At 41.8% G+C, this 144,179-nt stretch overlaps 7 protein-coding genes across 15 annotated transcripts in view; 5 read left to right on the forward strand and 2 right to left on the reverse strand.

The window, feature by feature from the left end:
* ptpn6 (protein tyrosine phosphatase non-receptor type 6) overlaps positions 1–25,059 on the forward strand; it is a 28,804-nt gene extending 3,745 nt beyond the window's left edge. For all 8 annotated transcript variants that reach the window (XM_083761332.1, XM_083761336.1, XM_083761330.1 and 5 more), the window contains 14 exons: positions 2,847–2,969; positions 4,930–5,124; positions 9,102–9,285; positions 11,028–11,144; positions 11,499–11,633; positions 12,729–12,825; positions 13,040–13,119; positions 13,556–13,702; positions 14,300–14,437; positions 16,349–16,503; positions 18,337–18,404; positions 19,778–19,929; positions 20,892–20,953; positions 24,715–25,059. In XM_083761332.1, the coding sequence (XP_083617458.1) occupies positions 2,847–2,969; positions 4,930–5,124; positions 9,102–9,285; positions 11,028–11,144; positions 11,499–11,633; positions 12,729–12,825; positions 13,040–13,119; positions 13,556–13,702; positions 14,300–14,437; positions 16,349–16,503; positions 18,337–18,404; positions 19,778–19,929; positions 20,892–20,953; positions 24,715–24,814 (1,753 nt within the window). In that variant the 3' untranslated portion in view covers positions 24,815–25,059. The remainder of the gene's footprint in view (positions 1–2,846; positions 2,970–4,929; positions 5,125–9,101; positions 9,286–11,027; positions 11,145–11,498; positions 11,634–12,728; positions 12,826–13,039; positions 13,120–13,555; positions 13,703–14,299; positions 14,438–16,348; positions 16,504–18,336; positions 18,405–19,777; positions 19,930–20,891; positions 20,954–24,714) is intronic.
* A 498-nt stretch (positions 25,060–25,557) lies between these two features.
* Positions 25,558–31,985, forward strand: rbp5 (retinol binding protein 1a, cellular). The gene is made up of 4 exons (XM_083760722.1): positions 25,558–26,059; positions 27,968–28,152; positions 28,670–28,771; positions 31,360–31,985. The coding sequence occupies exons 1-4, from the start codon at positions 25,984–25,986 to the stop codon at positions 31,411–31,413; spliced, it is 417 nt and encodes a 138-aa protein (XP_083616848.1). The 5' UTR covers positions 25,558–25,983; the 3' UTR covers positions 31,414–31,985.
* A 5,297-nt stretch (positions 31,986–37,282) lies between these two features.
* On the reverse strand, positions 37,283–46,612 carry LOC310855796 (tumor necrosis factor receptor superfamily member 5). The gene is made up of 8 exons (XM_083760942.1): positions 46,233–46,612; positions 45,866–45,994; positions 44,957–45,100; positions 44,278–44,371; positions 43,412–43,488; positions 42,653–42,763; positions 40,209–40,349; positions 37,283–38,268 (listed from the first exon to the last, which is right to left on the reverse strand). The coding sequence occupies exons 1-8, from the start codon at positions 46,297–46,299 to the stop codon at positions 38,087–38,089; spliced, it is 945 nt and encodes a 314-aa protein (XP_083617068.1). The 5' UTR covers positions 46,300–46,612; the 3' UTR covers positions 37,283–38,086.
* Positions 46,613–47,559: 947 nt separating this feature from the next.
* c1s.2 (complement component 1, s subcomponent .2) lies at positions 47,560–63,447 on the forward strand. The gene is made up of 12 exons (XM_083761329.1): positions 47,560–47,667; positions 47,809–47,922; positions 48,153–48,240; positions 49,876–50,056; positions 50,998–51,123; positions 53,332–53,528; positions 54,045–54,195; positions 55,998–56,113; positions 56,497–56,584; positions 56,859–56,999; positions 61,696–61,770; positions 61,868–63,447. Exons 1-12 carry the CDS (start codon positions 47,654–47,656, stop codon positions 62,701–62,703), a joined length of 2,127 nt encoding a protein of 708 aa, XP_083617455.1. The 5' UTR covers positions 47,560–47,653; the 3' UTR covers positions 62,704–63,447.
* A 9,262-nt stretch (positions 63,448–72,709) lies between these two features.
* On the reverse strand, positions 72,710–110,828 carry LOC310856111 (uncharacterized protein). Of its 2 annotated transcripts, none has more exons than XR_014569050.1 (3): positions 110,646–110,828; positions 108,779–109,444; positions 72,710–72,720 (listed from the first exon to the last, which is right to left on the reverse strand). XR_014569050.1 is itself a non-coding variant. In XM_083761340.1 (3 exons), exon 2 carries the CDS (start codon positions 109,337–109,339, stop codon positions 108,899–108,901), a length of 441 nt encoding a protein of 146 aa, XP_083617466.1. In that variant the 5' UTR covers positions 109,340–109,444; positions 110,646–110,828; the 3' UTR covers positions 106,620–106,757; positions 108,874–108,898. The 2 variants fall into 2 exon arrangements, 1 of the variants encoding a protein (XP_083617466.1); XM_083761340.1 differs by lacking the exon at positions 72,710–72,720 and adding an exon at positions 106,620–106,757 and having other exon boundaries at positions 108,874–109,444.
* c1r (complement component 1, r subcomponent) lies at positions 95,188–107,023 on the forward strand. Its single transcript, XM_083761328.1, has 13 exons — positions 95,188–95,220; positions 96,314–96,536; positions 97,969–98,152; positions 99,796–99,927; positions 100,380–100,585; positions 101,022–101,169; positions 101,694–101,812; positions 102,391–102,469; positions 103,050–103,184; positions 103,464–103,538; positions 104,571–104,776; positions 105,583–105,812; positions 106,407–107,023. Exons 1-13 carry the CDS (start codon positions 95,195–95,197, stop codon positions 106,786–106,788), a joined length of 2,145 nt encoding a protein of 714 aa, XP_083617454.1. The 5' UTR covers positions 95,188–95,194; the 3' UTR covers positions 106,789–107,023.
* rcvrn2 (recoverin 2) lies at positions 109,167–119,975 on the forward strand. The gene is made up of 4 exons (XM_083761339.1): positions 109,167–109,245; positions 114,063–114,631; positions 117,762–117,873; positions 119,450–119,975. Exons 2-4 carry the CDS (start codon positions 114,254–114,256, stop codon positions 119,539–119,541), a joined length of 582 nt encoding a protein of 193 aa, XP_083617465.1. The 5' UTR covers positions 109,167–109,245; positions 114,063–114,253; the 3' UTR covers positions 119,542–119,975.
* Positions 119,976–144,179: the final 24,204 nt, after the last annotated feature.

Here is a 144,179-nt window from a genome sequence, read left to right on the forward strand (position 1 = left end):
CACATGTTGAAAGTAGTCAATGCACTCAGTGTTGTAGCATGTAGCAATGAAGTGATATTTGAATGAATGAATGACTATTGCAGACTCTATTAGAAGCGCATACATGTACATTTTCAAACATTTGTACAGCAATGAACATTTAATTTAACCCTCCACACATTTCCCTCAGTTTTATTTATAGCCGACTGGCCATCTCTTGGATGCAACCCTGGTACATTATAATAATTATATATTTCTTTATAAACTTTTGACAAGATAGTCACAAATTATGATGCGACTTTGCAGGCGTCTGTGCATGTGTATTGTGTAGCTATAGCTGTGAGAGAGAGTGTGTGTATTTAACATCGCCCATATATTTGTACGAGCAGTGGTTATGTAAAGAATGCATTATAGTTGAATGTAGCTGGTGGCATATGGGCGGCAACAGCTTAACAGCATGCGGTCAGAACAGAGCACAGAGAAGGTCATTATGGCGAGGTCAAAGTAGTTTAGAAGTAGTGTAAGTCTTCACTGCTAGTGGGAGGTCACAGGCTCAGTAGTAGCATAGTAGTAGTAGTACAACAGTAGAACATCCAATAAATTTTGGTTCAGCCGACGTGACCTTGAGCAAGATGCAGAACCACTCCCATGGTCAGTCTCTCGTCACTCCGGAAGAGAACATTTCACAGAAAATTAGAAATAGATGTTTAATCACTTTTTCTTTAACCATAGCATTTATATTCTGGGGGAAAGCCTTTGCAGAAAATCTACAAGCTCACATGAGCGTGACCGCGTTTAGAGCAAAAACAGAAAAGTCACTTTAAAATGTTTGTTTAAGTTGTTAAAATGTTACTGTAAATGTCACCTTCACATAGCGTTGCACTGCAAAAAGTGATTTTGAGAGTGATTTAACTTTCTCAGGGTGCGGTCACACTTTATATTGATTCTGCCTAGTACTGTATGTGGCCGTCTTTTTGCAATGTTGTTTTTTCACTTTTTTTAAAAAGATATTTTTGGGGCTTTTTTTGTCTTTATTGATAAATATATATGACAGGAAACGGGGAAAGAGATGGGGGTAAGACATCGGGATCGGGACTCGATTACCAGACTAGGTGCCCGGACTGCTAGGCCGGCCCGGGCCTTTCCAATGGTTTTCAAAGGGAACTGCTTTTAGTGTGAAAACTGTTATACAAAGACGGCCACATAGGAAGACTCAAAGTTAGGTGTGACCGTAGCCTCACAGTTAAATTCACACTCAGGATTTGACAGGGATGGACGTTGTTATGAGTTGAAGGGGATAACTCATATTTATGATGTTGCAATATTCATGGAACAAATGCTGACATTCAGTGTCATGTTTTCTAAAATCTCCTCGACTTCACGAATCACCAATCTACCATAGCGTTATGTATGCATTTATGAACTGAAATTAGACCTATGAGTAGCATGTAAAATGTTACGGAGAAGATATTCTTTTAGCCAATGAGGCAAAAGTAAATAATTTGTACAATTGCTGTGCATTTTCAGTGCATGTAAAATGTGCGCTGAATGTTTTCCATGCACGTCACTGATGGATGTGAGAAAATAAGGGGTGTTAGGAGGACGTGGGTGTTGGTCTGTGGACTGTGGTGCAGTGTTATTTGAGGATATGCTTGTGAAGTCAGTGTGTCTGCTCTCTGCTGTTAAAGCAATCATAGGTATGTCCAGTTACAGTATGCACTATGTAGGCATTAGTCTATGTTCAGACTGGCATCCCAAATCAGATTTTTGCCCTATCCAGATTGGAATAAAAATAAAAGGGTTTTTAGAATCAGAATCAATCTTTATTGTCACATCACATTACAAGTAAGGTGGGTGAAAAACGTGGTTGTGCATTGCAGTTAAAAAGAGAGGAGCATAAAGTGCATAATATGACAAATGTGAGTGCATAATAAATAAAAGGTCATACTTAGTGATGCACCGAATATTCGTCCGCAGAAGATATTCGTCAGAAAATGGCTAAATGCATTTTCGGCCTATTCGGTTTCGACCCGAATAGGCAGAAAATATATCACTGAATAGTGTATGCAATTAATGCATTCAAAAGAGTTGAATAAATGTTTTATGGACCCATAATAGTGATTATTATTTAAGTTAAGTTTTGCCATGACCATTTATTTTACCATAAATCAGGTAGCTTTAAGGTACGGCCATGACAGCAATGGTAGGAAAAAAGATTGCCAACTGTTTCCTATATTCGGTATTCGGTTTTCGGCCAACTGTTTCCTATATTCGGTATTCGGTTTGAATGTATGTACGAATGTAAATAAAAGGAGTCCCTATTAAAGCATGAATCAGTTCAGTCTTTGCATCAGTCTTAGCTCGTGTTCAGCAGTCTGGACAGTAAACACCATATGGAAACTAACTACATTCCTAGTTGATTTGAAATTAAATTCAAATAATGTTATTTCTAAAGATATGTCTCAGTCTGGACACAATGACACCAATGACTGATTTACTACAGATCTACAAGCTCACAATGTTCCATGTCGCGATGCATATCACCTAAGAATTAATTATTCACACCTGTGTCATTACCACAATGACTGTATACAAATTCAATTCACAGTTAATTGTGTGGACAGTCAGTCCTAAAGATCGTGTGTGTGTGTGTGTGTGTGTGTGTGTGTGTGTGTGTGTGTGTGTGTGTGTGTGTGTGTGTGTGTGTGTGTGTGTGTTTGCGTGTGATGGTACACTATGCCTTCCCAGTTTTGTTATCAGTTTTCTTTGCCAATTTAACTGTGTGTGTGGGAGGTGGTACTTTATTGTGTGGTATTTTATTAACCGTGTGTGTGTGTGTGTGTGTGTGTGTGCGTTTTTGGTTCCAGGTGGTTCCACAGGGACATCACAGGTCTGGAGGCTGAGTCATTACTGAAGACTCGAGGCGTCCATGGCAGTTTCTTGGCCAGGCCCAGCAAGAAGATGGTGGGAGACTTCTCTCTGTCTGTCAGGTAACAAACTTCACAACATCACACTACTCTGTTTCCATGTAAACTATATAGGCCATCTTACCTTTCTTAAATGCAATGTTGTTTATAGTTTAGTTTTCCACTTACAGATGACAATCGTTTGTCTAGGTGAGATACTGGGGTTTGATCAATCATCTCATCTCAATGTGTGAATTAAGAATGATTACAGATACAACAACAACCAGATGTACTAAATCTCACCCCTTCAGAACAAAGTCAGAATCCAGCCACTATTTCCTGTCTTAACAGACTTTGAAATATAATATATTATTTAATAATATTGCAATACAGTGGAAAGATATTAAGAAACAAAAAGTGTCACTTAATAGTACATAAGCTAGATTTGAACTTCACAGTTCTAGTGCATTATAACTGACTCAAACACAGAGATTCTCTGTTATCTCTGTCTGTTATCTCTTCTCCTCCATTTGTCCGTCTTGCTTTTTGATTCACGTCATTATATCCTTGCTTTGTTTCTATTACACTATTTATTAGATTTTGACTGTATTGCCTTTATATGGACAGACAAGTGGAATGTTGCTATATTCATTCTGTATTGTTGCAATGAATTTCGATTTTCCACATTTTGTCCTTTTGAATGGACAAAACGCTAAGCCTAGGCTTAACGTGCAGGCACTGCGGATTCACAGTAAGACAAATGTCATCGCTGGTTTGGTTAAACTGAAATGTGAATAAATTGAACAGCAGGCATTGAGTTGGTAAACAGTTTAGTTGGCTATACACAGAGTTACAGCACCAGTGCATGGCAATTTAAATACATGCATAGTTTGATAGTACATCAAAAGGACAATTTATGGTAGAGTGAATCTGACATTATAACTTTGGAAGTAAGCTCTATCTGGTTTTGAAGAGCTGATATACTTCCCCTTCTGTTAATATATGCTGACGTTTGTTCTCATTTCCAAAGAGCACCTGTATATTGTGATTATTTGTATATTGTGACTCACCTACTGAAAAAGTATTCAAAAACACATCACTATTTTTATTATAGATACTAAATGAAAATATCCTTAATACACTGTGCTCTACCAGGTGTTAACCCTTCTAAGTGCATTATATAATAGACATATCGTCACTCATTACATACTACTAACAAAGGTTAGTATCAAAAGTGCTACCAAACGGGTCAATTTGTACTCTCTTAGTCTTACGGATTGATTATTGTTCCAACAGCTGACATTAGCAGTCAAACAAGGCACACATCACAGAGTCATGATATTATCTTTGCATCCTGTTTACAAAGCATGGCTGCTTCAGTGTGGATTAAGGACACAGGATAGGTTGCAGTAGGTGTCTATTCGTTTCATACTTAAGAATGGGATTATTTTTCAAATTGTACATAATAATAAGACCCATTGGGTCCAAAGAAAGCAGTATAGAATATATAAAGACAGCAGTATACTGTATTTTCCCCAAAGCCATTTAATCACTTAATTTATACATTGTCATAGGATAGTGTCATTTTGAACATAACAGTTCTTACATAAATTTTTATCATTATCATTGAATGTAATCCTTGGCTCTGGACACTCCTGCCAACCCGGGGAGAGCAACGGACTGACCTCCTACTTCCTTCTATGCATGAGGAGTCTTTTCACCTGACAGGGGGGAGTTTCCCTGGTTGGACGTATAAGCGCATGGAAGGAACACGTTTCATTTAGAACACGTTCATCATTTATATTATAATGACATGCCCAAAAATAGTGGGTTAACCCATTTTGGGTGGGAACCCCTTTTGGTGTTTTAAACATTATGTTATACTTTAGCTATTGAAGAATAGCAGATCTACAAGCTACAAGCTCATAGCGCGGCACTCGGTGCCGCGCTATGAGCTTGTAGGTCTGCTATTTTGTAGAATCGTGTTAATGGGTTAATGTTGATAAGGTGTCGCTCTGCCACTCACTCACGTCCTTCCCTCCAGGGTGGGAGAGATCGTGACCCACATCCGCATCCAGAACACGGGAGACTACTACGACCTTTACGGAGGGGAGAAGTTCGCCACGCTGTCGGAGCTGGTGGAGTACTACACCGCAGAGAACGGGGTCCTCCAGGACAAGGATGGCACCTTAATCGAACTCAAATACCCCCATAACTGCTCCGACCCCACCGAAGAGAGGTCAGTACTCAGCGGTCCCTATCGTTCTCTTCTCTATCTCTGTTCCTCTTTCTCTCTCCTTCTCGCATTTATGGTATATTTATAGCAAAACCGTTATTCGGGGGCTAGCTTGTTTCATACACAGGGAGAACTCGGTCTGTGAATTGTTTTTAAATTGTGCAAATTGTCTCCACATGACTGAAAGAATGCTTGAAAGTAATTATTTGACAGATGCACACGGCAGAGACACTAAGCATAAAGGGTGTGGTCAACATACAGTACGTTTCTTATGCACTGGGTTCTCCCCATCCTCAAAGTGTTCAGGGCTAGCACACTAGACGTAGTTCCGTGGTTAGGTGGGCATGCACACAGGTCGTAGAGTGTGGTGTTTTCAGCAACCTATTGGATGTGAGTGACAGTGTGAGTCAGTTGAAGTTGAACACACACTGTCCAGACTCAAATCTATATCATCAATGTCGGGCAGAAACCTTGTATCTATGTTTTCATGTTTAAAAAATAATAATTAATGCCTTATTTTGTACTTCAAATATTCTCTACAGAAGTAGAGAAAATACAAGCCCATAACGTGTCACGATGCAAGACGTGATCTTGTACATCATCTATTTTAGCTATTTTTGAAAGTGGTGGGTTTCTACATATTTAATCATTGAAAAGTTGTAACAATAATTTGTGACTAAATAATAACTACATTGAAACCATTGAAGCACAGATAATCCTTTTCAATTTCCTGAAAAGTAACAGTTAACAGTTTTGGACATAAAAGGTTTCTGCCCTGTAGGCTAGCAACGATATGGCCCACTGCTGTCAGTTTGTAAGCAAAGTATTTCTCCACGTGTAGGTGAATGTTCAACTAAGGCTGTAATAAATACACTGTATGTAGGCCACAAAGTCTTCCACTCTGTTTACAGCATGAGGCAAGTCATTGGAGGCCAACGGCACTCCCTCTTTGTGACTGTCTGTCTTGATTGCAAAGCATTTTATGAAATTCACTGCTCATTGTTTACTGCTCATTTGTTCACACAAACACATAGTGTTTGTTAATATTAGTGTGGTTTGGTTTGTCTAGTGCAGGGGTTCCCAAACTTTTTTGGACCAGGTACGTCTTTTGGGGTAGATATTTTTCCAGGTCCTCGCAACACAGATAACAATATATTTACAACCACAAGCAGTGTTTCCTGCAGGAAAAAGCTTTGGCATGGTGCTGGGCGCAGGCCGCAGGGGGGCCTTCTTGTGTCGAACATTTTGATTAATTAATTAATTAATTAGATTAAATAATTAATTAATAAGATTAATAAATTAAGATTGATTTGTATTATTGCTCTTGTATTGCTATTGGAGACACTGGGGGGACACTGGGGGACACTGGGCAGGCACTCAGGGGGACACTGGGGAGGCACTGGGGAAGCACTGAGGGGACACTGGGGAGGCACTGGGGAGAAACTGCAGCCACTGGGGAGACATTGGGGAGGCACTGGGGAGACACTGGGGAGGCACTCAGGGGGACACTGGGGAGGCACTCAGGGGACACTGGGGAGGTACTGGGGAGCCACTGGGCAGACACTGGGGAGGCACCATGGCGGACACTGGGGAGGCACTGGGCAGACACTGGGCAGACACTGCAGGGCAGACACTGGGGTGGCACTTGGGGAGGCACTGGGGAGTTACTGGATATTTCATTTTTTTTTTAGGGGGCTTGGGTACCCCCTGGCTATGCGTCGCGTACCCCTAGGGGTCCGCGGACCCCACTTTGGGAACCGCTGGTCTAGTGTGTCTCTATACATTTCAATCTGTGCATGTGTGTCTAGGCTTATGCGCAACGCATAGGTCTAATTCACTCATACGTGGGGCTTGTACTCTTGTCTCTCTATCTCTCTCTCTCTCTCTCTCTCTCTCTGTTATCTAACTTCCCTTTCTGGCTGCGGTTGGAAACTTAAGTTTTGACACATTTGAAAGCAGTGACCAGACCCTATTCGTCTTCCTCTCTATTGCACATCATGCCATGTTCTCTCTCTCTGTCAGTATCATGGCCTCCACCAGCAGACCAAAGTGGCTGACTATGCGGTGCAGATAATGTTCCATTCAGCTTCCACCTATCTCTGTCCATCTCCCTATTCTTTTTTCTTTTCTTTTTTTCTTTCCATCTCCCTATTCTTAGAAAAAATTATAAGCATGTTATTGGTTCATTACTGTGTTGTGTTCATTTAAAGTCATCATCGTACACAAGCTGCATCATACATTATCAGTTATCACAAGTGCTGGACATGAATTCATGTCAATATCTCCCCTTGGTCCCAGTACCGGTTAATGTTTCCTGGCGGTTGTTGCCTCAGATGAACTGTAGTTTTAGGTGTTCAGTGATCAGATGTTAGAGAAGACACTTTTACATCACTAGAGCGGTGCCCGTTGGGCACTGGTCTACTTGGAACGATGCAATTTGGAAATGCATGCCCCACCCACATATTTTGTCTGTGTCCCTTTTATGCCCATATATGGAGTTCTGTGCAGACGTCAGAACATACAGTATATGGACGCTGGGTATAGGGCCCTGTCCAGAGCCCGGGCAGAGACCCTTTTGGGGCGGTTCTGAACAACCGTGGGTCCGACTGACTCGACACCGGGCACTGCACCCCCTGTGGTGGTGTGGAACGCGTGTGTCGAATTTGAAGTCGGTGGGGCGAACGGTTCTCGAGTTACGTGGATTAGAGACGTACAGACGTACACACACGCACAGAGACTTGGTGCATTTATAGTTAGATGTGTGCAACTGTTATGGATTCTGTGCGTGAGTTTGTTGCTTCGTTTCTACAAGTTAACTACTCTCTTCTCTACATTACATGATCAACACAACAGCTACTTTAGCCTCAAACGCAGATAGAGAGGGATGGAGACGCAAAGAGAGGAAGGGCGCTGTGTGTGTGTGTGTGTGTGTGTGTGTGTGTGTGTGTGTGTGTGTGTGTGTGTGTGTGTGTGTGTGTGTGTGTGTGTGTGTGTGTGTGTGTGTGTGTGTGTGTGTGTGTGTGTGTGTGTGTGTGTGTGTGTGTGTGTGTGTGTGTGTGTGTGTGTGTGTGCTTGCGTGCGTGCGTGCGTGCGTGCGCGCGCGTATCACTTATCGGTGAGAGGGGCACAAGCAGGCTATAAATAACTTGTCGTCTTCAGCCACGAAAATCTGTCATCAGAAAATTTTCCGACCGCAAAGCAGGAAGTTCAGATGAAGAAATCGAGAACTGCGCCTAAATTTAAGTGACAGGCAACCGGCCTGCTAGCTAGAGAGAGAGAACAATCTTTTTATAGTTTCACAAGACAGTATTACCCAAAGTGTTAATGTAACACAGCTTTGTTTGCACCTTTATTTAATTCCTATTTATATCCAATATTTATTTGTAAATACATTGTGTTATTTTGATTGTCTTGTTCCACTTCTGCTTTGGCCTAAACGTACGTTTTCTCATGCCAATAAAGCTCCTTTGAATTGAATTGAAATTTTAATTGAGAACTGTGTGTGGACACTCACACACTCGCACTTACAGTATGCGTCGCATACATACACACACTAAAGGTCCCCTGCACACTGGCCGCGTTTTCGGATTTTTAGCTGCGTTTTTCCGTCGGTTTTCCGTGTCCAGTGTGCAACCACCTTTACTGCCCTGTCTCCGCACAGAACATTGTTACTAATATTATAATCAGCCGACACCACAAACATCTGTAACCTGCAAACCTATCTGAATCTGAGCAGTCAAAGCAATTGCTTAAATAATCCTGTGCAAGTGTATAGTTGGTCAATGCTATTATAACTTGTGTTGATTCATTTAGTTTATTTCAGTTCAGGTAGAGGAACAGGCCCTATAGTAACAACTTAAACATCATCACTACGACTCTCTCTCTCTCTCTCTCTCTCTCTCTCTCTCTCTCTCTCTCTCTCTCTCTCTCTCTCTCTCTCTCTCTCTCTCTCTCTCTCTCTCTCTCTCTCTCTAACCCAGGTGGTATCACGGTCACCTTTCGGGGCCCGGCGCAGAGAAGTTGCTATTGCAACGCGATGAACCGGGGACGTTTTTGGTGCGTGAGTCTCTGTCTAAACCAGGAGACTTTGTACTGTCCGCCCTGACAGAGGCGATGACCAAGACGGGAGTTAGGAGGGTGTCCCACATTAAGATCATGTGCCAGGTATTGCTGTCTTCTTCCATCTTCCAGTGTGTGTGTGTGTGCGTGCGTGCGTGCGTGCGTGCGTGCGTGCGTGCGTGTATTGGTCTGAATTATTATGTTTAAATGACTGTGTTTAATATAATATAGGCATTGTAAATTACAGAAAATATTATTTATATTTACAATACCTGCTATTGCTATACTGAAAATAATTAACAGCCCCCCCCCCCCCCCCCCCAAATCTACACATCTGTAGATTCCCTCCACACAAAAGTTCTGCTATCTACACGTTCACAACATGCCACGTTGTAGATCTGCTATTTTCACTGAATATTCGCCCCAGCATAGGGATCCTAGGGTTCATGTCATGTTCCTGTCTCTCATACACGCACGCACTGGGGCATTCCCAAGGTTGTGCAGTTCAGAATAATCTGAAATAATTTCTAGATTTCCCATTCTTACGCAACAATGACTGATCAGTTCCTGGTGTAGAGATGTCATACAGTATCAATAAGAATATGTGTTAATAGGTACTGGAGAGTATAGGAAAACTATGACTAAATATACTGTCGATTTTGTCAACAAATAGAAACTAGACTAAAATGTTAGGAAGGGACTAGTGGACAAGAGATCCAGTATAAGTCATTTTACACTTGGTTGCATGCTGAAACTTGGTTGCGACGCATTGTGAGCTTGTAGATCAGCTATTTTCAGCAAGTGTAAAATCAGCCATTGCATCAAGGCCCGCCAAAACACATTTTAGTCGACTAAATCAACTGTCGATATAGTCGACAAAAATCGTATGATATTTAGTCGACTAAAACTAGACTAAACACTAAAACATTCCAGGTGACTAAAATGTGACTAAAACTAAATGAAAACGTTTCAAGAGACTATGACTAAAACTAAAATAGAAATTTGCTGCCAAAAACTGGTTGTATGGCACTCAGGGATGCATGGGAACTCTTACTAAACGTGTGGTTGACTCAACATACAGTCTTCTCTATCTTTGGCGTTGTAGAATCCAAATAAAGAGCTACACACTGACATGGTGCTTATTTTCATAGGTTATGTCCTCGTGTCGTCAGCAAAGCATCGAGGGCTTCTAACTACAAAGGTTATTTTTAGCCTGTGGTTCACCTCACAGCGAACACCATGCAAGGCCTCATTTCTGAATGAGAGACACTGTTTGCACTGCGTGTGTTTGTAATGTGTGTGTGTGTGTGTGTGTGTGTGTGTGTGTGTGTGTGTGTGTGTGTGTGTGTGTGTGTGTGTGCACGGGATTACTAGAGAAGCATACAAAATAAAAAAAGCTACTACAGCACTCGGGTCATTTAAAAAACCTTTAGTAGGTGCAAAGTAAATTGGATGGATCAGGATGGTGTGTGAAACCTGAAGGTCTCACAGTGGTAAAACTCAGATCAAAGCCTTTCTCTGTCCCTCTATCCACTACAATAGAGATACACCTACCCTAATACATCATGTCCTGCTTTTATTTATTTTCTGTACTTTCCATTATACCTTTCTTCTTCTTTTTTGAAAAAATGTAGTCCTGCGTTTGAACTTAACCTTGCTGCTGCTGGTGCTATGAGGGTGATGACAATTCATGTTTTTCCTCCCGTGTGTGGGTTTGACTTTATGTAAAATATATTTATATATATAATATATTTGGCCAAGCATGCAATAAATGTACTTAATGTTCTTATGGCGTGTGTGTGTGTGTGTGTGTGTGTGTGTGTGTGTCTGCGTGCGTGCATGTATAGAATGACAGGTACACGGTGGGAGGATCAGAGACATTCGACACACTGACAGACCTGGTGGAGTTCTACAAACGTAAAGGCATTGAGGAGATCTCTGGTACATGGGTGTATGTTAAACAGGTGAGCTGCTCTCATCGTCTTTATGCTCTGATCTGTCTTCATATAGTATATAATTGTGTGTGTGTGTGTGTGTGTGTGTGTGTGTGTGTGTGTGTGTGTGTGTGTGTGTGTGTGATGGGGGATACAATACATATAGTGTATAATTCTGTGATCAGCATAATAAATGTTTCTGACAGACTCAAGACAGACTCAAGATGACATTGATGTTTTTTTTTACTGTATACTGAGTGCTCGTTTCCTCATTGTCTCTCCTCCTGTCTCTCTGCTGTCTTGTGTGCTCTGTATTCTCTCTGTGGCTTTTGTTCCTGTTCCTATCTGACACGCACGCACGCGCACGCACACGTCTGTCTACAGCCTTATTTCTCCACCAGGGTAAATGCTGCTGACATTGACTGCAGAGTGAAGCTGCTGGACCAGACAGCACAGGGGGAGAAGGAGGGAGCTGCCGCCGGGGAGAAGACCAAAGCCGGATTCTGGGAAGAGTTTGACGTGAGAGGATGAATGAAGGAATATGTTGGACTTTATACATGAACCAGTGGTTCCCAAAGTGGGCCCCAGACGTCAGCCAAATGATAATTAGGAACCAAATGGACCCTGATGGCTCTGTAACTCAGAGAGTGTTCATATGGAACCAAATGGAACATTGATTTTACAATTTGAATTGGCGTATCAGAGATAGAATTGCCATTAAATGTGGGCCTATAGACTAATGCATGTCAAACTGAGGGTCCTTGAAATTAAAATGGTTGAAAATCACTGCTAGAGCCGTAAAAGTATTCTCTTATGGAGGTCCTTGGCATATATTTTCAAATGGGGGGTCCGCAGGCTAATGAGTATCTTTTTGGGGGTCCATGAAAAGGTTTGGGAACCCCTGACGTAAAGCACTTTCAACCTGGCATCAGTGTTTTGGACATGTTATTATAGAAAAGAAACTGTCAAAGCATTGTGTATAAATAGACGATGTACAAGCTCACACTACTTGGGCTATTTTGGAAATAGGCGTAAGTGATTAATTTGTCAAGCTCACGTTCAAGACTGTGGTGTAAAACTGGAAATCCGGTTTGCAGCAGGGCATAGAAATCACACACACACACACACACACACACACACACACACACACACACACACACACACACACACACACACACACACACACACACACACACACACACACATCCGCGATAAATGTGACACATGCCGTACATACGTATACTACTTTCACTGTTGTTGGATCTGCTGTGGCCTGGAAACGGTTTGCGTGCGCTTGAAGTTGGTGACGTCTGTGCACGTCACTGCAGGTCCCATGCACTGATGTACAACATGACCACAATGTGCATGATGTGACCTCATAGCTTCTGAGTATCCTCAACCCTCGCTCTGACCTGACTCCGCCTGATGGGGGCGCTGTTGAGTTCAGGTTACCCGGCCTCTCACTCACTCCACCACAGAATCAGGTCATCTATAAACTGAGTACACTGCCCTCTTGTGGTGCAATGCCGTCATTACATTTCTCTGTTCTCTCCCTTTCTCTCTTGTGTATGTCTGTCTCTCGTCTCTCTCTCTACCTCCTATCCCGATCTCAAGGCTCTTCAAAAGCTGGAGGCAAAGGTGAAAAAGAGCAGAGAGGAGGGTCAGAGGCCAGAGAACAAGAGTAAAAACCGATACAAGAACATCCTTCCATGTAAGGACAGACACGGTTCTGTTATTTTATATATAGTGCATAGATACTGTCATACTGTCATACTGTCAATTGGTGAATCGCTCCCTATCTAACAATACCAACTCTATCTCTGTCTGTCTCCCTCTCTCTTTCTGTCCCTCTGTCCCTGTCGTTCTACCTTCACACATCCACCTTGTTGCTGTATCGTCGCCCACCTATCTTTACCCTGTTCCAGTCAATGAAACCAGAGTCATCCTGCAGGACGCTGATCCAGAGATCATTGGTACAGACTATATCAACGCCAACTATGTGAAGGTAGGTAGGCTAACTCTGCAGAAGAGCTTTGGACCAGTGGCTCAACGCTTTTTGTCAAATGTGTTTTTATTAAGAACATAATATTACAACAATGTACATTTGGTTTTCTGTGCAATAAAATCCAAAGATTTTACAGAAGAAAGTACAGAAAAACATGCAACCAAACAAAAACCTTATAGTACCCACAATCCCTCCCACCTGTTTAGTAACAGTAATCTGTGGCTGAGTTCACAAGAACTTGTCCATGTATAGATTCATGTTGTGTTTTTATATATTTTCTGGAAAAGGTTTAAAACTAAAAACGGTCCTGGAAATTATGAGTAAAAAGGATGAAACATATAAAGTAAACAAACTAACAGAACTTCCGAACTTCAACTTACGTTTACGCAACACAAAGTCCAAAGTGCGTTCACTGAAGTGTTGTGTGCGTTTGTAGAACACCCTGTGGGAGCCGGGTCGGTCCAAGGTCTACATCGCCACACAGGGATGCCTCGCAACAACCGTCAATGATTTCTGGCAGATGGTGTGGCAGGAGCAGACGAGGGTGATCGTCATGACGACGAGGGAGGTTGAGAAGGGAAGGGTCAGTATCGGAGAAGTTCTATGGAAACTCATTTGTGTGATCAAGACCTGAGTCTTCGTATTATAAGTGGGATAATAAAAATAAAAAACATGTTGTTTGAAAGCATGAAACATGCTAAAATCTTCCTTTTAGTTTTTATACTTTATTGTTCAATACTTTTTATCAATAATGTCCTGTTTTTGTGTGAAATCTCCTATTAACATTTGTAGAGTGTAGTGGTGAATGTTGGAGACCACCTGATGACCTCTCTTCCAGGCCAAGGCTTCATCCATTAGAAATGGATTATAAATCGCATCTTTGATGTATTTAGAAACGCATCCTTTCAGTTTTTATATAAGATGATGTCCGGCAACATATGTGATTGTTTTTCTCTTGTGTGTTGATATATTCATGAAAATTGAATACGATTTAAGTGAAAACAAAAGTCCTGACTCTTCTAAATGTGACACACACACACACACCTATAGGTCAAATCACAAAACATTTCACAGGATGCACATCATTTGCCATTTGATTTTTCTGTTTTTCTTTTTGTCTTTCTTCTTTTTTTTACAGTACTGACGTTAATTCCTTTGTTTATTGTTCTTTTTTATTCAGAATAAATGTGTACCATATTGGCCAGATCCCCAGACTCAGATGACCAAAGACGTGGGGCAATATGTGGTCACCCATGTATCAGTGAGAGATGCTACAGATTACAAGGTCCGAGTCATGGAGATCGCTCCTAAGAACCAGGTAACCCCCCAAAATATCAATCCAGGTCCTCAGGGGGATACTATACTGCACTCAGTGGTGTAAAGTAACTAAGTACATTTACTCAAGGACTTTACTGGAGTATTTTCAGTTTTCAGTACTTTTACTTCTACTCCACTACATCTCCGAGGCAAATATTGTACTTTTCCTCCACTACAATTATTTGAAAACTTTTCTTTTTTTATTTGAATTACTTTGTAGAGATTACTATTACAAAACAATAACATACATTAACCACTTCAACATTTTGGCCATTTGAAAATAGAAGTCTAGACTGTACAAGCTCACTGTTTTCTATTTTAAACTACCGCTATTCGCTACTGGATAGATTGATTGATTGATTGATTGATTGATTGATTGATTGATTGAGAACGACTGTCTGTGGGTGTGGTGGCATCCTTTCAACCTGAGAGAGAATGTAATAGGCCCTGCGGTAAGCCCCGCCCGCTCGCTCAGCTGCCTCGATACCGTTGTTAAGCAGGACAAACATCAGCGAACCTCCATTGAGGACCGTGTTATGTCGGCGTTTTTCCGAAGAGGAATAGAAGCATTCACATCAACAACATTCATACTATAATAACGCCATGGTGAAACGTTGCTGTTGGGCGTCCTGCAACAGTGCTTAATAAGTACCCAGAACGTTTGGGGCATTTCTTTTTATTCCTTTCCCCGTGGGTGCGCACATCATGCACATGTCAATGTTTACATTCTGGAGGTGGAGGACGCGGCGGTCACTCATTCACCCTCCCTGCTACTAAATCATACTATTAACGTCAACTTTTACTAAACAATGTTTAAATCAATCGTCTAATAAACAACTAACAACTTACCTTGGAGCAAATGGTGTGCTTTGTAACTTTCTAATCTCCACGCTCAGTTGCTTGTGTTGGTCTCCAGCCTCCAGTCACGTTCCCTCCCACTGCGGTTCAGAAAAAGAACGCTGCTTACCATTTTCTGCACATTGTATCCAAAAAGTGAAGGTCCGCTAATGGTCTAAACTATTTTGAATTTAGGAACGGCAAAGAAATATTTATTAACAGTTTGTAGAATTTACAGTACATTTTAAGCACAAACTCAATACTCAATGGTTGAAGACAGTTATGTGGCTGCCGTCCAACACAAGCAACTAGAAAGTTACAAAGCACACCATTTGCTCCACGGTAAGTTGTTTGTTGTTTATTAGACGATTGATTTAACCATTGTTTAGTAAAGGTTGACGTTAATACTAGTATGATAGTAGCAGGGAGGGTGAACGAGTGACGCCACCGCCGCTTCCTCTAGAATGTAAACATTGTGCGCACCCACGGGAAAGGAATAAAAAGAAATGCCCCAAACGTTCTGGGTGCCTATGAAGCACTGTTGCAGGACGCCCAACAGCAACGTTTCACCATGGCGTTATTATAGTATGAATGTTGTTGATGTGAATGCTTCTATTCCTCTTCGGAAAAACGCCGACATAACACGGTCCTCAATGGAGGTTCGCTGATGTTTGTCCTGCTTAACAACGGTATCGAGGCAGCTGAGCGAGCGGGCGGGGCTTACCGCAGGGCCTATTGGGGACGTATTTGCCATCATAGACCTGCCCTAAGGGAGGGTGCTTTTGGCCGTGTTTGGCATCACTGTGTCTACTGCTTTTATACATTTTCACACTGACTAGATCTCTCACCTGATCGGGGGTTTTTATGCAATATTCCACAATATCTATAAGGCCACAACGTGTCACGATGCGAACTGTTGTGAGCTTGTATATCTGCTATTAGGTCTTTTACACAATTGCTATCTTACTGGCACAACATCTTTTAAGAAGTGGGCCCGCGGCCAAATACATTTGGGGGTCCTTAATTGCCTTGACATGAAAATGTTTGAGAACCACTGCCTTCAATGTGTTCACAGTCAAGCGCCAGTCGTACCATCACGCACTACCAGTACCTGAGCTGGCCTGACCACGGCGTCCCCCAGGAACCTGGGGCTGTCCTCAGCTTCCTCACCCAGGTCAACAGCAAGCAGGCCGAGACCCCAGATGCTGGACCCATGGTCGTCCACTGCAGGTACTTGTCTGTCGGCTCTGTGCAGGCTTCTTTGTTGATGTGTTTTTCTCTGCATGGAGAAAGATATTAGGAAAGCTGAGAGGATGACGACAGTTTAGGAGAGGTGCTGGAGTTGATGTGATTTGTCATTTGATCCTATAGTCCAGCTGGCCGTAGGTGTGGTTCCAGCTATGTACACACCATGCATTGCACAGCTGTTTTATATAAGCCCCGTTCATACTTTGTCGTGCAACAGTGTTGCGTGCCGACAACGCGTGATTATGAATCCCACCGTAGCTCTAGGATAGAACCGTCTGATTGGTTTCCGGACAGTCATAGTTTTACTGAGGTTAGGGCAAGGCATAGTTGCAAACCGTCGATCACAGCGACTATTAGCCAATCACAGCGGGGTTTGCCTTGAGCTGAGGTGGGATCATAATAACACGCCGACAACAGCCGATCTACAAGCTCACAAGGCATCATGTCCGCGAAGCCTTGTGAGCTTGTAGATCAGCTGTCTTCGGCATGCGACACCATGTCGGCTCCACGGCACCGTTGTCCGATGAAGCATAAATTGGGTGTTACTACTGGACGGGGCCAGATCGGATCAGGACATCTAGATGCAAGGAACCTACAGGAAATCCAGAGCAGGAAATCTGCACTACAGAATCCTCTGTTTATTCCTTTACAGTTAATGAATGTAACTCTGTACGTGCACACATTGACTATATGCATCCTGAGTACACATGATTCTGGTGTGCAGTGATGATGTATATGTTTTGTGACCTTGGGGCTCAAGCACTATATTTAGCAGATAAGATAAAGTAGCTTTTCTTTATGCGTTTCTGAAATGTATTCTTCAGGACACCTACCGGCTCCCCCCTTTCCTGTTAAAGTGCTCCTTTTGCTTTGTTTGTATTTTAGTTTGAGAGACGTTTAGAGAACAATGTTGGGTTTGATGAGAAGAAATCAGGCTTAAGATTAAGCTTATTTCATTTACAGATTAACAGCATTAGGTAACATAAAGGTTTTAACTTAAGTCAACTGACAGTTTATCCTGAAGGAATTCTCCCCTTGTGATGTCATGCAGGGTACAGAGGCTGCTTGTGTTCTTTTTCAGAGTTGTTGGTCAAGTGATTAAGTTTTATTATATGTTATATAAGTATTGTGGTCACTTCCACTTCCACATTCTGAACCGTGTGTGTGATTTGTATATGATTCTTAATTTCTTATACAATGAATTTGTGGAATGTGTACAATGTGTTTATCTATCTAATAGTTACTTCAAGTCTTTAAAGTCTCATTGTCTGCAGTGTACAAAATGGTCAAATTAGCACCTTGAGAAGTTGTGCTAACCCTTTTGTGGGTCATGGATACATTTTTATGGGCTTGAGTAAAAATCCCATTTTCTTTTCCTATATATATATATATATATTATATAAAAGGATTTGAATATAATTTTATACATTTTAAAACAAATAACAAACAAATCTAAGAAATCCCATAAATAAAAACAATAATAATTAAGTAATGAAAATGTAATGCAACGTTGCACGAAGCCAGCAGCTGTTTAACATTTTTCTCAAGCTGATAGCATCCACTGTTAAAGTGACCCTAGCGTTTCACTTATAACTGCACTTAACTGTGATTTACAGACCTCCATCTTCAGACCCCCATGTGCATTTCGATCCCTGTGTGTACCTTCAGACCCCTGTGTTCCTTCAACTTGCTGGGATTGAATCTCCACCAGTGTCCGCCTCAGCTCTCGGAACTCAACTGTCTAATTTAAATGAAGAAGTAAAAAGTATTGAACTGTTCTGTGAAGCCTGATTTATACTGTCTCTTTCTCTCCAGTGCCGGGATCGGTCGAACAGGGACCTTCGTGGTTGTTGACATGATCCTGGAGACCATTAATGTCAAAGGTACAAAAGAAAAACGGCTCTGGAGGTCTATAAAGCATGCAGATACCCATCCAGATACACATAATAATCCACAAACATTACGTTCTTTGCGCACCAGAATATTGTTGGCTACAGACGCATAGGAAAAGGCTAGGTTGTCTGATGTTTTTATGAAATGGTAAACGGTGCATTCATATAGCGCCTTTATCCAAGCCGCTTTACAGAGATTGTGCATTACATTTACCAATTTACCATTTACATTCACACACCGATGCCGGAGGAAACCATGCAAGGCACCAACCTGCACATCAGGAGCAATTTTGGGTTCAGAGTCTTGCTCATGGACACTTCGACACTAACTCTGGGGGAGCCCGGGTTCGAACTAGCAACATTGCGGTTCCCATCCGGTCACTCTACCCTTCAGCCAGTGCCGACACATACAGTACTAGCCTACCATATTTTGCAGCTATGATGAGCCTCTTCAGTTAGGCTTATATATGGCTTTAAAAGATTTTAATTACCAGTGAGAAGCAATGTATGAGAAGCAATGTGCAGTGTGGTGTTTAACCCATTCTGACCGGGCACCCATTTTGGTGTCAGCATCATGTTATGCTTTTAGCTATTGAAAAATAGCAGCTCTACAAGCTCATATCGCGCCACCGAGTGGCGCGATACGAGCTTGTAGGTCTGCTATTTTTGAAAAAATCGAAGAGCGACTGACATTTTTAGAATCTGATCTCAGGTCAGAATGGGTTCATCAGACCAGTGTGTGTCCGGCGGAAACCTCGTATGAATCTGATCTCAGGTCAGAATGGGTTAAAGGCCAGTCAATTATTTGACCTCTTGTAATAACTTAGCAGGCTCACTGTATTAATTAAAAAAAAGACCCATCAAAAATCGGAAAAGGACAATCAATTAACCTAGAGCAGCGGTTCCCAAACCTTTTTGGTCATGCACCCCGTTACCTCCCGATCTAGCTGATGCACCCCCCACATGGAAATATAAATTGCATAAGCTATCTAGAGACATATATATTTCCTTTTTATCCACATATATGCACATATTACTGCTTGTTTTTTTAATGTCGTTGCCTTGCTTTTCTTTTATTCTCCATTGTTCTGTAAAGCACTTTGAGCTGCATTTCATGTCATGAAAGGTGCTATACAAATAAAGTTTTATTATTATTATTATATATATGCACATATATGAACCTGCATAATATATGCAGCTTAGGCTATATGCTGCATTACTTGCCATATATTGGCATAATATGTTAATATATTCCCACAGTTTGGGAACCACTGACCTAGAGTGTAGAGATGCACTATGCAGTCATGTACCAGCATATGCTCCGAATAAATTGTTATTCAACTTTAATCCCCCCCCCCCCCAAGGCCTGGACTGTGACATAGACATCCAGAAGAGCATCCAGATGGTGCGGGAGCAGCGCTCTGGCATGGTGCAGACGGAGGCCCAGTACAAGTTCATCTACCTGGCTGTGTCGGAGTATATCGATGCTGTGAAGACTCAGTGCACTGCATCTATGGTGAGTTATCTTTTTACCATATATCCTTTAAAAAGCAGACGCTATTCAATAACATTTAAATTAAGGTCTGAAAAAACTGTTTTAATAATAACCAAATAGAATAATTGTTTTTTAATATTTTTTTCTTTTTATGGATAGCACCTTTTAGCTAAAATTGTCACGATATCAGTCTGTTGTACACTTTTATTATGTAACCTTGTCCTAGTGTTTCCTGTTTTCCCTAGTTACTGTTCTGCCTGTCTTGTCTCACCTCCCTGTGATTACTAGTTTTCTCATGTGTCCTGTTAGTCTCCCAGCCAATCCCAGTGTTGATTGTTGTTCTGTTGCACCTGTGTCTAGTCTTTATAAACCTCCCTGTGTTCAGTGTTTCCTTGTCAGATTATAAGTCATTGTTACTGTGTATGTCCTGCTACACTTGTTATAATGAGTTTCATGTTAATAAATATATTGGACTGCATCAGTTTGCCTGCCTGGTTCTGCTTCTGGGTCCTCACCTGACACACCATGACAAAAATATGCATTTATGTCCAATAAAATAAGCTGTGAGTCACATCGCTGTATTTGCAGTTATTTTTTAATGTTGGAGATCAACAGCTAAATCTAAGCTTGATATGCTTACTTTGTTCGGTTGCATTTACCGTCAAGGTTAAACGTAGTGGCTAAATGCCTAAATACAAAATGTAATGTTTTTTAAAAGAAAAATATCTTCAGGATTATATTATGATATTCTGTAAATGTCAATAGGCCTTTGAACCTATTGCTGTTGCTTTCAAGATATGGGCTAGCCCCCTTCCCCATGATATGGTATTATCTAAAGTGGACGATGTGAACGTTGACACAAAAGCAAAAAAGAGAAAATCTCACCTAGCCAATGACCTCATTCTGTAAATTAGTCATTCTATACCCACCCTGTCTCACCCTGTCTTTTTCTCTATTATGTGTGATTTTGTTTCTCCCCCCAGGAAACGGAGACAGAATATGGGAACCTACAACTTAAACACCCAGTAATCAGGAAAGTGTCAAAGTGAGTAAAGTTAAAGGGTCTGTATTGTCTGTCTGTCTGTCTGTCTGTCTGTCTTTCTGCCTGTCTATCTGCCTGTCCGTCTGTCTGCCTGTCTGTCTGAACAGATGTACTCACACATGAACAGAAAATGAGTTAACATTTCTATTCTGGTTAGAATTTGTCTTACAAGGGCGCCCGGTGGCCAAGTGGTCCAGGCGCATGCCACATAATTTATAGGCTTTGGCCTGACAGCGTGTCGTGTGTTCGAGTCCCGTTCATGACGACCTTTGCTGCATGTCTCTCCCCTTCACTCTCTCCCTCTTTCCTGTCTATCTTCACTTGAAACTATCAATAAAGGCAGAAAAGCAAAAAAAAATTAATAGAAATCAGCCAAATGTCCTCACAAGTATAGAAGAGCAACATTATCTGTGTATGTTTATCAGTCTGATCTTGTGGGTACACTCTTGCACATACACACGCACCCCCCCACACACACACACACTCTTGTTAAGTATGTGTCCGTTGAACTTCCCTAAAACGTTCCCATGTCCTCTCTAAAGTGAATTCCCACAATGGTTCAAAGTCCTCTGAATCACTGTCCTCATCCAGAGATCAGCACTTTTAGAGGTTGCACAACATTGTGATTTGTACATAGAAAGACATGCAGAGTTGTGGGTGTGGTTCCCAGTCTGAGAACAAGCTCTCCTGCTGTTCTCTATTGCAGTGACTCTCAACTTTTTCTCTGGGCCACAAACCCCCATTTCAGAATCGACTTTATTGATCACAGGTTTACATGTGTGAAGAAGTGGGTGAAATGTGTTTTCGTGCCAGCTCTATAAGTTTTGTTGCTTTGAGAAAGGAGAAAAGAAAGGAAGAGGGGGTAGGCAGGCAGTGATAGCAAGGGGGGAAAAAAGTAAAGAAAAACACGTTAAGGAGAAGCAAAGGTCCAGTTGGTTTTAATCAATGATTTACCTCGAGGTAAATCAGGTAAATTGAATTGAACATGCATGAATGGAAGAATAGATCTATTCTTCCATTCATGCATGTTCAATTCAATTAAATTCAAACTTGATTAGCAGACTCAGGTCCATAGAGAAACATACTGTACAAGGGGTAAACATACAAGAAATACGACAGGCAATAAAATCATAAAATAATGTAACATAAATACATAACCCACAGGCAGAACATACAGGCACTTTAGCCAGTGCACCCTTAATCTTGATACAGTGAACAGCTCACTGAGGGGCTTGAGAGTGCCACAACGGTTACCACAATCATACTGTTTGTCGATACATCCAGCCTTTGCATAAACTTAAACATTACATTTCTCAGTGCTTTAAAAGTCCTCAGTCCAGCAGTGACAAACATGTGACTAGCACTGCCCCCTCAAGTCAGATTATCAGAGAGCTCTGCCTATCGATATGTCTGTTGATACAGTATCTAAATTCAATGTATGGGCTTGAACTGTGTGGAAAGTCGGAAACTATGCAGATTTTCTTTTTATATCTATATTTTTTGGGGGGCTTTTTCTGTCTTTATTGATAGATTGAAAGTAGGTTGACAGGAAATGGGGGGGGGGGGTGACACGTACTGCAGCAAAGGTCGTCGGGATCGGGACTCGAACCCACAATACGCTGATACCCACAATAGCCGCTAGGCCGGCCCAGGCCATGCGAAAATCTAAAATCAAACTGCATTGAAAAACCAATACAAAGCCTTTCAGTCCCTCATATAGAGGGTATGCGCGTGACATCATCATCAAACCCGGAGGTTATGCAGGAATGCCTACAGAGTGGCGACAAACTACTTTCTGGCCTTGACAACCCAATGAACCCATGCATCCAAACAGAAAAGTCCTATCTGATTGCATGAAACAACGTTAAACAATGTTAAACTCACTTTGCATGTTGCTTTGCCACTCGACGTGCCATTCACTTTAAGCATGCGCATACCCTCTATTGGGACGGCATCAGGATTGGTTTTCAAAGCAGTGGGTGTAGGTTTGTCAGTGTCCGTTCTTGCCGCTGTTCTAGCTTGAATTTAGATGTCACCAGAAGTTTGGGAAATACTAGTCCACTAAATTCCATTTCAGGGTGTCCATTTAGACCCCATTGTTTGCCACTTGTCGGCAATGAATAAGACAAACATAAAAAGTCCATAGACCTGGCTGCCACAAGACGTCATGGGAGGCATGAAAAAGACAAATATACAGTCCATAAACTTAGCTGCCACATGACGTCACAGGGGAAAGCCAGACGTTGGAGAAGCTAGCGTCCCTCAAAAACAGATGGGAAACAAACATACACTCAGACAGTCAATAAATGCAATAAGCTCTTCTAGCCTATTTCTACTCCATGATTGTCAGTGGTCTTTGGAACTACAGTCCAGTTTTGTATGATATCTCGCATGTCCCTCTTCTGTCTGTTGACATTCCTCTGTGAGCAGAATAAAGGTGGGTGTTTGTGTGGAATGGAAAGGCAAATGTGGGTCAGGGCGGGCTCTGCTATATGCAGTTGACTGGGATAGAATAAACCAATTAGGAAATACATAAGAGACAGAACACACACTGTTGATGTGTTCAATCAACTCCCTTTCACTCACTTGTCTGTTAATTAACCTCTCTTATACCCCAGGCCCAGACTGAGGCAGAGATTTATTACATTACTGTGTCTAGTCAATCTGTCTGTGCCTATATATATGAACCATAATTTACAGACCCTAATTCCATTATGTGTGTCCAATACCATGACTGGGATCACATCAAACAAACGCATGAAACACACACACACACACACACACACACACACACACACACACACACACACACACACACACACACACACACACACACACACACACACACACACACACACACACACACACACACACACACACAGAGAGGCCCCTTTTCCACCGGTTGGGAACCGGTTCAGTTCTTTTTGGTTCTTAGTCCAAGAGCTCCAAAATTGGAACGTTAATTATGAATTGAGTGTGCAAAACCATACCTATATTAAATTGTTATCACCATGAAACTTGCCCAGTTGATTACTTACACAAAGACAATGATGTATTGTATTACAAATATAAAAAAATAAAATATGCAAATTAGGCATTATATAGGAAAATATGCAAAAGAAAAAAAGAAAAGGCTACTACTGTGGAAGGGTTATCATATATTAATTTACTTATATTGATCCTATAAAACGAAAATAACATCGCCTGGATGCAACTGGGACATATCCTCAGTGATGTATCCCAAGGTCATCGGGGTTTCGGGTCTCTCGAACATCATACCTCTCACTCGGGTGACCCAGCCGGGGTGATCAAGTCCTGACTTACGTCCCAGTAGCTACCCTCGATCAGACCACTAGGGAAAGACAGGGCTGCACAATCCGTTGGGACCACTCCGGAACTACTATGCCCTGACTGAGAGGTACTATTCTGGTATGTGGATGGACTAGGCTCTGTGGGTTGCCTCCTGTCCGGGCCCCTCCTACGTCTCACCAGGTCCACTCCTGCTCTCACCAGGAGTACCGCGAGGACCTGTGCTTTGCACCAGACTCAATACACTTTAATATAGGTATGGTTTTGCACACTCAATTCATATTAACGTTCCCATTTTGGAGGTCTGGCTCATGGACTAAAAACTGGTTCTGAACTGAACCGGTTCCCAACCAGTGGAAAAGGGGTCACAGAGTTATACAAATATAGAGAAATTATTGGTTGAAACTAAGTGACTTGTTGGATATCAATGCATTTTCTTTGTTATTTGTTTCTAGAAACAAGGACGATCTGTATGAGAATGTGTCCAAATCAAAGAAAGATGTGAAGAAGCAGAAATCAGAGGAGAAGAAAAGTGGTTCAGTGAGGAAGAGATAGGAGCGGAGAGGCGGAAATTACTTTTTACAGAGATTTAACATATTATTATGTGTACCGGTATGTATGTAATGTCTGTTGCTTTAAAGATTGTGTATGCCTTTTAAGAGACTTTGCACATAATGGAATTAAGTTTTAAGAAAGGAGAAAATCATATAATCATGCGACAACAACCTATTGAGACTGTTTGGACTGAAAGCAAAGTGCAACTGTGATGTATACATGATGAAAATAAAAAGATTATGTTTTTGGGAAAAGGTTATCTCTTTTATTTTATTTGATATAGCTCAATAAAGAACTGTCACACTAGAAACTGTACATATTATATTTGAGGTGTTCAGAGGTCAATAACATATAGACAAATGTGTCACACTTTTTGCATAACTATATTATTATTTTGATAATAAATGTCCAGGTTTCCTAATCAGAATATATAATATGACACTGATATGACACCGGGTTTCAAACATTTTATTTTCAATGACAAAGATAGAGTAATAAAGTTAACTGTAGGCTACAGTAAGTAACACTAGTATAACTACATGTACAAAAATGTCCACCACAAGTCCGCATGGCGATGATGAACCATGGATCATATCATGTGTTTAATACTTTTAGAATGTGAGTGTGAGACTGGGATGATGGGATCTGGAAACTAAAGAATGAGCACAACGAAAGATGAACCAACTTCACCCCGCCCCCTTTCGTTTTTCAGAGAGAGAGAGAGAGAGAGAATAGCTAGTACATACATGCCTACATGGATTATTGAGCCGGCTTGCACAAACCCATGTGGGAGTCGCCAGGGCAGGGAGGTGTTAAATAGAATTAATTTCGCATTTTAAAGCGGATCAGACCAGCACACTATTGCACACTGGTTTTGCAACAAATCTTATGATTCTGCTGGGAAAGTGACGCTGTGCTGTGGACGCTATAATCCTGCTCACAAATCGCAACAGTTGTTCTTCGCGTCTCGTCTCCGATCACCACCATCAATCCGGGGTACAGACTGTCCAACAGTTGCATAAAGTCAGGTTTTATATCAAACAATGCTATTGGTCATCCTTGGAATATAGACCACCCCCGGTGTTGAGATTTGAGAAAGACAAAGAAAAGCAGTAACATCAGGACTTTCGTTTCGCGTTCTCGCTCCTAACAAAAGAAAAGGTGATAAAATGTCTAAACCCAATTATTCGGGAACGTTTCACATGGTTTCCCAGGATAATATGGACGGCTACCTCGGAGCATTGGGTAAGAATACTGCTTGTTAGTCCATTTGCATCGCCTGCATATTAATTACCTAGCCCCTCTCGGAACCCTCCATAAAGCTTTTCTGAAATTTTGATGTCGCTTTATTGTAGGGTCTCTGTTCATAACTATTTTTTCGTATGGGAATTTTGGAACGCGGACATAAATATGCTCACTAACATCGTATCTGCGCCGTTTGACGGCTTGTTTTCCTTTGAGGGCTTCTGAAATCGTGAACTATAAGTACCTATACAAACCGCTGCGAATATCTCCTGTGGCGCGGAAGCCGTTAAGTATTTTTAATCTTTGTTTGACCGATTTGGTCGCTTTATTTCTTCTTGTTTGTTTACCGTTTATTGTACCGCCTCCCGGTGTGCGGTTGGCTTGTGCGGCTACGTCCCTGCCTCTGATCTGCTCTGTCATAGCTATAGAGCACCGAAGTCCTGACGTAACTTGCTTATCCCGACGATTCCCCTGGTTCGCGGAAGTAATTTCTCTATGGAGAATAACATGGGGTGATCTTAATATCGTCTACTATAAGCGTTGTGGTCCAAAAATAAACAAGCTGTCTCAGCGTTATTGTTAGGGAGGTGTCTCTGTATCGTTTGCAACAGTCAGTCACTCATATATGATACAGTCTGCTTCTAGCGAAAATCTAACTAATTCAGTAGCAGTAACATTAGCGTTTTCTCTGTCAGTTAATTCTTCATATCCATATGAGTGAAGCGGCCGGGGTGACATGTTTATTTTTCAAACACAGTTGTTATATGAGGCGATCTCAAATCGCCTCAATGGGGATTTCAATGCAACTAAACAAATACATGAACCTGGGGACTGACGCCCTCTACTGAAAGTGACGTCAGACTTCGGTGCTCTATAGCGCCACTAGCTAGCCAGATAGGCGGTACAATGAGGTGTCAATAAACAAGGAAGGAAGAGAAGAATCAAAGCGACCAAATCGGTCAAACAAAAAATACTTAAAGGCTTCCGCGCCACAGGAGATATTCGCAGCGGCATGTATAGGTACTTAATAGTTCACAGATTCAGAAGCCCTCACACGAAAAAAAGTCGTCAAAGAGCGCAGACAGGCCGTAAACACGGTGTTTATGTTTTATTATGTCCGCGTACCAGGTGGCAGGATACTGCTGCAACAGGACCCCATGGTCTGTGTCATCAAAAATGTCAGAAACTTCAGTACCATTGGGTTCCGCTTGGAGGGCTATTAATTACCATAGTCTGTTTTCAATTACCTTTCATGTAGCCTACTATATATGAGAAGCAGCAGCACTGTGACTGTACTGTAGCCTTTATCATCACTGTCTTAATTGGGCTACATAATATTTCCTTATCATATTGCTTTTAGCCTACGGTTATTGATGTATCCATGTGTGCAATCTTCATTTGTAATGTTGTCACATCTGCATAATGGCTTGTCTCCTGGCAACTTAGCCTTTAAATGACCCCAACAAACGGACACGTTTGAGACATGCACACACCAGGGTGTGCTGCTTCTGCATTGTGTTTGATCCTGGATTTCTCCTGGACTTTTAAATTGGTATCAAAGTCCCAAGAACACAGGAACTTCTACTTACTATATTAAAAAACTTTCTGTGGGAGGGGTTGGGGCAGCCCATGCAATCATACAGACTTACAGAGATGTTCATTTAAATAATGAATGGTTATTAAAGATGGGTATTACATTGCTTCAGTCATTTAACAATGCTAGTAAAGTAAGCCCTGCTTCGGGAGCCCACACCCCCAAAAAATCTCCTGGATTCTCACAGTCCAATGTTGCCAGCCCTGCTGTGTGTGTGTGTGTGTGTGTGTGTGTGTGTGTGTGTGTGTGTGTGTGTGTGTGTGTGTGTGTGTTAATTCTGATTGTCTCTCCACCTTCCTCTACCTTTTTGTTAGATATTAATTATGCTTTGAGGAAAATCGTGTGCTTGCTGAGGCCTACTAAGGAGATTACACATGATGTCGCCTCGGGTTCGATGAAGATCCGCACCCTCACCACCTTCAAGAACTTCCTCATGGACTTCACCCTGGGCCAGGAATTTACTGAAGACCTCGGCCCTGTGGATGGACGGAAGTGCCAAGTACGTGTGTGTTTGGATGCATGACTGACTGCAATTTTAAATGTGATTTTTCTCCTCTTGAAAGTATACATTGGTTGTTTTGGGTGTGTGTTTTTTATAAATTAGCCCACTTGTCTTACACCGATCCAAATACTCCCTATTTGGATCGGTGCCATGTCTCTTCCCAGCAGTGGCATGCCTGGGTGATGGAACCTTACTTATGAGTTACATTACCACAGCACGCACATTCAGTTGTAAACATCCACTGTGGCTTGTTTGTAGAAGAAGAGTGAAGTGCGTGTGCATGTGCCAGATGTGTGTCAGATAGGAACAGAGAAATGTGTGTAAAATTTGACAATAAAGCAGGTTTTCTATAACTCCAGTCTCCATTACTACCATCACCGTGTGCCAGTAGGAAGATGAACCCCGGCAGCTTGTGTGTGTGTGTGTTTACGTGCACGTGTACTCGGATGTGGACTAGTACTATTGTAGGCTACATGGCCAATGGAACATTAACACACAGCTTCTCTCTGTCCAGACAACAGTGGACTGGGACGGGGACAAGCTGCTGTGTGTACAGAGAGGAGAGAAGGAGGGACGAGGCTGGACACATTGGCTGGAGGGCAACGCGCTGCATTTGGTAAGGAAAGACCAAACGCCCACTTGATTGCAGTGTATGGATTTATATATTAACAAACAGTCCATTAGTCTCAGCGTTTCGGCCATAGAACATTGTTTAAAAAATTAATCAAGCAAGTGCTCAACATTCTCAATCTTTTCAACTTTTCATGCTTCCCTTTGGATTCTATACTAAGTACTGGACCCTCGTCTGGTTCTGACAGACGGGTCTTGTGTGTAGGCTGAGGTGGTGTGTGACGACCCGGTTGAATATTTCCTTGGTTCGACGGCGGACGGACGGGCCGGCCCGGGAGAACAATAACATGACACGAGACTGTATCACGCTAAAACGTTCACAAAGTTTATTAGATACATACAGAACATATATAGCTTGGATCCTCATGTCCTAATGACGTCACTGACTAGACATCACAATCACTGCCTGCAGCACGCTGACCTTGCTGCTGTCTCCACTCCAGGAGCTGACTATAAAGTATGTTACAGTTCAGGCAGTACACAATACATATCAGTACATTGTATATTTACGTACAACTACATTGTACAAGTACCCAGCATGTTGTATATTACAACAAGAAGCACCCTAACATCACCTAACATCAACATTTTATTTTAAGTTGTCATGGTTATGAAACAAGAATGTGATATAGTGGTTATCACTGTTACAGCAAGAAGGTCCTGTGTTTGAATCGGGCTGGAGCCTGACTCTGGCCTTACTTTTTATTATAGTTTTTTATGATTTGGGTTGGAATCTCATGCTTTATTTAGCTAGTAGAGTGTAGCGACAATAAACTGAAAGCAGACGGAAAGCTACAGAAACCGGAGATAGGCTCCTGCCCTATGAGCCCCATGGCTCAGCAAGACTACAGTGAGGTGAGACATAACGATTCAAACAAGGGTTCTTTCGACTCACAAGGAGCATATCATCAGTGCACCAGGCACGCTGTCAAACGCCTTTCTGTGTGGAGTTTGCATGTTCTCCCCTTCTTCATGGGGGTTTCCTCGTACCCAAAGACATGCATGTTGGGTACATAATGCTTCTAGTGCACTTGACACTGTAGAATGCCTACCCACTGCTCCTAATTTGTTAGGATAATTTAAACTAATGGCAGTATTAGTACAAAGTTTGTGTGGGTTGTGTAAAATTGTTCCTGGCCAAAAATACCATTTAACATAACTTTTGGTCAATTAAAAGTGTTATAATTGTTAGTAAGAGGCAGTGATGTGGGCACATTTTTCAACAATGTTCTCCTCCACAAACAATGAGCAGTGCTCAGGTGCACAAAGGACTTATTGTTTATGGCAAACTGGTGGTGGTGGGGGGGGGGGGGTGTATTGAGAGTGACTGAGCTGAACCAGATGGAACCAGGAAAGGAAGAATCGAAGGCGGATGGTTGAAATAATAGACATGATGTGTAGGACTATGCAAATCAGTTTGGGTAAGGAAGTTATTCTTTGCCCAACTTTGTCAAGGTCTTATCTGCTTAGTATGTGAGTAGAACACTCTGGGCTACTGTTCGACTTCTGGCTAGACACTCTTTCAGGAGCCGTGTGTTTAGTGCACAGAAGAGTTGTACCAATCCAACGGGGCAAATATGATGCGTTTAGACCGCTTTTTACTCATCAGCACTGATTAACAATTAACAATTTTTGGCATTTGGGCAGACGCTCTTAATCCAGAGCGATTTACAGTAAGCAAGAACAAAAACATGATAATACATCATTAACATTTCAAACAATCAGGATTCTTCCACTCGACAGCTCTTGCCAATTTATTTTCAGCTAATACCTTCAATCACGCAATGCGTTGTTGACCAATGCGTTGTTCAAATCCAAAGGGGAATTTGGAATGCCAGTGAGGATCAGGCATTAAAGGGTGGATTTTAGTTTCACAAGCAGGGAGTTGGGGCGATGAGTAGGGGGTGTAAGAGGGGGTGTAAGAGGCAACCAAGATTGCAGGGTCAAGGTTCAGGGAGAAGAAGTGTGAGCCAAAGGGGGAAAAGAAGAGGGGTTTGTGTTTTGGACACAAAACACAAACCCTTGGCTTCATTTAATTCAGGGGTGCCCACACTTTCTTGACTTGAGAGCTCCTTTCAAAATGACCAGCTCAACATGATCTACCCACTAAAACATATGATCCCATTGCTGAAAATACTAAAATGTACGTAGGCTAAAGGGGAAAATGGAATTGGTAGATGATTTTTTTACTTTATAATGCTAATGATGGTTGTGTAACACTCCTGAAAACAAAGTATTGCATTGTGGGTTTGAGCTGACAGGCCCTTTTTGATGTCAATCAATCAATCAATCAATCAAGTCACCTTAATTCAAGTGGCAGATGCCATTGTTTATATATATATTATATTAGGTGCATGTCATGTGGTCTACGTCTATCTGCACAGCCTTTGTGATCTACTGGTAGATCGGGATCTACCTTTTGGGCACACCTGATTTAATTCTTCTTTGATGTGTCAAACAGTCTGAATCTATGCTCTTTCTCCATTTTCTCCCTCACTCCTTCCTGTCATCCCTTTCTTTCTCTTCTTCAACTGCCCTCTCCATGACACCCCTCCCCCCCCACTCCCTCTGCAGGAGATGCGAGTTGGAGATGTGGTTGCTAAGCAAGTCTTCAAGAAGGCTGAATGAAGTCATTGGAATGGGGATATGCTCAATACCTTAAGCTCTTAATTCTTCATAGAATAATAGAGGCTGTAGTTTTTTTTTGTTTTATTCTTATAATAGTACATGTTTTGAGTAATTGCTCAAATGAAATAATTGAAATTGATGGATGGAAAGGCTTTTACATCAAAAGTCTAAAATTAACATTTTAGTGTGCATTTTACAATGCAAAGTACATGTGCTGTAAAAGTTTAGTCTGTATGATAAAAGAAAATGGAGGACAAAAACCCTTGGAATTTTTCAACATCTCACCAACATTTTGTTCTCGTGAGCTTATTCAAATATGACAGTTCCAAGACCCAAATTGTTTATGTCCTTATTCAAATATTTTACTTGCAAGGAAGGACTGTTTGGTACAGTCCCTAGCCATGTCCTGTGCATGCATTTACTGTACCGGGCATTGCGTTGGAGAAATTGGTACAGAGCCGAGTAAACTGTGTAAACATTCCCTGCAGACTTCCTCATTATTTCACATCATAGTTGACTGTGTTGCAAAATCATTAATCTGTTGTGCTCAAGTTACGTGATTAAATGCATCATATGCTCCAACTGTCATGTGCTGCTGGATAATTGATTTCCCCATTTCTGTGTTCAATTATGATCAACACAGATCAAATGAGTTTGTGTGAAGGGTGCCCTAGAGTTGTGGCTCCCAAATGGTGTGCCAAGGCTCAATGGTGTGCCTTGTGTTTTGTGACCACAAAATACAGCCAAGTGCAGCTGCCAAGTACTGCTGCTTTTCCAGTAGCACTTGGCACACCCACAGTGCCAAAACTACTAGTAATTGGACCATGGATGGTATTGCTGTACTTAACTGACCAGCCAACTGGCCTGACCTGAACCCCACAGAGAATCTATGTTTTATTGTCAAGAATTGAACACAGGACTGTCTTGCTGTAACGGTGATAACCACTATATTCATGAGCTATATGCCAGAATCGTCAAGATTTATATTCATGAGCTATATGCCAGAATCGTCAAGATTTAAACCAAAAAATCTAGAATATATGAAATTTTCACTTTTTGAATTACAAAAAAAAGTACAAAAATAGCAAAATTGTGCTTCGAAATGCATTTGAGCTTGTAGATTTGCTGTTTTCACTGAGTAGCTGTAGATAGCCACATCTACCAGAGAGCCGCGGACGTTTTCTCTGTCGGCCAGCTTCTTTTCCATTTTTTTTAGATAGCTGGTGGATGGAAATTAATCTCCACCCCCGCGGCAGGTTGCCACGACGGCCAGATTCCTGGAAATGCTGGCCGCCACGGCAGTCAGCCGCGGGGTTGGAGCTTAATTTCCATCCACCAGCTGTCTAAAAACCGGAAGCTGGCCGACAGAGAAAACGTCCGCGGCTCTCTGGTAGATGTGGCTACAGCTAATACAAGTGCCTTATTTATTATTTTTTGACTGTCCCATTGTAGTCTATGTACACTTACACATGATCTAAGGTGTGACTTGAAATTGTAATTGGCTGGCAATATGTAAGCCACTGCGGCAACCACACTTTTTTTTTAATTGCGAATTTTCTAGTTTGGTCTTGTTTCTAAAGTGTAGTGTTTATTTGGGCTTGTTTCTAAAGTGTAGTTTGTTTATTTGGGCTTGTTTCTAAAGTGCAGTTGATTATTTGGTCTTGTTTCTAAAGTGTAGTTGTTTATTTGGTCTTGAGAAGCACCCGCCGCCTTCAGAGATTGCTCTGAGCTTCTATTAAAAAAATCAGCCAAGACAGGATGTGGACTCTTGTCGTGACAAATCATGACAACACACACAATATTTTGGACCAAACAAATAATTACAAAGAAGAAAAACAACAAAAAAAGTGTAACCTTGTAAACCTGCCGTTTTTTCGACTTTCTAATTCTTTGTTTGGCCCGAAAAATTCTGTGTGTTGTCATGATTTGTCACGACAAGAGTTGATGGATAGATAGATAGATAGATTTTATTTCGGTCAATAAAAGGAGTACATAAAGACGTACAGTACATACATGAATTTCCACTATAGTGTTACTAGTGGTACCGAAAAGGTAAAGGCTGAAGCCGAGGCTTATTGCGCCTACCCTTGTTTGAGCAAGATTCAGAATACACTATAAGCAGAGTATAGTGTCAGATTTAGATTCCATAAAAAAAGAATAAAAATAAAAATAAACTATAAAGTTCTGGCCATAGATTCTGAGAAAAGTAAATCTAAGCAGGGCTTAGATTTGGCCTATGTAGTAGTAATAATAATAATAATAATAATAATAGTAATAATTATTATTATAATATATATAATAATAATAAGAAAAGGAAGAAGACAAAAACAAACAAAAAAACTCAAAACAGTAAAGCAATCAAAAAACAAAGATGTTATTAAATAAGGAGGACAAAACAAAAACAAGGATACCTAACAAAAAATCACAAGGGTAAGACACAAGGGAACTGGGGAGATATGTATTCACTGCCTCATACCATGTGGCTACCAGTTGGCTTCGTACAACGCTTAAAAGGTCTTTAAATAAATTAAATAAGAACTGCCTATGGGGAAATGGATTGCGTTTTCATTTCCTGGGCCGTTTGTTGTTCTGAAAGGGGGAGGGACTGCGACGCTCTATAGACTGTTGCTAGTCATGGTTGCCGGTTCCTATTGGCTGTTTCTAGTCATGGCTGCCGGTTCCTATTGGCTGTTGCTAGTCATGGCTGCCAGTTCCTATTGGCTGTTGCTAGTCATGGCTGCCAGTTCCTATTGACTGTTGCTAGTCATGGCTGCCAGTTCCCACCTGATGTTGTGTGTGAGTTCAGACTGATCCAGACCGTACTGAATAACTGACAGCTTGCATAATGTCTTGAGGCTAGGACTGAAGTCTAAGACATACAGGTCACCTGGTCTGTTGCGTGCTCCAAAGATGATGATACGATCTCCCAGCATGCAACAGCAGATATTCGTCATCCCATGTGGGCGTTTCCCCTTGGGCTCAACCTTCTTCCAGGAGAAGGTTTCTGGATTGAATCTCCACATATCATTGACGTTGAATTCACCAAATATGTACAGCTCTCCATTGTAGGTAAAAGCTGAATGACCATAGCGTCCTTCTGGAAGCAGCTGTGTAGAAGGTGTTATCATCCAGTGGTTGGTCTCTGTGTCAAACACTCTGATGTTGTACCAGAGTTGATCGTGGGCGGTCAGTAGGTCTACTGGTAGCCCAAATACAAACATCTTTGTCCCGATGATGGTGGAAGAGTGAAACCATGAATCAGGAGGTGGAGTTCCTCTGGTGTTGATTAAAGACCAGACCATTGTGGTGGTGTCCAGCTTGTAGATGTCATTAGTGAATCCAGGAGTGTGTCCTCCATGGATAAACATGACCTTCCCCAAGACACAGGCTGAGTGGTGTCTCCTCCCCTCTGGAACGGTCCCAGAAACCTGTGGTTTGAACCATGTGTGGGGGCGTCGACATCAAAGGCATAAAGGACATTGACGAAATTATAACCTGGGTTAGTCCACCCTCCCCAGAGGTAGACGGTGTCTCCAATCAGCACAGCTGTGTGGCCCTCACGCCTGTAGGGAACCTCAAGGTGACGTTCTCCTGTTTCAGGGTTCACTGGCGTCAACTTCCTCCACAGAATCCTCCAGCATAAAGACGCTGTGTTGAAGACGTGTACTTCAATGTGATCTTGTCTCCTCTGGTTTCCGTCTCCTCCAAAGCAGTAGATCTCGTGTCCGACCACCACAGCAGCCTGGTCCTTCCTATGTTCTCCTTCCAGATGTATCGTCCAGTGAAACATTTCACACAGCAGCTCCACCGTCAATGAGTGTTGACAACTAGTTTACAGATTAACTTGTTAGGATAAAGGCAGCTCAGGTTTCCTTGTTGCAAGCTCTAACTTATGTTTAGTGAATCGGACTATTTATAAAGAACAATTATATGGTTGTGATGTCATTGCATGATTACGTCATATTGTGTCAGTACCGAAATAAGCACAGAGTCACCCGAGACACCCGGAAACCGGACTATTTGTGAGGAAGTGGACTGGCGTGAATTAGAAGCGTCTCAAAGCCCTGAGGCTCAACCAACGTCTGTCCCCATTGGTCGCCTCAGAGCACCTACCAACCCATGTCTGTCCCCATTGGTCGACTCAGAGCACCTACTAACCCATGTCTGTCCCCATTGGTCGACTCAGAGCACCTACCAACCCATGTCTGTCCCTATTGGTCGACTCAGAGCACCTACCAACCCATGTCTGTCCCCATTGGTCGACTCAGAGCACCTACCAACCCATGTCTGTCCCCATTGGTCGACTCAGAGCACCTAGACCCTCCCCAGAAGCAAAGATTTGAGGTAAAATCGTTCGCTCTGAAAGAATATAGATTCAATAAAATACAATTAAAATTTGTATTTTATTTTTCAATAGCTAAAGTATAACATAATGTTTTCTGAGTGGTTTAGGTTCTCATCCCACTAGTACTTGGACCGCTGGTGGTACGTGAGCACCCTCTGGTGGTTCACAGAGGAGTCGCCCCCAAAAAGGAGAAAAAAAGTGGAACGAAATATTTATATTACTAGAGGTAGTTCATCTGACCAAGCCGTGCTGAAATGAGCATGACAGCACACCTAGCCGTTAATAGAAGATTTGAGGACGGATTCATCGCATTGTAAATATCATCAGTTGTGCTGAGTAGTGATTAGACAGAGTTTTGTCAGAGCAGCAACATTATTGGCTTATGCCTTATAGGAATGGAACAAAAACAAAACAATTAAGATATTACATTTTCCTCCTGTGTTAATTTGTATGGGCATGGCCGTTTAAGCCCAATGAGTGTTTTTTTGCTTAACTAATGCTTGGAATGGATTCAGCATCATGATGGATAAAGCATAATGACATTTTTAATGTTTAATTCTATAGGTTGTTAATGGTCACATATTATGCCAATTTTGAAAACATATGCTCAACATATGCAAGTGAGCATCCGGCAGTTTCTACATGCTGGGGACCCATACTAAACATTTCTAACATAAAACGTTGGTGTACTCAACATGTCCGGGTTCACTTTTTAGGCTATTGGTGTGCCTTGGACACAAAAGGTTTGAAAACCTTGTGAATTTAGAACCCCGCTTAGCAGCCCCTAGTGGCTGAGCTGTGATTTACATGAAATTATAACTTCAAACTCCATTTTAACCATGATGGATGCATCGAAAACACCCATCATAAATGAACAGTAAATGAATTAGGACAATATCAGTCAACAGAAAAAAGGTTTGGTATTTTCGATGAATCTATCATGGTTAAAATGGAGTTTTAAGTTATGGGTTTGTATAGGGAGGGGCTGCTAAAATGAATATTAAATACTGAAGTAACTTAAAAACTGTCTGGGGTGTTCACATGTAAGCCTGAGTAGACGAAATGACAAAGTTTTCTTAAAAGTTAAATATCCCTTTTTTAAGTATATCACAAGTGAGGGGAGAACGGAGAAGGAGATCAGCCGGAGAATCGGAACAGCAGGGGCGGTATTGCAGTCGCTGTACCGCACTGTTGTGACGAAAAGAGAGCTGAGCCAGAAGGCAAAGCTCTCCGTCTACCGAGCAATCTTCGTTTCTACTCTCACCTATGGTCATGAAGTGTGGGTCATGACCGAAAGAATAAGGTTGCGAATACAAGCGGCCGAAATGAGTTTTCTTCGACGGGTGGCTGGAATCTCCCTTAAAGATAGGGTGAGAAGTTCAATCACGCAAGAGAGACTCGGAGTAGAGTCGCTGCCTCTTCACCTGGAAAGGAGCCAGCTTAGGGGGTTCGGGCATCTGGTTAGGATGCCTCTCGAGCGTCGGAAGGAAAATTACTTTACTTATTCTCAGCAAACTTTGAAAGCAGATGGCACTTATGTTTATTCAATTATTATATTACATTTCAACAATTGTATTTTTTACAGACACTGTTGAGTCTTACACATATACAGCACTGGTTCATGACATGATCGATAAGGGATCAAACGTTAACATCAAAGCCACAAACGTGGGACCATGACAAATACAGAATGAGTAGATGATGAATCAAATACTGTAATTCTCTGAAGATCTAATAGGAAATTATCTTTTAGATTGCTTTTTAGTATTCCATGAGTGGATGCTGGGAAAATCAACGCAAATCTTGCACGAGGTGAGTGGCCCTCCCACACATTGTCCTGCAAAATCTCAAACTTTATTGCTTGACATTTCGGTGAATAGATCCTTCAAGAGTGACTCCTTTTAGAGGGGTTTGCCATTGTGGCACTTTGTAGAAAAGTTGCAGAGAAAAATTAGGTCATGTCTACATGTTGTCAGTCCAGACACAAAGCACTTCCCTTACTGCACATGAATGATACAGCTTCCTGCTTTACAAAGGAGTCAAGGACTTCAACTGAGGTAAAATAGTGAGTGAATATACATACATATATCGCTAAATACACTACAACATTTTGTTTCGTAGGAGTCTAGAGGTGATAACATTGTTCTTCAAAGCTGAGTGAGTTGAGTTAGTATTTGAAGTATGCATCGTTATGATGTACATCTGTAAAATGCATTTCTACTTCTGAGGCATTTCTGTGCAGAAATGGCTGTGGCCAGCCACATACCTGTATGCTGCCTCCATGTGTACAAAGTATATAAATAAAAACAAATAAAGCGGTCCATTCCATTATGTTCCACCCCACTCATCCTCCTGTGGCTCTGAAGGCATCCAGAGGGAGTTGCTCGTGTATAAATTTCTGTCATTTCTATTGATGTCAATGGATGGGACATAAAGGTCTGATGTTATCAGCGGCGTTTTGACGAGGCCATTCTCGACGTCTAGCCTGCAGGGGTTGACCGCGGTTTCACCTGTTGGAGGACCAGAAAATCAATAATGAAATCAGTGCTTCGGGCCTCCTACTTTCAGGATCTTCGGTGTCAGTGGCTCATAATAATGAAATGGTCCCAAGATTCAATCCTCATTGCAGTCTGCAAGAGCTTTATCTAAATGCCCCACTAGCAGATGCTAGACTCGCTAGAGGCTGTACTATTTTGATTGATTGAATACTGAAAAATAATTCTATAAAAGGTTTTGATTGATTGATTACTTTATGGGCAGAAATGTAATCAGTACAGGGTAGGCCTACTGTCAAACAGAAATGTAATCAGTACAGGGTACAGTCAAACAGAAATGTAATCAGTACAGGGTAGTACAGTCAAACACATGTCCAATGGGATCACCGAAAAAAAAAGTCCTTGCGGTCTTGTTTCCATTCAGGATAAGCCAAATAAGCCCTCGATCGGGGCGTGTTTCCATTAAGGTCCTGCGTATTAAATGTATCGAGACAAACAATATACTACTGTAATGTGCAAAAACATAATTGCGAGTAGTAATGACTGAGAAAGAAAGATGTGTATAGTAAAACGGGGGTGAATCAGTATAGGGTTGTTTTGTGTGCAAAGTTGTCATTTTAGCCTGAGGGTGGTGCTAGAGGATAGGGGTAGCTGAGTGGTTAGTGAGCCTGCCTGGACTGTAGAATGGCACTCATCGGCCAGTCAATCTAAGATTTGACCCAAAAGAAATTGCAATAGTAATCGTTCAAGGTTTTTTTTATGATCCTAGGGTCATCCAAATAACATATTCAAAATTCATTATTATATACATTTTGGATTGTGGTAAATTCAGTGGTTGAGCGTTGAATTTGAATTATGCTTTAAGTAGCACTAGTTCTTACCCGTTGTGAGATATTTGCCCCCCCCCCCCTTGTGGCCGTGAAGGGTACTGCGCCCGGGTGCGTTTGTAATTGACTAATAAATGAATTAATAATCATTAATGTGTCAAATCGAAAAAAGGGCTTCGTTACGCCCTCCATATGCATATGGTCAATGCCTGTGTGAAAAGGGAGTGTTTGGTGCAGGCAGTAAGGAGTTACGGCACTGTTTCTGACAGACACACACACACACACGGACAGACATTCGGTTAATTATAGTATGATATGATGATGTGACGTCAAACGTTAGACAACGTCTGATGACAAAACTAGGGGTTATTCGTGATTCTGAATCAATTGCAAGCATTGGTTTTGCACGAAAAACGCTCCTTAGGCTAAAAACGGCCATAGCCGTCTTCACAAAATGTGATGAGGTCATCACATTTGGGCAAGTCACACTTGAATCACATTTTACAATGTATTTAAAATGTTGCACTCTCGAGCACGCATGGGTCATGCGACCGTGCTGTATTCTGCCCCCTCTTTGGCGGCACTCTCTCTACACATCTCTGGGTGTGCCATAGGTATGGGGGCCCCTCCGCATTCTTTATACCAGTGGTTCCCAAAGTGGGGTCCGGGGAAATTGAAATGCGCCGTAGGGGTCCGTATACTAATTCATGTCAAACTGGGGGCCCTTGAAATTAAATGGGTTGAAAGTCACTGCTAGAGCCATAACAATCTTCTCTTATGGGGGTCCCTGTCATATATTTTCAAATGGGGGTCTGCAGGCTAATTGGTGTCAATTTGGGGGTCCTTGACCTGAAAAAGTTTGGAAACCACTGCTTTATAAACTGCATCATCGTCAAATCACAAGGCCATGAAACTTAATTTATTTGCTCTCTCACTCAATATCTGACATACAATTTGGTATGAAAGGTCAAAGTCAAGAAGGACAATCATGTATTGATTGTTGTACAACTATCGTAGAAGGATGAGATCGATTGCATTTGAAAGCTTTTACTTAAATCAATTCACTTGCTGCATTGTTTCCTAGATGACGTACAGATGCTGCTTGTCTCTCTGTTAGTATAGTATTACCTGAGTCATAGAGCGGCGGCTCACAAGACTTCCCGTCACAGCTATCTTGACAGAGGCCGATCCATTCCGTGGCAGGTAGGGCCAGTTCCACTGGGTAGACATGGGCTACAGGCACTGGCTGCACTGGGACACTGGGGATGTCTGTCAGACACACAAGACACCATGCAGACTGGGTGAAAAACAGGGTATTGTACACAAAGTGGACAGCCTTCCACTCTGTGTAATGAATCGTCCTTGATTTTCTCGTGTGTGTAGGTTAGAGAGGCAGTGTGCTGTGACTGGTCATCAGTTTTAATTTCATTCATCAATTTGCATTCATTATTATTAATAATTGTAGAGTAGAATCTAGTAATCTACTGCAGGGGTCTGGAACCTTTTTCACATCAAGTGCCATGTTTTCATTTCCGTGATAGTCAGTGTGCCATATATAATTATGACACCACATCAACATTAAATATTCCCAACTGATTTTGATTGTCCATATAGGGCCTAAGGTTGCCTACCCCTGATCTACTGTACAATTATACGTACTGTATATGTGATTTTTGTATTTTCTCCATTTTAGTGTTTTCTCAAAAATTTACTGTGAAGGGTGAGCTTTGTTCCAATTTATTCTGTAGCTGTATCAAAGGTACGAGACAAAGTCTTGGCTTTTCTGACGTCATAATTGCGGTCGGGGTTTGGAATATTGGATGACGGTTTTGATGCTTAGCTAGCCGAGAGTAACTAATGATCGCCTCATTCATTCAACTCATAAACAGACACTGTCAGCAGCAAGGAATTATCTTTCCCATGTCCCCGAATGAACCTCATACTGTCTCTCTCCTGAACTGTCTCCCTCTCAGCTGTACTGTCTGTCTCTCCTGAACTGTCTCCCTCTCAGCTGTACTGTCTGCCTGTCTGTCTCTCCTGAACTGTCTCCCTCTCAGCTGTACTGTTTGTCTCTCCTACACTGTCTCCATCTCAGCTGTCTTACTGTCTGTCTCTCCTACACTGTCTCCATATCAGCTGTCCTACTGTCTGCCTCTCCTACACTGTCTCCCTCTCAGCTGTCCTACTGTCTGTCTCTCCTGCACTGTCTCCCTCCCAGCTGTACTGTCTGTCTCTCCTACACTGTCTTCCTCTCAGCTTTGCCACTATCTGTTATTGAGATGGGGGGGAAAGTTCTAAAGTTAGATAAAAATAATAATATTCAGTCAGCTGAATGTTTCTATAAAGAAGGGCATCAGATAGTTACTGGCCAAGTCTTTACTCTGTGTACAGTGTGTGTGTGTGTGTGTGTGTGTGTGTGTGTGTGTGTGTGTGTGTGTGTGTGTGTGTGTGCGCGCGCGCGCCAGTCTAGTGCAGACGTACAGTACATATGATAATCGCAATCGCAATTTTCAGAACCAAGGTGACTGCCACTGAACCATGACGTTCTCTTTGCAAAAATGTAAATTCCAGTCCCAAAAATCTAGGCCATTCTCCTGCAAATGTCGTCAAGCAGACGTATTTTTTCAACATTATGTATGAGGTGGCAACTTCTGTCACTGTGTTACGTTGTGCAAGAATACAGAAGTTCGTCAGACTGCCCGACAAAAAGGATGTGGTTTCTCCTCTCCGTTTCTCACACTCAGCTAATGAAGCAGTCTGTCGTGTCACATACTGTACTGTACGATTGTTTTTGAGCTGCATAACATTGCATGGAACAAGATATCTTTCTATGTTTGTTAAATGATGAAAGTTTGATTTTGAATAATTATAAGATATTTGAGCAGCGTAACATGATATTGTTTGGTAGAAGTTTGTGTCTTTTTTTATTTAACAGATAATTCTGAATACAGGACATAACACTGTTTCAGCAGTGATGACCCGCACATTGCATTGTGTGGTACTGTGGACATTTTAAGCAATTTCTTGTGGACTGATCAGTGTACATTTCTGAATGTAAGAAGTTATTGACAGTAATTGTGTTCATGCTGGTTGAAGCAACGTTCTCAGAAACAAGGAAGTGCTGTAGACACGGTATAGATAAGATAATTTAAGCGGATATTACACACATCACATCCAGCACTTTACTTATCAGTAGACTGTACCTGGCTGTAACCACACTGTGCGTGAACTGCACACCCCATTTAGTTGAAATAATTAGGGCAAAAACAAAGCCTGTAAGTTCCACTCTACATAACATGTATTGCGTTGCTGTGAAGAACATGGTGGGAAATCCCTTACCCTCAATTTCTGTGACTTCAAAGCACTGATTTCTGATTTTAACACCCTCAAACGCATAGTATACCATCAGCGCACGGGGATGCCTGAGACCTATAAATATTCACACACCTTCTATGGCGGCCTTTTGATATTTACTGTGCAAGAAAGTAAACCACGTGCAACTCACAAGAGCCACAAAGACATCCAGTCTACATTACTGTAGAAATTACTGTAAATTACTGTAAACACAATACCTGCTCTGAGTGATCTGCGTTTTGAGCGCCAACATATGACGGCAAGAAGAATAATGAAGCAGGTCAATACTAGTCCTGACCACAGGCCTGCAGGCAACATCCATGAGCACTCTAAGGGAGAGAGAGAGAGCGAGAGAGAGAGAGAGAGAGAAAGAATGAGATTTTTCCACAATGAGTTGCATTTAGAATTTCTGAATTTCTTTCCCCACACCTGAGCAAGTTTATATTGAGCCTGTAGGACTAATATCAGCTAGCTTTGCTAGGTAGTACTTCCACTACTTCGTCTTTATCAGGAAACCTAATTTTGTCCAAAACTTACTTTTCAGGATTCAAATTATGATAATTATGAATGATACTTTTAGTGTAGTTTTCCGTAGCGCTGCATGGAGAGCTCCTGTACAATGACAATAACATTTTCTTGTATGTCTTACAAGATGCAAGTGTATAGGCTATGTGCATATTGTCAGGAAAATTGGTTCGAATCTCCTCAAAGTTGTCATTAACTTTTAGCTTGAAAAAGTCAATAAAGGTCAAACTTAATCAATGAACCAAGATATTGCATACCAAGACATGCTGCAGGATTTGTATCCTTGGTGGCATTTCATTTCAAATAAGAATAACGTGACTGATTGACTGAGTGAACGTGACTGTCAGAAATGACACATTATTCCTCTACTGAAATTATTAGTTAAGACAGCTGGCTCCATAATCACCAACAGAGAAACACTTGCCGAGATAGTCTTAAATATTGACACTTACGAACTATGACGGACCCACACACGGTATCCGTTCTCTGGGTTCCAGGAGTTTCCACTTCCTTGCCTATGGCGGCACACCTGAAAAGGAAAATATAATCCGTGTTCAGTATAATTGTTTTTAAGTTTAGTGTTGCTCGGGGAGCAATACTAATACTCTAATGTATTTAATGTCTTTAAATGTTCTGATGAATTGAAAATGGAGGACCCTGAATCAGGGTCCTCCATGTAAACGAGTCTTATAGTGCTTTTTCTGGTTTCATCCTCGTAGCAGTTTTTGTATTGACCTGTACTTCCGTTGAAATGTACCCAATACAATTCTACATACGGTGAATAAAACTTTTCAATCAATCAATCAATCAATCAATCAATCAATCAATCAATCAATCATGTAATAGAGTTATTATTATAAGGTAGCTTGGGATGATAAACTAAATAAAAGTGGCCTGTAATCATAATGAGACGAATACATACAGTATGTGAAATAGGTATGTACTGTATCCATTTTGGGGGAAATTTGTTTCATTAATGTTTTTTTTCCCTTTTATGGTGTATCAATGACTTGTCTGCAAAAGGACAAATTATGATTTAAATAATTTTGTATAAATTCATATCCCTCTCATTTAGGAACAAAGCTCTTCAGAGTTAACCACTTAAACCCAGCTGCCCACGGTCCGCTTTTCTACACTAAATCTCTTTGCCGAAAATAGCAGATCTACAAGCCCACAGCGCGTTGCGAAACAATGCGCTGTGAGCCAGTAAATCTGCTCTTTCCACTAAATGAGAATAGCGATGCTAGGGTTCAAGTGGTGTTAACATTTCAAACAAGTAGTGGTGTGTAGTAAAAGTTGAAACGTACTGTATACTCACTTGGTGTGTCTTTGACAAGGTGTGGAAGAATCTGACACGTTGCTGAAGGTCCCTTCTAGACACGGAGCACAGACTGTGTCATTTGTCCGAGTGGCTGCCAGAAGGAAAAAGTGGCAACAGGCCATTTATTTACAGAAGACCACTTGTTTGTTTGCCAACCCTTTTGATCTCAAGAACCCACAGGTTGATTAGCATTTAGGCCACGGAACCCCCATTGAAAATGAATTACTAGTCGCGCATTGCTCCCCGTCTCAAAAGCCCTTTACACTTTTTAATTCAAGTTTGAATACTGAAAGTCAAGGGCGGTCAGATTGGGCTGAGACTTTGCCCAAATATGGGCATGGCTGACATCACAGTACTGACATCATAGTAGCCTACGAGTGATGTCATAGACTGGCCACATGAACTCATCAGTAGACCATTACTTCAGCTTGAGAAACCTTAGAATTTTGGAGCATACTACACTAACTATAATATTTTTGCTGTCGGGCAGAAACCTCTTATCTCGATTTTAACTTTTTGTTTTCTACCTACATCGTCACAAGGTATCAAAAGTAGCAGATCTGCAAGCTTGAGTCGAAGCGCGGCGCGTGTTGAGCTTCGTTGATCTGGACATATGAGGTTTCCACCCGACAGAGACAATATATAACACTGAACATACTGCTGTATATGAACGTACCAACAGACATGACCCCATGTCCCTCAGGGCACCTGGTGACGGATCGGCAGCTGTCACAACTGTCGTTAGTGCAGTAGAAGTCAGACTCGCAGCCACACACCGTGTCCTTGTTTGCCGTGCATTGCACTTCTGTCCTCTGGTTCCCTGAGGGAGAGATGTAAAGCAGCACACACAAGACAATAAAACATGAGCGTCGCATCGCCACAATACTGGAGGAAGGTTAGGGAACGATTTGGTAACACCCACCTACGTATAGAACAAACAATGGGCAAATTCTCCTTCTACAGCAATGCCACCCAAGTGTGGAATGCCCTGACCCCATCCCTTAAAAAGTGTTGTTCACTGGCTTCCTTTAAAACAGCCCTGAAAACTCATCACTTCTCTCCACCCTTTCTTTACACCCCCCTTTTATTTTCTACTCTGTAAATAGGCTATTGTGTTTTTATATTTGTGATGAGATTGAAATGGAAATGGAAACAAGAACGCAAGGACTTTTTTGACTATACTTTCTGTCTAATACAATATTCAATCAATCAGTCAATCAGTCAGTCAGTCAATCAATCAATGGTCTGTAAGTATAGTGGAAAAAGACACGTCGTTGTACTTTACCAAATTATACTGATTACACTGAAACTCTGTGTTTGAGTTTTTACTTAATATAGTCGACAATACTGAAACATTGCCAGCCTAGGGTGGGATCATGAACACAGAAACAATACCATAGGAAGGAATTTAGTGCGTGAGCGTGCATGTGTGTGTGTGTGTGTGTGCGTGCGTGTGTGTGTGTGTGCTCGCGTGTGTGTGTGTGCTCGCGTGTGTGTGTGCGCTTGAGCATTGTGTGTGTGTGAGCATTGTGTGTGTGACGTGTGCTCATATAAGGAAAGTAATGTGACAAGGCATGTGACTTACTGGCTTTGCAGGCAGAACACTTTAGACATCGTTTCAAATGATTCTCTGTTGACGTGTATGAAACACCAGACTGACATTCATCACAGACAGTGTTGTGAGATCCTTCACACTCTTTGATGAAATACTTTCCTGACATTGGGGTCACAGAGAGAGGTTGAATGAGAGATCAGTTTGCCTAAATGACTTTACGAGGAAGTTATATTAATGTAGAATATATTCATTTTTCAACTCTGCTTTTCAGCTTAATCTGTTTGTTGGTCTGAGAAATACAGACAAAAGTGGGTGTACTCGGTAACCTGCTGTACCGCAGTTTGCAGTGATGAGTTTAAGAGTAGACTCCAACTGTACCATTATATACTGTACTAACCTGCGGAACACTGCTCACAGCATCTCTTCCCATCTTTGGAGGGGTATAGTCCATCTCTGCATTGCATCTCCTAACCTTGTGTGTGAAATCTTTAAGGTTTACAAGACGATGGTGGTCTCTGTGTACTAACCACTGCATGAGCTGTACCAGATGTAAAACGTGTCCTGCTGATTGATCAACGGCTGTAACTGTGTTTTGTTTCCTCTCTTCGTCTTCTCTGTTTTTGTGTCTCGCTTGTTTCTCTTCCAGCAGTTGTTATAGCAGCAGCTGCTTGTGTCCACTCTGTTCTGCTCTGAGGCGAAATGCGCTCCACCTCACCTCTTGTCTTCTCTGCTCCCACACAATGGAAAACCTGGTGATGTACGTACGGTACCTCATCTGCCGTGTTCTCTCGCTCTCCCCCCTCTCTCCTCTCCTCCCTCTCTCAACATGTCTTCCCCTCTCGCTCTCTCGCTTTCTCTTCCCCTCCCTCCCTCCCTCCCTCCCTGCCTATCTCTCGGTTTCTGTCTCTCTTTCCCTCTCACTTTCCTTCTATATCTCGCTATAGTCTCCCACCTCTCAATTCAACTCAACTGCATTCAGATAGGTAGTTTATTTATTAAATAAACACATTTTGTCCTCATAGAGGAGACTATTTCCCCCAGAAGGTGCTTACCTGCTTACATACTGTAGTTGAGTTGTACACTAACACAAACGCATACTGCAACAGTATGACATATGTAATTGTACAGAACAGGATTACACGGGCCACTTAATTACAGAGGTCACACCATGCCCTGTGAATGACATGGATAATTACTTAAGTGTATTAGTACCAAGGGAAACCTTAAGATAGAAGCGTGCATAAACTATTTAAAAAACTGTCTGTATTTATGTATGTCTCTCTCTCTCTCTCTCCCTCCCCCCCCCCCCCCCTCTCTCTCTCTGTTTCCTTCCGGCCCCGTCTCTTGGGTGACGTTTGTTCTCATTTGTACCTTGCACATTTTTTTACAGTTACTTTTTTGGCACTCGATCATGTTAGAAAATATCCAAAGCACGACAGCTAAACACAATGGGGAACTTCCTCTCAACCTCTCTCTCACTCTCTCCATCCTTTGTCTTTACCGAACCTTTATCCTCACGGGAGTTAACTGTTTATCTGAAAAGTGTGGAGAGAGATTTAGGGGCTCAGTGAGAACAAGTCTCTCAACGTTTCACTCTCCCAAGCCATTATCTGTTCATCCTCCTTCTACCCCAGCCTCACTAATATGTCCCAAACACACATGGAAACACACACATTCAAATACGTTTCTATAAAAATGCTTCAGGTTGCAAAATGAGAGAGAGAGAGAGGATGGGGGAGCGAGAGACAGAAAGTGATAATAATATGAAAAGGGGAAGGAGAGATTTAGTTGATTTGCCAAGTGAGATTTGGTCAGATCATGTTGAGATCAAGGTGAGTCCCCTTTTGTCATATTTAAGTTGTATATTAAACACATTACAATTTCAGAGGCTGGAGAGCAAAATATAAAATGAAAGACTTGTGATTTATTCTTATGGTGTTACGTTCTTTCTCATTTCTCTCTCTCTCTTGCAGTCTTTTCTCGGTCCTCCTGTTTCCCCAGTATGTGTTCTCCATACTCTCTGGATGGGTGCAATCACCTGGCTATCCGCGTGGTTATCCACCCCATGCCAGTTTCAACTGGAGCAGGTATACACTCTTTAATATTACATATAGAGACAGCAGAGAGTAGCACTATATTTGTGCTAAGGATTGATACAGAAATTGCCTATTCAGAGTCACAGTTAGCTATTTATTTCGTTTGTAAGAATGAGCTGACAGGTGGTCGCATATGAGATGACGAAACATTGTGTACACATATACTCAATGTAAAGAGACAAAGAGATAATTGTGCTTCTCTATTCAACGACCGGCCCCAGGTGTGCTCCACCAGGTCATGTACTGTCCCTCACCCTCACACACCTGGACCTGGAGGACAGCCATGCCTGTGAGAATGATGCTCTGCGGGTCAGTAGAGTGGAAGTAACTATAGTAACTGAACTGGGTTTCTTTTTTTAATCACAGAAACTCACAGGTTTTAATGTTTCAAAAGTGGTCTAATATGAATGTACACAGGCAGGGTGTTCTGCTCCTAATGGTGGAGGATTGGTTAAATGCAGAAGACAAATTCTTTGTACATGTACATACATACTGTATATACATAAGCCAAGACATACGCGTAATTAGTTTTGTATATTGTAGCACCTAAGTTAAAGGACCACTTCACTTTTCAGCCTTTCTTCATTGGTCCTCACTAATGTTTATGATAAAATAGCACCATTTCTTTCTGTGGGCAGTTCAGAAACCCGTCCACCAGTAACATCATCGATGGGGAATCCAAGCTAATAGTAGAAACTGCAGGCTTTCTAGTCCTGAAAAGTTGCAATGCAATAATGGAAGCCATCGTTCTCACAATAATAAAAATCTAAATACCGGTATATTATTTGTTTAAAAAGTAGGAAAAGAATGTTGGTATTTTATATAATAAAATAAACAGTAGTGAGGACCAATTATGTGAAGATAGGTTGAAAAGTGGTGAAGTGGTCCTTTAAAGGTACACTTTAATTTCCTAATAAACAATGTAGACTCGTACAAAGATAATCCCTCTTAATCATCACTTATGACCCACTAGAAGTGTGTGATGGTGTCTGTATCCACCATAGACTGTAAAAAATATGGACAAAGCGTTCGCCGGGTCTAACATGGACGTAAAATGAAGCCTGTTATTCCTGCACTGTAAGTCGCCATCTTTTCTTACCGTTTGGTACCAGCTGGCCATTGGCTGGCTCCGTTTTGGACCAGCTGGCCATTGGCTGCCCAGACAACGAGGCGGGACTTCCCCCCTTCTTCTCCGTTGGTTTTTATTTTGACTCGAGTGGGAGGGGAATCCCGATCATAGACTGTAACGGTAGCCACGCCCCTCAGAACATACGCGATGTTTTTTTTTCTTTATGGTCATTTTTTTAATTAATGGGACCATAATTTTCCAAAAAGAATATTATGACATTAGAAATGAGACTTTAAACTAGTGACTGGAAGAAGAAAGTATTCATGACCATGTTTATTAAGGTAATACAGTCTAGGTGAAGTTGGGCCAAAATACATGGGCCTCTATGGAGCTATGGGGCTTTTTGGTTCCAGTCCAGCGCCACAACAGGCCATTATATGAACTACCGATTTCAAATGAGGCTTCACGAAATATCTGGCTGACTGCCCCCCTGGTATCCACAGAGACCCTTCTTTATGCTTGTATTTTCCAGTGTTTACTTAACTAAGTACATTTACTCGAGTACAAGTACAATTTTGAGGCATTTTTGTCTTTACTTTATTGGAGTATTTCCAGTTTTCAGTAGTTTTCTTTGCTTCTACTCCTTTACATCTCAGCGGCAAAATTGTACTTGTGCACACCCACACAGGGCATATGCACAAAATAGAGTGATCAGGGCATTCAACTCAAACCCTATACTTGGCCCTTTTCCCTCTACCACCAAATCTGTACGCCAAAAATAGCTGATCTACAAGCTGCTATTTTCACTGAAAATCACCTGTCATGACATCAAAGTCAAGACTTGATTTGTTGTACTCTCCGCCTACATTTCCCAGATCATGTTAGATGGGGTTCCCATTTCCACGGTGTGTGGCCAACAGACATTTGAGGAGCTGCAGTCCTCTGTTAACCTTCGCCTCCTCTCCCACACTGGAGGTTGCCTCTCTCTGTCGTTCCACTCCGATTTCTCCAACGTCAGGAGACACACTGGCTTCAGAGGCTTCTACACGGTGCGAGGTGAGAAGAGGAGAGCTCACGTATAGACAAATTCACAGAGGTTTTCCTGGGTGCGGCCATTACTGAGGTGTACCATTAAGCGCAGCAGCACTGATTAGCTACACCTGGCCTACGGAGCACCTGCTCCATGGATTACACCTCAGTAATGTCCGCGCCCAGGGCACCCCTCTGTGAATTCGTCTATAGGATTGGACTTAAGATCACATCTGTATTCATATGTTGACATATGTTGTGTTGAACATAATATATGTTTTCCCTCAGGTCTCCTTACAATAACCACATTCTAGAGCAGTGGTTCCCAAACCTTTTCTTGTCAAGGACCCCCGAATTGACACTAATTACCCCGAGGACCCCCATTTGAAAAGATATGCCAGAAACCCCCATAAGAGAAGATTTTTACGGCTCCAGCAGTGATTCTCAACCCATTTAATTTCAAGGACCCCCAGTTTGACATGCATTAGTGTACGGACCCCCATTTAATGGCATTTCTATCTCTGGGACCCCCAATTTATATTGTAAAATCAATGTTAATTTACAGACCGATAAGGGTCCATTTGCTAACAAACTATCATTTAGCTGGGGACCCCCTGGAACTCCCTCAAGGAACCCCACTTTGGGAACCACTGCTATAGAGGGTATGCACGTGACATCATCATCATACCCGGAAGTTATATTATGCAGGAACTACTGAGTGGAAAAAAAAACCTACTTTCTGGCCTAGACAACCCATGCATCCAAACAGAAAAGTCCTATCTGATTGTATTAAACAATGTTAAACAACGTTAAAGTCACTCAATTTATGCATGCGCATACCCTCTATTGTGTACTTTTCGTGTTGTGCACTGCACACACACACACACACACACACACACACACACACAGAGCAATTACACTTTTTTACCAAAGTTGAAAATGTGATTGTGTGTTCCATGCGTCCTGAGACTTTGATGAATGCGAGGATGACCCAGACCACGGATGTTCCCACTTCTGCCAAAACTTCATCGGAGGCTACCGCTGCTCCTGTCGCCACGGTTACCAGCTGGACACAGACAAACAAACCTGTAGAGGTACAGTCATTTTGGGATGCCTGCCTGCATGGCAGTGTTGGTTTTGTTATTTTATAGTGGTAAGTTACCGGTAATTGGCTTCAACTGGTATGTGCATGAGGACACCATGGGGAATTCAGTTAAAAGCAGTCACCGTCCGTATAGATCAGAAATACAGCAGTATTTAGCACTTATTAGATGAGTGATGTGTGAGTTGTAATTAAGGTATATTTTGATTAGTATGGTGATGGTCATCTTCTCCTTTGGCCAAATGGAAATAGTTATCTTTACAAATTCTTCAGTTATAAGTACAAACGTGCTTCACAAAAAGAAGGAGGGTATAACTAAAACCTTTGCTGATTTTAGAGTGGTGCAACCACTCCTATAGACAGCTATGTGTAGCTGTGTCCCTGGGTCAGAGCACGGAAATAGCATATTATCACCACCAAGTGTCACTGTTGTGCAGCCTAACACACTGACTCAGAGGTCAGGGAGGAGAGCTTGTATAGTACAGTACAGTACAGTACAGTACAGTACAGTACAGTACAGTACAGTACAGTACAGTACAGTACAGTACAGTACAGTACAGTACAGTACCACTCACTTCAGACTGGTCTGATTTTTGTTTTACATGCACATAATACGCATGCATGCACAGTGCGCGCACGCACGCACGCACGTACACACACACACACACACACACACACACACACACACACACACACACACACACACACACACACACACACACACACACACACACACACACACACACATACACACATACACACATACACACACACACACACACACACACACACACACACACACACACACACACACACACACACACACTTTCACTTCAAGGCAAAGGCAGGGCAAAGGCGTCACGACAAAGGTTTGGAATCCTATTGTTTTGGTGCTTATTTGTCTCTTCTGCTGCAGTTTTACAAAATTGGCATTAAATGAAAGAATGTCTGTCTGATCCAATGTCTGTCTGATCGTGATAAATCATGCATCTTTAATACAGCTGTCAGAAACTGCCAAAGGTCTAGATCTGGACCCTTCGTTGCTTTCCACTTCTAAACAGTCGATGTTGGTTTGATGCCCAGAATTGCCACTTTGTGGCTATATTTAGGAATTCAGCCAACATGAAAATAACATTACAACGCTATTGCTGCTACCTGTAAACCTGAAGGAGTCCACTGCGTCCTCAGGTCCCTTTGAGAATGTGCTCAATTAACGTTAGACAGTATTGGGTTGCGTGGCCCACCACAGACTGGTAGCTAAACCAAAGAGAAGAGGAAGCTAGGGAACACATTAGAAAGAGGAAGTGAGAATAGTAAATTGAGGAAGGAGAAGAAGTCACAGGGGAAAAGAGGATAAACAATAGAACGTATACCACATGATAGAACGTTATCATGTGGTGATAATCATTGAATCATTGAACGTATACCACATGATAGAACGTTATCATGTGGTGATAATCATTGAATCATTGAAGTAAGTGATATTTTGTGTTTAAAGCTTAAAGCACTATTTCCTAATAGTAAACATTGGCTTGCTTTAGAGCTGTTAGATCAGTAACAGGCGTCTCTCTGTCTCTCCAGTTCTTTAATATACAGAAAATTCATTTTCAGTCGGGTTGCCAATTTCAGCCAATCAGGAGTCCCAGTTCCACATTTGTTTTAATGTTTGTTTGTGGCTTTTTCGACTTTATTTTATATGTTTTTATAGAGGGACAGACAGTAGGCCGACAGGAAATGGGGAGGGAGATGGGGGGTTGGGTTGACATGCAGTAAGGGCCGTGGGGATCGGGAGTCGAACCCGCAGCACACTGCCAGCCAAGGTGCCCGGACCGCTGAGCCACGGCCCAAGCCCTAGTTCCAATGTTGTCTGCTCATGTCTTCGTGTTGTTGGTGGTATGCCGTTGACGACCTGAAAATGCATTTTCTATTTTAGTACAATCAGAATATAGAGCTATTTAACACTTATTCTAACAAAAATATATCACTTACCTTTTAAGATAATGATAATAACAATAATGATGATGGTAGTAAAGAAAATAATGGTCTCAATGGTTGTGTGTGTGTGTGCGCACACACACACACACACACACACACACACACACACACACACACACACACACACACACACACACACACACACACACACACACACACACCGACCCAGCAGAACTGACTGGCTCTCTGCCTCCACCCACCTCAGTGAGCTGCACGGAGGACCGCTCAGGGTCCATGAAGGGTGTGATCTCCAGCCCCTCCCACCCTGCTCCGTACGCAGAAAACGCCCGCTGCTCCTACACCCTGTCGGTGGAGGACCACCTCCAACTGGAGCTGCACTTCACTGGGGGCTTCGACGTTGAGCAGAGCCCAGACGACGGACAGTGTATGGATTCAGTGACGGTAGGCAGCCGACTGCAGTATCGCACTCTTGCACCCTTTATGTTAAAGCTTATTGTTTTTTTGGCCCTCCAACACCTGGCTTTCAGACATGACGTCATGTGGCAGACAAGTCTATGGATCCTCATCTGAAAGGTGTTTGTGCCCCTATACATGATGTGTGTGGTTAAAATGTTTCAGAAATATTCCAGTTGTTTTGAAAAAGAATCTACAAGCTCGCAACACGTCGAGTTTGTGAGCGTTGTGAGCTTTGATATACAGTATACATAAGTGGTTAAATAGGTGTTGATTAAATACTTTAGCTGGGGACCCCCAGGAGGGGTTCCTGGGGGTCCCTCAAGGACACCTGGGGGTCCCCGGACCCAACTTTAAGAAGTATCTGCCATCAACCAGCCTAGGCCCTAGACTAGTTACAATTAGATTTGGCGTCTTGGGGAGAGGGATATGAAGGCAAACGGATCATCCCATCCCACCCCTCGTCTGGACCTTTGCACTATTAGTTCTGTTGTTTTTTTCCAGGTTGAAACTTCCTCCGGGACTCTGGGACCATTCTGTGGCCAGGCCCTCCCGCCATCACCCTTACTCACCCAGTCAAGTCACATCCGCATCCTCTTTAACTCCGACGCCTATGGCTCCAACACCGGCTTCTCTATCCACTACAAGAGCAGAGGTAAAACACTGCAGGGATCAAGTGCTACTGTATGTGTGTGTGTTTCTCTGTGTTGCTCTGGGTCCTGTGCATTTCAAATTAAATATCAGTAGTCACCAAGGTTATTATAGTTAGTTAATCAGATTAGATTCTATATATTTTTTTTCTGATTCTGATTTTAATTCATTATAAAGTGAGCTTGGTAGGTTATTTTAATTTAATATATTTTTTAAAGGGCTTAGTTTAATATAATTAATTATTCAAACATTTGTTTTCACATAATCAAATGTTTTATGGTCGTGGTTCACCAGGATCCTGGATGGTTTGATTCTAGGCTTAGAATAATTGATTTTTGTAAATCTCTATAGGAAAATAATGACAGATTTTTCAGTGGGCCCATAAAACCATGCCCACTGCTATGCTCTATAGTTACTGGACATTGAGCTTTTTGATTGATTGATCAATAGTCAAAAATGTAATGGCATGGAATAGCATATAGTCCAGTAATACACTTGGGCTAAGTCCCGGGGACTTGTTTTCATTGTGGTCCTATCATGTATTCAATTAATCAACAGATCATAGAATATTAACACATTAATACATGTCATCAACAATACAATACAATACTACTATAAATGCCACGTCTCTGCGTGCATGCGCGTGTGTGTGTACGGTTGTAATGCACGTAACTCGAGAACCGTTTGCCCCACCGACTGCAAATTCGACACATGCCTTCCACACCCCCTCAGGGAGTGCAGTGCCCGGTATCAACTCGAGTCGGTTGGACCCACGGTTCTCCAGAACCACCACAAAAGTGGGCCAGTGGGCCTAATCAGCCTAAATCCCCTCACCTGTGCAATTTCCAGCCTCTGCTTCAGCCAATTGATTGCCATGGCAACCCCACACTTGCCAATTGATTACTTAACCAGTCCACTTTTCAGTCAGTTTGCAATATTTACAGGCAGACAGACAGATACAGAGATCTCCATGTGAGCTGGTAGATCTAATCTGCAAATGGCGGCACAGAGATTTTGGGCCCTGTCTTGCTCCACCCCCTTACCCCTAAACTTATTTTGCCAGAGTGTGTGTGTGAGTGTGAGTGTGAGTGTGAGTGTGAGTGTGAGTGTGAGTGTTGTGTGTGTGTGTGTGTGTGTGTGTGTGTGTGTGTGTGTGTGTGTGTGTGTGTGTGTGTGTGTGTGTGTGTGTGTGTGTGTGTGTGTGTGTGTGTGTGTGTGTGTGTGTGCGAGTGCGAGTGCGAGTGCGTGGTACTCCACTGACAGCGGGCATTCCAGTTCATATCTTTATTTATATTTTAGAAAACGAGAATCTGAAATCCTAGGTATTATTATTATTATTAGACTATTATTTATTAGAAGTGACAGTTATAGACCTCTTCATCGCTGGCCGTTTGAAATGACCTTTATCCATATTTTAAACGTTGACTATTCAAAAATAGCAGTACATACATAATACAGTATATGCCAGGGTTCCCCAATAGGCAGCCCGTGGGCCATTTGTGGCCCGCGGTGCCTGGTACCCTAGTCAAAATATGGCCCTTGAGGAAAATGTATTGGGGAACCCTGCAGTATGGGCACAAAAGGGACAGACGGATAGTTAAAACGGGTGCTAAGACAACGGGTATTATTAGGTTCCAAAGTTGCATCGTTCCCAAATCCCAAGTAGACTAGACAAGACAATACAATACAATACAATACAATACAATACAATACAATACAATACAATACAATACAATACAACTTACTGTATATTTACAGCTATGATACAAACAGTCCATCCATGTAAATCTTTGTGTTTGTCTGCAGTGCAGACATGTCCAGGTCCGGTAACCCCCCACTCCTCTGTGGCTCCCGGGCGCCCAGAACATCGCCATGGCGACACTGTGACAGTGACCTGCGAACTTGGACGAACTCTGGAGACGGTGAGATGATCACAGATAATATAAGTGATGAACTGTGTACATGATTACATTTTTGTTTTGTTTAATAATTTAGTTTTCCTGTAATATACTGTAAATATGGATGGTACTAGTCAGAAGCCAATATCATATGTTATCTGAATGAGATATCGTATTCATTCTCAGACTGCATGAGACATTAATGAGATATCTCATTCCTATCTCACTGAATGATTGAGTGCTACATTGCTAAAAAAAGAAGTGTCCCCAACATTTTGGGGAGCAGGGCAGGCCCATTATCATGTGCCGCAGGTTAGATAACTCTTTATTAAATAAATTCTGAATGAATCGTAAAAAAAACAAACGCTAGGTTATAGTGTGTCTCATCATCTTCTCCTTTGTAAAAGGAATCGGATGCCAAGACACTGAGCCTGACTGAGTTCAAGACAACGTGTCAGAGGACAGGCGCCTGGAGCCCTGTGTACCGCTGTGTCCGTGAGTTTGACAGACAGAGTTTGATCATTGATTTTACTGATTGATATTTGTAGTTCTATTCCATTATTCAACCTTATAGTTTCATAATTATGAAAACAACAAGAACCTCTTCTTTGCATTTGTCCCTGTTGTGATTGATACTTATTCTCCCCCACTTGATGTTGGAGATCGGATAAATACTATATAAGTGTCAGATGGTTTTCTGAGCCCAGTGAGCCGTGACATCTGTCGGCTAAGATTGTAAAATGTAGACATTCTTCTGGACTCCTTCTAGCTGTGAATTGTGGGATGCCAGACGTTGCTGAGGATGTCAGCCTTCAGGTGGTGGGATCAGCCAGTGGGAGCATCAGCACTCTGTATGGAGATGAGATTCAGTTTGAGTGTGGTTCAAATTACTACACACTGGAAGGAGATGGTGAGTAGTACCCAGTGAGATTCTTTCTGTTTCACTTCTTCATTGAACTCTGACTCTTAACAAATGGGTTGATTTTTACACTCTCACAGTTAAATTAATTAATTATTAATTACATGAAAAAACCTTTCCTTGAAGCGTTGTGTTAGTATTAGTCCATTTAGATGTTATGCACCTAGTTTTGATAGTTTGCGCCCTCCGCACCATCTGCTTTTGGCCAATCAGCATGAAATGTGAATCAGTTCTTCCTTGGTCCAAGAACTTAGTATAATATGTTACCATGGAGCTCAGAACATATCTATATCTATATGTGTGTCAACTAGGGCTGTCAATCAATTAAAATATTTAATCTGATTAATCGCATGATTGTCCATAGTTAACTGTGTTTAATCGCAAATTAATCGCATATTTTTTATCCGTTCTAAATATACCTTAAATCAGTGGTTTTCAAGATTTTTCTTATCAAGGCCCATTATTTATTCTGCATTTGAGCCACAGACCTCCAGGTGGAGCGAAATCCAGACGCGGCGGACGACGAAGTCGCGACCTATTATTTTCAGTCGCAACGTATAATATCAATTCGGGGGGGGGGGGGGGGGGGCTGGCCAACACAATAGATAACCTACCCTGGCCAACACAATAGATAACCTACAAGGACATATGAATTTTATTTATATACACGGCTATATTAATTTAGCCGATCATCAAAGCTCACCGCGCTCGTATAGCGCATTGACTGTCTGTCTGTCTGTCTGTCTGTCTGTGTCTCAATGACTTGCCTTAGGCGGATAATATAGACTACAAGTACTTTATTAAAGTAAAGTAAAAGAGTGAGTTCTCATTGCGTTCTCTGCGTCGTAGCGCATGCAGATAGGCAGATAGGGGGGGGGGGGCAGTTCTATAGGCAAGGGCAGAAGGTTCCTATAACGACAGTGGGTGCGTGCCCACCTTAGAGTAGCCTATATATTTTAAGGCACCCGCCCCGCAACTTATTATTATTGGCTTATTATTTTGCCACCAGCGGAGTTGACGGTTGACGCCGTTGTCTAGTATAGACTATAGGCCTGTGCCAGGATGATTTTAAATAAATATGTCTCTGTCTCTGCGTCTCTAGAGCTATAACATATATACTGTAGCACACATCATGTGTGACACATGTGCACACACACACACACACACACACACACACACACACACACACACACACACACACACACACACACCGAGTACTAAGTATAAGTAGCATATAGGGTACGGCTCTAAAAACATTAAATACTGCGGGAGCATTACACTAAACAAAGTTGGATTTGTACATTGCAGAAACGTAACATAACGTAAGTGTTCTTATTATTGTCCGTCTGGGTTTTATAATGCAGTGTGAGTCCGCTCCGCGATAGCCGATCTGCAAGCTCACAACGCGTTGCGCTGATTGACAGTGCACGTGCAGCAGCTACTGTATAAAATTATATTTAAGTAGGCTACTTTTTTGTGTGACGTCTGTGTGTTATTGACTTCTTGTTCCTTAATGTGCAGGTTTATCAGAGCGATATAGTGCAGCTGTGAGTGAGTAGGCCTAGCTGCTGCTGCTGCGTCCGTGCACCAATAGAGCGACCGCGGCAGCGGCACGTATGCTTGAAATATTAAATAAAAATATGTTGGGCTTCCGGGCGTCCGTTTCTGGACTGTACCAACGGGCTTAGGGCCGGACGGTCCCTTAACTCCACGGGCCCCTATATTTTAGGCCCGTGCAGGGCTCTAGTGTGTGTGTGTGTGTGTGTGTGTGTGTGTGTGTGTGTGTGTGTGTGTGTGTGTGTGTGTGTGTGTGTGTGTGTGTGTGCGCGCGCACACACACATCACATGTGCACACATGTGTGCTATATATTATAGCTCTAGAGACGCAGAGACAGACATATTTATTTAAAATCATCCTGTCTCGCACGGCATATAGAGCCAATGAACGGAGCATACCCCCCCCCCCTCTCTCTCTCAGCACACGCTGTGCTGTGATATCAATCAGACGCAAATGATCATTGAGTAACGTTAGCTCTGACTCGCACATTATGTGAGATCACATAAAAGGCCTTTAATATAGCCACAGATCATATAGGAATAGGCTTGGGCACTACCCTACCATCTCTCTATAGTGGGGCACCGACGATCTGCAAGCTCACAACGCGCTGCATGTGGACGCAACACTTGGAGCTTGTAGATGCGCACCACAGATCATACAGGGCGTGTGTTCCAGCTAACCCTATAGCATAACACACACACAAGCAACAGTATAGACATCTATTCATCATTATTTATTTCAAATCAAAATACAATGTAATGCTGCACCACTGTCATGAAGTTCGCACGCACACGCGACACACACACACACACACACACACACACACACACACACACACACACACACTAGAGCCCTGCACGGGCCTAAAATATAGGGGCCCGTGGAGTTAAGGGACCGTCCGGCCCTAAGCCCGTTGGTACAGTCCAGAAACGGACGCCCCGGAAGCCCAACATATTTTTATTTAATATTTCAAGCATACGTGCCGCTGCCGCGGTCGCTCTATTGGTGCACGGACGCAGCAGCAGCAGCTAGGCCTACTCACTCACAGCTGCACTATATCGCTCTGATAAACCTGCACATTAAGGAACAAGAAGTCAATAACACACAGACGTCACACAAAAAAGTAGCCTACTTAAATATAATTTTATACAGTAGCTGCTGCACGTGCACTGTCAATCAGCGCAACGCGTTGTGAGCTTGCAGATCGGCTATCGCGGAGCGGACTCACACTGCATTATAAAACCCAGACGGACAATAATAAGAACACTTACGTTATGTTACGTTTCTGCAATGTACAAATCCAACTTTGTTTAGTGTAATGCTCCCGCAGTATTTAATGTTTTTAGAGCCGTACCCTATATGCTACTTATACTTAGTACTCGGTGTGTGTGTGTGTGTGTGTGTGTGTGTGTGTGTGTGTGTGTGTGTGTGTGTGTGTGTGTCTGTGCACATGTGTCACACATGATGTGTGCTACAGTATATATGTTATAGCTCTAGAGACGCAGAGACAGAGACATATTTATTTAAAATCATCCTGGCACAGGCCTATAGTCTATACTAGACAACGGCGTCAACCGTCAACTCCGCTGGTGGCAAAATAATAAGCCAATAATAATAAGTTGCGGGGCGGGTGCCTTAAAATATATAGGCTACTCTAAGGTGGGCACGCACCCACTGTCGTTATAGGAACCTTCTGCCCTTGCCTATAGAACTGCCCCCCCCCCCCTATCTGCCTATCTGCATGCGCTACGACGCAGAGAACGCAATGAGAACTCACTCTTTTACTTTACTTTAATAAAGTACTTGTAGTCTATATTATCCGCCTAAGGCAAGTCATTGAGACACAGACAGACAGACAGACAGACAGACAGACAGACAGACAGACAGTCAATGCGCTATACGAGCGCGGTGAGCTTTGATGATCGGCTAAATTAATATAGCCGTGTATATAAATTAAATTCATATGTCCTTGTAGGTTATCTATTGTGTTGGCCAGGGTAGGTTATCTATTGTGTTGGCCAGCCCCCCCCCCCCCAGAAGGACGATCGTAATCACATATTGCCTTGCGCTGTGCGTAAAATAGTAATTTTTTCAGTATGAGGCGATACGCAGCATCTACACAAAGTGCATAGGGGGACCCCCCGACCCCCCCCCTGCAAGGGTCCACATGGGGTGGGGGGGGGGGGGAGGCACACAGATAGGAGCTCAGACACTCACACACACACCCCCCCAGGGGTCCACAGACGCGGGTCGGGCCATCCCGTATGTAGGAGCTGGTATATCTGCTATTTTCGGTGGGCAAAAAAAGGTGACAGCTCTGGAACGCAGGGTCGCCTGGGGACGGAGAAGGGCTCCATGGACAAGGTGCACGCGCTGGTGCCAGGCCCAGCGCATGGGCCGTTCCCCGGGCACGATGCGCGCGGAAAAAGGCCTGCTGGAACCCCAGAGAACCACTCAGGCTCGCTTGGAGACGGCGGAGAGAGAGCCGGGCACCGGGCATATAACAAAGTCAACCTTTTACGTCGCAAACGGGTAGATATAGCCGCGACGAGTCACGTTCTGCAGCGACGAGTCCAGCTCACGCCAGAACGGATTCTTTACGTTGCGACGGAAAATAACAGTCAACATATTACGACGCAAACGGGTAGATATAGCCGCGACGAGTCCGTTCTGACGGGACGAATTGATATTTACGCCAGGACGTACTCGAAAATACGTTGCGACGCAAAAAAATAGGGCGCGACGCAAAAAAAAATCGGTCACAACGTCGTCGTACGTCGCGTCAGGATTTCGCTGTCTCTCCACGGACCACCATTTGATGACATTTAGTCTTCCAGACCCAAACTAAAGAACTGTATTGATGTTGGCCAATGGTACAGTACCATTTGTTGATGAAGTTTTCAAATTGTGTAGACTTAAATTAACTTAAGTAATTCAGCTGTTTAACAATTATTCAACTCTTCAGTGTAAAATTGCCATGCATCTCTCAACCATTCTGTCAAACTTCACAGTGCGTTAATCGCGCATCAAAAAATATAGTGCCGTTAAAAGGATTGTGAGTTAACTAGTTAATAGTGCGTTAACTTTGACAGCCCTAGTGTCAACACTATGCCTTGTGCTCTCTTTCAGATAGGTACCTTTGTAATGCCAGCAGTGAATGGGTATCAGTTAGCGGGGAGACAGATTTCCCAAGATGCACTGAAGGTATGATTTCAGTATCACTTGATATCAGTCTTCATTCTTTTGGACGGATTTCCCCCCATCATACTATATATTATCATGTCCTTTCTGTGTGTTTCAGTGTGTGGGAAGCCAGAGGAAGATATCTCGAGCACCGGCAGGATTTGGGGGGGTAGACGAGCAGAACTGGGGAAGATTCCATGGCAACTCTACATCCAAGAACCACAACTAGGAGCAGCATCGTTGATCAAGGATGGGTGGGCTGTGACTGCAGCTCACGTTGTGAGTGGGTCCGAAGCGATGCAAATTAAAATGTTCGGTGGACTGATTGATACGGACAATGTGGCAGGATCCCAGTCTGATGTGGTGCTCATGGATGTCAAAAATGTCATAATCCATTCCGGATATGCTAATCCACGTCCCAAATTAAATTTCGACAATGACATTGCTCTGCTAAGGCTGTCTTCTAGGGTGAAGCTAGGGCCCACCCTCCTTCCTATTTGTCTGCCCGAAGTGGGCGACAGACATGTGCAGGAAAACCAACTGGGCACCGTGTCGGGTTGGGGCAGGACGGAGGAACGGAAACTCAGCAAAATCTTAAAATATGCCCCCGTTAAGGCTTACTCCCTCAATGAGTGTAAGACGGTTCCCATGCACAAAATCAACAAACCAATGATCTTCACAGAGGAGAACATGTTCTGTGCTGGAGAGAGCGGGGTGGGGGACAGCTGCAGAGGAGACAGCGGTGGGCCATTCGTTGTGCCTCCGCTGGGCTCTGGGAACAAGGATGGCCAAGGGCCCTATCGCCTCAGAGGCATCGTGTCCTGGGGCAGCGCCTGTCAGGACCAGCAGTTTAAAGGCTATTACGTTAATGTGGGGAATTACTTGGAGTGGATCCAAGAGACAATAGAGAAAGTAGAGAGAGAGGAAAAAGAGATGAAGAACCAGCTCGTATAGAACCAGTCTATAGTTACCAGCAGTAACTGAAGTAATCGAGTATAACAAACTAATCACATAAAATAATAACAATAAATCAATGTAATATCATACTTATTAGCATGTATCATGATTAGAGTGTTAGAGTGGGTGACAATATTATCACACGTAAAGATGAAATTACCTACCTACCTAGGTTCCATCCTGGAAGCAAATCTTTCCGGTGATAAAATGGCCACCAACGTAATCAAAAAGGTCAACCAAAGAACACGATTCCTATACAGGATCTCCTCACTGGTCAACAAAAACACCCTTAACCTTAAAACCCTAACAGCAGCCCTCGTACAAGGTTTATTCGACTATGCATGCACCTCTTGGTACCACAACATCTTAAATCAAGGCTCCAGACATCCCAAAACAAACTGCTATACTACTTGGCCTCACTCCCCGGCCCGAACCCACCTCACCCCTGCCCACTTTGATGGGCTGGAATGGCGTCTGGTCCACAAGATTCGATACACCACCAAGATACCCATGTACCTGTCTAAATACTTCGTTAATGTCAACGAAGTCCACACCCATAACACCAGAGGGAGTTCAACAAACCATGTGCAACCCAGAATCGGCACAAACAAGGGACTAAATTATTTTCGCTCCTATGCCACTAAAATGTGGAACGCCCTACCAACAGTCATTAAGACATGTGAATCCCTTGACTCCTTCAAAACCGCTCTCAAAGGGCACCTACGGACGGCTGCAATTCGAAACTGGCCCCCGTAAAAATCTGAATCCCCCCCACCACCTCTCCCTTTTCCCCTCACTGTATATGTTTCTTTTCCCTTTTTGCTTCCTTTATGATGAATTCCTGTTCTGTTCTTTGACTATATGGAAGTATCTATTTGTACGTCTCTAAATGTTTTGATGAATTGAACATGGTGGACCCTCTTGTAAACAAGTGTAATGCTTAATTGGGTCGTCCACTCACAGTTAACAGTCTTTGTATTGAGTTTGTGCTTGAAATGTACTGTAATTCTGCAAACTGTTAATAAATATTTCAATCAATCAATGTAACTACACATTCTGGGACACATGAGGTTCGAACCCAGGCTCCCCTAGACCTAGAGTCAGTGTCGAAGAGTCCTTGAGCAAGACTCTGAACCCGTAATTGCTCCTGATGTGCAGGTTGGTGCCTTGCATAGTACTAGCCCTTACCCGTTGTGAGATATTTGCCCCCCCTTGTGGCCGTGGGGGGTACTGCGCCCGGGTGCGTTTGTAATTGACTAATAAATTCATTAATAATCATTAATGTGTCAAATCGAAAAAAGGGTTTTGATTGGTGCAGGCAGTAAGGAGTTACGGCAGTCACAGTGACACACAGACACACAGACACACACACACAATCAGACATTGTTAGAATTATAGTATAGTATGACGATGTAAACCCCAAAGCGTTATATAAATGCACCATTTACCATTTACTGTATTATTTTCCATTAAACCCAACGATTTGAAGCTTGATCACTGATGATCTCTGCAGTTTTTTACATTACTTTTTGACAACATGACAGAGAGACAGGGAGTAACATCAATGCAGGAGATGAGCTGGAGTGCTGGACGTCACATCACCATACTGTATGTTTGGTGAGCATGCAGCCGATCTGAGCAATGAACAGTAAAGCATAGGAAACCAGGCTTTCCTCAGTTACAAGGGGGGGGGGGGGGGGGGCTCTGTTTCATCTTAATAAACTGAAAGGTTAATGAATTGAAATAGTTGTACATATAGGGGCGGGCCACGCTCATATTTTCTGGTCTTGTCCTAAAATTCAGAAATACTGGCAGGATATCCACTCCACCTTGGAGACCATTCTGTGTTTTGAGATACCTCTGTCTGTTTCTTTTCTACTGTTGGGAAATATCCCTAAAGAGTTTCTAATACATGATAAATATTTAATCAAGATCCTCAGCAGCAAGTAAAAAAGCAATCACACGACGCTGGTGCCAGCAGGACCCACCAACGAAAGATCAATGGATGGACATTATTGAGGAACTGTATGCTATGGAAAAACTAACATTCATACTTAGACTACAAGAGGATAAATTCTATAAAAAGTGGGAAAAGTGGAATCTCTTCTCTCAGCCTATAACGATATTGCAATAGGATTTCATTGAATGTTTTTTGTAATATGAAAAATGCAGCCTTTTTCTTTCTTTTTTTCTTCTTTTTCTTTTCTTTTTCTTTCCGTATAGTGTCAGTTGTGTTTTCTTGTCTGTTCTTCCTTCAATAAAAATTAAGTGAAAAAAAGAAATAGTTGTACATACAGGATACCCTCCATAAATGTCAAACAATAGACTTGTGTATAGCCAGACAACTATTCCACAATCGAATGCTATATTGAGTCTGGAACTACACCTCCCCTAATCCGACTAAGGTGTTTGTCATTTCCTTGCAGACTGTATGACGGAAGCATTTGAAAATTGTGAGAGGCAACAGTCTGGCAACACAAGACTATAGTCAAACAAAGACATTGGCAGCATAAAACAAGTATTCCACAACACTGGTGTCATTTTTCTTTCTCTACAAAAATGTCATAAAACAACACAATCATTAACATGTTTTCTCCAATCTTTCCATTCACATTATTTCTCATCATTACCCGTTCCCCGCCAACAACATTACAGTATGGTCCTCGTTATGTTCTTTTTTTTATTTTTAAGCCATGCTTCATGCTTGTATCTTTGGTTTGGTTTGGTTTGGTGTTCTGAAAACTGTTTGTCAAATATATAAATGGTAAATTAAAACATAGAATATATGGTTCGTTTTCTGAATACGGTTTAGAAATTGTTCATTAAAATCTTAGAAATAGGTATTTAAAACTAAAATGTAACCCGATTCATTTTAACGCACTGATGTTATTATATGCCTTTATCTTCTGGATGATTGAACCTCAATGGAAACGGTGCCATTGATTAAACATGCGCATTATATGGTTAAATGGGCCCTAAGAGATTAACTAGAAAAAGTGCCCTTCTGGGCACAGGTCTCCACCAGGAGGATAGGAGAGTGTGTGATGTTTGGTGTGTGTGTGTGTGTGTGTGTGTGTGTGGCCTGTTGTAGCGCCACCATGAGGCTGATTTGAAAACTGGCATTTCTTCCTCAGCCTATAGTGGGAATAGGCATAGGCACACTGCCATGTCTTCCTTCTCAGAATGCATTTATTTCATGTGGATTCCAAGGGATTCGATTTCCCAAAAGTTGCGTAACTGATCTGACAGTGCCTGTTCCTCTCCGACTTCACCACGGTCCACAACTTCAGTTATGATATTTAGCGTGGTGACTGACTTCTCCTTGCACCAGCCATCCAAATACACTTTCCAGTGCAGTCCTTCATTCAGTCTCTCCATTTTTCCTGTGACCATTTTCCAATATTGGTCTCTGCCAATTAGGACTTCTAATTCCACTGCATCCGTCCCTATGATGGGTACATCTGCTATGTAGTACAGCGGCTAACAGCCATATTGTGAGAGAACCTTTCACTTGGTGATACAAGCGTGAAGTTTGGCATGAACATGCCTCTGGGTCACCTCTTTAACTTTTTTAACCGAGCCATCCAAGAATCCAATATGGCGGTGCTATTTCAAGATGGCCGCCACATCTAAATGTTAGCCTATGTCTAAATTTCTTACACATTTTAGGAAAAAAATCACCATTATAGATAGATAGATAGATAGATTTATTTTCTTTTTTAAAATTTTAATATATTTTTTTAATTCTTTATATATATATATTTTTTTTTTTGTCATTATTTTTAGTTTTCATACTGAAAATGGTAGCATGCTAATGCTACCATTTTCTAATGCTAATTAGCATGTTAGCATTATCATGTTAGCATGCTATGTTAGCATGCTACCATATTACTCTCTCACCTTTCTCTGTCCACATGTGAATTTCATGCTATCTCAATATCACAGCCAGTCCCCCTCATCCTCATTGTGCTCTATCGCCCTCCAGGAACTCTCGGGAACTTCCTGGAAGAACTAGACTCTCTGATCAGCTCGTTTCCGGAAGATGGCACCCCTCTGATTCTACTGGGTGACTTCAACCTTCCTACCTCAGAGAAATATCTTCCCGTTACATCCCTTCTGGCCTCATTTGACCTCTCCCTATCTCCCTCCCCTCCCACTCACAAGGCTGGTAATGTTTTGGACCTTGTGTTCTCCAGAGCCTGCTCTCCCTCCACACGCTCTGTTACCCCCTTAATTAGGTCTAACCACCACTTCATAACCTTCTCCCTCTCTTTCCCCACCCTCCCGCCTAAACCTATTAACCCTCCGAACGTCACCTCCCGACGCAATCTCAAGTCCCTAAACCCCTCCTCCCTCTCATCCTATATTCTCTCCTCTCTACCCTCCCTGGAGTCCTTCCTCTCCCTCTCACCTGACACTGCAACCTCATCCTTCCTCTCCTCTATCTCATCTGCATTCGACCAACACTGCCCGCTCTCATCCAGACCAGCTCGCTCATGTCCACCGGCTCCCTGGCTATCTGAAACACCTCTAAGGGCACCTCTAAGGGCAGCCGAAAGAAAGTGGCACAAGACAAAGCTACCAGCTGACTCACTCCTCTCCGCCTTCGCCCACTCACTAACCACTGCTAAAACCTCCTTCTACCACACCAAAATCCAATCCTGTACTGTAACCCAAGGAAGCTCTTCTCCACTTTCTCCTCCCTCCTTAAACCCCCTCCCCCCACTCAACCTTCATCCCTAACTGCTGATGTTTTTGTCAACTACTTCGAGAAGAAGGTTGATGATATCAGCAGCTCCTTTCCTCCCCTCCCACATAAAGTGGCATCTGACCCAACCAACACTAACCCCAACATACCATGCATGTCCTCCTTCTCTCCTCTTTCCCCAGACGAGGTTCTACAACTAGTGACATCCTCTAGACCTACCACCTGTCCTCTTGACCCTGTCCCGTCTCCAATCTTCCAGACCATCGCACCTGATCTGCTCCCCTTCATCACCTCCATCATCAACTCCTCAGTAACCTCAGGCTGCGTCCCATCTGCCCTCAAGTCAGCCAGAGTAACACCACTCCTCAAGAAACCAACCCTCGACCCCTCAGATGTCAAGAACTACAGACCGGACTACAGAAAGGTCTGTTATCATCCCCCGAACCCTCCAAACTGGGGTCCCACAGGGATCTGTACTTGGTCCCCTCCTTTTCTCACTGTACACTAAATCCCTTGGCACTATCATCTCTGCTCACAATATATCCTATCACTGCTACGCCGATGACACACAACTGTTTCTATCCTTCCCCCCCTCTGCCACTCAGGTGGAAGAGCGCATCACTGCATGCCTGGCTGACATCTCACAGTGGATGTCCTCCAACCACCTCAAACTGAACCCAGACAAGACTGAGCTTCTCTTCTTCCCAGCTAAGTCCTGCCCTATGCAGGAGCTAACTATTTCCGTAGACAACGCCCTGGTGTTGAGGAAGCCACCCCGTCAACATTCTCAGGTGTAGCAGCGATCACCACCTCTTCCCATGTCTGGAACTCTGCAGGCTTGGAAGGGATGCTATAGCATCTTGCAGATGAAGACTCTGGGCCCTCACTAGGTGGTGGAAGGGAGGCAGGCCAATGGGCTGCCCCTCGGGCGTCTGGTTTGGAGGGGGAAGGTGGTCCGGCTCTCGGACTGGGTCGAGTTGACTGGGTAGAGATCCATAGTGATTGAACTTCATTCCCGTAGGCGAGTGGATGGGCCGGAACTTTTACTGGCCCAGCCACCACTGGCTCAATCGGGGTGACGAAATACGGGTAGTCAGGCCCGATGAGGGTAAGAGGCTTCACTTTGACCACGTTGGTAAGTGGGAGGGTTAAGGTCGGATCCATCAGGTCAGGTTGACCTGCAGAGGTAATGGAGAAGGCCACGGCTGTACCGGTTATTTGAAGCACATTTGATCTCACCGTTAGGTTAAGGGCCTCGGGTGTGCCCCTCAGGTTAAGCTGCCGGACTGCAGCTGGGAGAATGATGGTCCTTTCGGTTCCATCATCTAGGACGGCAAAATCATCTGTGCTTCTTTCTCCATTAAATGGTGTGACCTTTGACACTTCCAACTTGACCTTTGAACAGTTTGGTTGGTCAATATGCAGCTTCTTGGTTGCTCCCATTGTGAGCATGCTCAGCTCCTTCTGGAACTCAGGTACGGCGTCCTCATCGGTGGGCCGATGGTCACCTGATGGCTGAGTAGCTGGAATGTTGGGTGGACTGGGTTCTTGTTGAGAGGGCAGTGTAACTGTAGGAGGTGGTATAGGGGTCCCGGGTTTTGCCGAGCAGATGGCTTGGTGCGTCGGCTCTGCAGTGAAGGCTACTGGGCCCAGCGCTGCACTCGGTCGTCCCTGGAGGGCTGCGTATGCATGGCGGTCAACGGACAGCTGCTGGGCTGAGCCCTCTGGTAGGTGGACGGACCTTCCCGGGTGGATGGTCTCTGTGCCTTCATCTGCCTGCTCGTTCTGCTCAAGGAAAGACGAGACAATCTGGGCCTCCTCCAACCTCTGCCTGGCCTGTCTCAGCCTCCGCTGTTGCACCATGTGCTTGGTGATGTCCTCCTTCTCCTGCAGGTCCCGCCGAGTCCGCTCCTCCAGGATCCGACATCGCTCGTCTGCGATTCTGTCCTCCTTGATCTGCTGTTCGATCTCTAACAGAGCCATGGCCCTCTTCCGTTCGTTGAGGGCGGCCACTTGGGTGTCATGCAGGGCTAACAAGTGTCCGCTGTGCCGACTTCTCTGGCTGGATGCTCTGGAGCCGTGTCCAGAAACCGCCTGGCTGGCAGCTCTGGAATAGTGAGCCGAGCCTGCCTGGCTGGGGGCTCTGGAGCCGTGGCCAGAACCTGCCTGGACGGACCCTCTGGAGTGATGGCTGGAGCCTGCCTGGCTCGGCGCTCTGGAGTGGTGGGTGGAGGTTGCCTGGCTCTGCTCTCTGGAGTGGTGGGTGGAGGTTGCCTGGCTCAGCTCTCTGGATTTGTGGGTGGAGGTTGCCTGGCTCGGCACTTTTGAGTGGTGGGCGGAGCCTGCCTGGCTGAACGATGCAGCAGGCGGTTCCTCTGCGGGCTGGCCCGGTATCAAGGCTGCACTCGGCTGTTGTCGCCTCCGCTGGGGGTGAGGCAACCCTTCAACCAGCAAGGCAGGTTGTTGCCTTGTGGCATGGGCCTTGGGTGGGACGGTGGCTCCCTGGAACGGCTTCATGGCCCTTTCGTCCGGCTCCGCTTGATCCTCCAATTTCTCTTCTTCCTCCTCATCCTCCAGCCTTCTGCCTTCCTCTCTGCCTGCCATCGGTTCCATTACATCCGGCTCGAAGGACCATTGAAAGAGTGCTGGCACTCGGAAATAGTTCGTATATGTGAAATGGACAGAATGGTGAGCAGGCAAGGCCACCGGCCAGGCTGACCAAGAGGAGGCAGAGGCAGAGGATTCGATTTAAGGTTTTAATTGGTGTGTGTGCTGTACAAAGGGGACAAACAATATAGTACTGCGACAATGGCCCCCAGAAGTCGGCATACCCCTACCGGAGTTAGGACCAAACACAACATAGTTTTTCCTCATCTCTAAGGCCTCCCATACATGAAATGGATTCTTGTATAAAAATATTTTACTGCAAAAGTGGTGAAATTGTTATTTAAAGTTATACACTTCAAACTAAAAATAAAGCCTGTCCGTCTGGTGGTTGAGGCACTTAAAGGCATGTAGATTCACAATGGAAGCTCTGAGAGGTTCAAAACTTGGCATACTTGAAGCCAGAACATACCTCTACATTCTAGAAGAGACTGAATGTCAATATCTGAATGTCAATATGAGATATAGTCATTTGAACACATACTTACAGTAGGCGGAATTGTACATCTATGTAGATGTCTTCTCTACTTTGTAGTGACTCTGGAATGGATTGTCATAGCAACACATATGATGGCTTGTAGGAAAGGTGAGGTTCTACTGAATCCAGCAATACCAATTGTGTAAATGTAGCTTGCATAATCGTGGAGTTATGCCACAAAACGTATATGGTGTCCCAAACGGGGGGAAATAAAACTAATGAAATCTACAGTATCACATTAGTTTTATTTTTACTTCACTTATCAAGGGTGGGAAAACATAAACAAATCACTTGAGTAGAAGTCCCTAAAATGTATGAAATGTCTCAAACTTGAGAAATGAGAAATTGTGAACAAATAGATGCCGCTTCAATAGAGAAATATGCAAGCCTAGATTGGAACTACTAACTATTATTATGTTGCAGCACATGACCTGGATCAAGCTCAAATCTCAATATTATCCTCCTAAATATAGATAATCAAGTTATTCATTTCTGTTATTTGAGAATGGAAAATAGACTTAATTAGTATCACTTGTAATATGGTTACTGCACATATACTATAGCCTAAAAATAGTGCGCGTAATGCACAACATAGATACTGTACAAATTCTGAAGTGTGTCTTTAAAATTTTACCAAAATGGAATATTGGATCCAAATCATCTTTGCTAAACAGTTGGAAAAAAGCACGAAACAAGACCCATAATGTATAAAGCCCACGGCAGAAGACCTTCAACACATACTAACTGTTGTTCAACAGAGAGATGATGTTCATAAAACCCTGGCAAACCCAAATTCAATACTCTCCTCTCCTCATCATATACTGTATCATGTTGAGAAAACTACTCCAGTAAGACCAGAGTGAGAGCATGCCGTCTCGTCAAGAAGACTGAATAGGGTACAACATTGTTGAATAGGATACAACACTGTTTAACATACAAATATATTGTTTCATTTGTGGGAAGGCCAGCACAATTGATTGATTGATTGATTGATGGATTTAATAGTTTATTAGACATAAATGTAAAAACAGCAACAGAGTACAGTCATACAATCAGTCCAAAAGGGATAGCACAAAAAAGTAATTGCGGTCTTGTGCAATCAGTTCATAGACAAAACCAGGACTACTGGTCAGAGTACCAGAGACAGGGCCTTCACATGGTCACTGGTCAGAGTACCAGAGACAGGGCCTTCACATGGTCACTGGTCAGAGTACCAGAGACAGGGCCTTCACATGGTCACTGGTCAGAGTACCAGAGACAGGGCCTTCACATGGTCACTGGTCAGAGTACCAGAGACAGGGCCTTCACATGGTCACTGGTCAGAGTACCAGAGACAGGGCCTTCACATGGTCACTGGTCAGAGTACCAGAGACAGGGCCTTCACATGGTCACTGGTCAGAGTACCAGAGACAGGGCCTTCACATGGTCACTGGTCAGAGTACCAGAGACAGGGCCTTCACATGCAGCATCAGAAAGATTGATGAAGTTGTACATCGGCTGCTCTCGTACCCAGATCTCTTTGCATATGATGACAAATATCATAAATGCTACCTAAAACACTAAATATCTAAACGAAATATAGCAGCTATAAAACAAAGAATTAGAACAGCAGACCAGTATCTATGTCAAAGGTTTTATTAATCTCACTGAAGTAGTTAACATCTTTCTTTAAATAAATGAAAGTGATGACAAGTCATCACTTTCAATAAATAAGAGTTATGACATACTGAAGACACTGGTCCATGGTTTTCTTCATCGATATATCTGCAGGTCTATGTAGTAGTTCTGGATTTTCTTGGAGATTTGCATCTTCTCTCATTGTGCCCATTTCCCATGGACACACTTTTAGAGCATGCAACATCAGACTTTCCATGTTCTACAAATTATAATGCTGTATGTTTCCAGGGTTTGTATTTAGACAATATCATCTTCTTCCTCAGAGTCAGTGTCTTCTGTATGTCATCATAACAGTCAAGGAGTTTATATACCGTAAATGGAAATTGGTGCATTTACAGTATATAGAGCTTTTATCCAAAGCACTTTACATAGATTGTGCATTACATTCACACATTCAGTCACACACCGATGGCAGAGGAAACCATACAAGACACCGACCTGCACATCGGGATCAATTAGGGGTTCAGAGTCTAACTCTGGGGGAGCCCTGGATCGAACTGAGAATATGGTATGATATAGTACTACCGGTATATTGTTAGTTCACACTGAATTTTGTCTTGCGAACCTCACGGTTCTCCATCCAGCCGCTCTATTGGCCACTCTATCCCTGAGGCACTGCCGCCTCGGCATATTACCGGTATTATACTGTATATTGTATATTTGTCATCATACACAAACAGATCTGGGTAGGAGAGGAGCAGATGATGTACAACTTCATCAACCTTTCTGATGCTGCATGAAGGACCTTAAGTCTCTGGTACACATACCAGTACCAGCCATAATGGCTGTCAGATGTTCTGGTCTTGTACTGGTCTTCACACAAATTAAAAATATCTTTGTATGTTAAACAATGTTGTATCAACCCTATTCAGTCTTCTTGATGAGACTGGTGCAGGCATGCTCTCACTCAACATTTGCAACTTGCTCATTACTGCAGCATATTGTCTGTATATAGAGCTACGGTTTTATGAACATCATCATCTCTCTGTTGAGCAACATTTAGTAAGATCATTTAAATTTTGAGTATCTGCCGATACCGATTTTTCCCCATCTGAAAATTATATTTTTATGCAACTCCTCCAATATCACAATAGTACAATATCCCAAATCACGGACAATATACAGTCTAATATCATGATATGGATATCATATTGATACTAGGGATGTCCCAATCACATTTTTGTGCTCCTGATCTGATCATTTAAAAATGTCATGATCGGCCCCGATTTCCGATACACTTCACATTATAAGATCACATAAGATGCACATAGGTGGAGCCAAATACTGTAGTAAAAATTGACTGTAACCAAATAACTCAAATAACAGAAATTAATAACTTGATTATTTATATTTATGAGGATAATATTGAGATTTGAGCTTGATGAGGGAACAGGCTTTCGCCTTTGCTGCCCCAACCCTGTGGAATGCCCTCCCTAAGGCACTCAGAGATGCCCCTACCCTTCAAACCTTCAAATCCACCCTCAAAACCCACCTCTTCAAAATTGCCTTCCCTTTTCACGGTCTTTTAATGTCCTTTTTCTATTAAAGTTGTTTTTAATTTGTTGTCACCTCTGTAAACCCCCCCCCCATGTAAAGCGTCTTTGGGTACTCAGAAAAGCGCTATATAAGTTTGAGATATTATATTATTATTATTTAACATCCAGGTCATGTGCTGCAACAATAATAGTTAGTAGTTCCACTGTAGGCTTGCATATTTCTCTATTGAAGCGGCATCTATTTCTTCACAATTTCTCATTTCTCAAGTTTGAGACATTTCATACATTTTAGGGACTTCTACTCAAGTGATTTGTTTATGTTTTCCCACCCTTGATAAGTGAAGTAAAAATAAAACTAATGTGATACTGTAGATTTCATTAGTTTTATTTCCCCCCGCTTGGGACACCATATACGTTTTGTGGCATAACTCCACGATTATGCAAGCTACATTTACACAATTGGTATTGCTGGATTCAGTAGAACCTCACCTTTCCTACAAGCCATCATATGTGTTGCTATGACAATCCATTCCAGAGTCACTACAAAGTAGAGAAGACATCTACATAGATGTACAATTCCGCCTACTGTAAGTATGTGTTTAAATGACTATATCTCATATTGACATTCAGATATTGACATTCAGTCTTTTCTAGAATGTAGAGGTATGTTCTGGCTTCAAGTATGCCAAGTTTTGAACCTCTCAGAGCTTCCATTGTGAATCTACATGCCTTTAAGTGCCTCAACCACCAGACGGACAGGCTTTATTTTTAGTTTGAGGTGTATAACTTTAAATAACAATTTCACCACTTTTGCAGTAAAATATTTTTATACAAGAATCCATTTCATGTATGGGAGGCCTTAGAGATGAGGAAAAACTATGTTGTGTTTGGTCCTAACTCCGGTAGGGGTATCTCGAAAACTAAAGCACTTTTTGACTGTTTGTTGCAGGACTAATAGTTGGCATCAATAAGCCTATCAGACAAATCATAAATGGCAGCTCAATCCATATTCAAGAGTATAAATAATATTAATAATTAAATCAAACATGCATAATTATAGATCATATATAACATATATATATATAATATCTTAAAGCATCAAATATATATAAGAAACTATATCTCTATGTTAAATAATCAATCAGGAACAATGCAGGCCAAATAGATAAGGAAAGCATCGATCAATCATATATGAAACATAAACATACCTATAACTTATGTCAAATATATACATATACATGATGCCCAATTAGGCAGGCCAAACATTATACATTCCATGCAGTTTCCATAAACCAGCGGAAATAACCCACATAACAAGCAGTTGACTCAAAGCACATGGGCAGTGCAGTGAGTCCATGCAGATGAGGTGATAAACAAACCATTAAATAAACAACTTAAAGAACTGCTGGTAATAGGAGAAACAATATACAGTCCATGATCACCTAACTCACGTTTGGTTCGTGGACGCACACAGTTGGAGGGGAAGAGAGAAATGGTGCTGGAGGTTGGTAGACAACAAGACACCACTGGTGTAGTGATCTTCTCAGCTTGAATGGGGGAATGAGTGCAGGACAGGTCCACTTATAGCCTCCAACACCTGTGCGTGGCCAATAGACAAGCTGCCACTCACTCAGGCTTGATTGGATGGGAGTTACTCTCCATGAGCCTTTTGACAAGATCAGCCGTTCCCGGCAGCGTCTAGTGAACAGATCTAATGAACAGATTTAAGGCTTCCGGTGGACGATCTCTTCAAAATAAGAGTACCCTCTAGAGTATTGAAAAAAAGTTTAATTTGCACATTAAAACTACAAATTAAGCATTTAAATGATGCTATATGATGCTATAAGACACACATTATGTTTCTGTGTAAAAATAAGTAATTAAATCATTATAATAATAATAATAAAGTTATCTAAATGGATAAATGCTATTCACTGGAGTGCATGGACTTTATAAAGTGGACACTGGACAAAAGACGGCTCCGCGAGGCAACTATCTGGACATACCCACGCGTTCGGGGAGATGTCCTCTACCACACCCCACTCTCCGCTAAGCGGGAGAGGTGTAAAATTCACAGCAGCAGACCTTCTACTGTGGTCAATGCTGAAAAAAGTACCGTTTCCGGACCCAGAATGGACACTGGACAAAAGACGGCTCAGCGAGGCAACTATCTGGACATACCCACATGTTCGGGGAGATGTCCTCTACCACACCCCACTCTCCGCTAAGCGGGAGAGGTGTAAAATTCACAGCAGCAGACCTTCTACTGTGGTCAATGCTGAAAAAAGTACCGTTTCCGGACCCAGAATGGACACTGGACAAAAGACGGCTCCGCGAGGCAACTATCTGGACATACCCACACGTTCGGGGAGATGTCCTCTACCACACCCCACTCTCCGCTAAGCGGGAGAGGTGTAAAATTCACAGCAGCAGACCTTCTACTGTGGTCAATGCTGAAAAAAGTACCGTTTCCGGACCCAGAATGGACACTGGACAAAGAGGCCTCCGCGAGGCAACTATCTGGACATACCCACGCGTTCGGGGAGATGTCCTCTACCACACCCCACTCTCCGCTAAGCGGGAGAGGTGTAAAATTCACAGCAGCAGACCTTCTACTGTGGTCAATGCTGAAAAAAGTACCGTTTCCGGACCCAGAATGGACACTGGACAAAAGACGGCTCCGCGAGGCAACTATCTGGACATACCCACACGTTCGGGGAGATGTCCTCTACCACACCCCACTCTCCGCTAAGCGGGAGAGGTGTAAAATTCACAGCAGCAGACCTTCTACTGTGGTCAATGCTGAAAAAAGTACCGTTTCCGGACCCAGAATGGACACTGGACAAAAGACGGCTCCGCGAGGCAACTATCTGGACATACCCACACGTTCGGGGAGATGTCCTCTACCACACCCCACTCTCCGCTAAGCGGGAGAGGTGTAAAATTCACAGCAGCAGACCTTCTACTGTGGTCAATGCTGAAAAAAGTACCGTTTCCGGACCCAGAATGGACACTGGACAAAAGACGGCTCCGCGAGGCAACTATCTGGACATACCCACACGTTCGGGGAGATGTCCTCTACCACACCCCACTCTCCGCTAAGCGGGAGAGGTGTAAAATTCACAGCAGCAGACCTTCTACTGAGGTCAATGCTCAAAAAAGTGCTGTGCCTTGGGGCATTGACATGAAATCACTGGCCTATAACATGCATTGCAAAGTAATACTAATTATTTTGGTAATTACTGGTGTTTGAACACTAATGTCTGCATCAATGACAATGGTAATGTCATTCACTATGTAGATGGGCCATTAACAGTAATAGTTTATTTTTACAGTGCTGTGTTTATACATTCCTCCAAACCCTCTTTCTGGCTGGGTTTATATATATAACGATCGTTATATATATAGTGGCCCTCTCCATAGCATTACATTTATAAAAGAATAAAAGAATACAGACAAGGCTTTGAAAGTTAGAAAGAAAATACCTTTTAATTAATCATGAATCATTTCTCATTCACTGTTACACAGAAGAAGAAGAAATCATATCAATAATGATCATCACAATCAGAAATAAAACGCTCATTTAAAAGTTTCCAAATCCCTACAATATTTGTACATCTGGTAGTATGCTGATGTCACCACAATAAAGACTCATTAACTGTTGGCTTACAAAAATGCTGGGACAAATATATGCCCTTTTGTCAACAACAACAGATAGTTGGACATACCTGCTGTAGAAGCTACTGTATGTCTCTGGTTGTCAGTGGTGGAATAATTACTCAAATGTAAGTACAAGTATGAATACTGCAGTGCAATGTCAATCTTATGGTGAATTCCTGTTCTGTTCTCTGGCTATATAGAAGTGTCTCTAAATGTTTTGATGAACTGAACAAGGTGGACCCTCTTGTAAACAAGTGTAATGCTTTATTGAGTCGTCCACTCACAGTAAACAGTCTTTGTATTGAGTTGTGCTTGAAATGTACTGTAATTATGCAAACTGTTAATACATATTTCAATCAAATCAATCAAAACATTTGGAAATATTTTGTTTAATACAAGTAAAAGTCCGGTATTAAATCATATCCGGTATCAAATTGACTAGAGTAATCCATACTGTATAATCAGTTTTGTTAATCACCACTTTTCTACCGCTGTCGTTAGAAAATCAATGGCGCCTGCCGGCATACTTCATGTGAGATGACCTTTAAAATTCATCTCCATTCATTCGAAGACGGCATATTTCATATAGCTTACACTGGCAACATATATCACACAAAGGACAAATTGAGAGGTAGATACATTAGAAGCACAGAGCGTGCAAACTTGGGTAGATCAATGATGAACCGATTTGCACATAATGCCTACATTGAGGCAGTGAACATTGCAGACCCAAGGTCTTTAATAGCTGGAAATCGTAGCGGAGTTGGCAAAGACACTTCTTTGTACAGGCAGGTCAAATATGAACAGCGGAAACAAGGATGGAAGGATAACAGTGAGATCAAAGCTTTGATGGACCTTAAAAAAGAATGGGAGGATAAAGACACAGACAGTGTTGTTGTAAAAGGATTCATTCAAGTTATTAAAGTTAGTCCCCTTAAGGTTATATGTTTTAGTGAAGCAGGAGTGAAACTGTGGCACAATGCGACAGCACAATGTGCGGCATCATGGGATGCCACAGGGGGGATCATTAAGACTAAACTAACAGAGAAAAGGATTTTGTATTATGAAATTATAGTAAGTTCATTTAATTAATCAACTCCTGTTGCATTCATGATCTCTGAAGAACATACTCAATCAGCTATAGAGGAACTACTCACACAATTGAGATGCAAAGAGAAGGAGATATTTGGTACAAACACAACACCGATTCAGATTAATAGTGACAGGTCCATAGTGCTTTTAAAAGCCAGTATGCATATCTTCAATCAAGATAGCATGAGTATGTACTTGTTACGCTGCTGGAGAATAGTGGTAGGAAAGGCAGATAACAAAGATTTAGATTTCTGTACCATAAGGGCATGTAAGAGTCATTTGATGAAACAGGCAAGTCACATTTGCAAACAACAGTACATACACAGAGATAAGAGGTATACTTTGGCTATGTACATCTTCAGCACTTTAGTTAATGCCAAAACACTACAACAAACAAGTACAATAGTACAAGCTGCTTGTATTGTACTTGGTAGTAAAAGGAACTCCAGCGTGGTGCAAGCCAGTCTTGACACCATCATGTCTGAGACACAGAATCTAGCGCCACAGAAAGAAAATGTTGATAAAAAGCATGATCAACAAGACACTGTGATTGATCATGACTTCTTTGGTGATTTTGAGGATGTCAGTGAAAGTACATCTCCTTTCAAAGAACATTTTGACACAGTAAGGACTGAAGCCAATAAAGCAATGAAAACCACCAATGACACAGGTGAAAATACCTACCATGGGGAACTGATTTTAAACAAGCTGTTCAAGATGTTCAATTCTTCTATTACTAATATTTTTGCATTACCGCTGCCACAGAAAAGAGAGTCCCTCAATTCTCTTTTCGAACACTCAATCATGGAAGGTGTAAGTCCAGACAAGTGTACAGCATGTGGTTGTGATATGAAGCGACAAATATGTTGGAATGACTCTCCTGATTTCATTACTCTTTCTCTGTCGCGTGTTACTGATCGTGGGTCGGTGAGCCGCAGGCATGTAGAACCATCTGGTGTAATCGAAATTCCTATTTGTGACGGCGGTAAAATTAAGTATAAGTTGGCCTCAATCATTTGTCATATAGGCGCTATGGCCAAAACTGGACACTTTTGGGCAGACTTGCTTTATGACAATGTTGTAATTAAAGCAAATGACACAATGATAGAAATATTACCAGCAGCAAATGCTGTGCGAGAGTCAAAAGTAAATGGGTGCTTATATTTCTATGTGAAATGTGGTGATGCTGGCATCACAATAGACAAGGATAATAATAGAACAATAACGGAGGACAATTTGGAAAAAGATGATGATGATGTGGTTTTATGCAATGAAAGTCTAAATGACAATATGTGTGAAGCCATACCATTACCAATTCTAACATTTCTACAACAGACATCTGCTTTCAAAAAATGTCACACACGGCTTGAAGAAGCAGCAGCGCAGGACTCAACATTTAGACGGAAACTTGAGAAATTCAATCTAGCCAACACATCAGTGTCATTAGTGTCTCAGACATTTTCTAGGACAGACGTATACACCATATTAAACAGCTTTGTAGAATACACACTTCAGTCTCCTTTCCTTGGAGATGACCTGCTTTGCCTGAAAAGTCTTAGTCTGTATAGTTGTACTCAATGTGGTGACAAGGCCTTACCATCTACAAAGAACATGTCACAATTTATAGTGCAGCCACTGGACGTGTCACAAAAAGGCATCTTAGACACAATTGCACAAGTATATAGATGTACCAAGAACATCACAGAATTGGTGGAGCTATGAGTTGGTAATATTGCCAGTCAACCTCCAAAAGACTCATTGGGGAGCAATTGTCGTAGATTTCTCTAAAAAGACAGTGGAGGGTGATAGCATAATCTTAGATGTTGTTCTAATGGATTCAGTCCATAGCTATGAACAAGACCTGGTTAATGTATTTGGTCCACTGCAAAAATACTTAGCCTTACAGTACTTTGCAATTCATGGTAGAGGTATGGCTATCACATTTAGATATGAGTGTTATGACAGTTGCCCTCATTTCATAACACAAACTGATACCAGTAGCTGTGGTCTCTACACTTGTTTGTTTTCCAAAGCTGTTCTGTTTGACGTGAGTCTCAACACTTACCAAACAGAGACTGAAAAGCGAGATTGTGTATTGTATGAGCTGACAGGAAAAAATGTATTGCTCTGAGTACATAGTTTAAGTACTGCACTGCACTAAAAGGCTCTGTTTTATCAGAAAGAGGGTTTGGAGGAATGTATAAACACAGCACTGTAAAAATAAACTATTACTGTTAATGGCCCATCTACATAGTGAATGACATTACCATTGTCATTGATGCAGACATTAGTGTTCAAACACCAGTAATTACCAAAATAATTAGTATTACTTTGCAATGCATGTTATAGGCCAGTGATTTTTTTACACCTCTCCCGCTTAGCGGAGAGTGGAGTGTGGTAGAGGACATCTCCCCGAACGCGTGGGTATGTCCAGATAGTTGCCTCGCGGAGGCCTCTTTTGTCCAGTGTCCATTCTGGGTCCGGAAACGGTACTTTTTTCAGCATTGACCACAGTAGAAGGTCTGCTGCTGTGAATTTTACACCTCTCCCGCTTAGCGGAGAGTGGGGTGTGGTAGAGGACATCTCCCCGAACGCGTGGGTATGTCCAGATAGTTGCCTCGCGGAGGCCTCTTTGTCCAGTGTCCATTCTGGGTCCGGAAACGGTACTTTTTTCAGCATTGACCACAGTAGAAGGTCTGCTGCTGTGAATTTTACACCTCTCCCGCTTAGCGGAGAGTGGGGTGTGGTAGAGGACATCTCCCCGAACATGTGGGTATGTCCAGATAGTTGCCTCGCGGAGGCCTCTTTTGTCCAGTGTCCACTTTATAAAGTCCATGCACTCCAGTGAATAGCATTTATCCATTTAGATAACTTTTATTATTATTTAATTACTTATTAGTAATTTAATTACTTATTTTTACACAGAAACATAATGTGTGTCTTTACAATAACTGTAATGTAATAATAATACTAATTGTTATAATAGGTGTATTATTGCTTGATGAAATAGGAACCTTTATTGCTTAGATAGGAACCTAGGAACCTTGCTTATACAGGTGCGTGACGCACGGTACGCACGGTACCTGTTGTTGGTTGCACTAGACTGAGCTGACAGGTTGTTTATTACTACTCTTAGCACGGGACTTTATAATAAACTATTGCCCGGCTGGGCTAAACTACAATCCTTTTTGGGTGATTCTTAACGAAAAGAACACACTTTTACACTAATAATGTAACGTAATAGTTATTTAATTAACGAATTAAAAATATTATTTTATTCTGAAGGCAACCGGATGTCTTAAATCTGCTAGCTCTCAGAGCGGAAGTCTTAAATTTGCTCATAAGACGGAGCCGTGGTTCCCCCTCAACTCTCTCTCTTTCCGCCCTGTGTGACCCCACACAAGGCATTCCACTGTGAACTAACACTGCCACCTATTGGCAGGTGGTGGAAACTATGGATTTAAACACTTATGTGACTTAAACAGGTATGATTGCAAACGCAATCAGCACTAACTATGAGACCCTGCAGATCATTGCGAATGCACTGAGCACTAACTATGAGACCCTGCAGACAAGTAAGACGCGCAAACGCGGGAAGCGAACGCAGCTCGTAAATTGCAATAACAACAATTAGAATAAATTACGTACATTTTTTTTCTTTTTAGTTAGTAATGTTTTTAAGTTTTCTACTGTGTGTGTGTGTGCTTTAGTGATGTGCTCCCATTAGATGTTTTGAAAACATCTCTTTGTGCCTATTTTGCCCTGTCCTCTGTTTGAAAGAGCCACAACCTCCTTTAGTTTGATGGAGGTTGCACGCACGCACGCACGCAGTCACCAGGGTGATGACCTTTAACCTCTGACTGAGTCTGGGACGGAATCGTGTCAAGAGGTCAGAGGTGAGTCTGGCCACATAGAAAGCTGAGTCAAGTTTTTGAAGAACTGAGCAATTAAATGACTGTGGTGTCAGAATGTCACACGCGCGCGCACACACACACACACACACACACACACACACACACACACACACACACACACACACACACACGCACACTCACACTCACACTCACACACACACACACACACACACACACAGGGAAAGCTTCCCATCGGTCAGCTCACACAATTTAAACATGGCGTGACAGATGGAACACATGATGTGATTTTCTGATTTGGCCTTTAGAAACGTGGTTTGTTTGTTATAGTCAACAAGCAGAACGGGGAGGGCTTGACTGTGGCTCAGTGACGGTGGACAGACAGTGTGAGAACTCGGGGCGGCGGTGGCTCAGGGGTAGAGTGCCTGGATGGTAACCGTAAGGTTGCCAGTTCGAACCCGGGCTAACCCAGAGTTACTGTCGAAGTGTCCTTGAGCAATTAATTGCTCCCGATGTGCTAGTTGGTGCCTTGCATGGTTTCCGCTGCCATCGGTGTATGAATGTGTGTGTGTGAATGGGTGAATGTAATCAAATGCACAATCTCTGTAAAGCGCCTTGGATAAAGGCGCTATATAAATGCACCATTTACCATTTACCATTTTAGAACTCGGAGCACAATACTGACATCAGTTTGTATAGTAGGCCTACTTAAAAATAAATATATGAATGTCATGGGTGTGCATATAGGTTGAGAGTACAGTCTCCATCTCATGCGGATTGTCACACATGCACAGGTGTGAGCCGGTCTCATTCCTGACACACTGCTGGCACTGGTCTGTCAACTGTCCCGCCTGAACACCAGCGTTGATTTCGTCGACTACAACTAAGGCGATAAATGTTCGTCGACTGCATACCTTTTTCCACTGACAAAAACGAAATTGAAACTAAATGAAAACTAAGCTACGCCTAAGACTATAAATATATTGTCAATTTCGTCAACAAATAAAAACTAGAGTAAAATGTTAGGAAGCGACTGGTGGACAAGAGATCTAGTGTTAGTTAGCACTTGGTTGCATGCTGAAAATAGCAGATGTGAGCTTATATAGATCTGCTATTTTCAGCAAGTGTAAAATCAGTCAAATTACAACGGCATCAAGGCCTTAAATACATTTTTCGACTAAATCACATGTAGATTTAGTTGACTAAAATCTTAGGATATTTAGTCGACTGAAACCTAAAACATTCCCGGTGACTAAAATGTGACTGTCACGGGGCAACCCGTGCCCTATATAGGCCATGAGCCAAAATTCCCAAATTGCGCGTTATGCATCCAAAGGGTGGGCAATTTTATTTTCGATTTTGTGACTAGCTGTACATCTCTACTTTATAGTTTGGCATGATAACCATTGCAAACTCGTAGCTTAGTGGTGGTTATCATGCGTTGAATATGTGGACCCCTATATTGTCACCATCAAAATGTCCTAACAAATATATGGATAACTTTTGAACCTTAACTTGTGTCAAGACTAATGAAACCACTTTTCTGCATAATTAAAACATGGGAAATTGTTTGGAATGGTTATTGTACTTGTTCAAAACTTCTATATATGCTTAAATGGCATTTTAATGCAATATTTCCATCCCAAATATGATGATTTTGAAAAAAGCTAGTAAATATACCCATTTTAAAAGTGTATGCTGAGACCCAACATGTTTCTAATGGCAATAGAAAGCTGCCCATCGTTCTAAGCTTCGATTTGAGTGGTAACATGTGGTTGTACCTCCTGACATACTGTCAGAAATGTGATAAGTGATGACATGAGCCAGTGTCCCAAAATTGAGCTATGGTATCAAATGGGCCCGGCAAGGCTTGGTGTTTCTTTCTTTTCTCGTGGGTGGGTGGAGGGCACCCAGGCAGCCCAGCACCTATCCCCCCCCCCCCCCCCCCCCCCCCCCCCCACGCACACACACAGTGCCTCCCACAATGAATACAATTGGAAAGTCTAGGAAGCGGAGCATCTCTCCAACAACATCATCATTCCCCATTTACAACTCTGGTCAGAGAGTGGGTCCTCCAGCCATAGTCAGCCTAGATGCGGACGCAGGGAAACAAATCCAGGATGCCAGGGTGAAAAACTTGATCTGGCTGCTCACCAGGATGTCAAACCCAGACGACCAAACTATCAGCAGTCAGACTGGATTTAACATCCTCATCCGCACTGACATACAAGTCGTCCAGGACACTGTGGGCTACCTACCAACAATCAATGCCCCAGCTACTGATATGTCGACTGTCAATTAAATCCTCACCCAAACTCTGACCATCATGGAGACCTTGGAACTGAACGAGATTGTCTGTGTCTTTGACCAAGCTCTCTACGCCAAGGCCACAGAAATCACTTGGAAACGTGAGAAGTTCAGTAACATCATATTGAGGATGGGAGCGTTCCATACCATCTGCAACTTCCTATCGACCATTGGGAAGAGGTTTCAGGATGCTGGCCTCCGTGACCTGTGTGTGGAGTCTGGTGTCATCGCAGAAGGCTCCATCACAGCTGTGATGGAAGGGCGCAGGTACAACCGTGCTGTCAGGCTTCACAACATTGTCTATGTGGCCATGATGAGGCTAGCATGGAAGGGGTTTCTGTCATGGATCCAGGTCAACCACAGAGCAGAGGTTCACCATCTGGAAGAAACCCTGAAGATCATATCAGGTTTCCATGATCTGGTGTCACAGACAACCTTCACAGCGCTCATAGATGACACATCTTGTGCTCACATCCTACAGCTGTTTCAAGAGTATCTTGATTCCCTCAGAAACGGCAACCCTCTGGCAGCTTTCTGGATGTCATACCTTGACATGGTAGAGATCATGCTGGATTTGATTCGCGCATCAAGAGAGGGGGATTGGCTGCTGAAACCTCTTCCCAATGGTCGATAGGAAGTTGCAGATGGTATGGAACGCTCCCATCCTCAATATGATGTTACTGAACTTCTCATGTTTCCAAGTGATTTCTGTGGCCTTGGCGTAGAGAGCTTGGTCAAAGACACAGACAATCTCGTTCAGTTCCAAGGTCTCCATGATGTTCAGAGTTTGGGTGAGGATTTCATTGACAGTCGACATATCAGTAGCTGGGGCATTGATTGTTGGTAGGTAGCCCACAGTGTCCTGGACGACTTGTATGTCAGTGCGGATGAGGATGTTAAATCCAGTCCAACTGCTGATAGTTTGGTCGTCTGGGTTTGACATCCTGGTGAGCAGCCAGATCAAGTTTTTCACCCTGGCATCCTGGATTTGTTTCCCTGCGTCCGCATCTAGGCTGACTATGGCTGGAGGACCCACTCTCTGACCAGAGTTGTAAATGGGGAATGATGATGTTGTTGGAGAGATGCTCCGCTTCCTAGACTTTCCAATTGTATTCATTGTGGGAGGCACTGTGTGTGTGCGTGGGGGGGGGGGGGGGGGGGGGTAGGTGCTGGGCTGCCTGGGTGCCCTCCACCCACCCACGAGAAAAGAAAGAAACACCAAGCCTTGCCGCGCCCATTTGATACCATAGCTCAATTTTGGGACACTGGCTCATGTCATCACTTATCACATTTCTGACAGTATGTCAGGAGGTACAACCACATGTTACCACTCAAATCGAAGCTTCGAACGATGGGCAGCTTTCTATTGCCATTAGAAACATGTTGGGTCTCAGCATACACTTTTAAAATGGGTATATTTACTAGCTTTTTTCAAAATCATCATATTTGGGATGGAAATATTGCATTAAAATGCCATTTAAGCATATATAGAAGTTTTGAACAAGTACAATAACCATTCCAAACAATTTCCCATGTTTTAATTATGCAGAAAAGTGGTTTCATTAGTTTTGACACAAGTTAAGGTTCAAAAGTTATCCATATATTTGTTAGGACATTTTGATGGTGACAATATAGGGGTCCACATATTCAACGCATGATAACCACCACTAAGCTACGAGTTTGCAATGGTTATCATGCCAAACTATAAAGTAGAGATGTACAGCTAGTCACAAAATCGAAAATAAAATTGCCCACCCTTTGGATGCATAACGTGCAATTTGGGAATTTTGCTCATGGCCTAATAGACACTAGAAGACTCCACAATGTGAAACTGAACATTACAAACGCACACTGCACAGCTGCTCCCATTAATTGATTGATTGATTGATTGAAATCTTTATTAACAGTTTGTAGAATTTACAGTACATTTTAAGCACGAACTCAATACAAAGACTGTCAACTGTGAGTGGACGACCCAATTAAGCATTACACTTGTTTACAACAGGGTCCACATTGTTCAATTCATCAAAACATTTAATTAATGTTAATGTTAACAGTCATTAATGTCTTAATGACTGTTGGTAGGGCGTTCCACATTTTGGTGGCATAGGAGCGAAAATAATTTAGTCCCTTGTTTGTGCCGATTCTGGGTTGTACATGGTTTGTTGCACTCCCTCTGGTCAGAGCCGAAGAGTTTGATCAATCCTCATGGGCCCCCCCCCCCGCAGTCGGTCCGTCGGGAGGTCCGCCGGTCCGTCGGGAGGTCCGCCGGTCCGTCGGTCCGTCGGTCGTAACTCTGTCATTTCTCTACCGTTTTGGACGGGGGTGGTCTCATTTGAATCGTGTGGCCCCCCCGGGGGCGTCTATGGGGGTCTCGAGGTTCGGGGACCCCTGGGGGCCCCCAGGGACCCCCACATTGTAACTCTGTCATTTCTCTACCGTTTTGGACGGGGGTGGTCTCATTTGAATCGTGTCGCCCCCCTGGAGGTATCTATGGGGGTCTCGAGGTTCGGGGACCCCTGGGGGCCCCCAGGGACCCCCACATTGTAACTCTGTCATTTCTCTACCGTTTTGGACGGGGGTGGTCTCATTTGAATCGTGTCGCCCCCCTGGAGGTATCTATGGGGGTCTCGAGGTTCGGGGACCCCTGGGGGCCCCCAGGGACCCCCACATTGTAACTCTGTCATTTCTCTACCGTTTTGGACGGGGGTGGTCTCATTTGAATCGTGTCGCCCCCCTGGAGGTATCTTTGGGGGTCTTAAGGTTCGGGGACCCCTAGGGACCCCCAGGGACCCCCAAATGGTAACTCTGTCATTTCTCTAGCGTTTTGGACGGGGGTGGTCTCATTTGAATCGTGTCGCCCCCCCTGGAGGTTTCTTTGGGGGTCTCAAGGTTCGGGGACCCCTGGGGACCCCTGGGGACCCCCAAATTGTAACTCTGTCATTTCTCTACCGTTTTGGACGGGGGTGGTCTCATTTGAATCGTGTCGCCCCCCTGGAGGTTTCTTTGGGGGTCTCAAGGTTCGGGGACCCCTGGGGACCCCCAGGGACCCCCAAATGGTAACTCTGTCATTTCTCTACCGTTTTGGACGGGGGTGGTCTCATTTGAATCGTGTCGCCCCCCTGGAGGTTTCTTTGGGGGTCTCAAGGTTCGGGGACCCCTGGGGACCCCCAGGGACCCCCAAATGGTAATTCTGTCATTTCTCTAGCGTTTTGGACGGGGGTGGTCTCATTTGAATCGTGTCGCCCCCCTGGAGGTTTCTATGGGGGTCTCGAGGTTCGGGGACCCCTGGGGGTGCGTGCGTGCGTGCGCGCGCGTGCGTGCGTGCGTGTGCGCTTGCGTGCATGCGTATACGGGTGCTTGTGTGCGCGCGCGTGCGTGCGCGCGTGCGTGCATGCGTATACGGGTGCTTGTGCGTGTGCGCGCGCGCGTGCGTGCGTGTGCGCTTGCGTGCATGCGTATACGGGTGCTTGTGTGCGCGCGCGTGCGTGCGTGTGCGCGTGCGTGCATGCGTATACGGGTGCTTGTGCGTGTGCGCGCGCGCGTGCGTGCGTGTGCGCTTGCGTGCATGCGTATACGGGTGCTTGTGTGCGCGCGCGTGCGTGCGTGCGTGCCTTAAGACCCCCAAAGATACCTCCAGGGGGGCGACACGATTCAAATGAGACCACCCCCGTCCAAAACGGTAGAGAAATGACAGAGTTACAATGTGGGGGTCCCTGGGGGCCCCCAGGGGTCCCCGAACCTCGAGACCCCCATAGATACCTCCAGGGGGGCGACACGATTCAAATGAGACCACCCCCGTCCAAAACGGTAGAGAAATGACAGAGTTACAATGTGGGGGTCCCTGGGGGCCCCCAGGGGTCCCCGAACCTCGAGACCCCCATAGACGCCCCCGGGGGGGCCACACGATTCAAATGAGACCACCCCCGTCCAAAACGGTAGAGAAATGACAGAGTTACGACCGACGGACCGACGGACCGGCGGACCGGCGGACCTCCCGACGGACCGGCGGACCTCCCGACGGACCGGCGGACCTCCCGACGGACCGACGGACCTCCCGACGGACCGACGGACCTCCCGACGGACCGACGGACCTCCCGACGGACCGACGGACCTCCCGACGGACCGACAGACCCCCCGACGGACCGACGGACCTCCCGACGGACCGACGGCCGTTGCGACGGACCTGGTCCGTCGCGACGGCGTCGGTCGCAAGAAATGGATTCTGCCCTCCCTCACAGACTCTACGTCGCTGCCTCTGGTGTTGTGGGTGTGGACTTCGTTTACATTAAGGAAGTATTTAGACAGGTACATGGGTATCTTGGTGGTGTATCGAATCTTGTGGACCAGACCCATTGCAAGATGCTGTACTCTGTCGTCGACCCTAAGCCATCCCAGCCTGTCAAAGTGGGCAGGGGTGAGGTGGGTTCGGGGGGTGAGGCCAAGTAGGAGCCTGACCAGTTTGTTTTGAGAGGTCTGGAGCCTTGTTTTAAGGGCCTTTGAGGTGCTGTGGTACCAAGAGGTGGATGCATAGTCAAAGAAACCTTGTACGAGGGCTCCTGTTAAGGTCTTCAAGGTGTTTTTGCTGACCAGTGAGGATATCCTGTAAAGGAATCTTGTTCTTTGATTGACTTTTTTGATTACGTTGGTGGCCATTTTATCACCGGAAAGATTGGCCTCCAGGATGGAACCTAGGTAGGTAATTTGATCTTTTCGTGTGATAATATTGTCACCCACTCTAACCAAGAAGCCATCTGCCTTGCTGAGTTTACTATTTGATCCGAAGAGGATGGATTCAGTTTTTCCCAGGTGTAAGGATAGTTTGTTATCAGCGAGCCAGGTGCAGATTCTACCGAGTTCAGAGCTGAGGGTCTTTTCAACCTGCAGTTTGTTCCTGTCCGAGACCAGCAGTGCTGAGTCATCTGCGAACAGGAACAAGTTGCAGTCACAAGCTGAAGTCATGTCGTTAACATAAATTAGGAACAGTAAAGGCCCTAGTATGCTTCCTTGTGGGACGCCACAGCTCACTGGGAGGGGAGGGGACAGTGTTCCGTTCACCTCCACCATCTGTTCTCTCCCCTCCAGGTAGGATTGCATCCAGCTCACTGATGTGCTATCAAAACCAATAGCTTTAAGCTTGTTAACCAGTATGGAGTGGTTCACGGTGTCAAAAGCCTTTTGGAGGTCCAGCATGACCATGCCGCAGTATTTTCCAGCATCCACCTCGTGTTTGATGTGGTCGCTCAAATAGAGGAGGCATGTGTCAGTGGAGTGGGATGTTCTGAAACCAGATTGGAACTCGTACAGCAATTTATTAGTGGCAAGATACTTTTCAACCTGTTCATAGACTATTTTTTCCATCACTTTCGAGATGGAGCTTAGAATAGAAATAGGGCGGTAGTTGCCGGGTTCTAATTTACTCCCTTTTTTGTACAAGGGGGTTACTTTGGCCAGTTTAAAATCTTGGGGGACCTGTCCCTGTTTGATGGAGAGGTTAACTATGTGGGTGATGACTGGAGCTATGGAAAAGGCTGAGTCTCTGAGAAATTTGGAGGGAATATTGTCATGGCCAGTGGCCTTGTGGGGTTGGAGGGCACTCAGTTTTTTAAGTACCTCCTCGGTTGTTACCATTGCCATTTTAAAATCATCTTTACAAACACCAAGGTTTTTGTAGAAGGCTTTGATGTGCTCTACACCAAAACGCCCAGAGTGGGAGGGCAGTTTGCTAACCAGCTTTGTTGCAATGTTTGTAAAGAAGATGTTCAAGTGGTTGGCTACATCGAGTTTGTCAGTGATGAGGGTGTTATTCGATTTGATGTTTATGTTAGTAAACCTGGTTTTTAGTTTCCGACCACAGCCTAGTTGGTTGTTTAGTAACTTCCATAGCTCCCGAGGATTGTTTTTGATTTCCTCGGCTTTATCATTGATAAAGTTACATTTGGCTGATTTGGTCATGGCAATTACCCCGTTTCTTAGCTTGTTACACTGGGCTTTTAGGTTGCACAGTTTGGTTTGGAGATCACTGTCGAAGCGCTTGCACTTGGCTAGTTTGGACTTGCATTTAAGAAGTTCAGAGCATTTGTTGTCTCTGGCTTTCATTGCAGTCAGTATGTCCGAATTCATCCATGGCTCCGAGCGGGTTTTGACCCTGACGGTTCTCAAAGGAGCCATGATGTTTAGTACTGATGTAAATTTGGTTTTAAAGCCAAGCCATGCTTCTTCGACTAGTGAGCTCCTGAGCACATCGGACCAATCCAGACTCTCCAGTTCAAGGTTAAAGGCCTCACTAGAGTAGGTTTTGAGGTCCCTAGATATGACTGTTTTGTGACAGTCAAACTTTAGTTTTTGTATTTTGCGGGTACAGAAAGTCATAAAATGATCACTGAGCCCACATACAATAACCCCTTTCTTTGAGATTCTGGATTTGTCCGAGGTCAGAATGAGATCAATGACAGTTTGAGTAGAATCACACACTCTTGTGGGTTGGGTAATTAGCTGACTGACACCATGCAGATCACAAAACCGACTAAATGACTTGAACACAGGAGCTTCCTTACGACGCATATCCGTATTGTAGTCGCCAATCAGGATTTTCTCTACACATTCCTCCCCAGCTAAGCACCCCTCAAGTATATCATAGAACTCATTCTGATCAGGGGGTCTATAGACGGTGCCCACTAATACTTGACTGTCATCAAGCTCTTTGGAGGTGTGGCTATGTGTAGCATCATATACTGTACTACTTATCTGGGTTGCCTAATGCTATCATAATTGTTTTGTGTTTGATGTGATGCCTTGGAAAACATTCAGACTCTAAATGTGTAATTGTATAGTTGGTCTAACTCATGGGTCATGGTTTACCTGGTTTGAGTAGATTGGTCCAATTACTAATCATTGTGGGTGGGGTCTCACCTGGTATATAAGGGAGGCTTGTGGAAATGTTTGGGAGGGAATCAGTTTAGCTTGAGACTAACAAAGGAGACAACTCCAGGGGAGAGCTGGCAGGGCCAGGAAGGCATAGCCTGTTTTCAGTTTCTTAAGTTCTTGGTTTGTTGTTTTTCCTTAGTTGAGTTGTCAAGTGTCAGAGTCAAATCCAGCATGGGCCGGTCACTCTCAAATAAAATACCAAAAAAGATCTACATTCTTGGACTGTCGATTCTTGGAGCCTTGGCCGTTCGGGCAACTTTACAATGACTAAAACTAAATTAAAACTATTCAAGAGACTAATGACTAAAACTAAAATCAAAATGTGGTGCCAAAACCAACACTGCTCTACTCTTGCGTATACAGTGCATCTCATCCTCATTACATGTCACTATACTTCTCAGCCCCATTTTCAATCGACTGTGTAGACATAATGCCAGTGCCAACACGGCTGCGCGGTGTTCAATTTGGGCGTGCGGTAGAGCCGCAAATTGGGGTATTATAGTATCATTTTGGTGTCATTTTGGGACAGACTGACTGAAAGACTGACTGTGACTGCCTGCCTGCCCGCCTGCCTGCCTGCCCTCCTGCCTGCCCTCCTGCCTGTTCTCCTGCCTGCCCGCCTGCCTGCCTGCCTGCCTGCCTGCCTGCCTGCTGTGCATGGCGGGCTTTGGATCTTTCCACAGCTATATCCCACAACGCAGCATGCACTGTCTGCTGTGCAGACAGAGCAGAAGCTCTCAATGGTTTAACCATAATCTACAGGTATGTGTTTTAAATAGACACTAGTGATTTCTAAGATGTGATTTGGGACCCTAAGCATGCATACAAAATCAATATCAACACCTTACTGTCCAATACTTATAGGGAGGGGGGGGGAATTATGACAGGCAGTTGCTGCTGTTAAAATATGACTCCCCAGTCAAAAAAACAATACTTTGTTTTTTAAATAGACACTCATGCTTTCTAAGGTGTGATTTGGGGCCCTAAGGATGAATACAAAGGGAATATCAACATCCAATTAGATATGGAGGGGGGTGAAAATTATGACAGGAAGTTTCTGCTGTCAAAATACAGTATGACTCCCCAGTCAAAAAACCTATATGAAATTATACAATAACTAAACACAAATCTCACTTGAATTGGATTGCAATACAATTTCATCATTAAAATAAATGTTTTGGGGGGGCCCTGGGCTGCCTGCAGCCCACCCTAGCCCAACAGTAAATACGGGCCTGGACAAGTATACACACTTCCTCTCATGAAGGACTCACACTGCGATGCAGTGAAGGGACTATAGTGGACAAGAGATCATTTTACACTTGGTTGCATGCTGAAAATAGCAGATCTACAAGCTTGTAGATCGGCTATTTTCAGCAAATGTAAACATTTCGACGGCCGCCAAAATACATTTTAGTCGACTAAATGAAGTGTAGATTTAAATGTTTTGTTTTCACTTCCTTATAGATCACTATAGTCACCACTGCTGTTTTGTTTTGTTTGTTTTGCTTAGTTTAGTTTAAGTTTATTTTGAGCCATTTCTGTTTCTGTTCATTGAGCTGTTTTCTTTTGTGTTAATTTGATGTCCCCCCCCCCCCCCCCCCCCACATGGTGGCGAGTACGTGCTGCTAAACCTGTTGCATCTGGATGCCAAGGGGAGCCTTGTTGGTGTATTAGCCGACGGGCCGTATGGGTGGCGGCAAGTAGAACATCACGTTTAGCCCACGACCAAGGTTTGGCTGTGAATGCGAGCACCTCTTTTCACTGTGTCGCTCTTGTTTTCCTGCATGCTGTGTGCTGTGCGTGTGTTTAGTTAATAGTTTGCCTTAGCTCCCATTTGAGGCTGGTCGACTGTTTGCCTATTGGCCCACTGGCTCCAAAAGTCCAAATGTAACATGGTTTCCTTTTATCAGTAGAGCGTTTGACCTGTGCATTGTTGTGACTAGGTTTTAGTGGTCTACCATTTTATAATTATATGAAATTGGACACTTGGTCTAATAAATATTTGTATTCCTACTGTTCAAACGTTTAATAAATTCCTGTTTTTGCAACTTTGTCTCAAGTCCTTATAAATGAACTTGTTGGGGAACCCAGTTTACTGGTCTATTCAGATAATTCCTTGAACGATCTCAAGGTGGCGTAGTCATAGCTATAAAAGTAAATCCTTTGCTACACTTGGTTACACATATAATAACATCAGTGTGTTATAATGTGATCTAAAAGCACGCTAATATGTTTAAATAACTATAATAAAGGATACATTAAATATAATATCGCCTGGTGCAATCATCAACAGCGCTGCCTGTGTCTGCTTGCAGTAACAGCAGCACAGCCTGCCTGTCACTCAAGACGGCCGTGGCCATGCCTCCGTCCCCTTTTAACGGAAAGGGAGGGACGTTACAGCAGAGAAATGAACCTTACAGGTCGCGGTGCGTCTTGTTTTGAATTCTTAATTCTGTTTCGAACAACACCAACGAAAATCTAGAATCGGGTTATATTTTTGTTTTAAATACCTATTTCTAAGTTTTTAATGAACAATTTCTAAACGGTATTCAGAAAACTAACCATATTCTATGTTTTAATTTACCATTTATATATTTTCAGTTTTCAGAACACCAAACCGTATTCTGAATACTGTTTGTCAAATACGAAATTAGAATTCAAATGGCCTTAAAATACATGGACCCGGGTTCCACCCCCCCACAGGGAGTGCAGTGCCATGTATCGAGTCGGTTGGACCCACGGTTCTCCAGAACCACCACAAAAGGCTCTGGTCAGGCTCTGCCAGTGGGCCTAATGAGGCCAACTCCTTTCACCTGTGCAATTTCCGGCCTCTGCCTCAGCCAATCAGGCTCTGCCAGTGGGCCGAATTGATTGCCAAGTACACTTTTCAGTTTGCCGTCTTCACACACAGGCACATACACAGATCTCCATGTGGGAGACAGTTAAAACGGGTGCTATGACAACATATCATTAGGTTCCCAAGTTGCATCGTTCCCTAGTAGGCCGGTGGCCGACTGCGACGGGCACGTACAGGTCTAGTATTTACAATTTTATACTTAATTTTACTCCACTATAAAGCTCAGAGTAAAATGTCAAACTACGATTATTAGAAAACATAGTTACTTTGAAAATAGCCAATCTACATCCTCACAATAAAGATTTGTTTATACATTTGAAACCTGAGAAATGGGACATTCTGCATTATACAGCTGTTGCATATGTATAGAATAGACACCCATGTTTTACCACCACTGATCCCAGAGCATTGCAGCATTTTCCCCTAAAGGCATTCCCAATGAAATGTCAAAATGAAACTGAAAGTATCCTGAAAGGATCATTTTTGTTGAATCCAAGTGCTCAGCCCTTTTTTGCTCGCATCTCATTTTCTGCATTTCTGGAATATTGGCTTCCCCCACTATTGCTTCAAAAGACAACTTTTATGTGCCAAGTCAAACAAACAGAGCATATACCTGCCATGCTTTGACTCTCCATTGCTACATATTGGAAAGTACACATGCATTTGTGTTTGTGGAATTGCCTACCTGATCCTGCTATTAGGATATAGCTTTTCACTAGTCACTACAGATAGATTTTGACGTCTCCAGCCATGGGGTGGACCTACAGAGCCATCTGGTAAGTCTGGCTGGCTGGTGTGACTACCAAGCCAATTGTATGTTCAAGAGTGCATTTTCACTGTTTCCTGCATTCAAACCTGCACCCATTGAAGAGCAAGACTGAGCACCCCATAATGCACCAGTGGATCAAAACTTAATAGTGCATGGGTCACCAGATGGTGTAGTCTTAGACGTGGGGAAAGTTTAACAGAGGACTGTTAATTGTGGTGTTTAGTGTATATGCGTCCTGCCTCTTCTTCAATGCAAGATTTTAGAACATGTTGCCTTCATTGCAGATCATTGTACAGTTATGTGATTCTACAGTGCCCCCCTATAGCGCCGCTGCTGAGTATCATTATTAACCACTTCGTTGGCAGGGGTCCCCCAGGGGTCTATGCTGGGTACTCTCTTTTTTCCCTTCCACACCAAATCTCTTCTCCAAAAATAGCCAATCTCCAAGTCACAAAGTTTTACAGCGTTGTGATGCATTGTTGTGAGCTCATAGATCTGCTATTTTAGTTCACCCCTGAATAGAGATGCTGATGTGATTAATACAATTTTGTGTTGAATTACCAAACGGTAAGTTTCCACAGCAAATGTGCTTACCACCAGTATGAGGGTTGAGGAGAGTACATGAGTTGTAAGAAATATAGGGCAATGACACTTTACTAGACAACGGTGATGTGCAAATCACAGTATAAATAAAATACAAAAAAATAGTTCACTTTCCAGCCAGTAGTACATCAATATGATGCAGTTGCAACAGTTCTGCCATTGCATCAGTGGTGTTTGTTCTGCTGTTTGAATCAACATTGGACCAGGATCTCTGGTTATTGCAAAACAAATTAAATTGTTGAAAAACTATATCACTTAGACTTACTTTTTTGTTATTGTTTTTTAATCTCTAAGCACCAGCAGCCCAACCAAAATGAGGAAAGACTTTGAAAAATAATACGGGTCTTGGCTAAATAAATCATAGCTAGACAATTAGATAGAATAGAAGAAAATGGAATAGAATATAAATCATTCAAGACCATTTGGCTTTGTGTGACACACACACACGCTAATAGAGATCCCACACTCCTGTTCTTCTGTCCGTGTCCATTTTGGAGGCTTCTCTGTGTGTCTGTTGTGTGTGAGTGTTGGCGAATTCCCCGCTCAGAGGCTGACCCTCCCATGCACGGTGAGGTCCAGTCCCCCCAGTACCCCCAGCCCTACCCCCCCAAGCAGCTCAGAGAGTGGCACCTGGCCGTCCCCGAAGGCTACCAGATCAAGCTCACCTTTGAACACCTGGACATCGAGGCCTCCGCGGACTGTTATTATGACTCCCTCACTGTAAGTGATAAATAATTCCTTTAACCCCCTGCAGTATACTTTGTTGTACACGTCAAATAGCTACAAGCTCGTAGGCCGGCTATTTTCACTGAATGGCTACGTTTACATGAGCAGTTAAATCCCCTTTTCATTCCGAATAGAAGTTCAATCCTATTAAACGTTGTTATGTAAACACCTACAAAAACGTACATCCGAATGAAAACGCTCGATGCGATCTAAAAACCATTCCGATGTCACTGGCCGGATTACTCCGATGTTCAATGTGATTGAAAGAAAATTGGACTCATGTATACACTGCTTCGGATGTAAATTAATTCTGGTCTTTCTGAGCATGCTCATTTCCATTGCGCTCCAACTCCAAGGCGCTCAAAAGCCTCATATCCAAGGCGCGCCGAGGAGTTTGCACATAGAGCGCGTTATTTCGTGCATTTTGTGTGTGTGTGTGTGTGTGTGTGTGTGTGTGTGTGTTCAACGGTCTCTCTCTCACACTCTCTCTCTCAAAAGTAACGAGCGACCCGATACAATAATAATCAGTGTGTTGCATGCCCTGGACGTGCTGTAGATAATAAAGTAGGCTACACATAAAAACGAGATGATCACCTTCCCAGCGGAGGGGAAAAAAAGACGGTAAACATAATATGTCCGTCCCTATCCAAGCAGCAGCCTCAAAACTACTGCGGAATGAAATGATGGGATTTCAAAGTGTCCTCTTTCGTCTGAAAGTCACAATGAATGAACTGCCTATATTTGATGTGTCCAACAGATGGCGTAGTTTCACGTGAATTAACATGTATCATGTCTTCTATCACTTCTCCATATAAACACTCATTCTGAATGACCATTTCCCATGTAAACTCGCTGCAAAAAACATTACATCGGATGTATTTTATTCGGAAGTATTTATTCGGAATGATCACCCTTCATGTAAACGTAGCCAATGTTAGCCTATTTTTGCTAAATGTTCACCCTGTTATGTTCCCATTCCCCGAGAAGGTCTTGCTAGGGTATATATACATCAAAGTGGGGTTCGGGGGTGGTCCTTGAGAGGGTTCCAGGGCATCCCCAGCTAAATGTGTTACTACAGCATCACAATTATTGTAACCATTTATCCATATTTTATACCGTGGCTATTTAAAAACAGCAGATATACAAGCTCACAGCGCATCACTTCGTGCCGGAGCTGCAAACTTGTACATTTGCTATTTTCTTTACATTTTTGGAAAATATTGTGCTGGAAAAGTGTTTTAATCACAAATTTTGTCTTCTCTTACGGAGGTCCCTGGAACAAAACGGTACGGTACAGTATACGATACTGTACAGTACCGTAATTTGCTATTCACCATAAGGGCATCTCTTGGAATTGGAGTGAATCTACAGTAGTTGTAGTGGTAATTGTTCAGTAATCAGTATAGTGGTTTTCAAACATTCCCAGTGTGTGTACGGCAAGCAAGTCCTGGGGAAGTTCTGTGGACAAGAGAACTCGGCTGATGGTCATCACCCCGGCGACCAGCCCGTCGTGTCTCCAGGCAATACACTCAGCCTCATCTTCCAGACGGACGACAGTAACCCTGAACCCCATCAACCCATTGGTTTCTCTGCTCACTACCAGGCTATAGGTGATGTATAGGATGCACTCCATCAGCCTACTGGTTCCTCTGCTCACTATACCAGGCTTTAGGTATTCTGCCATTCAAAGCCAAAGTGCACATTGGACACATTGTCAATGGCTACGTTTACATGAAGGGTGATCATTCCGAATAAATACTTCCGAATAAAATACATCCGATGTAATGTTTTTTGCAGCGAGTTTACATGGGAAATGGTCATTCAGAATGAGTGTTTATATGGAGAAGTGATAGAAGACATGATACATGTTAATTCACGTGAAACTACGCCATCTGTTGGACACATCAAATATAGGCAGTTCATTCATTGTGACTTTCAGACGAAAGAGGACACTTTGAAATCCCATCATTTCATTCCGCAGTAGTTTTGAGGCTGCTGCTTGGATAGGGACGGACATATTATGTTTACCGTCTTTTTTTCCCCTCCGCTGGGAAGGTGATCATCTCGTTTTTATGTGTAGCCTACTTTATTATCTACAGCACGTCCAGGGCATGCAACACACTGATTATTATTGTATCGGGTCGCTCGTTACTTTTGAGAGAGAGAGTGTGAGAGAGAGACCGTTGAACACACACACACACACACACACACACACACAAAATGCACGAAATAACGCGCTCTATGTGCAAACTCCTCGGCGCGCCTTGGATATGAGGCTTTTGAGCGCCTTGGAGTTGGAGCGCAATGGAAATGAGCATGCTCAGAAAGACCAGAATTAATTTACATCCGAAGCAGTGTATACATGAGTCCAATTTTCTTTCAATCACATTGAACATCGGAGTAATCCGGCCAGTGACATCGGAATGGTTTTTAGATCGCATCGAGCGTTTTCATTCGGATGTACGTTTTTGTAGGTGTTTACATAACAACGTTTAATAGGATTGAACTTCTATTCGGAATGAAAAGGGGATTTAACTGCTCATGTAAACGTAGCCACTGACTTATTTGTGTATCCCAAAGGTCAAATTATCCTTCATGACTTTGGGGGATAAACAATTACCTCACCTGTGCAATTTCCAGCCTTTGCCTCAGCCAATTGATTGCCATGGCAACCCCACACCTGACAATTGATTAGCCTACTTAACCAGTCCCCTTTTCACAGTCAGTCAACTTGCCCTCTTCAGACACAGGCAGATCTCCATCTCCATGTGGGAGACAGACAGACAGACAGACAGACAGACAGACAGACAGACAGACAGACAGACAGACAGACAGACAGACAGACAGACAGACAGACAGACAGACAGACAGACAGACAGACAGACAGTTAAAACGGGTGCTATGACAAGTTGACAACGGGTATTAGGTTCCCAAGTTGCATCGTTCTCAAGTAGTTCCCGTAGTTAACTGCACTTTGGCTTTGTAGAGTAGTATTTTAGGATGCGCTCCGCTTTTACATATGCTTTGACCTTGAGCTAAATGTACAATCAATGTATTGTTAGATACATTTAGTGCATCCTAGTCAGAGCCAAGCTAACCAACATTACCAACAACCAAAGGTTCAAGGGTCACAACCAGAATCCGGTGATTACTTATCCACTTAGCCGTAGTCCCCCAGGCTTCTATAGTCGGCTCCTTTTTCCCTCTACACTAAATAAAGCTGATCTACAAGCCCTCTGTCTATATCTGTTAGACACTGATGAGTGTTCAGCACCAGAGCCTGAGGATGGTCTCTGCTCTCAGATCTGCCATAACACCCTGGGCTCCTACCTCTGCTCCTGTCACCATGGCTATGAACTCCGCCCAGACCAGCGCACCTGTGTCTGTGAGTACTGTACACACACTCACACGTGTGTGTGTGTGTGTGTGTGTGTGTGTGTGTGTGTGTGTGTGTGTGTGTGTGTGTGTGTGTGTGTGTGTGTGTGTGCGCGCGCACTGCACTGCACTGCACTGCACTGCACTGCACTGCACTGCACTGTGCGCACGCACAGTCTCACGCATGAAATTGAGAATGAAACGGCACAGGGAACACGCAGTTAGTTAGGAATCTACTAAGAAATCTGCCAAGCTTAATTTCAAAACACAAAAATGTCAATGTATATGTACTGTATGTATTTAATAATAATAACTTTTCTAAACATTCCACAGATTAAAATGACAAAAGGGAACTTTTTTTGCAGTTGCTAGTTACAGGTGGAACAGGAATGAATGAAACATCTCAACTCCATACAAAGAAAACAAAATTCCCCAAACTCTCCCTCTCCAACTCCTGTCCAGTGTCCTGTGCTGATGGTATATTTGACGAGCCTGAGGGGCAGCTGTCCAGTCCAGGGTATCCTGAGCCGTCACCTCTGGGCCTGTCCTGCCAGTATGTTATCTCTGTAGAGCCGGGCTTCGTCGTCACCCTCACGTTCAGTGACAAGTTCCACGTTGAAAGCATAGACGCAGAACAAGGGCCCCAGTGCCAGCATCACTGGTTACAGGTAACGCGGTCAGTGTTTGATAATATCCTTAGACACTGTAGCGGTAATTATGTGAATGACAGTGATGCAAAATGTTTCAAAATGCAGCCAAATAATATCTGTTTTATGGCTTGCTGCTTTTTTACAATATCAAAAAGTACAATATCACAGGTATCTGATCCCAAAAATTGTGAATTGCGTTAACACAATTTTTGGGTTCAGAATCAGATACCTGTGATACTGTACTTTACCATAATCACAACAAGAAAACCTTCCTTGTTGTCTGCAGATCTCACCGACACAACTGCAGTGCTTCATAAGAATTAACAGCATAGCTGGATCATGTTTTTCTTCTACACAGGAAGTTAAGGTCCTTGCACACATGGTTTTTCGGAAAAACCTGTCCTGCATGATGATGGATGAAGTGTCATATTATCACGTCCTGTCTTGCACCTAGGTCACCATCCCAGAGAGGGAGCCCATGAAGCTATGTGGAGGGAAGAGTCCCGGCCTGATGGTCACCAACTCCAGCACAGTCACTCTGGACCATCACACAGACTGGGCTGGATTCAGCCACGGCTGGAGCCTCGACTACAGCACCCACAGTGAGTGAGTGAGTCGCTTGTATGGAGTTGCTCTCCATAGACAGGTTCTGGAGCGTATGTGCTCAAGGGAGGGCAAAAGATTCCAGAGATTCCTTGCGAAGCACCGCGGAAGCATGAGTGTGCGTCACAGAGCGCATGTTCGGGTCTGATAAGTCCCTGAAAAGATGCGCTGTGATTGGCCAGTAGTCAAACCGAGAGGCACCGTGACGTAGCGTGCCTTCCACTCTTCCGGCGTACTTCCTCCCCCAGTATAAAGTCTTCCGCTCTCCCGTCGACACGCATGGCTCCAACGACTGCAGCGGCCAATGAGGCATCATTGTTGCTCACCCCTTCTTCCTGTTTTGAAAAGTGTGATTGAAAACCGTAAGGGCTACAGTTTCAACACTTGGAGGGGAGGTTCATAATTACAAAAATCAGTCATGGTGGTGCATGGCAACCATAACCGCCCACTTTAGATTTTTAAATATAACTCTTGAACCATGTACGTAACTGTTGAGGTATTGTTCTGTTTTGATTATTCCCAGGGGTGCAGTGTCCTTCTCCCAGTAGTGTGACTAATGGCAGGGTCACTCCTAACTTCACCGACTATTTGTACAGAGACTACATCCAAGTGCGCTGTGACCAAGGATACAAGCTTATGATGGTAATGGATGGAACTGTTTTATCCTATCTCACTTATCTTGTGATGCACCCACTGCCTTTTGCTATTACCTATTTATTTTTCATACATTAGATTGACTTCCCGCAAGTTGTTGTATTGACCTTTGAAAACCACAACACCAGCGTGTTGTTTGTTCAATTTCTTTTATTTTCTTTATTGACTGCCTTAAGACCTGAGGTCGATTCTACAAATATCTTCTAAATCCTGACAGTTTTCTGAAAAACCTATGTTTCTGTGTCAGTGGTGCTCAAACTATTTCATGTCAAGGAGCCCCACAATTATATGTAATTGGCCGCCGATCCCCATCTGAAAATATGTTGTTCTAGTGACTTCCCAGAAGCTAAGATTTTAGTTAAAAAACGTTTGCTCTGAAAGAATATATATTCTTTGAGGCACAGTTTCACAATTATTTCAAAAATAGCAGACCTAGAAGCTCATAACGTGGCACTCAGTGCCACGCTATGAGCTTGTAGATCTGCTACTTTTCAACAGTTAAGTATAACATAAAAACTAAAATACTCCCCCTCTCTCTCCATCCATCCATGTATCCATCCAATCAGGATGGACAGGAGATCCAGAGTTTCTCTTCCATGTGTAAAAGCAATGGAGAGTGGCACCTCTCTCTCCCAGAATGCCACAGTGAGTAAACTTTTTAAACCAGTGTAAAACCAGTAAAAAAACTTGTGAACATTTCTACATGGGTATTTACTACTTTGGGTACTTTAAGTACATTTTTACTTTTTTACTCAAGTAAATGTTAAATAATTTTACTTATAGTCCTATGGTGGAATTGGTAATAAACCTCAGTGCAGCATGAAAAAGGGATCAAGTTTTCCCAGGGTTGCGGAACAAGCAAGTCGATAGACGAGCTGTGACAGGAATTAAGAGGCCTGTGACCGGCTTTTTTTGAGAGGCAGGGGATAAATGGGACTCTTGAAAGAAGCTTTGCCAAAGAATCAATGTGGTGTTTAAAATTGTACTTGTTATCCAACACGCGCACACACACACACAGACTAATCACTGTTCAAGTGCATCGGGTGGTTTACTAGTAGTTTTCTCTTTCACTTCCCACAGCCTGAGTTTCTGAGACAAGATTTAAAATCTCAACAATTTGTTCACAATGTCCAAACACAATGCAAGGCTACCCACTTAACATTGACTTCAAGTCAGTCATTTTCCTCTGCCAGTGTAATATTGTGGTGTGTGTTATTCTTCACAGTAATGGACTGTGGCGATCCTGAAGCGCCCCTCAATGGAGGCGTTACCTTCCTGTCCGGCTCTGAGAATCAGTATGGCTCAGTCATTCAGTACCACTGTAACGAACCTTTCTACTCCCTCCCTGATGTAGTCAATGGTGAGATACTTCAATGATGTTGAGAAATGTCATTGCCAAACCATAACAAATAGATTTATGAAACATTATCAGTATTGTTTTGTTGGCATGATCTTCCGGACCTCAGTTGGGGGTCATATGATGTCTGAGATATTTTGTCAGCGCGATGTTGAGCTTGGTCTTCTACAAACCTGTCTCTCACCAACAGTACTCGCATGTGCAAAGCATTTACTGTATACAAGTCCCAATCCTGCAAACAAATATTCAACGTTTCCCTTGTTGTTTTCCTCTGGTGTTCAGCAAATTACACATGTGCGGTAGACCGAAAATGGACGGGCGACCATGGTTTGCCAGTTATTCCACCATGTATACCAGGTATTATGTTTCTGTATTAAACCATGCAGCTCTGACCATTTGTAGTATTTGGACATGCATATAAAACCGCCTCAACAACAGTGTTTGTTGAAGCAGAAGACCTTTGCATTGCAGCTAATAGCAAGCACTTATTCCTTAAAGCAGAAAACGTGATATTAGTAACATCAGAGGGAACAGATTATAATGTTAGTAAAAGGGTTCTGGAACAACATACCTCATAAATATAACACAGACTTGCATTCTCGGACCACTGATGATAAAATTGCATGTCTCTCCAGGGTGGTGCAGCTGGGTCAAGATTCCTGCCCACCAATTTCCCCCCAAATTGTCTAATGACGGCATGGACTCACTTTCCAATCATTAGCTATCGATAGTAAGTTACTATTTGCAATTTGTGCAATATAAAGCTACACAGATCACAATAGTATTAGTGATGAAGTTCCACTAAACAGGCTGGCTGCTTGTGGGCATGTTGACTAGTGTGATGATATTCTTCATACTGTACATCAATTGCCCAAATGAAAATGGTGAAAAAAAATCTTCATCAATACTTATTTGAGAACAAAAGTGCTTCAAAATACAAATGCATACAGTCAGCCTGTTGTATAGTAAGGCTCATACATAGTCTGGATTTACAGTGGTGGGGTGACCACCGAACTACAACATGACGTCACGAGCCGCGGTGAAGAGCAAACCACCGCCACCGCTCCAGCCCTTCTCTCTGTTTTTACTCACCACCGCTCAACGTTATTTCAGCTCCGGTGGTCAGCTCACCACCGGAGCGGTGGTCACCTCACCACCGAAAATCCAGACTATGAATAGGCCTTTAGTCAGCGTGGCCCAAGCCAAACAATCTCAGATTGAATTCTGTTGCCTTTGAACAATATGATGGGGAAATTCAGCCAGGATGATTACATTGAAAACAAACAAAGTTTACTTTAACTTTTGCTGGATCACTTGCCCATATTTACTTCAAAACACAGTTCTTCACATACTGTACTTGTAACCAGTTATTTTCCCCTCCCTGTCCAGTTTGCGGCAAACCCACAAATGCGTTAAGCATATTTGGAAAGATCATCAGGGGCGACCGTGCTCCACCCAACACCATCCCCTGGCAGGTGATGCTGGAGGTGAATGGAAATAGAGGTGGTGGGATAGTGATTGAAGGCCGCTGGGTCATGACTGCAGCCCATAATTTGAACCATGATGGCGAAATTGTGGAAAAAGGCCATGTAAAGGTAAGCAGATGATCAGCAATCAACAGACCACGTGCTGCCATGTGATGTGCCACCATGTGGGGGCAGCAGTGACTCAGGGGTAGAGTGGCCCGTAGAGCAGCCATGCAGTTCCCAGTTTGATCCCGGGCTCCCCCAGAGTTAGTGTCGAAGTGTCCTTGAGCAATACTCTGAGCCCCTAATTGCTCCCGATGTGCAGGTTGGTGCCTTGCATGGTTTCCTCCGCCATCAGTGAGTGAATGGGTGAATGGTGCACATTCTATATGTAAAGCGCTATCAAAAGTGCTACATAAATGCACCATTTACCATTTACTGTAACAATTTGTGATATTGCCTGTATTGATTGAATTCTTTATTGGTCAGAGTCAGACATGTAAACAGCACGTGGTACAGTAATACTGTATTATTGCTGTTATGAACATTTGTAATACATTTTTATAATGTAAAACGTATTAAGGACAGGCATTAATGAGCTTTGAGCTTCGGCCTATGCCTTTTCGATCAACCAAACAGAAATGTTTAATGTAATGTGACATTGTAACGATTTGTTATACTGTTGATGATGATCGAAATAAACTAAGCTAAACTAAATTGATAAAATGCCAGCAAGATTTACATCATACTCACCCACAATAAGCTTCATGTTGTGAAATCTCAGTGGGTGAGCTTCAAAGTGATTTCCGATTTATGTCTTGTGTTATCACAGGCATTATTGCATAATTATGATCATTTAATTTTGCATAGATTATTTATTGTTTTTGTATTATGGATAAACAGATTTCTATTAAACTATTGCTTTATTATTACAGGTTTTCATGGGAAGTAACAATGCAAAGTTAATAAGGCAAAAGCCTGCTGCAGTGGAATCTCTCCATGTTCACCCCGAGTACAACAACGTCAACCTCCGTGAGCCAAACTTTGACAACGATATTGCCTTGATGAAACTACAAGAGCCCATCACCTTTAACTCTGCCACCATGCCCATATGTCTGCCAAAAGAGGACTCCATATACCACAGTGGCGTGGGGCTTTACATGGGGTAATAACAGTGGTAGTATATTAATTGTATCCTTCTCTTCTTTGTCTTTCAAAGATACCCCTTTCATTATATGCTCTTATTTCCCTGCGCACCTGTCACCAGCCTTTTGAGGTGTGCATCGGCCTTTTGCTATAAAGAACAATTGAAGTGAAATGATGATTATTCTAGTACTACTAATAGCAGCGCCCACCATGGCCTAATCTAATGCCTCACTGATGTACAGTATAGGCCTAATGTAGGCCTATACCACTGTGAGACAAGGATTTTAAATCACTTGATTGCTTCATATATTTAGTTCTTAGGCTATTGGGAAGTTCAAATCAAAACATCAAAACTACAAACTGGTATGAAAATGACAAATTAATGGATAATAATAATAACAAATTAATTTAACTGAAAGCTAAAAACAAATCACATTATTGTTGTCCTTGTATTATGCAAGAAATTCTGTACATTTTTATTAAGAAAGGAGGCACTGTAGAACAGACTTATATGATAGTTATGGACGGTATATATATATTAATTATGATAACCTAATAACTCTAACTCAACTAACAAACTTTTTCCACAACTAATTAAATTCCTCCTACACAGGCTTATATCCGGTTTTGGAATTACGAAGATCAATAACCGCTTAACGATTGACGACCACCTGAAGTACGCACAGATTCCTGTGCAAGACCCGGAGACGTGCAGTAACTTTATTGAGCAGTCGAAGAGAAGCCAGACTGGCAATGAAAAGGCTATATCAGATTTAACAGCCAACATGTTCTGTGCCGGGTCCGATCAAGACATTGACGATTCTTGCCAAGGAGACAGCGGCGGTGCTCTTGCACTACACGATGATGATGGACGCTTCTGGGCTGCAGGAATCATCAGCTGGGGAATCGGCTGTGGAGTGCCTGGCAGTTATGGAGTTTACACCAAAGTGGTCAATTACCTGGGCTGGATAAACAAGACCATGCAAGAGAACTGAATGATTTAGAATAAGGCCAAATCATTAGCATTACTCTTCACTGCATTCTAGTGCTCTCTCTCTCTCTCTCTCTCTGCATTGCAAAGAAGACATATACATTAAAGTCTCCCATATTTTATGCTACAGTATTTATTTCTTTAATATACTTTTAGGATTTCTGCACTTTTTCTACAACACACTTTTTTTGTTATATGGAACTAACAACATAAGATGATGAATCCCATTTTGACTGTCTACTCAATTAATGTTTATAAGATAGGCTTGCTTTATAAATTAGATAATTTATTGTAGTCACCAAAGTCATAAAATAAGCTGTTTTTATTGATGACAGTATGATGATTTCTTGTTTTAACATTATATAGTTTATTAGTTTTCTTTGGTTGCGAACTTGCAAGTATTTTGTAGTGTATTTGTCACACACGTTACCGCAGTGAAATTTGTTCTCTGCATTTGACCCATCTCTTGGAGTGGTGAGCCGAAGCCGTGCCGCACTCTGGGATTCATCATTTGATTACTTGATTTGACCACCACCCTTTGATGCTGAGTGTCAAGCAGGGAGGCATTGGGTCTTTGCATGGTATGACCTGGCCGGGGATCGAACCCCGACCTCCCAGTTTCAGGGAAGACACTCTAACCACAAGGCCACTGTCTGGTGCCATGACATAAGTCCAGGGGTGCCACGGAACACTTTGATAATATTGAGAATTCCAATTTCATCAATTCAATTTAACTATACTGTAGAGTGACTGTGTGTGTGTGTGTGTGTGTGTGTGTGTGTGTGTGTGTGTGTGTGTGTGTGTGTGTGTGTGTGTGTGTGTGTTTTCCATCAATTGTAGCAGGTTGGTGTCTTTACCTTTGAAAAACACTACACCAGTACAGTGTTTGTTCAATCTCTCTCTCTCTCTCTCTCTCTCTCAAATATATCCTTGGAATGTTATTTAGTCCAGTTGCCAGCAGATGGAGTCAAATCACACCATTTTAAGGGGAAAAACACCAGCAGTCATGGTTAAGAAGGAGCCAGAGGGGATCCATCATTCCATCTACTCATCTGTTGCTGTCAGGCAGAAACATCTTATCTCCATATATTTAACTTTTATGTTTTTCTGTATACTCTTGAGTCCTTGGAATTACAAAGGTTTGAGGTAGAGTGGTTGATGATGGGAACCGCAAGGTTCGATCGCAGGCTCCCCCAGAGTTAGTGCCGAAGTGTCCTTGAGCAAGACTCTGAACCCCTAATTGCTCCCGATATGCAGGTTGGTGCCTTGCATGGTTTCCTCCGCCATCGGTATATGAATGTGTGTGTGAATGGGTGAATGTAATGCACAATCTATGTAAAGCACTTTGGATAAAAGTGCTATACTGTACCATTTACCATTTGTTTAACTTAATTCTTACACATTGGTGGAAAGTAACTAATTACAAAGTACTGTACTTAAGTACAATTTTGAGGAAGTTTACTTTTCTGGATTATTTCCAATTTCTAATACTTTTATATATAATACTAATAACAATAAATATTGTACTTTTACATTTATTTGAAAACGTTAGTTACTAGTTACTCTGTAGAATTCGATTATAATTATAAAACATACATTAAACACTTAAACAAACATATAATAGACAATCTACAAGTTCATAATGCATAATTTCTACATTGCAGTATTGATACTTTTATTTAAGTAAAAGATTTTAGTACTTTTTCCATCCCTATTCATACTCCAGTTTTAGGTGATATGGTGACCACCGAAAACTCGCCGCTCCCACAAATGGTAAATGATGAATTTACTGTATACAGTAGCACCTTTATCCAAGGCGCTTTACATAGACTGTGCATTATACATTCACCCATTCACACACTCATTCATACACCAATGGTGGCGGAAACCATGCAAGGCACCAACCTGCTCATCGGGAGCAATTAGGCATTCAGAGTCATGCTCAAGGACATTTCGACACTAACTCTGGGGGAGCCTGGGTTCGAACTGGGAACCTGGTTCCCATCCGGCCACTTTACCCCTGAGCCACCGCCGCCCCCAAAAACATCTCTGTTTTTACTAACCACCATTTCGGTGGTCACCTTATTACCTAAAAGTGGTGTATCAATGGGCCTTTACACAGTGACCTTTTTGAGCACAGTGCCACTCTCCTCCACCAGAACCATCTTCCCTTCCTCCCTCTGCTGCCTCCTCTTCAGCGCTCTCCTGCTCTTCGTGGCCAGGTGAAAGACGGCCACGCTGCCCACTGCCCCGACGCTGACCGCCAGGATCACCCAGCCCAGTCCCAGCAGGTGGGAGGTGTCCACGCCGGACGGCTGGGACTGGCGCCATAGCCCCAGGGCCACCACGCTCAGGCCGATGAGCGTACCCCAAATGCCAAACGCCATGATGCAGGAACCCCAGGACAGCTCGGCACCCCCGGTCACCACGGTGACGCCCGCCACAGAGACGACCCCTCCGGGTAAGGTCACGGTCTCAGATTTGGGGTCGTAGGTTACGGTAGTGTGGGCGGGGGATGGTAAAGTGGAGGGATCTAGGGTTTCCATTTTTACCATGTCCGGTCTTATTCCTCGCCAGGGGGTCTACGGTGAACAAGCCTCTTCTCTATTTTCTCTTTCCCTCAGTGTCACTGTCCTGGGTCATCAGTCCTGGGTCAAATCCTACAGTATGGAACACAGACATTAGTGATAATGTCTTCAGAATTGCCAATAACTGGCAATTACATTTCTAGCATTCAAGAGTGAAAATAGCTGACATTTTCAGAAAATAATTAGAAAAGAAGTGAAGAAACGAGTGCAAGCAGGTTTGAACGCGTGGAGAAAAGTGTGATTTGTGATCAGGTGTGATAGGAAAGTATCAGCAAGAATGAAAGGGAAGGTGTACAAGACGGTGGTGAGACCAGCTGTTGTATGGTTTAGAGACAGGAAAAGACAGGAAACAGAGCTGGAGGTAGCAGAGACTAAAATGTTGAGGTCAGATGTTTTGGAGATAACGCCAGAGAGGCCAGACTGAGATGGTTTGGACATTTACAGTACAGACAGAGGAGTGATAGTGAGTATATCGGTAGAAGACCTAGAGGAAGGTTTATGGATGTAGTGAAAGAGGACATGAAGTTAGTTGGTGTGAGAGAAGAAGAGGCTAAAGGACAGGATGAGATGGAGGCAGATGATTCGGGATACCAGGATTAAACTTTGTCCAAATAATGATAGAAGAACATTTTCCACTTCTATTTTCCACACACAACATGAACATTCTAAATGGGTCCAGGATTATTTCCTTGTTTGTGTATATCAGTAGCTGCTGACAGGGAATAAACTTGGACCCAAACTGTAACATGCCATTTCCACTGCTACTATAAAGTTCATCTTAGTTGTAAAGGAGACAGAATTTAACAGATAAAAACCTATGGCAATAAAAGGAGACTGTATCTGAACTGAATTTAACTGATAACAGCTTAAAGCTAATGAAACTGATATTTCTCTTCAAAGATCAGGACAGAATAAATGTGTCAAATCAGATGTTATTTTCAGGGCCACCAAAGGTTTCTTTTGCCTTTCTGCCACTGGAAACAGTTTAGAACAGGCACTACATATAAATTCTTCACATATTTACCAAAAGCCATTATATTGGATCAGCTGGTTAGTTGGACAGGATGGAATATTACTGAAAAATAACTGTATTAGTCATTATTTATCTACTGCATTATTGAATTCAGAATAAGTAACCGAACTGAATGAGACAAAATACAATAATTAGAAAAAGATTAGAAGTACAAATGCAGGAAAGTATAAATTTCCCAAGAACAAATAAAAAAATTCTCTTTAAAATATTTTTAAAGAGAAGTGGCACAAAATTGCTTACCTCAGTTAAAAGTTACCCCTAACTTCAGGTCATCGATGTAAAAATAGCTTTAAACGAATGCTCGGTATGAGACGGCGATATGAGTCATTTAAGTGAAAGTGCTGTTGATGTGTGTCTCTGTGTTGAGACTGCATAATGTGGAGCAGGAGACGATGGTGGCCTGTTACCTTTTCATCGCATATAGGCCACGTACGTCACAAACATGAGGCCCCAACAGAAGATGGCAGACGTCACGTCACAATAGTTATATGATTGTTGTGTTATCATTTGTTTGGTTCTGCCATTCCTTGTTTGGAGTAGGAAGGTCTCGTCTGTCATTAAGCGTCATTATAAGCCATTAGCTGGTATTTATGTTAGACCCACTCCCTTCCTCTTTTCCTCCCTCTTTTCACTCTCAAGATGTGGGTGGTGTTCCACCGCCAACACAACGTTTGGTATTATGCTTTAGCTCCTGAACTCTTGGAACCGCTGAGTTAGTGAGCATTAATAGGGGGACAATGAAAATGAAATCTATATGCATACTTGAAAGGAAACAAAATCTAATTGGTTCAGCATAAACTTTATTACATTGTTCCCAAAACAAAAGCCATTTTAAAAACTCGATGCCTCTTTGTCTGACTGGATTGTGGGTCTTATGTATGCTGTCTATTTGAGTAAATATATCTGAATTGTATGTTTTAGTTTGAATGTTTAACTCACTGCACCTTGTCAGTAGACTGCATAAATATTTATGTTAGGCTGTCACTATATGAGCCAAAGCAAATGCTCATTTTAGCTGTGTGTGTGTGTGTGTGTGTGTGTGTGTGTGTGTGTGTGTTGTTAAGAAATTATTAAATTAAACTTAACAGTTAACGATTAATCGAAAGTTCTGCAGTTCTATCTGTAGCTGTCTGTGCGCACGCGTGGCCGAGGAATGCACATGTGGGCTGGTTAAAAAACCTCCTTCATGGTTTTCCAAAAAATTACGAAAGTCATGAAAAACGACCTGCTGTAGTATGTCATTTTTCATTTTTCGTTCCACAAAGTACGAATCGGGAAGCATGAAGAATTGTGCCTCAATAAAAAAAAACATTGTAGAGAGAACAGAAGGGAGAAAGTCAGTCAAGCTCTAGACTCTAGAGTCTCTAGACCAAATAAAGACAAGAGGAGGAGGGGGGCAGCAGTGTCAACATGCTGTCAAATAACAAGGAAGACTTTCCAACATCTGAATTTAAAAGGCAAACAATTCCCTGGTGAAAGACAAGACAAAGACAGGGAGGGGGACAGCATTGTCACCCAGATATGGCAGCAGAGGACGTGGAACAGAGACACTGATGTCAGGGCAGTGGTAGGGGAGACCTTTCAGTTTTAACTTCACCCAGCTGATGGCTGCTCAAAATGGTCATGATGAGCGCTCAGGGGGATCTGTTGGGGGTTCGTGTCTGGCTTAAAGAAACGTTACGTTCAACGCGTAGACATGGGCAGGTCACCTCAGGAGGCTGCCCCTTTGACCTTCTGATTACCAGACAGCCTGCAGGCTACGCTAATATGGCATACAGTAGGTTAGAATACAATACATACACAATACATAAGCCTAATCCTTTGGAAATGGGTATTTCTATTTGAAATTGAACAGCTAAATCTACCCCTCCCCAACATTCAGAAAACATGCAGTAAATAAAGTTTTGTGATGTCAGTGAGTGGAAGAAGTCCAGCCTGTCAAACTCATCATCTCTTATGTCCCTTATCTGCCCTACCTTTGAGGCTAAACTTGAAATCCTTGGCAGATGGTGGTCCAAAATTAGTGGTCAACTAAACCCATTGAAAGGCCATTAGTCGAGTCGAGTTCTTCTTTCTATTGACCTCAACATTAGAAGCCACAGAAAACTAATTAAAAAGAAATACATAAAACAAAACAAATAAAAACATTAAACAGAGAAAAGAATAATGTGTTTTAGTGGACAATGATTTAGGTAGTGAAGGCATGACCATAATGCTTGTAATGTGGCCCAATTTCTAGGGCCACAGGCCTTTAACTTAACTCGGTTTGGTTCGGTTCGGTATAGGCCATTTTGGCCTATATTCACAATATCTACACCTTCTAAAATCACAAGCAGCCTCCTGCTTACACGAAAGAGAGAAAAACTAGGTCGCTTACATTTCATGGTTGTAATTAAGACCCCCAAATTGACCATTTTCATTAGACCATTTAAATTATTTTGTCCTATAGGGACCCTGACAATTTGACAGTTTGATGAGATTGTCTGAATTACATAATTCTACATGAGAGTGAACATAATTTGTTAATCTACGGCGATGCAATTGTTGAATATTTACCCTACATAATACATTTGGGTATTGTTTGCTACCACAGGTCGCATTTACTATAGAATCTAGCATTTCCTGTCAGTGTATTGGTTGGTTGGTCAGTGGTCACCCCAGGCAAGCCCCCAGGTCATCGTGACATCACGTGACATCAGCCTCCATATATGGTGCCCAGGTCATTGTGACATCACGTGACATCATCAGGGATGCATATACCTGATGTTATAGTCCCTGATGTCATCTTGCTGATGCCAGCAACTCTACATCTGACCTCAAACCTCAAACCCCTAGATCTCCATATATGGATATAACCCTTAGATCTCCATATATGGATATATATATACATCCTTCCTCTTCGATGTCTCCCTTTTGACTTATACCTGTTCATCAAACCCTGTACACTCAAGACATGCTCCTTATATGACCAAAACAGAATTCATTCCATTCCTCACCCCCCATGCCAAAGCGCCAGTGCTCGCCCAGCGAGGGCGAGTTCGGCGAGGTCCCTTTCTCGCCCTCAGGCGTCTTACTGGTAATAATTTCAAGTAGACTGAATTATGGTATAATTAAATTACACATTATTTGGTTGGGAACCCCCTGGAAACCTCTCAAGGTCCCTGCAGCCCCCTTTGAAAACCACTGCCCTATACTTAGAAAAACAACAGGAACCAACAGACCAGACTAGACCAGAATAGACCAGACCAGAAAAGAACAAAAACTAAAAACAGATCTACAAGCTCACGATGCATCACGATGCGACGTATTGTGAGCTAGTAGATCAGCTATTTTATCTATTTTTGAAATAGGGCTTAAGTGGTTAACAGATTGAACCCTGGTAGCCGGCTAATTCCTCATCCCCTCCCTCAGTCTCGTAACCATCATCCATCCAATCCCCTCAACTGTCAATCCTTAACCCACATTTCCTCATCTTCCTTCTGCACATCGCACTGGTAAGTCTCTTGGAGCTCCCTTTACCTTATTGATTGTTCTGACAGTATGCTGGCTTTACCAGGCTAAAGCAGGTTCTAAACTGGAGATTTCAGAGGTTTTCATTATATAGTGAATTAGTGATTAATCTCTTGATTCAATGTTTTTCTAAATATTACTTTGCAGGACTCTTTTGGAGCCTTGGACATTAACTTGAGAGGCCATAAAATCTGTGAGCAAAAAGGGGATTTTCTGGAATCGTCTCAAAAAGCATCACAAAAGAGACTTTTACTTTAAGGATCTCAAAAGACCTTGGCAGGAATTTGCCAAGACATTTACATTGGGTGAACACATCCCACACACAAAAAACTGCCAACATGGGAAATGCCACAAGTGGCAAGTTGTCCAAGGAGATCCTGGAGGAACTCAAATTGAACACCAAGTTCACAGAGAATGAGATCTCCCAGTGGTACGAGAGCTTCCAGAAGAGTTGCCCAACTGGACGGATCAGCCCGGACGAGTTTGAGCAGATCTACGCCCGGTTCTTTCCAGACAGCGATGCCAAGAACTACTCCCAGCATGTGTTCCGCTCATTTGACACCAACGAAGACGGCACGCTGGACTTCAAGGAGTACATCATAGCCCTGCACATGACCTCGGGCAAGCCAACCAGGAAGCTGGAGTGGGCCTTCTCACTGTTTGACGTGGACAAGAACGGGTACATCACCAAGACAGAGGTGACGGAAATCTGCCAGGTGAGGAGGGAACGGTGGTCTCTGGTGGTTAAACTTAATGTCCTTGCATAACAGCACTGTTCAATGCCCACTACGAGTTGTACGACCATGTGTCCTTTATGAATTGTCCTTGATTCAAACACTGAATCCTTGAGATAAAAGGTAAAAACTGCATGAAATGTACAAGTGATAGGGTGGGGGTCGATTGGGTTATTATTTACAAAATACTGGAGATGGTGACGGCTATTGCTCTTTAGACCTTTGACAAATGTTAGACATTTAGAGTTGGGTCGACTCTAGCTTCAAAGTAGGTTTTCCAGAGTTGGTTCTGCCTCTTGTCACCTGCACATTTCTCCCAAACATTCATTTTACATATTCTTTATTTCAGTGCCACCTGAAATTGTTCCAGAGCATAAAAGCAAATGATTTTGATACAGCACAAATGGACTGCTACTATGAACATAGAGACAATTCACTTAAAATGTTGCTCAACAGGGGGAAACCTCGGCTAATCTTTCTAAATTAAATTCAGAGAAGCAACCATTTCATAGAATGGCTCAAGGGGGATTATTTGTCCATTAGGCAGCCCCCTTGAGCCTCACAATCCTAATAATCTGTGATTAGAGGGTTTAGCCATTAACCTTAATTCTACTCTTGGGCCCATGGCTACTCTATTCTAAGTTGTTTGGTAATAAATGCAAACATTCATATATTCTGCTTTGAATCAAATCATGTAGAACTCTTGGGAAGTCTAGACATCATTGGAGTCCGGCTTGATTAATTGTTGAATGATGGCCAATTGACATTTGTCCATATGACTTATTTTGTGCTAGAATTTGGGCTCAGCCAAAAGTTCCAAAGCCTATAGGAATCCTCCCAGTTTTCATGTTCAAGCTATGACAGGTCTATGTGCAACACAATTGTGGATACTGGATAGCAGGTGGAAGCGTGCTGATAGGTGCAGATTAAGTCAAATTATTCACAATAAGGAAGTGGAGGCATAGAGTACCATTAATGTATAGGTTTACTGTACTTTATGTCTGTACATGAGACACGTAAATACCACCTTGATCAACATCTACAGTATTCATACCCTGTAGTAGATAGACGGAGAGGGCAAGCTAGTAGGTCAGCAGGGAAAGAAACAAGAATGACTCAGTTAGTCATAACTGCCAGGTGCAGAAAGCTCTCGTTTATGAGTATAATCAGTTTGTGTGCTGCGTTCAGACTATGGGTTTTATAAGTCTCCCATTGGCTTAGACTAGGCAGCCTAGAGACGAGGCAGCCAATCATTAAAAAGTGTCCACTACGGTCGCTACTAGAGGTATAGTTGCGAACGCAGTGAGCCACTTACTATGACAGCAAGGGCTGAATGTCTGTGTGTGTGTGTGTGTGTGTGTGTCTGTGTGTCTGTCTGTCCCGCTGTTACACCACCCGCCCGCCACCAGAGGGCGCAGCTGTAGCACACACACACACACACACACACACACACAGGGCGCAGCTGTAGCACACACACACACACACACACACACACACACACACACACACAACCACACACACACGAGCTGCGTTCGCTTCCCGCGTTTGCGCGTCTTACTTGTAGCAAAGCACCTGGCAAAAAAAGCGTCTGGCCCGAGGCTTTTTGCTAATCCATGTTAATCTACTGCAGGTGTGACGAGTGCTACCATGTGGGACACACACTTAAAAGGTTTGACCCCAAAGCATCTCAGTGGACAAAGTCTATACTCAAGTAAATACTCAAGTATGCAGAAAGTTCTGAAATGTAGAACATTTACAAAAACTGTGAAAATATTGCAGATGTAGGCTACAAGCTCACAACGTGCGATGTGTTTTGATATTGTAGATCAGCTATTTGAACTCGATTTGAAATAGAGTTTACAGTAAGTGGTTAAGTCATAATATATTTGTTTATTTAGTTTGGGTCCCAAGAGTAGTCAAAAGTTAGCTTGGGTTCCAGCCTGAATCACTGGAATTCTGAATTGTCACTCGCGAGTTTTTATAATAATAATACTCCAAAAGTGTCCTTATAAGTTCAGTACTCGAGTAAAGGTAGCAGCAGTTAATTGCAGTGATTCTGTAGACAACTTTGGACAGGCGAGATAAACAAGCATTGGTAAATGGCCAATAACTTTGCATTAGATGTAGTATTTATACATAATTCATTGGAGAAATTGGGTGGGTTACAGTAGCCCCATATGTGACCTCAGTCCCTACACTCATTCTGTAGCTCCAAGATGAGGTCCCACCGATCGTTCACTGCGTTTCAGAATCGGCGCATGGTTTCCACTAGGAACGTTGCTTAACCTTTTCTGCACATCATATCCAAAAAGTAAAGGTAACTTGGATTTTCTTGTCCGTAACTAAAGTAAAATTAGTTTAGTTAATTATCGGACACTTTTTGGATACGATGTGCAGAAAAGGGTAAGCAACGTTCCTAGTGGAAACCATGTGCCGGTTCTGAAACGCAGTGGAACGCGAACTCGGTGGGACCTCATCTCGGAGCTACAGAATGAGCGTAGGGACTGAGGTCACATATGGGGCTAGGGTTACTGGAACATACACAAGGATTTAAGGGCTCAGCCTCAATGATCAAGGAGAGGTCAAGGACCACTTAGGTAACAGCCAAGGCTACTGTGACATTGTCTCCCTCTGTAGTGGCATGCTCTAAACTAAACACGTAAATATAGCCATAGGACATTATTGCATTTCTGTGTACATATTGTTTGCTCATAAACAGTAACAGATTGTCAATGAAAAGTAAAATAATAATAATTGTCATAATAATAATAGTAATAATATAACTTAAGAGCTTAAGAAACTAGTCAGCGGTCATACATTAGTTAAATTATCTGAGTAAACGAGCTATCATTGCACATTTTATCTAATATGTTTTTGTTTTCCAACATGAAATGATGATACAAAATCTGTGTGTGTGTGTGTGTGTGTGTGTGTGTGTGTGTGTGTGTGTGTGTGTGTGTGTGTGTGTGTGTGTGTGTGTGTGTGTGTGTGTGTGTGTGTGTGTGTGTGTGTGTGTGTGTGTGTGTGTGTGTGTGTGTGTGTGTGTGTGTTACTTTTGTTATGTAATCTGTTTTGAATACCTGATTTATTTATAAGTGTATATCCGATGCAGGCCATATTTAAGCTGATTCCTAAGGAAGAGCAGTGCAAGTTACCCGCAGATGAGAACAATCCAGAAAAGAGAGCCGATAAGCTGTGGTCTTACTTCAACAAGAAGGACACTGGTAAGTAACATAGTTTAAATTCCTACGGCCTCCCCTCCTTATAAGTACATTGACACATGGTAAATTAACTTGATAGAAAACGTTTTAAACAGAATAACCACTTGAACAATGGTAGCCCTAAATCATGACAGTCATGCAGCAACTTCAGCCAGTTTTTTGGGACCGCTAGTACATTAAAGCCAGGCAGAGCCGGCCTTCAGATCAGGCAGATCAGGCAAATGCCTGGGGCAACAGGAGCGTGAGGGGCAGCAGAGCCGTCAGCCCAATCGCAGAAACATTCGCTTTTTTTCAAGCAGGCACGGAGCGCTGAGCAGGCTGCTCCTGTGGTCATTTTTATGGCCACAGGAGGGAGCTAATCGTCCAGTGTGAAACAATAATAAATCAGTCATGTGTATTATAGCCTTTGTGATATAAATTACTCTACATTGGTCACGGGAGGGGGGGCATCTGGAAATATTATGCCTGGGGCAACATTTTCAATAAGGCCGGCACTGAAGCCAGGCCCTTCGGCTGCACGCCGAAAATATATTTGCCCTCCGGCGTAGTGGACCCAAATACTAACCACTGAATGGTGACAGTGATTTTGCTTCTAATTCAGCCTGGGAAAGGCGCGTGGCAGAATTATAGGCCTACCATAAAATCTTAATTGTCTCCACCAGGCCGAAGGCATGGGGAGAGAGTATGTGTTGCAGTCCGTCCGTCCGTGGGTCCGTCTGTGAACAGCTAATCTCCGGCACCGCTAACCCAGTCGATGCCAAATTTGTGGATGCCAACGATGAATCTCTGCCCAAGATTTCCAGAGCGGCCTGTTATAGCGCCACCAGGAGGCTGACTTTTGAAAAAAAAAAAAATTATATTACTCCTCCAGATTCTGTCCACAAATCCCGCAAATCGTTACACACTATCGCTATAGTCATGTGTTCAAGATGGATCTGTCCGATATTTCATATTCCATCCTAATTGGCTTTCAAAGTTTGCAGGATTGGCCCTTTTGAAACAAAAAGCAGCAAATCATGAACGCAGCGTGCAATTTACGTGAAATCTTTCACAGACTTTCCTACTAGGCTGAGGAATATATCCCACCCTTTTCACATTGGTCTGTTATAGCGCCACCAACAGGTGGATATTTGCAAAACACTTTTATGGAACAAAATGTCTCAAATCATCCAATTGCCATCAGCGCCACCAGGAGGCCACAACCTGACCTGGCCTGGTGGAGACCTGTGCCCCGAGGGGCACTTTTTGTAGTTAGTTTTGTTTTGTTTTTTTGTTAGTTTTTTCCTAAAACGGACGGCCGTTCGGGAGTTCTCCCAGATTTTCGGATGGTCAGCACGTCCCTAGTCGATTATAAAAAACATAATTATATTTATTTTACAAATGGATTTGTTGCTACCATAAAAACATATGAGATAAATCTAAAACCACTGCACGTTTTTTATTCAATCAATCAAACATTAATCAATTAATTTGTGTGTGTGTGTGTGTGTGTGTGTGTGTGTGTGTGTGTGTGTGTGTGTGTGTGTGTGTGTGTGTGTGTGTGTGTGTGTGTCTGTGTCTGTGTGTCTCTCCCCCCCAGAGCGACTGGCAGAAGGAGAGTTCATAACAGGGGTGATTGACAATGAAGGCGCCATGCGTCTCATAACCTATGAACCACAAGTCAAACAATAAATTCACCTCCACTTCTTACATACCCTCTTCAATGTTGTTTTTGTACTCTCGCAATCCCTTTTTCACTACCCCTCTCCCCCTAGCCCTCTCTGTAAATACTTCCATTGCAGTCCTTATCAAACCATTTGAGAAAGCAGAGGTTAACAGTATGACTACATCGTTTTATTTGATGTACGTACGTTACTGAAGCGTGGTTTTCTAGTAGCGTACAGTATGTGCTTATTTTATGTCATTGCAATACATTTTAAATTTTAAATTGTAATTGTAATTAAAAGTCACACTCGTGTGAACTGTGAAGGGAGGGTCGCCTGGTAATGTTTGTTTAAAGTGCTCTAAACAAACGTCAAAGTCCATAGACTTGTGGCTTCCACATGACATAATTCCGAAAGTCAGACGTGGTTGGAGGGGCTGGTGCCCCTCAACAATTATTTACAAATGAGCAGCTTTTGTAGAATGTAGCCTACAGTAATGCATTCTGTTACAGACTCAAAGATAGACAGAATACATTTGCTTGGTAGATTATGTGGACAGTCCTCTTGAAATTGTCTTACTATTTTTAACCAAAGTGCAGTAATCTACTACAAACACTGTATAAAAATGAGAAAAGGCTTAATTAAAGGTTGTCACAAATGTGTGTGTTGGTCTTAATTTCCCATATCCCCTGGACAGGACAACAATACATTCCCCTTTGACCCAATGTATTGTATAGGGCTACTGGCATACTGTTGTGAAGAGTGATACAAATCCTCTTGACGATGGTGCGTGTGACTGACAACCCATGTTTTCTCACTGTATTTGTCACCAAACAGAAAACCCAGGATTATTTGGCATGATGGCCTGCCCTAGACGCTCCAACAACTGCATATACTGTACATTTGAAGGAATTAGGGCTTTTCAAAGCCTTAGCCCGGTAGAAATTGCATATAATTTTAAATGCCTATAGGTTGTGTTACTAAATGTTTCATCCCTCATTTGAAAATAGTGTAGGCTGTAGTATATTTAAAAAAAAGTCAAAATTATTTATAGTGATACATTCATTAAAAATGTGTGTGTGTGTGTGTGTGCCGGAGAAGAAAAAGGGTCCTGGCCGCACACTGTCTTCACTTACAAAACGTTTCGTCACTCGGACCATCTTCAGGGCATGGTGGCATGTGCTGCTATATCCTTCCAAACTCATTCTGTGACCGTCCGTCCACATCGCTGATCTCCCACCGCTCCATCCGCTTTCCATCTCTCCTGGTTCCATTGGTCTGTTTGTCCTTCCAACTTGGGATTACTCCCATAATCTTCTGTTTGACATGAGAGAGCAGACGTTTCAAAATCTGTGTAATCTTCCTAACCCCATGTGTCTGGGGAGATTCCGTGTGTCCTGCATGTGACATGTATGTCAGGCTTATCAGACTCATGTCTGTGTCATATACTGTACAGTACAACAGGATCTGCATCAAACTCCCAACGCTGTAAAGACTAAAAGGTGTGCATGATGACCAGAGCGTGTGATTTTGTGAATCACCCTGTGGGGATTCAGGGGGGACTAATACATTAGTCCGACGTACCAATAGTCCGACATACTGTACCATACCTTCCTCTAACGCTTGTACCCAGGGATTCATTCAGTTTGAGACTGATCTGACTACCATAGTTAAGACCCTGTGCTTAACCACTTTAGTCTTAGTGAAACAAACTTGAGTTACAGCTATACTCAGAATAGGGGTGCTAGCTGGGGTTAAAGCATCAGACGCTAAACTATAGCAATGACTGACATGAAACCAGCAGAGAAAGATCACACTTAATTTGACAATAAACATATATAAATCCTATAAACTATAGTCCATACCCGTTTGAGGATATGACGATATTCTTTTTCTTTCTTTTGCTGAATGCGGAACATTTCACACAGGTGAAGGAGATAGGAGAAGATAGATACATAAAAAATCACACCCGTGTGAAGTGAGGGGCACATCATCATACATCATCATACATGATCTCATTCCAGCCAATCACAATTTGCGTCCTCACCTTCGTCTTCAATGTTTGTGTTTAAGCTGGCCATTCATTGTCGATGGCATTCGATGGCATTCAATTCACAAACACTCAAAACTGGTCACTCGTTGTCAAAGGCATTCAATGACAATGTTTGTCTTAACACAAAAATCCTCAGAGATGGACACAGGGGAAAAAATGCACATTTCGACACTAATTCCGTCCTCAAATTCTGAGCATGGACTATTTGCCACTTATATATAACGGGTGACCCCTGTGGCACACCCGTTATGCGATGCTCAGCCAATCACAGTGCAGAATGGCACACCTAGCCAATCACAACGGCCAGTCACAGCGCCAATGTCGGCGCCATACATGGTAATCTTTTTTCCTATCACCTCAATATTGGCACCATATATGGTAATTTTCCCTCCTCAACTTTTGAGGACATGTCAATCAATCAATCAATCAATCAATCAATCAATCAACCTTTATTTATATAGCACATTTACACAACCGAAATTGACCAATGTGCTTCACAGTAGACAGAGTATAATGACAGAGTATTACAAAAACATAGTATAAGAGCATGATAAAAGAATTACATCGAGAAAGTACTAGAATAGCAGAAGAATACATAATCATTAGAATCAAGAACAAATAAGTAACTATCTAGGTCAGACAACATTAAAGGCGAGAGAGAAAAGGTGGGTTTTGAGAAGGGATTTAAAAGTCTCTATGGATTGGGCAGTTCTAATGTGGGGGGGAAGGTTGTTCCATAACTCTGGGGCCACAACCGCAAAAGCACGGTCACCTCTTGTTTTCCAGGTTAGGTCTGTTGGCATGGTCAGTAGTGACTGGTCAGCCAAGCTTAACCCTGCCTTTACTAATAATGCTGCTCTCCCAATAAATACATTAAGCAATAACAGTCTAAAAACAATAATCAGACATATACAACTAAGGCTGATATCAGCTCCCGATTCCCGCAAGGCCGTGCATACACACCTCCGCCCGCTAAAACGCGCCTCGAACACAACCTCACCTAGCCAGGACAGTAAACTATACACATGGCCCTGCAGGTGCAGGCAGTGGGGAGCTACGACACACAGAAATTCATTCAGACAGACATTGAGTTAATTATAGTATGATATGATACCGTTACTTCTCAGGAAACAGGGGGAGAGAGAGCCCTCCCGATGGTCCTCCGTGCACCTTGATGACATGGTACTTGAACCTGCCAACTGTCTGTAGCAGAGGCAACCGATCAAGCCTGGTGCTTTTGAGTTTTTATTCGAGCCTTGTAAAGTTCAAAGTACTCCAGCATTGAGCTATATACTGTAGGAGCAATGCGAGACTAGAACATGCAATGTCTGTACAGAGAGTCTGATCATTAGACCGCTGCTCTGATCAGTCAGACATGACACTCAGTCAAAGTCTCCTAGTAATTGTGTGTGTTAGCCTTCAGTTAGTAAAGTTGAAACTCCATCATTAAACTATAGGAGAACAGGGATTTGAACATGTAGAGCTGTATTAACTGAAGGCTATTTTAACTGACGGCTATTGTAGCAGTGGCTCACAGCCTCAGCCTGATGACCTCAAAAGTCTTGAACAGCTCTAAAAGCATCTGATGAATGTCATTGTGTTCAAGACTTGATTCTTTCAACTTTACTAACTGAAGGCTAACATACAAAAGATCGCTTGATCTGATGATCAGACAGACTCTCAGCACAGAGAGTTCATGTTCAAATCCCAGTCTCCCTAAAGTTTAATGCTAGAGTTATTCAGCATTATTAATTGAAGGCTATTCTAGCCTCAGCCTGACGACCTCAAAACTCTAATATCTCCCCTGAGTCACATGCAATTGCCTTTGACTTGTCTTAGTGGTTAAGATGTTGGCTTTCCACGTGGAAGACCAGTGTTCGATTCCCTGCTGTTACACTCACATACAAAAGAAGACCTCAACAGTGCTAAGAAACTTCTGATATAATTCTGTGTTATTTTAACTTTACTAACTGAAGGCTAACAAACAAAAGATCACTTCAAAATTACCAGGAGACTGTGGCTGAGTGTCTGCTGGATGGTGCAGTGGTCTAATGGTCAGGCTTGCATTACAGACATTCCATGTTCAAGTCCCATTCATCCTACAGCTCAATGCTGCAGTAATGTGAACTTTTCAAGCCTTGAATAATAAATAGAAACTTAAAAGCACCAGGAGACTGGTGAATGCCCAAAGGTGCCTTGGCTCAATGGTGTGGTGCACTTGATCGGTTGCCTCTGCTACAGACAGTTGGCAGGTTCAAGTCCTCAAGGTGTCATCAAGGTGCACGGAGGACCATCGGGAGGGCTCTCTCTCCCCCTGTTTCCTGAGAAGTAACTGTTGGGGCTTACGTCTGAAAGAACCCTGTCCAGCTTATCTTTTACCATGAAAATGTCCAATTTAACATACTCTTACCATACTCTTACCACCTCTCAGTTTGCCCTTTTCCAACTGGCCTGGAAGCCAGACATAAAAGAGGGACTTTACAACCAAGTTTTGGGCCACCAATCAGGGCCCAGTATGCAAATACACAGCCTATTCTGTCAGATGATGGGCCAAAACCATGAACTATAGTGTGTCGTTTTTTCATAATTTTTATATTTGTTTTTTAAATCGTTGCGAAAACTTTTTTTGCGACGATTAAAAAAATGATGAAAATGATTAAACAAATATACTATAGTAGTATAGTGTGTAGTTTTTTCATTGTCAAAAGTCAAGAAAAATGACATTGCCATTGTCGACGATTATAATCGGGGCCCAGTATGCGAATACACAGACTATTCCGTCAGATGAATGGGCCAAAATGCATTGCTATTTTATTTTTAAACGTTTGACCTAATTCTTATCTGTAAATTGTTAGGTGGACAGGGTTCTTTCAAACATAACCCCCAACTGTTACTTTTCAGGAAACAGGGGGAGAGAGCACCGTCTCCCGATGGTCCGCGTTGTGAGCTTGTAGCTGATCTACAAGTTCACAACGCGTCGCGATGCGTTGTGAGATTGTAGATCAGTCAGATCAGTCAGATCAGTCAGACACACAGTGAACATCTCCTGGTAATTGTGTGTGTTAGCCCTCAGTCAGTAAAGTTGAAACACTCCAGCATTACCCAGCTAACATGTCCATCTGGGCCCAATTGGGTTTTGACATGGGCTATGGGCATGGGTTCCAAGTGGGCCGTGCACCCAGTTTTCACAAAGGGCCCACCCGTGTTAGCCCATATGGGCTTACGTGGGTTTCTAACTGGATCTTAGGTGGTATCCAAATGGGCCATTTTATTTCAGAACCATGTGTGTGCGCCACCTGTGTTTGCCTATATGGGTTTGAACTGGGATCTGATTGGGCCTTAAGTGGGTACCAGCTGGGCGAATTATATGTGACCCATGTAGGCCACACTTGTGTCCGCCCTCATTGTCTTCCGTCCTGTTTCTGTTGTCACCTGCTGTCGATTGTTCATTCCTACGGATAGGATGCAGTGCGCCACATTGGCGGTGTTTCCAGTTTTCTGTAGTAGTTTCTTCAAGTGTTCAAACTTTATGACTGGATAGCACTCGATCTGTAGAGTCCTACATTACTATCTCCTACGATCAAGGGTTAGGGTTAGGGCACTGTAGCATGCTGTTTTTCATCATTTTTGAGGACGAAAATCACTCCGACACCATGGTCTGGAAGTGATTCTTTTTCTTTTTTCAAATCCTCGTTTTTCATCGTTTTTGACCATGGATTATAGACGGTTTAGGGTTAGGTTCCACGGGCTAATAAAGTGTAAATTCAGGGGTCCTTGACAAGAAAAGGTTTAGGAACCACTGTTGTAGAGGGTCTATAGCAGGGGTGTCAAACTCATTTTGGGGAAAGGGCCACATTGCGCGAAAGGTGACTTGATGAGGGCGTTTTTTGAATTTTTGAATTTTTTTAAATCCTGGTTTTTCATCATTTTTGACCATGTGCTATAGCCCATACCGTACGGCATACTATAGCACGCTGTTTTTCATCGTTTTTGAGGATTAAAAAAAAAAAAAAACGATGGGTTATAGCCCATCGTTTTTTGATTTTTGGACTTTTTTTTAATCCTCGTTTTTCATCATTTTTGACCATCCCACTGAGCAATAGCCGGCTATTAGACGTGCGTCTAAAAATGGGATAAAAAACGTCTAAAAATAGACGTTGAAAAACGTCAAAAAATAGTCGTCTATTTTTAGACGTCTATTTTTAGACGTTTTTTATCCCATTTTTAAACGCTCGTCAAATAGCCCATATCATACGGCACGCCGTTTTTCATCATTTTTGAGGATTAAAAAAAAAGAAAAAAAAAAAAAAACGATGGGTTTTAGCCCATCGTTTTTTGATTTTTTTTTAACCTCGTTTTTCATCATTTTTGAACATGGGCTATAGCCCATACCGTACGGCATACTATAGCACGCCGTTTTTCATCATTTTTGAGGATAAAAAAGAAAAAAAAAAAAAAAAAAAACATGGGTTATAGGCCATCGTTTTTTGAATATTTTTTTAACCTCGTTTTTCATCATTTTTGAACATGGGCTATAGCCCATACCGTACGGCATACTATAGCACGCCGTTTTTCATCATTTTTGAGGATTAAAAAAAAAAAAAAAAAAAAAAAAACATGGGTTATAGGCCATCGTTTTTTAAATATTTTTTTAACCTCGTTTTTCATCATTTTTGAACATGGGCTATAGCCCATACCATACGGCATACTATAGCACGCCGTTTTTCATCATTTTTGAGGATTAAAAAAAAACAAAAAAAAAAACATGGGTTATAGCCCATCGTTTTTTGAATTTTTGAAAAAAAAACTCATCCTCGTTTTTCATCATTTTTGACCATCCCACTGAGAAATAGCCGGCTATTAGACGTGCGTCTAAAAATGGGATAAAAAACGTCTAAAAATAGACGTCTAAAACACGTCTATTTTTAGATGTGTTTCAGACGTCTATTTTTAGACGTTTTTTATCCCATTTTTAGACACTTGTCTAATAGCCCATATCGTACGGCATACTATAGCACGCCGTTTTTCATCATTTTTGAGGATTTGAAAAAAAAAACATGGGTTATAGCCCATCGTTTTTTTTATTTTTTTTTACCTCGTTTTTCATCATTTTTTAACATGGGCTATAGCCCATACCGTACGGCATACTATAGCACGCAGTTTTTCATCATTTTTGAGGATTTGAAAAAAACAAAAACAAAAAAAAAACATGGTTTATAGCCCATCGTTTTTTGAATTTTTTGAAAAACAATTAACCTCGTTTTTCATCATTTCGGACCATGGGCTATAGCCCATACCGTACGGCATACTATAGCACGCAGTTTTTCATCATTTTTGAGGATTAAAAAAAAAAAAAAAAAAAAAAAAACATGGGTTATAGCCCATCGTTTTTTGAATTTTGGAAAAAAAAGAATTACCTCGTTTTTCATCATTTTTGAACATGGGCTATAGCCCATACCGTACAGCATACTATAGCACGCCGTTTTTCATCATTTTTGAGGATTAAAAAAAAATAAAGAAAAAAAAACATGGGTTATAGGCCATCGTTTTTTAAATATTTTTTTAACCTCGTTTTTCATCATTTTTGAACATGGGCTATAGCCCATACCGTACGGCATACTATAGCACGCCGTTTTTCATCATTTTTGAGGATTAAAAAAAAAAAAAAAAAAAAAAAACATGGGTTATAGGCCATCGTTTTTTGAATATTTTTTTAACCTCGTTTTTCATCATTTTTGAACATGGGCTATAGCCCATACCATACGGCAGGGTTCCCCAATTAATTTTCCTCAAGGGCCATATTTTGACTAGCGTACCAGGCTGGGGGCCGAGTCTGCACGCGCGAGGTCGAGGTCTTGCCCTGAAAATTCATTTTCAGGGCAAGACCCCATTTGAAAAGGATGCCCAGTTTGACATGCATAGGCTACTGACCCCCATTTAATGCCATTTATATCTAGGACCCTTAAAAAAAGATTTTTTTTTTTTTTTGGAAATTCTTTCATGGGCCACAAGGGGGCGCTCTGTGGGCCGCAAATGGCCCGCGGGCCGCCTATTGGGGAACCCTGCCATACGGCATACTATAGCACGCCGTTTTTCATCATTTTTGAGGATTAAAAAAAAAACAAACATGGGTTATAGCCCATCGTTTTTAGAATTTTTGAAAAAAAAACTCATCCTCGTTTTTCATCATTTTTGACCATCCCACTGAGAAATAGCCGGCTATTAGACGTGCGTCTAAAAATGGGATAAAAAACGTCTAAAAATAGACGTCTAAAACACGTCTATTTTTAGATGTGTTTCAGACGTCTATTTTTAGACGTTTTTTATCCCATTTTTAGACACTTGTCTAATAGCCCATATCGTACGGCATACTATAGCATGCCGTTTTTCATCATTTTTGAGGATTTGAAAAAAAAAAACATGGGTTATAGCCCATCGTTTTTTTCTTTTTTTTTTTACCTCGTTTTTCATCATTTTTTAACATGGGCTATAGCCCATACCGTACGGCATACTATAGCACGCAGTTTTTCATCATTTTTGAGGATTTGAAAAAAAAAAAAAAAAAAAAAACCATGGTTTATAGCCCATCGTTTTTTGAATTTTTTGAAAAACAATTAACCTCGTTTTTCATCATTTCGGACCATGGGCTATAGCCCATACCGTAAGGCATACTATAGCACGCCGTTTTTCATCATTTTTGAGGATTTGAAAAAAATGAAAAAGAAAAAAAAACATGGGTTATAGCCCATCGTTTTTAGAATTTTTTGAAAAACAATTAACCTCGTTTTTTATCATTTCTGACCATGGGCTATGGCCCATACCGTACGGCATACTATAGCACGCCGTATTTCATCATTTTTGAGGATTTGAAAAATTAAAAATAAAAAAAACATGGGTTATAGCCCATCGTTTTTTGAAAAAAAATTTAACCTTGTTTTTCATCATTTTTGACCTTGGGCTATAGCCCATACCGTACGGCATACTATAGCACGCCGTTTTTCATCATTTTTGAGGATTTGGAAAAAAAGAAAAAAAACAAAACATGGGTTATAGCCCATCGTTTTTTGAAATTAAAAAAAAAAAAGTTATCCTTGTTTTTCTAAATTTTTGACCATGGGCTATAGCCCCTACCGTACTGCATAGTATAGCACGCCGTTTTTCATCATTTTTGAGGATTTGAAAACATTTAAAACAAAAAAAGACATGGGTTATAGGCCATCATTTTTTGATAAAATAAATAAATAAATAACCTCGTTTTTCATCATTTTTGACCATGGGCTATAGCCCATACCGTACGGCATACTATAGCACGCCGTTTTTCATCATTTTTGAGGATTTGAAAAAAATGAAAAAATGAAAGAAAAAAAAAACGATGGGTTATAGCCCATCGTTTTTTGAATTTTTGATATTTCTTTTAATCCTCGTTTTTCATCATTTTGGACCATTGGCTATAGCACATATCGTACGGCATACTATAGCACGCCGTTTTTCATCATTTTTGAGGATTTGAAGAAAAAAAAAACAAAAAAAAAACATGGGTTATAGCCCATCGTTTTTTGAAATTTTGGAGAAAAGAAATTAACCTCGTTTTTCATCATTTTGGACCATGGGCTATAGCCCATACCGTAAGGCATACTATAGCACGCCGTTTTTCATCATTTTTGAGGATTTGAAAAAAATAAAAAAATAAAAAAAACGATGGGTTATAGCCCATCGTTTTTTTTAAATTTTGGAAAAAAGAATTTACCTCGTTTTTCATCATTTTGGACCATGGGCTATAGCCCATACTGTAAGGCATACTATAGCACGCCGTTTTTCATAATTTTTGAGGATTTGAAGAAAAAAAAAAGAAAAAAAAAACATGGGTTATAGCCCATCGTTTTTTGAAATTTTGGAGAAAAGAAATTAACCTCGTTTTTCATCATTTTGGACCATGGGCTATAGCCCATACCGTAAGGCATACTATAGCACGCCGTTTTTCATCATTTTTGAGGATTTGAAAAAAATAAAAAAATAAAAAAAACGATGGGTTATAGCCCATCGTTTTTTTTAAATTTTGGAAAAAAGAATTTACCTCGTTTTTCATCATTTTGGACCATGGGCTATAGCCCATACCGTACGGCATACTATAGCACGCCGTTTTTCATCATTTTTGAGGATTTGAAAAAAATGAAAAAATGAAAGAAAAAAAAAACGATGGGTTATAGCCCATCGTTTTTTGAATTTTTGATATTTCTTTTAATCCTCGTTTTTCATCATTTTGGACCATTGGCTATAGCACATATCGTACGGCATACTATAGCACGCCGTTTTTCATCATTTTTGAGGATTTGAAGAAAAAAAAAAGAAAAAAAAAACATGGGTTATAGCCCATCGTTTTTTGAAATTTTGGAGAAAAGAAATTAACCTCGTTTTTCATCATTTTGGACCATGGGCTATAGCCCATACCGTAAGGCATACTATAGCACGCCGTTTTTCATCATTTTTGAGGATTTGAAAAAAATAAAAAAATAAAAAAAACGATGGGTTATAGCCCATCGTTTTTTTTAAATTTTGGAAAAAAGAATTTACCTCGTTTTTCATCATTTTGGACCATGGGCTATAGCCCATACTGTAAGGCATACTATAGCACGCCGTTTTTCATAATTTTTGAGGATTTGAAAAAAAAATGAAAAAATGAAAAAAAACGATGGGTTATAGCCCATCGTTTTTTTTATTTTTGAAGAAAAGAAAATATCCTCGTTTTTCATCATTTTTGACCATCGTTTTTTGAATTTTTGATATTTCTTTTAATCCTCGTTTTTCATCATTTTGGACCATGGGCTATAGCACATATCGTACGGCATACTATAGCACGCCGTTTTTCATCATTTTTGAGGATTTGAAAAAAAAGAAAAAAAGAAAAAAACATGGGTTATAGCCCATCGTTTTTTAAATTTTTGATTTTTCTTTTTATCCTAGTTTTTTATCATTGTTGACCATGGGCTATATTCCCTACCGTACGGCATACTATAGTACGCCGTTTTTCATCATTTTTGAGGATTTGAAAAAAATGAAAAAATGAAGAAAAAAAAATGATGGGTTATAGCCCATCCTTTTTTGAATTTTTGATATTTTTTTTTAACCTTGTTTTTCATCATTTTTAACCTTGGGCTATAGCCCATACTGTACGGCATACTATAGCACGCCGTTTTTCATCATTTTTGAGGATTTGAAAAATAAAAAATTAAAAAAACATGGGTTATAGCCCATCGTTTTTTGAAATTTAAAAAAAAAAGTTATCCTTGTTTTTCTACATTTTTGACCATGGGCTATAGCCCCTACCGTACTGCATAGTATAGCACGCCGTTTTTCATCATTTTTGAGGATTTGAAAACATTTAAAACAAAAAAAGACATGGGTTATAGGCCATCATTTTTTGATAAAATAAATAAATAAATAACCTCGTTTTTCATCATTTTTGACCATGGGCTATAGCCCATACCGTACGGCATAGTATAGCACGCCGTTTTTCATCATTTTTGAGGATTTGAAAAAAAAGAAAAAACATGGGTTATAGCCCATCGTTTCTTGAATATTTTTTTAACCTCGTTTTTCATCATTTTTGAACATGGGCTATAGCCCATACCGTACGGCATACTATAGCACGCCGTTTTTCATCATTTTTGAGGATTAAAAAAAAAAAAAAAAAAAAAAAACATGGGTTATAGGCCATCGTTTTTTGAATATTTTTTTAACCTCGTTTTTCATCATTTTTGAACATGGGCTATAGCCCATACCATACGTACGGCATACTATAGCACGCCGTTTTTCATCATTTTTGAGGATAAAAAAAAAAAAAAACATGGGTTATAGCCCATCGTTTTTAGAATTTTTGAAAAAAAAACTCATCCTCGTTTTTCATCATTTTTGACCATCCCACTGAGAAATAGCCGGCTATTAGACGTGCGTCTAAAAATGGGATAAAAAACGTCTAAAAATAGACGTCTAAAACACGTCTATTTTTAGATGTGTTTCAGACGTCTATTTTTAGACGTTTTTTATCCCATTTTTAGACACTTGTCTAATAGCCCATATCGTACGGCATACTATAGCACGCCGTTTTTCATGATTTTTGAGGATTTAAAAAAAAAAAACATGGGTTATAGCCCATCGTTTTTTTTTTTTTTTTTTTACCTCGTTTTTCATCATTTTTTAACATGGGCTATAGCCCATACCGTACGGCATACTATAGCACGCAGTTTTTCATCATTTTTGAGGATTAAAAAAAAAAAAAAAAAAAAAAAAACATGGGTTATAGCCCATCGTTTTTTGAATTTTGGAAAAAAAAGAATTACCTCGTTTTTCATCATTTTTGAACATGGGCTATAGCCCATACCGTACAGCATACTATAGCACGCCGTTTTTCATCATTTTTGAGGATTAAAAAAAAATAAAGAAAAAAAAACATGGGTTATAGGCCATCGTTTTTTAAATATTTTTTTAACCTCGTTTTTCATCATTTTTGAACATGGGCTATAGCCCATACCGTACGGCATACTATAGCACGCCGTTTTTCATCATTTTTGAGGATTAAAAAAAAAAAAAACAAAAAAAAACATGGGTTATAGGCCATCGTTTTTTGAATATTTTTTTAACCTCGTTTTTCATCATTTTTGAACATGGGCTATAGCCCATACCATACGGCAGGGTTCCCCAATTAATTTTCCTCAAGGGCCATATTTTGACTAGCGTACCAGGCTGGGGGCCGAGTCTGCACGCGCGAGGTCGAGGTCTTGCCCTGAAAATTCATTTTCAGGGCAAGACCCCATTTGAAAAGGATGCCCAGTTTGACATGCATAGGCTACTGACCCCCATTTAATGCCATTTATATCTAGGACCCTTAAAAAAAGATTTTTTTTTTTTTTTGGAAATTCTTTCATGGGCCACAAGGGGGCGCTCTGTGGGCCGCAAATGGCCCGCGGGCCGCCTATTGGGGAACCCTGCCATACGGCATACTATAGCACGCCGTTTTTCATCATTTTTGAGGATTAAAAAAAAAACAAACATGGGTTATAGCCCATCGTTTTTAGAATTTTTGAAAAAAAAACTCATCCTCGTTTTTCATCATTTTTGACCATCCCACTGAGAAATAGCCGGCTATTAGACGTGCGTCTAAAAATGGGATAAAAAACGTCTAAAAATAGACGTCTAAAACACGTCTATTTTTAGATGTGTTTCAGACGTCTATTTTTAGACGTTTTTTATCCCATTTTTAGACACTTGTCTAATAGCCCATATCGTACGGCATACTATAGCACGCCGTTTTTCATCATTTTTGAGGATTTAAAAAAAAAAAACATGGGTTATAGCCCATCGTTTTTTTTTTTTTTTTTTTACCTCGTTTTTCATCATTTTTTAACATGGGCTATAGCCCATACCGTACGGCATACTATAGCACGCAGTTTTTCATCATTTTTGAGGATTAAAAAAAAAAAAAAAAAAAAAAAAACATGGGTTATAGCCCATCGTTTTTTGAATTTTGGAAAAAAAAGAATTACCTCGTTTTTCATCATTTTTGAACATGGGCTATAGCCCATACCGTACAGCATACTATAGCACGCCGTTTTTCATCATTTTTGAGGATTAAAAAAAAATAAAGAAAAAAAAACATGGGTTATAGGCCATCGTTTTTTAAATATTTTTTTAACCTCGTTTTTCATCATTTTTGAACATGGGCTATAGCCCATACCGTACGGCATACTATAGCACGCCGTTTTTCATCATTTTTGAGGATTAAAAAAAAAAAAAAAAAAAAAAAACATGGGTTATAGGCCATCGTTTTTTGAATATTTTTTTAACCTCGTTTTTCATCATTTTTGAACATGGGCTATAGCCCATACCATACGGCAGGGTTCCCCAATTAATTTTCCTCAAGGGCCATATTTTGACTAGCGTACCAGGCTGGGGGCCGAGTCTGCACGCGCGAGGTCGAGGTCTTGCCCTGAAAATTCATTTTCAGGGCAAGACCCCATTTGAAAAGGATGCCCAGTTTGACATGCATAGGCTACTGACCCCCATTTAATGCCATTTATATCTAGGACCCTTAAAAAAAGATTTTTTTTTTTTTTTGGAAATTCTTTCATGGGCCACAAGGGGGCGCTCTGTGGGCCGCAAATGGCCCGCGGGCCGCCTATTGGGGAACCCTGCCATACGGCATACTATAGCACGCCGTTTTTCATCATTTTTGAGGATTAAAAAAAAAAAAAACATGGGTTATAGCCCATCGTTTTTAGAATTTTTGAAAAAAAAACTCATCCTCGTTTTTCATCATTTTTGACCATCCCACTGAGAAATAGCCGGCTATTAGACGTGCGTCTAAAAATGGGATAAAAAACGTCTAAAAATAGACGTCTAAAACACGTCTATTTTTAGATGTGTTTCAGACGTCTATTTTTAGACGTTTTTTATCCCATTTTTAGACACTTGTCTAATAGCCCATATCGTACGGCATACTATAGCATGCCGTTTTTCATCATTTTTGAGGATTTGAAAAAAAAAAACATGGGTTATAGCCCATCGTTTTTTTCTTTTTTTTTTTACCTCGTTTTTCATCATTTTTTAACATGGGCTATAGCCCATACCGTACGGCATACTATAGCACGCAGTTTTTCATCATTTTTGAGGATTTGAAAAAAAAAAAAAAAAAAAAAACCATGGTTTATAGCCCATCGTTTTTTGAATTTTTTGAAAAACAATTAACCTCGTTTTTCATCATTTCGGACCATGGGCTATAGCCCATACCGTAAGGCATACTATAGCACGCCGTTTTTCATCATTTTTGAGGATTTGAAAAAAATGAAAAAGAAAAAAAAACATGGGTTATAGCCCATCGTTTTTAGAATTTTTTGAAAAACAATTAACCTCGTTTTTTATCATTTCTGACCATGGGCTATGGCCCATACCGTACGGCATACTATAGCACGCCGTATTTCATCATTTTTGAGGATTTGAAAAATTAAAAATAAAAAAAACATGGGTTATAGCCCATCGTTTTTTGAAAAAAAATTTAACCTTGTTTTTCATCATTTTTGACCTTGGGCTATAGCCCATACCGTACGGCATACTATAGCACGCCGTTTTTCATCATTTTTGAGGATTTGGAAAAAAAGAAAAAAAACAAAACATGGGTTATAGCCCATCGTTTTTTGAAATTAAAAAAAAAAAAGTTATCCTTGTTTTTCTAAATTTTTGACCATGGGCTATAGCCCCTACCGTACTGCATAGTATAGCACGCCGTTTTTCATCATTTTTGAGGATTTGAAAACATTTAAAACAAAAAAAGACATGGGTTATAGGCCATCATTTTTTGATAAAATAAATAAATAAATAACCTCGTTTTTCATCATTTTTGACCATGGGCTATAGCCCATACCGTACGGCATACTATAGCACGCCGTTTTTCATCATTTTTGAGGATTTGAAAAAAATGAAAAAATGAAAGAAAAAAAAAACGATGGGTTATAGCCCATCGTTTTTTGAATTTTTGATATTTCTTTTAATCCTCGTTTTTCATCATTTTGGACCATTGGCTATAGCACATATCGTACGGCATACTATAGCACGCCGTTTTTCATCATTTTTGAGGATTTGAAGAAAAAAAAAAGAAAAAAAAAACATGGGTTATAGCCCATCGTTTTTTGAAATTTTGGAGAAAAGAAATTAACCTCGTTTTTCATCATTTTGGACCATGGGCTATAGCCCATACCGTAAGGCATACTATAGCACGCCGTTTTTCATCATTTTTGAGGATTTGAAAAAAATAAAAAAATAAAAAAAACGATGGGTTATAGCCCATCGTTTTTTTTAAATTTTGGAAAAAAGAATTTACCTCGTTTTTCATCATTTTGGACCATGGGCTATAGCCCATACTGTAAGGCATACTATAGCACGCCGTTTTTCATAATTTTTGAGGATTTGAAAAAAAAATGAAAAAATGAAAAAAAACGATGGGTTATAGCCCATCGTTTTTTTTATTTTTGAAGAAAAGAAAATATCCTCGTTTTTCATCATTTTTGACCATCGTTTTTTGAATTTTTGATATTTCTTTTAATCCTCGTTTTTCATCATTTTGGACCATGGGCTATAGCACATATCGTACGGCATACTATAGCACGCCGTTTTTCATCATTTTTGAGGATTTGAAAAAAAAGAAAAAAAGAAAAAAACATGGGTTATAGCCCATCGTTTTTTAAATTTTTGATTTTTCTTTTTATCCTAGTTTTTTATCATTGTTGACCATGGGCTATATTCCCTACCGTACGGCATACTATAGTACGCCGTTTTTCATCATTTTTGAGGATTTGAAAAAAATGAAAAAATGAAGAAAAAAAAAAGATGGGTTATAGCCCATCCTTTTTTGAATTTTTGATATTTTTTTTTAACCTTGTTTTTCATCATTTTTAACCTTGGGCTATAGCCCATACTGTACGGCATACTATAGCACGCCGTTTTTCATCATTTTTGAGGATTTGAAAAATAAAAAATTAAAAAAACATGGGTTATAGCCCATCGTTTTTTGAAAAAAAAATTAACCTTGTTTTTCATCATTTTTGACCTTGGGCTATAGCCCATACCGTACGGCATACTATAGCACGCCGTTTTTCATCATTTTTGAGGATTTGGAAAAAAACAAAAAAAACAAAACATGGGTTATAGCCCATCGTTTTTTGAAATTTAAAAAAAAAAGTTATCCTTGTTTTTCTACATTTTTGACCATGGGCTATAGCCCCTACCGTACTGCATAGTATAGCACGCCGTTTTTCATCATTTTTGAGGATTTGAAAACATTTAAAACAAAAAAAGACATGGGTTATAGGCCATCATTTTTTGATAAAATAAATAAATAAATAACCTCGTTTTTCATCATTTTTGACCATGGGCTATAGCCCATACCGTACGGCATAGTATAGCACGCCGTTTTTCATCATTTTTGAGGATTTGAAAAAAAAGAAAAAACATGGGTTATAGCCCATCGTTTCTTGAATATTTTTTTAACCTCGTTTTTCATCATTTTTGAACATGGGCTATAGCCCATACCGTACGGCATACTATAGCACGCCGTTTTTCATCATTTTTGAGGATTAAAAAAAAAAAAAAAAAAAAAAAACATGGGTTATAGGCCATCGTTTTTTGAATATTTTTTTAACCTCGTTTTTCATCATTTTTGAACATGGGCTATAGCCCATACCATACGTACGGCATACTATAGCACGCCGTTTTTCATCATTTTTGAGGATAAAAAAAAAAAAAAACATGGGTTATAGCCCATCGTTTTTAGAATTTTTGAAAAAAAAACTCATCCTCGTTTTTCATCATTTTTGACCATCCCACTGAGAAATAGCCGGCTATTAGACGTGCGTCTAAAAATGGGATAAAAAACGTCTAAAAATAGACGTCTAAAACACGTCTATTTTTAGATGTGTTTCAGACGTCTATTTTTAGACGTTTTTTATCCCATTTTTAGACACTTGTCTAATAGCCCATATCGTACGGCATACTATAGCACGCCGTTTTTCATCATTTTTGAGGATTTAAAAAAAAAAAACATGGGTTATAGCCCATCGTTTTTTTTTTTTTTTTTTTACCTCGTTTTTCATCATTTTTTAACATGGGCTATAGCCCATACCGTACGGCATACTATAGCACGCAGTTTTTCATCATTTTTGAGGATTTGAAAAAAAAAAAAAAAAAAAAAACATGGTTTATAGCCCATCGTTTTTTGAATTTTTTGAAAAACAATTAACCTCGTTTTTCATCATTTCGGACCATGGGCTATAGCCCATACCGTAAGGCATACTATAGCACGCCGTTTTTCATCATTTTTGAGGATTTGAAAAAAATGAAAAAGAAAAAAAAACATGGGTTATAGCCCATCGTTTTTAGAATTTTTTGAAAAACAATTAACCTCGTTTTTTATCATTTCTGACCATGGGCTATGGCCCATACCGTACGGCATACTATAGCACGCCGTATTTCATCATTTTTGAGGATTAAAAAAAAACAAAAAAACATGGGTTATAGGCCATCGTTTTTTGAATATTGTTTTAACCTCGTTTTTGGTAGACGTCTAAAACACGTCTATTTTTAGACTTGTTTTAGACGTTTATAAACAGAACATTCAGGGTTCAAGTCTCCTGAAGAACATTTTCACTGTCCATCTAAATTCTAAACGGTTGGTTAAATATAAGTTCCCGATTGCACCTCACATGCCAGTGTGGCACCGGAGATAAACCGGGGCTTTATAAACAGAACATTCAGGGTTCAAGTCTCCTGAAGAACATTTTCACTGTCCATCTAAATTCTAAACGGCTGGTTAAATATAAGTTCCGGATTGTACCTTACATGCCAGTGTGGCTCAAAAGATAAATCTGAGGTTCGTAATCCAAAGGTTACTGGTTCAAAACTCAAACAAAACTAATACTCAACCAAAGCTGCAGTAATTTGAATTTTTCAAGGCTAGAATAGAAAATAAAAACTCAAAAGCACCAGGAGACATCTGCTGAATGCCCCAAGGTGCCTTGTGGGGCGGCAGTGGCTCAGGGGTAGAGTGCCTGGATGGTTAACCGTAAGGTTGCCAGTTCAAACCCGGGCTCCCCCAGAGTTACTGTCGAAGTGTCCTTGAGCAAGACACTGAACCCCTAATTGCTCCCGATGTGCTAGTTGGTGCCTTGCATGGTTTCCGCTGCCATCGGTGTATGAATGGGTGAATGTAATGCACAATCTCTGTAAAGCGCCTTGGCGCTTTACAGAGATTGTGCATTAAAGGCGCTATATAAATGCACCATTTACCATTTATGTTAAATTGGACATGTTCATGGTAAAAGGTTAGCTGGACAGGGTTCTTTCAGACATAAGCCCCAACCGTTACATCTCAGGAAACAGGGGGAGAGAGTCCTCCAGCACCTTGATGTCATGACATGGGACTTGAACCTGCCAACTGTCTGTAGCAGAGTCAACGGGTCAAGCGCTCCACACCATTGAGCCAAGGCACCTTTGGGCAATCAGCAGATGTCTCCTGGTGCTTTTGAGTTTTTATTTTTTATTCAAGCCTTGAAAAGTTCAAATTACTGCAGCATTGAGCTGTAGGAGGAACAGGACTTGAACATGGAATGTCTGTGCTGAAAGCCTGATGATTAGACCACTGCACCATCAGTCAGACACTCTCAGGCAAAGTCTCCTGGTAATTTTGAAGTGATCTTTTGTGCGTTAGCCTTCAGTAAAGTTTAAATAACACAGAATCATATTAATCAGATGTTTCTTAGCGCTGTTGTTGAGGTCTTCTTTTGTATGATAGTGTAACAGCCGGGAATCGAACCCTGGTCTCCCACGTGGAAAGCCAACATCTTAACCACTACGACAATTAGAGTTTTGAGGTAGTCAGGCTGAGGCTGTGAGCCACTGCTAGAATAGCAGTAAATGAAGCTCAATAACTAGCATTAAACTTTAGGAAGAGTGGGATTTGAACATGAACTCTCTGTGCTGAATAGCCCCTACTACAACATCACTCAGTAACATCTGCCTCTTTGTACTGTTGAAGCGATCTTTTGTATGTTAGCCTTCAGATAGTAAAGTTGAAAGAATCAAGAGTTGAACATAGACTCACGTTCATCAGAGTGTAACACCCAGGAATCGAACACAGGTCCCCTGCACTGAAGGCCAACATCTTAACCACTAAGCCAAAGCAACTGCCTATGGCTCAGGGGAGATATGAGACTTTTGAGGTTATCAGGCTGAGGCTGTGAGCCTTCAGTTAATACACCTCTAAATGTTCAAATCCCTGTGCTCCTATAACTTAATGCTGGAGTGTTTCAACTTTACTAACTGAGGGCTAACACACACAATTACCAGGAGATGTTCACTGTGTGTCTGACTGATGGTGCAATGGTCTAATGATCAGTCTCTCTGTACGGACATTCTATGTTCAAGTCCCATTGCTCCTATATATAGCACAATGCTAATGTTTCTCATCCTCCGCAACACCCATTCTCATACACCGCTATACTTTTAAGTATGTTGCGGTAGAGAGAACGTCATCATTTTGGACCATGGGCTATAGCCCATATCGTACGGCATACTATAGCACGCCGTTTTTCATCATTTTTGAGGATTTGAAAAAAATGAAAAAATGAAAAAAACGATGAGTTATAGCCCATCTTTTTTTTTATTTTTGATTTTTTTTATCCTCGTTTTTCATCATTTTGGACCATGGGCTATAGCCCATATCGTATGGCATACTATAGCACGCCGTTTTTCATCATTTTTGAGGATTTGAAAAAAAGTGAAAAAAAGAAAAAAACGATGGGTTATAGCCCATCGTTTTTTGAAATTTTGGAAAAAAGAATTTACCTCGTTTTTCATCATTTTGGACCATGGGCTATAGCCCATATCGTACGGCATACTATAGCACGCCGTTTTTCATCATTTTTGAGGATTTGAAAAAAATGAAAAAATGAAAAAAAAAAAAAACGATGGGTTATAGCCCATCGTTTTTTTAATTTTTGATATTTCTTTTAATCCTCGTTTTTCATCATTTTGGACCATGGGGTATGGCACATATCGTACGGCATACTATAGCACGCCGTTTTTCATCATTTTTGAGGATTTGAAAAAAAAAAAAGACATGGGTTATAGCCCATCGTTTTTTGAAATTTTGGAAAAAAGAATTTACCTCGTTTTTCATCATTTTGGACCATGGGCTATAGCCCATACTGTAAGGCATACTATAGCACGCCGTTTTTCATAATTTTTGAGGATTTGAAAAAAAAATGAAAAAATGAAAAAAAAACAATGGGTTATAGCCCATCGTTTTTTGAAATTTTGGAAAAAAGAATTTACCTAGTTTTTCATCATTTTGGACCATGGGCTATAGCCCATACTGTAAGGCATACTATAGCACGCCGTTTTTCATCATTTTTGAGGATTTGAAAAAAAAAAAAAAAAAAAAAAGACATGGGTTATAGCCCATCGTTTTTTGAAATTTTGGAAAAAAGAATTTACCTCGTTTTTCATCATTTTGGACCATGGGCTATAGCCCATACTGTAAGGCATACTATAGCACGCCGTTTTTCATAATTTTTGAGGATTTGAAAAAAAAAAGAAAAAATGAAAAGAAAACAATGGGTTATAGCCCATCGTTTTTTGAAATTTTGGAAAAAAGAATTTACCTAGTTTTTCATCATTTTGGACCATGGGCTATAGCCCATACTGTAAGGCATACTATAGCACGCCGTTTTTCATAATTTTTGAGGATTTGAAAAAAAAATGAAAAAATGAAAAAAAACGATGGGTTATAACCCATCGTTTTTTTAATTTTTGAAGAAAAGAAAATATCCTCGTTTTTCATCATTTTTGACCATGGGCTATAGCCCATATCGTACGGCATACTATAGCACGCCGTTTTTCATCATTTTTGAGGATTTGAAAAAAATGAAAGAAAAAAAAAACGATGGGTTATAGCCCATCGTTTTTTGAATTTTTGATATTTCTTTTAATCCTCGTTTTTCATCATTTTGGACCATGGGCTATAGCACATATCGTACGGCATACTATAGCACGCCGTTTTTCATCATTTTTGAGGATTTGAAGAAAATAAAAAAATAAAAAAAACGATGGGTTATAGCCCATCGTTTTTTGAATTTTTGATATTTTTTTTAATCCTCGTTTTTCATCATTTGGACCATGGGCTATATAGCACATATCGTACGGCATACTATAGCACGCCGTTTTTCATCATTTTTGAGGATTTGAAAAAAAAGAAAAAAAGAAAAAAAAAGAAAACATTGGTTATAGCCCATCGTTTTTTGAATTTTTGAAAAAATATTTATCCTCGTTTTTCATCATTTTTGACCATGGGCTATAGCCCCTACCATACGGCATAGTATAGCACGCCGTTTTTCATCATTTTTGAGGATTTGAAAAAAATTAAAACTAAAAAAGACATGGGTTATAGCCCATCCTTTTTTGAATTTTTGATTTCTTTTTTAACCTTGTTTTTCATAATTTTTAACCTTGGGCTATAGCCCATACTGTACGGCATACTATAGCACGCCGTTTTTCATCATTTTTGAGGATTTGAAAAATAAAAAATGAAAAAAACATGGGTTATAGCCCATAGTTTTTAGATTTTTTTTTTAACCTTGTTTTTCATCATTTTTGACCTTGGGCTATAGCCCATACCGTACGGCATACTATAGCACGCCGTTTTTCATCATTTTTGAGGATTTGGAAAAAAACAAAAAAACCAAAACATGGGTTATAGCCCATCGTTTTTTTTAATTTTGAAAAAAAAATTATCCTTGTTTTTCTACATTTTTGACCATGGGCTATAGCCCCTACCGTACTGCATAGTATAGCACGCCGTTTTTCATCATTTTTGAGGATTTGAAAACATTTTAAACAAAAAAAGACATGGGTTATAGGCCATCATTTTTTGATAAAACAAATAAATAAATAACCTCGTTTTTCATCATTTTTGACCATGGGCTATAGCCCATACCGTACGGCATAGTATAGCACTCCGTTTTTCATCATTTTTGAGGATTTGAAAAAAAAGAAAAAACATGGGTTATAGCCCATCGTTTCTTGAATTTTGGAAAAAAGAATTTACCTAGTTTTTCATCATTTTGGACCATGGGCTATAGCCCATACTGTAAGGCATACTATAGCACGCCGTTTTTCATAATTTTTGAGGATTTGAAAAAAAAATGAAAAAATGAAAAAAAACGATGGGTTATAGCCCATCGTTTTTTTTATTTTTGAAGAAAAGAAAATATCCTTGTTTTTCATCATTTTTGACCATGGGCTATAGCCCATATCGTACGGCATACTATAGCACGCCGTTTTTCATCATTTTTGAGGATTTGAAAAAAATGAAAGAAAAAAAAAACGATGGGTTATAGCCCATCGTTTTTTGAATTTTTGATATTTCTTTTAATCCTCGTTTTTCATCATTTTGGACCATGGGCTATAGCACATATCGTACGGCATACTATAGCACGCCGTTTTTCATCATTTTTGAGGATTTGAAGAAAATAAAAAAATAAAAAAAACGATGGGTTATAGCCCATCGTTTTTTGAATTTTTGATATTTTTTTTAATCCTCGTTTTTCATCATTTGGACCATGGGCTATATAGCACATATCGTACGGCATACTATAGCACGCCGTTTTTCATCATTTTTGAGGATTTGAAAAAAAAGAAAAAAAGAAAAAAAAAGAAAACATTGGTTATAGCCCATCGTTTTTTGAATTTTTGAAAAAATATTTATCCTCGTTTTTCATCATTTTTGACCATGGGCTATAGCCCCTACCATACGGCATAGTATAGCACGCCGTTTTTCATCATTTTTGAGGATTTGAAAAAAATTAAAACTAAAAAAGACATGGGTTATAGCCCATCCTTTTTTGAATTTTTGATTTCTTTTTTAACCTTGTTTTTCATAATTTTTAACCTTGGGCTATAGCCCATACTGTACGGCATACTATAGCACGCCGTTTTTCATCATTTTTGAGGATTTGAAAAATAAAAAATGAAAAAAACATGGGTTATAGCCCATAGTTTTTAGATTTTTTTTTTAACCTTGTTTTTCATCATTTTTGACCTTGGGCTATAGCCCATACCGTACGGCATACTATAGCACGCCGTTTTTCATCATTTTTGAGGATTTGGAAAAAAACAAAAAAACCAAAACATGGGTTATAGCCCATCGTTTTTTTTAATTTTGAAAAAAAAATTATCCTTGTTTTTCTACATTTTTGACCATGGGCTATAGCCCCTACCGTACTGCATAGTATAGCACGCCGTTTTTCATCATTTTTGAGGATTTGAAAACATTTTAAACAAAAAAAGACATGGGTTATAGGCCATCATTTTTTGATAAAACAAATAAATAAATAACCTCGTTTTTCATCATTTTTGACCATGGGCTATAGCCCATACCGTACGGCATAGTATAGCACTCCGTTTTTCATCATTTTTGAGGATTTGAAAAAAAAGAAAAAACATGGGTTATAGCCCATCGTTTCTTGAATTTTCGGGAAAAAAATTAACCTCGTTTTTCATCATTTTGGACCATGGGCTATAGCCCATACTGTAAGGCATACTATAGCACGCCGTTTTTCATAATTTTTGAGGATTTGAAAAAAAAATGAAAAAATGAAAAAAAACGATGGGTTATAGCCCATCGTTTTTTTTATTTTTGAAGAAAAGAAAATATCCTTGTTTTTCATCATTTTTGACCATGGGCTATAGCCCATATCGTACGGCATACTATAGCACGCCGTTTTTCATCATTTTTGAGGATTTGAAAAAAATGAAAAAATGAAAGAAAAAAAAAACGATGGGTTATAGCCCATCGTTTTTTGAATTTTTGATATTTCTTTTAATCCTCGTTTTTCATCATTTTGGACCATGGGCTATAGCACATATCGTACGGCATACTATAGCACGCCGTTTTTCATCATTTTTGAGGATTTGAAGAAAATAAAAAAATAAAAAAAACGATGGGTTATAGCCCATCGTTTTTTTAAATTTTGGAAAAAAGAATTTACCTCGTTTTTCATCATTTTGGACCA

The sequence above is a fragment of the Protomyctophum parallelum genome (assembly GCF_964188405.1).
Source record: "Protomyctophum parallelum genome assembly, chromosome: 3".
In the NCBI taxonomy this organism is placed as follows: domain Eukaryota; kingdom Metazoa; phylum Chordata; class Actinopteri; order Myctophiformes; family Myctophidae; genus Protomyctophum; species Protomyctophum parallelum.

Excerpts from the sequence above, each read along its gene's own strand:
- LOC310855796 (XM_083760942.1), bottom strand. The coding sequence starts at position 46,299 with ATGCAATGCAGAGATGGACTATACCCCTCCAAAGATGGGAAGAGATGC. Across the intron at positions 42,764-43,411 it reads GTGTGGGTCCGTCATAGTTC|AGTGCTCATGGATGTTGCCT; the intron begins GTAAGTGTCAAT and ends TCTCTCCCTTAG. Across the intron at positions 40,350-42,652 it reads ACGCAGATCACTCAGAGCAG|ACATCCCCAGTGTCCCAGTG; the intron begins GTATTGTGTTTA and ends TGTGTCTGACAG.
- c1r (XM_083761328.1), top strand. The coding sequence starts at position 95,195 with ATGGGGTGGACCTACAGAGCCATCTG. Across the intron at positions 102,470-103,049 it reads CTCTCTCCCAGAATGCCACA|TAATGGACTGTGGCGATCCT; the intron begins GTGAGTAAACTT and ends TATTCTTCACAG. Across the intron at positions 103,185-103,463 it reads CCTCCCTGATGTAGTCAATG|CAAATTACACATGTGCGGTA; the intron begins GTGAGATACTTC and ends TCTGGTGTTCAG.
- rbp5 (XM_083760722.1), top strand. The coding sequence starts at position 25,984 with ATGTCTAAACCCAATTATTCGGGAACGTTTCACATGGTTTCCCAGGAT. Across the intron at positions 28,153-28,669 it reads TGGATGGACGGAAGTGCCAA|ACAACAGTGGACTGGGACGG; the intron begins GTACGTGTGTGT and ends CTCTCTGTCCAG. Across the intron at positions 28,772-31,359 it reads AGGGCAACGCGCTGCATTTG|GAGATGCGAGTTGGAGATGT; the intron begins GTAAGGAAAGAC and ends CTCCCTCTGCAG.
- LOC310856111 (XM_083761340.1), bottom strand. The coding sequence starts at position 109,339 with ATGGTAAAAATGGAAACCCTAGATCCCTCCACTTTACCATCCCCCGCC.
- rcvrn2 (XM_083761339.1), top strand. The coding sequence starts at position 114,254 with ATGGGAAATGCCACAAGTGGCAAGTTGTCCAAGGAGATCCTGGAGGAA. Across the intron at positions 114,632-117,761 it reads AGGTGACGGAAATCTGCCAG|GCCATATTTAAGCTGATTCC; the intron begins GTGAGGAGGGAA and ends TATCCGATGCAG. Across the intron at positions 117,874-119,449 it reads CTTCAACAAGAAGGACACTG|AGCGACTGGCAGAAGGAGAG; the intron begins GTAAGTAACATA and ends TCTCCCCCCCAG.
- c1s.2 (XM_083761329.1), top strand. Across the intron at positions 54,196-55,997 it reads TATCCACTACAAGAGCAGAG|TGCAGACATGTCCAGGTCCG; the intron begins GTAAAACACTGC and ends GTTTGTCTGCAG. Across the intron at positions 56,585-56,858 it reads CCCTGTGTACCGCTGTGTCC|CTGTGAATTGTGGGATGCCA; the intron begins GTGAGTTTGACA and ends GACTCCTTCTAG.